Here is a 144,179-nt window from a genome sequence, read left to right on the forward strand (position 1 = left end):
TGGTATCACAAAACTCAACACTGGCTTCAACCATGTCTCCTGCACACATATTAATTCCGGCCTCTCTTTAAAAGCATCCACAAATCTTTTTAACTCTTGCCCACTGGCAATTAAACTCCTAGCATTCCATCGGAGGATAAAAAACATGAATACTTTAAATATCATCTGCAGTTATCTCTTGCTCCCTCTCAACTCTATCCCTTCTCTCTCTTGAGAAACCTTGTCTATGGAGAGCAGACAGATCCACCCCTCCAATCCCAAGAACCCTCTATGCAGCCTGCACAACACTTCTCACCACATCAGAGTTATTTTTGGTCTGCTTGACCACACACAGTATCTCAACAATGAAGGCCAGGAAATTCACCTTGCTCACCACCACTGTCTCCTCCGTAGCATATGCACCCTGTGGAGGCCCCCCTCTTTCTTTGCTTATTACACCATCTTCACCACCTTTTCTGACCTTCCTGAGAGCCTCAGCATAAGACACCCCTTTATTCACTTCCCTATACTGCTGCACACTCTTAGCTTGCTTATACTTCTCACAATCTCGGTTCCCAGCAATGTGTCCTCCACCACAGCTACCACACTTTACTTCCCTTTCTTTACAGTCAAAGATCTCATGTTCGCCACCACACTTACCACATCTCCTTACTCCTCGACAAGCAGCTGCAATATGGCCATATCGTTGACATTTATAGCACCTTAAAGGGTTGACATTTATAGCACCTTAAAGGAGGCCTTTGATATGGGTACACTTTAAAGGACAAACACCCCAGAAACACACGCTCTGGGACAGCTTCTTCCTTAAAAGTTAACACCACTGTTGTTGAATCACGCTTCTCTCCACCACGGAAGACCCTTATCCTATATGCATCACTGACATCCACCCCTTCAATTCCCCTGACTAGCTCCGCCATGGAGATTTCAGCCGAAACCCCATAGATAACCCCCCCTCAATCCACCAGCCCTACTTCCTGGGACACATCCTTCAACTCACTTCTTCCCTATCAACTGCAGAGAAACAGCTTTGGCCAACTGGGCTGCAGACTTACACAGAACAAGCAATTTCCCATCTGCCAAAATTCTTGCACCAACAATTTCACCCAGCTCTCCCTTCAAAGCCCTAGCAAGCTTTATAGGATTGAGAGACCTAAACCCTGACTGCTCCCCCTTCAAATTAAAGATAACTTTAAACTCTTCTGACTGACTACTGTCCATTCTCATTGTCTTTGCAACTATCCACTGCTCTTCCCCTCCATCTTTATCCTTACACTCTGAGTTAGATCTCTTCCTATTGTTCTTTCCCTTAGTCTCCCATCTCCCTTCTTCTTCATCCATTTCATAACATCAACAGTAGTTCACTTCCTTTGCTTAAAGCTATGCAATTTAATTGAATTAAGCTCCACACGGAGCAATTCAGCGTTCCTCTGGATACAACGTTGGATCTGCTACCCAACTGCTCCTTTCATGAAGTAGTCTGCCATGTAGACAGAATGCAACTGGTCATAATCTGAAAGCCACGCCCCCAAAGGGGAAACATTTCAGATCCAGGGGCGGAGTCGTGAGATTTGGAAATCCGTATCCAGTCAGAGTGGGATCAAAGTGATCCACCCTGCCAATGTTTTGAAATACCCAGATAAAGTCCGCAGGATCACCTTGATCCCTGACTGAGAAAAGGAGGATTTCATTGTCCGGATTATTCTGATCCAGATTACAAGTTTTGAAATACTGGGCCCAGGAGACTGAGGAGGTTTCAGGGTACTGTGATCATTGTGGCTCTCTCTAATGTTGTTGTACAGTTTTAAACAAATGTATCAGTATTGTCAGAATCACGGCGTTTATTGAGAATATATTTCTGGATCATATTTAAGAGTAAGTGGAGTAGCTAATGAAATAAAGACAACAGCTAAAAATGTTCTAAATTATCATTTACAGTATGAACCATAGACTGTATGAACACAGACTCACACACAGAATCACTGTCATCTCGAAGTGTTCTATATTTTCTGTGTGTGTCGCCACACACTCCGCTACATATGAATAGCGGATCCGATCCGATGAGCTGCACTGCTCTGAAACAGCTGATCGCGCCGATTGTACATTATACCGCCAGGTAGGCTAATCCACTGAAATATGTTCACCTCAAAACAAATGAGTGATGCTTTGACCGCAGGATATTCTAATGTCTTTACTGTGGCCGTTCTCACCGCGATTCCCCTGAAAAATGCACATATTGAAACCATAGACTGTATAAAAATAATATTGAAACAGACAGAATGAAAGCAGTTATCAAGTCGTTATCATGTTAATAGTGGGGGGCGGAAGGGAGGGGGACACTTAAGCCTGATTTATGGTCCTGCGTTGAATCAACGACGTCGCTACGTCGTAGGGTACGGGGTTACGCAGAAGGCTTGCCGTAGCCCCCGGCGTAGCCTGACGTGCACCTCCCCAAAAATGTAACTACACGTCGAAGCGACGCAGACCCAGCGCAGACCGGCAGGGCTGTGATTGGTTTACTTGGTAGCAACGCATTTCCGGTTCCGTATTTCCAGATTGCGCCATCCCCGCCATCTTTAAACATCTTCTGTTGTGATGTAGATGTTGCAGTATTAAGACCCATTTATGCTCAACGTTCAATACAGATACGGATACGGCCAGAGCCGTCTGTCCATGCTCCGTGTTCATTTCTCTGTGACCGGAAAAGCCGGAAGCTAAACAAAGAATCAACTAGAGACGACAATAACCACTCAGGAAAGGAACGCAGCCTCCTACCGCTCTGGCGGTGAATTGCACCGCAATGAAACGGAGTGACGGAGAAGTTCGAAGGGTTCACGACGGCGTCACGGCAACAACGTAGCGACGTTGTTGAGTCAACACAGGACCATAAATCAGGCTTTAGCGCTCCATCTCTGCTGTGAATGATTCATTTAAAAAACTTTTACTAAATCATTAGGTTTTTGTCAATATTTATTTCCACGCTTGTATGATAAAAACTCGTGGAGATATTAATTCAAATAGCCTAAATGACATAGCCTATTTATCTAAACTCTGCCAAGCTCCAGCAGGTTTAATTGAGGAGGCCTCACCCTCACTTCCAGGAAATCGTGTACTGTGCAAAGCACTGTGGGGATTTTTTACAAGCGGAGGATCCACACAGGCATCCTTCGAATTTCTCTGAAAGAAGGACTCAGTTCTTCGTGAAACTTGGAAGGATCCTTGACATTGGAACAGTCCTTCTGGGTCGATGATGTAGCATCCTTCAAATTCGGCCATTTGAGGATCCTTCCTTGACATTGAGAAACACCTAGGGCCCTATTTAGATGGTCAAAAGCGGACGGCGGAGGGCGCATAATCCATGTCGCAAGTGTCATTGCTATTTAGATGCAGGTGCAGTTGTCATTTTCACGCCCTGCGCCCTCGTCGTCTAACTAGCAAATGAACTTGCGCTTCTCTGGGTGTGTTGGTCTAAAAATGAGGAGTGGCCAGGCGCAGTCATGGCGCGTTGCTAGTTAGATGATGTAAAAAGCAAATGCGCCAGTGACCAACAAAAACCTGGTCTAAAGTCAATGGCGCAGTATTTCACTGTTAAACAAGTTAGTAATATGCATCTCTAGGCGGGTGCACAGCGCGCGTGCACTCTGCTCAGACACACGGAGCAGCCACACATGCAAAAGATAACAAATAAAAATATGATTACAATGTGAAAGGTTATTATTGTGCACATTAAAATATTTATCAGAAACACGTCTTAATGGTCAGTCATTAATCAGAACGATCTAACCGCAGTAATAATGATCATCATAATTTGTAATAATGACAAATGAAATTGTGAAATTATCTGACCAATCAATCATTTTTTTTGATTGAAAACCAAAGCCCACACATTGCATTTATTTTAACATGTTATACTAGGCTACATTATATTATATTATTATATTGTTATCTGAGTGTAGAGAGGACACACATGCAAATAAGAGGCAGAACACAGCTCTAGGAAACATGTGAAAACAATTAACAAATGTGGGTGGGGGAGAAAACGCTCAACAGGTCCTAGCTGCAGGATCAGCACCTTGGGGAGCTCCGCGGCAGTCCTGACAGCTGTGCTCTGTTATATGATGAAAACAGGTTTGAATAATATTCCACAGATATTTAGTAAGATCTTTCTTGTATTAGTGATCCCACGCCTGCTTTACCTCGGGGAGCTTGGGTGCCTGTCTTCTGTCCCCGTAGATCTGGTTCTGACGGGCCTTCATCTCCTGCACGAGGAGATCCGTCTCCTCAGCTGTAAAACGCTCACTCTTTCCAGTTGGTAGGTCCGCCATCTAACTATCTCTCCGCCGTGCGCTCCAATTGCGCCTCTTTTAAAGCGAATGAGAGGTGACACTCTGATTGGCTTATTGAATGATACGCCCAAAACACACCCATGACTAATTCACAGAGTAAGTCCAACCCTTTTAGACTCTCCGCCATGGCGCACAGTCTGAAAACGCGTTGTCTAACTAGCAAGTGACTGGGACACACCCATGCTCCGCATGCCTGGCGCTTCGCGTTTTAGACCATCGTATGCCCACAGTATGTTCTGATTGTGTGCATACAGCATGCAACAGTATGTAGCCTACTTTGTAAAGACAGCTGCAGTACCTTCTAAAAGTGAAAAGAAAAAGTATGTGATTTGGAATGCACCCAATGGACACTCAGTGGAAATGAAATGAACTGCATCACAAAATGAGACTGTCAAAGTGCTGTAATTGTTAGTGTGATCAGTCTGCTGATGGAAGGTTGAGATAGAGATGTGAGCACATCTCTATTGTGATCAGTAATGTTTTATTTACTCACTGTCATTCAGTGTTTGGAGAATATTTCTCCTACCCCTTTGTCTTTCCACTATTTTCTTCTCTGCTGAAGAAACTCTTCAGTCTCTTAAGAGTCCACCCTACTCCACTCTGATGCTTTGTGAAAGCTTTAACTTTATCAGGATCCAGTCTTGACTTGAAGGGGACATTCTGAGAAATGTCATAATTCTCAGATTTGTCACTAGTCGCAGCTCCTTGTAGACTAGAAAGCTTTGTGAATATGGCCCCTGATATTTTTCATTAAGAAATACTATAGAAATTAGAACTCCACAATTGTGAGCAGACATTTGTAGGTTTCACATTAAGATCTTTCTAGCAGTCCAAAACTCTCCCCTCTCTCTTTTTAATAGACAGCTCATGTTCATTTATATGCCTTTTTCTCCAAATAATGTTAAATACTAAGAGCAATCTATAATTCCTTCCCAGCGGCTATTAGAATCAAACCTCTTGTTTGGAGCCATTGTAAAATGGATGAGAATGAAAGAAAACATGTTTTGAGTGAGTTTTCTCTCATTACTTTGTCAAAAGACAGACCCCTGAGATGTAATCTCTTCAACATTACTTGTGATTCAGAAGTTAAATTGAATTAACTTTTAAAAGTTATTTTATCCCTCTTAAATTGGTTTAACTTAGTTTGATGTTATTATACAAAAAATTAAGAGGAATCCCTGCTATCTAAGCCAAGGATCCACTGAGAAGTCTTGAACTTTAATTTCAGAATCGGAAATGGATGTGGTCCAGCACAACACACAACAATCATGATTTTCACTCACAGCTTTTGGGGTACAGATTTTGTGAAATCACTGCTACTGCCTTTACTGTTTCAGTGGTGCGGTGGATCCAGATTTTGCCAGGATGCTGAGTGGCAGAGTGGACAGTATCTCTGCTTTTCACATGGGGGATGCGCTCAATTCCCATATTGGGAGAGTTACGTTTCCTACTATATCCTGATAATACACCAAGAAAGACAATAGTTGTTAGCACAGTTGTTACTGCACAACAGAATGGAGAATTAATCTTATAATGCTGTGGTGCTCAGTGTCCTCACACCCTGCAAGGTCTGTGGTTCAACTCCAGACTACTGCAGTCCAGTGCATTTGGGCTTCAGGATTTTTCAAGCTGTTTATTTCATATTTCTTCATTTCCAGCAATGATTTGAAACAAATTTCAGTTGTCAGCATTCACACTATGTTTCTGCATGAAATGCATTATCCAGTTGACTTTGCACTGTAAAAAATGTTAAGAAAAAGCTTAATATTTTAAAAAGTATAAATGCTGGACAAGATAAAAGTAAATAACACGAATGAGCTGAACATTTTAATATTTAACTGGTTTCTGTAGCTCCAAACATGCAAGAGGATAGAACTTGAGGATACATTTTCTGCAGAAAACGTAGGCTTAATGAGAACATGGGGAACTGATGGTTGCCTGTTTGATTCCTGTCTAAGGCTACTACTTATTCTAATACTACTGCTGCTTTTAATGCTACTGCTGCTGTTCTTGCAGCTGGATACCAATTTTAAGGTATACTATGATTTGACAGTTGACAGTTATCATACCATGTACATTATGATATTGAAAAAAAAATGCAACTGGACAGACTGGATGGACCTTTATTTTAGTCATTTTCAAAAGGGAGCCTTTTTTCCCACATACTTTCATTTAAAAATGGTTTCAACTTTCAATTATAGTAATAAATCCTTTATTCAATCAAAAATAACCCTTTGGTTTCATTAAACAATAGGTCAATCTGACTGATAATGGTAGTTACAGTGCATGTCAGTTGTTTGCCTCTTTGGTACTGGTGATTGGAGGTTCAAATCCTGTCCAATTCAACTGTTTCTAAATCTTACATAGTTCATTGAATTATTAATCAGACCTGCAGCACTGTCTGACTGAATTTAAAGAAATACCTCACCCACAAAATGACCACTTGTATATCCATTAATGTTACCTTGAATTTGTGAAGGAAACATTGTTTTTTTCCCCCCGCATATCCTCATGGAAGAACATATTGATCTGTTAACTGATTGTGTGCTGTGTTTAACAACAGCAAAACTACATCAAAACTTCCTCCTACACAACTAATCCAAATAATCAAAGTCTCATTCATCTAGTTGTACCTACCAAACACATGCATTTTCATTAAAACCTCACTATGTAAAACTAAACTGAAAGTGAAACATATCTATGCTCTTCAAAGCCAGACCCCAATAAGATACCTTTTTTTTTTTTTTTTTTAGGAAAAATGCATTTGTTGGTGAGGCACGAAATGAGACTTGGATTACACTGTGTTGTGTGAGTTGGGTGAAAGTTTGTAAATGTGTTTTTTTTTTTTAAGATTATTTTTCGGGGCTTTTTGCCTTTAATGGACAGGACAGATTGAAATGGGGTGAGAGAGAGAGAGTGGGGGTTGACATGCAGCAAAGGGTTGCAAGCCAGAGTTGAGCCTACGACCGCTGCAGCGAGGCATCGTCTCCGTACATGGGGCGCCGGCACTATCCACTACGCTACCGACGCCCCTGTAAATAGGTGTTTTGATATAGAATACCCAGGAAGGCAATCCAGGCACTTCAAAAATATAGAAAACAAGGAGGTAAGTATTAAAAAGCTTTTATTGTAGTGCTAAATCATGTCAATCAATCAAGTCTTCGTCGGACTTTAAAAATGTTTTGTGTTGATATTGTTTTATTGTAGTTAAACATAGTCTCTAGCCAATAAATAAATCAATGTGTTCAATGTTTCCGCAGAGGCATGCAAGAATAAACAATGTTGTATTCAATTTCAAGATAACATGGCATGGATAACTGATTTACAAATGGTCGTTTTGTGGGTAAAGTATCAAAGACTTTTTTAATAGTCACGAGTCTTACTCAACTTCTATATGCATAAACACATACTAATGTACAAAATAATCAAAGCTTATTTTCAGTCATCTTGGTTGATTGGATTATTGTATACAGCAGCAGCAGCAGCAGTGGATCTCAGTTCTGTCAGGATGTTTAGTAAAGGAATAGATAGTATTTCTGCTTCTCACACAGGAGACTGTGGTTTCTGTTGAATGCTATACCAGTTGCTGATTATTCACCAAGAAACACAAAAGTTATACAGCGCTACAGTTGTTAATGCAGAACAAAAGCATTGTGCTACACAATAGCAGATTTGCTATAGCACATGTCCTTAAGTTCACACACCTTAAGTTCGACCTCAACATTCTGCGCTGCAGTGTATTAGGGCTTCAAGATTGTAGGATGTTCCCCAACATATGGAAATGTTTTTTTTTTCCTCCTTACTACATCTATTTATCCACACACACATACACATATACTATATATATATATATATATATATATATATATATATATATATATGTATATATATATGAATGAGAGGTACTGTCAGGGGGAGAGAGGGAGAAGTGCATGTAGGGGAGAGACAATGATTGAGGTTGGCAATAAACAGTGAAGACAGTGAATTACAATGCAGGTGTGAGGTGTGTGTGTGTGTGTGTGTGTGTGTGTGTGTGTGCGTGTGTGTGTGAGGTACACACACCTGACATTTACTACATTTTTGTTTACATTCAGTTTATTCATCTGCAAATATTGTCTACACAATTTTATATTAGTTTCTTTTAATATTTATGTTTGTAATTTAGCCCTATATTTTAACTTGAATTTTATTTCTTAGCTCATTTTGCTTTAACTTCTGTGATTTGGATGACAACTGCTTCTTTCATTGTTGGGCACATGATAATTAAAAACTTGTATCTTGCATCTCTATCTTTTATTTTTTCCCACTGACAGCACTGGATCCAGTCATCTCATCCTAATATCTTAAGCATTGGTTTGGCATATGGTATCTTACCTGCATGACTGGTGTTCCTGCGTTGTTGCGGTCTTTCTCCACAAAAATGACTTTCGGTCTCGTTTTCTATGATAACACACTTTGTGAAATTTTACATTTACCATAAAGTACACCAGATTTCTATGGTTTTAAGAATCTTAAAGCCACTATCCATATTTTTTGGATGAATAATCCCATAATCTATCTTCTTTAACACTGAACACAGACTTTAACAACATAACATGTATTTAAGTCAGTGTGCCCCAAACCTGAATAAATGCCCTCAATGACATAAAAAATCCTCACAAAAATCTTGACATTAGTATCTCGGTATGCATTGATGACCCACCACCCTGGGGGACAGAGCATTCGCCATCGCCGCCCCTACCCTCTGGAACTCCCTGCCCCTGGCCATCCGGAACTCTGACACACTCCCCTCATTCAAGACTCAACTTAAGTCCCATCTCTTCAGGATCACCTACAGCATCTGAAAATCCTCCCCCCTTCATCCTCCACCCGCTCTCTGTCTTAATATATGGTCCCTTTGTAGTGTAGTGTATAGTGTTGTTTATTTGCCTTTTGTTTGAGTGTTTTGTTTGAGTGCCTGTTTCTGTGCGTATTCTTTTGTAAAGCGTCTTGGAGTATCTAGAAAAGCGCTATATAAAACTGATTTATTATTATTATTATTATTATTATTATTATTCTGCACTAAAGAGCAACTAGTGAAGGTGATCCAGTGGAGACACACTCAGTTAATATCTCAAAATTTCAACAAATTATGACAGTTTACAACAAATTACAATATATTTTTGTTCACATCAGATCAAATACATTAAATTACGAAGACATTAAATTACACCATTGATAAATACACAGATAAGATTTCAAGGGTGAATGAATCATAACTTTCAAACAGTCACATTCAATGGCAGATACCATGTACAATTTTTCCCATTCCACTTCTTATAGAAATTCATTCTTTGTCAATTATACATTTATAATATTAAATTACTGCATTTCTTTCATTTTTATTATCAATATGAGATTGAATCAGTAGGTGCATTACATTTCACTAAACAATACCTTGTGTCACATAACTCAACATAGAAACACGATTTATCAGTGTGATTTATTACACGACAGCAGATTATCTCCCAAACTGTGCTCAGTTTTTTATACCACAGCCACAGAAAGCACTTGTAATGGCTGGCAGCCCCATTCAAAATCCTACACCAAGACAACTCAAACACTACCGGCCAACAGTTTTACTACTATTGTTCTAAATCTGTGTACAAAAACTGGAGGTAACCATAGCAACAGCACTTTTGCTTTAAACAACATTACCTATTAACTCTACCTGGTCAAACAGACCTAATTATGGGTTAATGCTTGACAACAAACTTTGGAGACAGTTTGAACACAGCTTCTGTTACAATGTGGCTGTGATAAAAGCATGATGATACACTCAGTAAGGTGTCCTTACACTGCACAACTGTGTAAAAGCAGGGAGTCTAATGTGACCCTGCCCCCAGGAGAAACAAGACCCAAGGTTATGAGCCGTCAGGCATCAAGCCAGTACCAAGCAAAAGCCAGTGACTTCACAGAGTGCATGCTGACCTGCTTTGCTCTCCTTTCTAACAGTCACTGCATGTTATTTAGTCCACTTAAGTGAAAATTCATCTGTGTAGTCACAATAAATTCTGCTGACTTGTACTGTCTTGCAGTGGATGTGATGCACATATTTGTCTGTGAAAGTCTGTAGTGTGTATACATTTGTTTATGAACCATGGCAGCAGTTGTCAAGTTACGATAGGTCTTCTCAGTGGTGCCTACTAAAACAGAACTGTGTAGGTGAATGTCCTAGTGATGTGTATTTGTGCAGTCATTACTTTCCTCAGCTGTGCTCTCTCAGAAGCCCTGTATATGGCAATAGGCCTCCAAGCTGGAGAAGAGAATATACAGGAACCAGAGTCCAAAGAAAAGCAGTGAAGTGAGGACTTTGGAGATCTGCGGGCCACCAAGTTCACCACCTATGGATGGCCTCCGGCGTAGCATCAGGACCCCCATAGAGATGAAGGCAAAAATGGTGAAGAGTGTGACAGAGAAGGCCAGTGAGCCGGGGTCAACACGGAAGATCTTACCTTTGACTTGCCAGTATATGGCAGCCACAGACCAGGCCACCCCAATGCCTAAAAAAACATTGACCGCGTTGCTTCCTGTCACATTTCCCACACATGCATCTGCATACTGGTCCTGAGTGGCAGCCACTTTGCTGGCAAAGGTATCTGGAAAAAAGTGAAATTAATAAATAAATCAATAGCCAGGAGTTCAATAGTTTAATCCAACACAATCTCCTTTAGGAGCTTATAACCCTAGCTAAGACTTCTAGAATACATGACTTATGGCCGGTATACACTGTGCAATTTTGGGCTGTCCCAGATGAAAGATGGCCATCGTGGGAGAAACGCGGCGATATCTTTGGTCATGGCTCTAAAACGGTGGTCTTACGTCGCACTGTGAGACAGGTTCAAGGACGGCCGTTGTCAACGTCTTGCGACCAAAGATAACTTGAGATAAAATTCTGACAGTGTCAGAAATTTAGGATGACTATCTCACAGTGTGACAGCTGTTACGACCTACGTCTACTAATCAACCAATTGAAATGCAGCAGGAAATGACACAATGGTCACCGCGACACCGGCGCTAAACCCAAACAAATGATCGCTTGCCATGGAGGTAAAACGAACAAAAAGAAGTCTGTGGAACTCTCAGAAAGAGGAAAGTTTGGTAGAGCTGTGGCAGCAGAAACCTTGTTTATTTGATGTTTCCTCCAGCTGCTAGCGTGACCATGACAAAAAAGACGCTGCATGGAAGGAAATTGCGGAGAACGGCAACTTCCAGGTGAGCCAGCTACCTATGGTGGTGCAGATGGATGACGCTGATGCAGTGCACGCTGATGACGTTGCATATTGATGTATGTCGTAACCTGCGATTCAGTAGTAAACGGCCATCGTACAATCTGCACACATCAAACTTGACGTCATACCAAAGTTTATTAGATTCTCGTCTCACAGTGTGACATGTAATAGTCTTATAAGATGCTAAAATCGCACAGTGTATAGAGGGCATTAAACAATGGCATTACTGTGTGCGCGTCCTAGTTAGGGATATACTGTATGTTGCAAAAACTGTGACTGATTAGTAGAATCACTCACCAGGAAGTGAAGTCCCCAGTGCTACAAAGACCACTGCAGTAACGGAGTCTCTCAAGCCGACAGTGCAGCCAAAATGGGAAGCTAGGTCTCCAATAACGGCAGTTAATAAACCAATGACCGAGATTGACACTATGAAGCAGGCCCAGCCATTCCAGTATTCTGTGGGTGGTACACAAGCAAACAGGATCTTCCAGAAAATGCACAATATATGCATGAAATAGTCGAAGCAGTTCGGCATTCGCTGCTCCTCTCCCTCCTCCTCATCTCCATCACCTGTTTAAAGAAGACACAGAGAAGAGAAATCAAATAGCACACCTTCACTAACCTTGCTTCAAAGGAAAAGTTAAACATTTCGGACACAGCCATAACTTATTCCAGTACATAACTCCCCTGGTTTTTGTGCCGTTGAAACAAGACATGATTTAACATGTTAACGACATGTTAATTCATGACATGTACATTACTGGGCTTTAGACAGAGAAATGGATGGGTCAAACAAACACAGGACTTTCACCCAGGAGACTACAGTTAGTGTTCCATGTGAAATCAAAAGTCAGTGTTGTTTTAACATGACATTAATTAACGTTACCTTATTTATGTTTATTTATGTACGATAGCCGCGCACATTTAGTTATATAACATACTTTTCTTTTGTAAGCTTAAACCTAACTGTACTGTAGTTGTAACTGTAACTGTGACCATTTCACAACATTAACCATGTGTTACGATGTGTTTCAGCTCTGCATCACAGAGAGGCTAAAGGGTGTTGTTCAAACAGAGTTTGAACCATTAACAGAATTGACGGTAACAGCGATGACATTTCCCACCATTTTGTGCCTTATCTCCAGTGGTGCAGTGGAGGGTATACTCAGGTATACGGGGTATACCCACTTCTTTTTCTATCCAGTTACAGTATACCCATCTATCAGCTAAAAAGCCATTGTAATATATAGGAGAGTATGCCCACTTCCTCATGAGTAACCTACCTATCTACCTAGTAGTACACCTACCTCATCAACTACCACTACACCACTGCTTAACTCCAAGGGCTCTAGTTTCGCAGACCGGGCGAGGAGGGGGCGCAGTGCACCTGCGGTTTGCCAACTGGGTGTGGCCAGGCGGATTTTGCAAGTTTGGCACACCGTGTGCGCTGGCGCAGTTACTCCTCTTTCCCACCTCCATCGCTCCTACCTGCGCAAGTCGGAAAGAGGGAGGAGAGAAGGCGTGGAGTGGGTTTTACACACATCACACCAATCAAATGAGCCCCCCTCCTCGCCCTTAAATGCGCCGCGCGAAGGCGTAATGAGAGTTTACTCAATTTGCCATGACAGAAGAGAGCAGCAGCATCAGACAGTTGCGTTTCTCTTGTGCGCACGTGCGTGCGCTCTCTCTTTCGCTCTCATAGTCTCACTCTGTTTCTTTTCTTCTGACTTTTCTAAGATGACAGATGCTGAAAATATACTCCCTATCTGATGCTGTGGCTGTTTGTGGTTGGCTGAGAGGGATGTGAACTCATTAGTTTGCAGCTGTGTTAATCAAATCAAGTTGGGTTTCCATTACGCGTGCCAAACGTGCCATACGGTGCCAATCCCTTTTGATCTGACATCAGATGTGACGGGACAGTCGATATAGAGATACATTTATGTGCTGATTGCAGATAGTTGCATTGAATAGTGTTTTTTTGGGTATTTATAGCATCATTAATGTGCCTGATATTCTGGAAACCTGCCTGTGAGGTTTTGGTGAGGTGTGTGCACTGTCCGCCGGTCAGCCAAACTTCGGCTTACACCAGCTGCGCTCTGCCTGTGCTGACAGTAGACCTGGTTTCAGCTGGCGAGCTTTTAGTGTACCTTTGGTGAAGCCTTTTGGCACAAAACTGTCACTGTGCCAAGCTGGATCTGTTGGCACCTCCTCCTGCTGCGCCACCACACCCATCTCAGCGCACCTCGGTCTGCCAAACTACCAAACTGAGCGCGCCTCGGGTTGCGCTGCTCGATACTAGCTCTGCACGGGGTTCGCCACCCTGCGCCGCGCCGGGAAACTAGAGCCCCTTGTGTTAACCAGATACCACATAGCATGTCTAAAACAGACTTTTATGGATTTTCACCACATTATTGTTTTTTAAAAATTGCACAAGAGATTCACGGTAACATCACAATAACAGATCTGACAAATAATTGATCTACTCTTGGTGTATCCGCAACACTCTGTACAAATTAATGAGAGAAGCATGGAATACCTCACTGCCTTTTTTATGTTTCCTGCTAGAAGAAATGACATCACTGTGTGCAGGTCACATGGTTCTTATGTGAATGCTTTGGAGATTTTCATGGAGTTTTTAAATTGCGTATAATACAGAAAATTAATATCCTGTATGCTTGATTTTATAACTGTTAACAGAATGAGCACACACACGCATGCATGCACGCACGCAAGCAAGCAAGCAAGCACGCACGCACGCACGCACACACGCACACACACACAAAGTTAGACTTATTATTTCATGTTAATTCAAGTTAAACGAATGAATGAGGAGCTGAAGACAGTCAGTAATGGGTCAGGTGGGATTCATTTGGAATATTTTATCTGTAAATTGTCCCTAAAATATACATCAAGCATTATTATTAGTAAAAGTTTGATGTAAACAGTAGTATTATTCATAACTGATTCAATAAACATTTTTTGGGTGAAAAATAACCAAAGGTTTATCTGGGAGACACGAAATGAAGGTTTCAGCAATGACCTGGTGATTTTCCATCCTTTTGTGAAGCTATCATCTGTAAATCTATTCATGTATTATAAAAATGAGTCCTGTTCACGTCCAATCAGACATTTACAAACTGATGTAAATGAAATGCATGTTGTCCCTGGCCTGCTAACTTCACAGAGGACGCAGACCTGACCAGCTGTAACATTTCATTATAAACATTTATTTACCCAGTTTCACAACTGAGTAAATGTAAAACATTATCCACATGAATAACACACAAAGTTTACCCGGTTAAATGCAAAATACAAACGTAGTGCAAACTGACCTGCACTGACTGTGACTGCTCCAATGAACTGCTCTCTCCACGAATGAGTGCCAATCACCACAGCCAGATTCGTGTCCTTCAGGAGTTTGTCCACTGTGTTCTGTTACAACACATACGTCAGTAATGAACCGCAGGTAGTCATAGCTCAAATCAATATACACAGAACAGGTGGGTTCACATTTCTGTCACTCAGTCTCAGAAGGCTGAGACCTGTTGTTACATAAAAAGAGAATTAATGGGAATAACAGCCGCATAATGATGTAAAAAAGTTGGTCACAAAAAGGTTTTTGTAAGCTGGTTTGTAGGCTGGTTGATGCAGACCAGTTGTAGTTTGATATCCAAAACAAATATGACAAATATGTATCAAGTCAAAATACGGTCACACGTACTGCAGCTGTGCATGACTGAGCTGTGTATGATACCTGAATTGGAATTAACATCTTGTTTGAATACATTAAAATGTATGAATACGTAAAAATGTTTTGATCAAATAGGGGAGTGGCATACAGCGGTGGGCCACAGGCTGGAGTTGAGTGGCTGCTGCGGCAAGGAAGAGGCCTTTGTACATGGGGCGCCTGCTCTATCCACTAAGCCACCAACACCCTGGCTCTACATCACATTTTTGAATAAATATAAAATATTTGTGAGTGCATTAAGAAGATTTACACATAGGCTTGCAGTTACAGCTAGAATTAACGCCCCACAGTTGTATGCCTCCACGCAACAGTCAAGTTTCTCTTACAGTTAACATCCATGTGTGTGAAAACATGAATGCTTCACACATATCCCCTGGACAGCACAGAAGAACTATACAATCAGCACAGTTTCAGGGTGGACACCCAAGATTAGTGTCACCAATTCAGTATCTGATCAAATGTCTCCCCTTCTGTTCCTGAAATATGACATTAAGTAATGGCCAGATTAGTGTTTTTGCAGAACATTATGACGTCACAGTGACCTTGACCTTTGACTATCAAAATCGAATCAGTTCATCATTAAGTCGAAGTTAACATTTGTGCCAAATTATAAGAAATTCCCTTAAGGCAATCTTAAGATATTGCATTCTCAAGAATGAGACAGACAAGAGTCCTTTTTAAACAGGAATTGTGCAAATGTGCAGGAAAGCCCAATCAGTCTTGATTCAGCATTGGCAGTATAAAAGCAAAATCGGGGAGTGCACCGATTCTGATGAATCACTGGGTCAGTCCCTCGGCGATTCTCTCATAAATTGGCCCATCCTTCACCGTCCCCGTCATTTGACGGTTAATGGCCTCTTCATTTGTGAAGACAGGAGGGCATGCAATTCTTTGTCTCCCCAGTTGCTCATTTTTACTGTAGTGTCTGTCAGGTTTGTGTTTCCCTCTTGCTATTTGTACTAGCTGCTCATTCCTGCTATCAGCTGTTTCCTGTTTATCCACCACCAGTGGGTCGCACGTGTGGCGTCATCAACAGCTCCTCCCACAAATCATCAACAGCCCCTTCCGTGGCGTAAGGGCGCCTTGTTCTTTTTAAACCAAAAATGTGTAAACCAATATGTCTACCCTACGAGGCGGAAAATTGGGCACCTCGGATCAACTCGCCAATCCGGCTCTGTGTGTCTAAATGCTCGCAGCTTGCCAGCAAACGGCCCAACATTCGCCGAAAATCTGGCAGTGTAAAAGGGGCTAAGGTTACAGTAACCTTAACCTTTGACCCTTTTCTTAGGACACTCAAATCTTTCAATGTCTGCAGAACCATGTTGCAGATGTTTTGTCATTCGGTGGTACCTAGTGTCATCCTCTACACTGTTGTGCACTGGGGCAGCAGGGCAAAGGCAGCTGATGCTAACAGACTTAATAAGCTCATCAGCAAAGCTGGCTCTGTCCTAGGAGTGGAACTGGAGTCTTTAGTGGAGGTATCAGAGAGATACTGAGAATTACTCGGTATTTTGAACAACACCTCTCACCCTCTGCATGCCAGTCTGGAGTCATATCAGAGCACATTCAGCCATAAACTGAGACCACAAAGAAGCACCACAGAAGATCTCCACAGAAGATTGTATTGAACTGAACTGAACTGAACTGAACTGAACTGAATTGATCACCTTAATCTAGTCAGTTCATTGTTGAGTCCCAGTGAACATTTTTGTCAAATTTGAAGAAATTCCCTCAAGGCATTCTGGGAATACTGCATTCTCAATAATGGGACCTATGTACGTATGTGTGTGCATATGTTTGGACGACCAGACAACCTGAAAACATAATGCCTTTGGCCATGGTGGTGCGGAGACTTAAAAAAGTGCTTGGCTGGGCCAGGAAACTCGATCTTAAATACTGGTAAATAAAGCTACGATCGTATCCTGACTTCAGTGCAGCCACTGCAAAAAAACAAAAAACAAAAAAGGAGCTGCATTCAACAAAATCAAACAAGCCCTCCACCACAAAGGTGTTAAATTCTGACTAATGTTTCCTGCTCACTTGCAAGTTCAACATTAGGAGGAAACCTTCACCTTTGAGGCACCAGAGGACACTCTTGCCTTGGATTTTACCCCTTTTCTTTGCTTAGTCCGAGTGAGTTGACTGTCCTTTTTTTTTTGCATTCAACCCTTGATGACTAATGTGGACATCTTCATTCCAGCTTATGTTTACCATTGGAATGGGTAGGAGAATGGCTTATTATTAACCTAACTCCTATCTGAATTTCTCCATAGTTCAGGTGTGTTGTGCATTGTGCAATGACACATGCTATGTTAATTATTATTATTTTGGCATTGTTTTATACCATACATTATTTTGGTAATTAACTATTATGTGATCCTCCTGCCATATTTTTTTCATCATCTGTATAAAATTAAGTGTAGGTGGATGTACACATGTGTGTGACAGCAAGATGGCATATGTGGTGTAGAGGGTGACACGGGAGTGGATTTTCACTCCTGTGCCATCCCACTCCCACAAAGTAATTTATTCATATTAAAATTCATATTAAAATTGCATATTTATACATATAAAACTAAGTATATTTAATCAACTATGTGGTACAGCATAATGCTGAAATAACTCAAACATAACAGCTGACAGCTATGTTGTACATATTTGTTATAATATGTTTAGAGTTGTTTTTAGAGCTTTTTTGTATATGTTATTGTAATTTTTCTATTCTACATTTATGTTTTTGACTGTTGCAGTACTTACTGCCTTTCATTTTATTTCCTTTTATCTTTATTGTATATTTGTATACACCAAACACCAATGCAAAGCAGAGTCCTGCATTGGTTTACGTAAAACAAAAAAAATGGTGAGAACAAAAATATATTTTTTTATTTTTCTGAATAAAACAAATGCAAAAGATGTGCAGTATATGTGTAATATTAATAATATATTATATAACATCTATATCACTATTATCAAGCCGCAATTCCTTTTATTTTGAAAGTCAATGACACAAGTCAAACCTTTGACCACGTTGTCACATTTGTCACCAACGTAGCTCACGTGTGGGCAGGCTACAGTGAGGCTAAAAACAGAGTTCAAATGATGTTTTTCCAAACAACTTTTTATTTTGGGGCTTCAGGACACTTGGATCACTACGGACGAGCAGTAAGGAGATATTCTGTGGTTTCAATTATGTGTGTTTGAACGTTTGAATCTGGGGCGCCGTCAGCCTCCATTAGGTGGACTTGTGTTGCTACCCCCTCTCCCCTTGGATCTCCACAAGTGATGTGAGGACACTAAAACTTCACCTGAGCCTCCGTCGGCATATGCGTGAGTAGATAATGGCTGAATTTTCATTTTTGGGTGCACTATCCCTTTAATGTGAGTGACTGTAGCCTGGGTGTGTTTAATCGTGGGTGCAGGTTGGGTCGCAGGACTTTTATTAATGGGTGTGGGTGGGTGCGGCTCTGACTTGTACATAATGACAGGTAACGGGTTGGTTCTTCTGGTACTAGCTTTACGGGTATGGGTGCATAAGGGTTTTCAAAAATGGACCCGGGCAAGACTCTGACACAAAGTCCTTGTAGTGAAAATCTCTGTTTCATCTCTTGGAACCTGAGGGGTGCCAACCATCACTGGATCACTGCTATACAGTGTTCAGAGGCAGCTGCAAAGCGATGCTGCCCGTGTTGGAGAGAATCAACCATGTGGCTGTCTTGTTGGGGCCAGAAAGTGTAAACAGTTAAATCATTCCACAACCAGGAACCATGGATTACCAGACCCATCCAGAAATATGGACATGATAAAGCAGTAGCCAACAACGTAAGAAGACACAAAAAACATCTGGAGTTGTAGCTTTTTAGTTCCATGAGGGCTAAATTCCCCTCAAACAAAGCTTTTTCTTCTTATTTATTTATTTATTTTTTTACATTTCCAGCACCCCTACTCCCAAGTAAATATTTTCCCTCCCAGATAATTATTTATTGCCACGTGTAAATTGTCGTGAATACAACATTATTGTAATCTCTGACTATACCCTTACATTATATGACATGACAGTTTCCCCCCAGATTGTGGAGGCTGACCTCCTTATTGCTAGTCCAAGTTTCTTTTAAAGAATTCCTGGCTGTGCAGATTTCATTTTTCTTTGACACCAACAACTCTACAGAGATCTCTAGATCAAGTTAATGGCAAAATAATAAAGTCTACATGCATAAGCAAGCCATATAATCCCCGTGCTGAATAAGACAGAGAAGGCCAAGTTAGCTGCAACAAGTAATGACAATTTTAGAGTTGACAACCAGTATGCCTTAACCTTGACCCTTTCACTTTATATAAATGTCTTAAACTTCCGTCCAAATTTGATTTACTTTCTACAGGCAAGATGCAGAAACAGTTATTACTTTGAAATGGGTGATAAGGCAGGGAGATGCTTGGCTCATCAGGCCTGCACTGTATACGCCTCTATCCAGACTGAAGATCAAATCAGTAACTAGTGTCGTGGTTTCAGAACCCTGCAGTGGTTTCCAACTGATGCAGCCACAGGGTCCACATTTCTCCTTAGTCATTAGTTTAAGGTCCACACAGTTTAATACATTCAGTGTCATACTTCTGGTTAGGCATGTTGTCAAGAAACTATCTGCAAAACTCCAGGCCCTGGTGGGTTTATTGTTGAATTCTATTAATTGTTTTGTGCTTTCATTGCCCCTACCCTTCAGAATATGTATAATGAGTCCTTTACAAAAGGTTGCCTCTCTCTGAGGCCTCAATCTCCCTATTACTCAAAAATAATAAAGATCCCCTCCTTCGTGGTAGCTGTAGGCCCATTTTTCTTTTGAATGTAGACCTTTCCATCAAAGATAGTAGCCCAGTGTCTGCAGCAGGTTTTACCAGCTTAGATGTTGCAGTAGGTGTTTTAGGCTGGGCTCATTTTAACTCCTTTATATACTGCTGGGTAGTTTCATCTACAGCAATGCATCATTTTACATTAGGTCATCATGACTGTTGTGACTGTCCTGTAAAAACCATGTATCTCTAAAAACAGCTTCTTTACAGCTTTGTGACAATACATTTTCCAGCTGATCCAAGTTTTAAAGAATTTATTTAGCTTAAGAAGTAGAAGAATTTGTGAGAATTTTGTTGGAGAACTGTTGACTGAAAAGTAATTCAAGTTGTCAGATTAATACAGTGCAGGAAAAAGTGTAATATTTGTCTCTGAGATGTAGCAGAGTAGAAGTATTAAGTTGCACAAGAATGTAAATGCTCAAGTAAAGTATGTGTACCTCGAATTTGCACTTAAGTACAGGTCTTGAGAAAAAGTACTTAGTATATTTCACCACCATCACCATGTGAGTATTTATGACCAGAGAAGCACGAAAAAAATATTAATGCAGCAAAAGGCCAAAGAGGAAAAAAAGATGCCTGAATCATGTGTACCAACAGCTAATTATTTTTAGTTATTAACCAGCTACTGTGTTTGTTGATGAATATTTCACCCAGATGTATCCGATTTTATCTAAAGTAAAATGTATTAATATTTAGGGACTGCTCATTATTTATTAGGAGGAAGGGATGATGCAAAAAGGGGAGGGACTTAAGGTTTTTTATTTGTCTTGGGGGGGGGGCATACAAATTTAAATGGTTTTTTAGATGGTATTTTGTATTTATTTTATTGCAGATTTTTAAAGAAAACATGCCTTCAGCCTAAAGTCTTAAGGGGAAGGGCTGTTGGTAGTTGTAATTGGTTTCCTGCAAAAATGGCGAATTATAAACAATTCCATGGCTTATTGTTGTTTGGAAGATTAAGTTAAGCTTATATAGACCAAATCTCTATGCGCTAACAACAACAATCACTTCTGGATAGACAACTAGCAGTTGATTACCATTGTGGAGATATGTAAAAATCAGCAAACATATTGATTGCTATTGTCATTTTCAGCCATGACTTTAAGGTTTAAAGATACATAGTTAAACACTGTGGCCCGACCTATCTGATGTTTCTGCTGTGCTTATTTAGGTACTGTGTTTCTTGCCAGCATCTTTGATAAACCAAATCTACTTGGATGGAAGCTAAGCAACGTACGGCCCCAACCAAACATTTGTTAACCTCCTGAAACTAAATCAGTGTCAGTGTAAGTGTACGCTGTATTTGTGGATTTGCTTTGCTTTACCTTACAAACTAACCAATCGATGCCATGGTAGACCAGTGTTCTGCTAAGTTAAATAACTGTTTTTGTCAGTGGAGTCAAGTGGTTTTGATATAACAGCCTCAATGGCTTGTAAAATAGCAATGTTAAGTGTTGAAATCTTTTTCACCACTTTACCTTGCTATTTTACAAGCCATCTGAATATAGCGCACACTTGAACTGATATTAATTTTTTTGGTGGCCCTTTCTTAGGTGGCTTAAAACGAATTAACTGAGTCAGCGTTTTCTTAGCACTATTTGATTTTATGTATGAGATACGAAAATTTAAATGAATTTTGTGATTGTGATTTGGTCTATAGGCTCAATTGCCACTTGTTGCCATGGCGATGGTAAACATTCAGGTAGTGGGCTAAAGGAACATAAACACAGTGTGATCACAGTATTAATGTAAATATAAAGATAAGATACAATGTACAGTTTTTCTGTGATGATGATTATCATGATCAAGATGGATTCATAGAATCATTCAAATAGTACACAGCAATTACACTAGTCTTTTCAAATAACTTAAGAAGCATAGTTAGTACATTTACTGATCAGTGTTACATGGTCTATGTTAATACGCAACTGTACTCGCTACTGCTACAGCTGAATCCAATTATTAATATAAAATGTCAAGGATGCCTCCCCATTTATTGCATTTTCTTTTATTTAGTATTGTCTTACATTATAATAAAACACATTTTCGCTTTAACTTGTATGTAGTTAATATCTGTGGTGTTGAAAACATAGAAACAGCAGCTTGGGGGTGGCCAAAATGCTCTATACCAGTAACTGCCATGGTCATCAGAATGTCAATCTGCAGTGGTGAACTTTTTCACCAAAAAGTGGGTGTGTAACTGCAATCCTTTTTTGTAACTGTTAAGTTTTTTTTTGCAAATCTTTATGCACTCAGATATTTTTCCTTTATCATAAAAATACATAGATCTCCTTACGGATTCAAAAATTAAATCTGTTTATGCAGATATTTTTTATACATTCAAACATTTAATGTATAATATTTTCCAGTGGCTTAAGGTAGTTACAATAGGCCCTAGGGAGCTCTATTTTGATGGGCCCTAGTGTGCCCCAGTTACTAGTTATGAAGCACACACACACACACACACACACACACACACACACACACAGTTTTAAGAGTATAAACATTTTTCCAACAGAGTGCCTTACTGCATATATGCAGATGTGCCCAGCTTGTCAGCCTTGACAGATTTTGCACCAAAACTAACTATTGTAACACGATTAAACAAAGACCTGATATTGGACAACATCAACACACATATTACCCAGCAATCATTACATAGCTGTATTTAACAAAACTACAAAAGAAATTATTAGTTTAACTAAATAGTTTTTATAATTAAATTATTGTTTTTTTACAGTTTATATAGAATAAGTGTATACTTGTGTTTTGATATTGATACTATTTTACAAAAACATTAAACCATGATGGAAATGTTTTTTTTCAGGGCATATATTGAAAATCACATCACTTTTCATTTCACGTGAACGCTTCTTGAACACACCCATATTTTCAGTGGCAATAAGGCCCCTCCACCCCACGGGCCCCAGTGCAACCACACTGCCTGCACTGTTTGTATTTATGCTCCTGATGTTTTCACACATTGGTCATACAAAGCTACAGTATGTTTCACCCAATATTGAATCCATAAACATGGCACAAAAGAATATCATAACCACAAAATCACTGGCTTTACTGGAATAACTGACCCAAAGTTTCACACACATCACACATGAATGAACACACATCTAAAATCAAGATGCATGTAATGCATGAGAAAAGTTGAGAAATAACACATAATTTACAATCAGAGTTTAAAGAGAAAATGAGATGAGGAAAGTCTAATCAGTCCCATCACTCACAGAATGCTGGCAGAAACGGTACCTGGTCTAGTACTCCATTGGGAGCCTGATGGATAAGAGGGTGTGAGGTAGTTAATGAACTAATACACACATGCCTAAATAACACTTACTAGTTGTCTGTAACAACCCAAATATCTGTTAAAGCTTTAAAGGAAAAAACACCCTCAAATTAAATATACGTTGCATGTTAACTCGTGTGTCACCATATTGTCAATTTCGACAAGCTATTATTACTTCACAAAGATATAGTTTGACATGCGGATGTAATAATATGTTCAAAGTTGCCTTTAAGCTTCATATGTTCACTCAAATTCTCTTTTGACAAACCATTTTTTTGTTTCCTAATGTTCTTAACTTAAAATATGTGTCCCTAATATTTGGTGACAGTTGGTTTACTGCTAGTTTAATACCTTCTATCAGCCACTCACACACCTTAAACTCACAGGACTCCTCTATGATGATCTCCAGCCTGCTGTGCTCCCCTAGAATGGGCTTGCCCATCTCAGAGATCCTCCGGGCCTCTTCCTCCTCAGGGGTGGGATTACCTGTCAGGGAGCACAGACATTTAATTATCGCGCCAATTTATTTTTTATGTGTCATTTACAAAACACACAAACGTCCTGAACTTCAGCCAAGGGTACGGGCCCACACATAAAGCATTAAGATAATAAAGCATTCCACACCGCACACACTTTCAAAGTATAACATTTTTTAAGGTGCTGTGTGTAGCATTTGGAGGAAATCTTGCTTCCAGAATTTGATGTATTTACTGTTGAAACAGGATGGGGGAAGACTTTTTCGCCCTGAGTTGAGTAGCTCTTTTTTCATAGACTCAGATCCCAATCGGTGTGTTCACTTTGACCTAATCCATCTATGACTCAAAATGTATGAATGGCAGAGCTTGTTGGAGGTAATACACAGCTAGCACTGCCTGCAAGTTTGTGGTCAGGAAAAAAAAAGCTACAGTCCAAATAAGATCAGACACAAGGTGTAAATGACGCCATAAATATATTTTGAGTTTATTTCTGTTTATTAATAATCCCATCCCCTAAACCGGATGTTATTGTCCGCTAGGCGGATACAGTTCAGAGCGCACAAAACACGGAAGTAAAGTAGATGGACACGAGCGAGAGAGAACAGAGCAGGAGAGAAGTTAACAGTCATTCTACAACTGGTCAAGTGCGCACACGGTAAATAGCTTTCCTTTGTTCTGTACTAACCTTTTCTTTTGATGTAACCAACTGAATGGTTTGTGGTGTGAAACGCTTATTTGCATAACAATAGTTCGTTTGCATTACATCACTGTGTATGAGCTAGCTAGCTTGCACGAGGCTATTGACACATTAGCACATGCTTCACTTTGAATGCTAGTTATGCACTACTTGAGAAGTTTAATTTTTGTTTATAATGCACTACAATTGATTCAGTAAGCTAACAGTGTTTATGTTTACAACTTGAATTCTTACTATGATGTTTGTATTGAATGGTGTAAAAGAGTAACATTTACTTAAAGGTTACAGGACTTACATTGTATTGTTTTAAATTGTGTAACAAGAGAAAGTAATGTAATTTAAAGGTAACTGTTGTAATGTAGCCTAATTGAGTTACATGTGTTTGAATGATTAGAAATCTGCTGTCTGTCAGGACAAATATTCATTGAGATTTTCATTTCCTCATTTTTTTAGTTTTCACGGTGTTCAATGAACGTGTTTCATCAACATGCCAGAAGAATAAATGCACTTTATTAACATCAGTATGAAGCGTGGACTCAATGATTGACCAGGAAGTAGGCCTAGTTATACAAGGGGAGGGATCATGCAAAAATATAAGGATACCGGTTAAAGACAGGAAGTTTTATTTGACAGAGGGAGCAGAGTTTTGTACAGACATATTCATATTATTGTAATTCCTTGTTGTAATTCTTATGTATGCTTTCTGGTAAACTGTTAACTAAGCCATGATAACCAGCAGGAGACAAATGTGGTAGAAGGACCTAAAGTTAATTTATACTGGTTTGTATACTGACACCATTTCCCTCAGTGGAAACAAAGCTTTTATTTACTTTTATTTCACAGATAAGAAACAATAAATTGTGAAGACAGTAAAGCCTTCACTAAAATAGCATTTTAAAGTCTTGTGCGTAATTTAACCTTCAGGGATTTATACTTCGAGATTTATCCAGGTTTCATATGAGGAGAGGAAGTCTCCACTCATCGCTGGGCTAATTTATACAATGTAAAATGCCATAATAACTCTAATAATGCTAGCGCTAATATAATAACAATAAAGCATTTTGTATTTCTTTGGATACGTGTTTAGTATGACAGTCGTTAGTTGTTGAGTTATAATGGAGCCAAATTGTGTGCCGTTACCTTTGTTAAATGTTGCTGTTGTCCCTGGCTTTATATGAGTAGAGGGAAAGATTGCTGGCATGTAGGCTAATCTATACAATGTAAAATGTCATAGGCTTGTGCTAATAACTTTAGCATGTTATATTTTTTTGGAAAACGTGTTTAGTACAGGACAGTTGTTTTGTCAGTGAACTTTGTGAGTTGTAATAGAGCCAAATTGTGTGCCGTTACCTTTGTCAAATGTCGCTGTTGTCCCTGGTTTTATATGAGAAGAGGAAATGGTCGCTAGTAGCTAGGCTAATTTATATGGACTGCGTTTTTTCATCTGCGTAATATTGCGAAAATTAGGCCTATCCTGACCCGAATAGATGCAGAAAAATTGGTCCACGCTTTTGTTACCTCAAGGCTGGATTACTGTAACTTCCTATTATCAGGTAGCTCTAATAAGTCTTTGAAAACTCTCCAGATAATTCAGAATGCAGCGGCACGTGTACTGACAAGAACTAAGAAACAAGATCATATTTCTCCTGTTTTATCTTCTCTGCACTGGCTCCCTGTGAAATCCAGAATTGAATTTAAAATCCTTCTCCTAACGTACAAAGCTTTAAATGCTCAGGCTCCGCCATATCTTAGAGAAGTCATAGTGCCATATTATCCCACCAGAACTCTGCGCTCTGAGAATGCAGGGTTACACATGGTCCCAAAAGTCTCCAAAAGTAGATCAGGAGCCAGAGCCTTCAGCTATCAGGCTCCTGTCCTGTGGAATCCTCATCCTGTTGCAGTCTGGGAGGCAGACACCATCTCCACATTTAAGACTAGATTTAAGACTTTCCTTTTTGATAAAGCTTATAGTTAGGGCTGGCTCAGGCTTGCCCTGTACCAGCCCCTAGTTAGGCTGACTTAGGCCTAGTCTGCCGGGGGACCCCCTATAATACACCGAGCACCTTCTCTCCTTCTCTCTTTCTCTCTCTCTCTCTCTCTCTCTCCTTTGCTAACACTCATGTCCTGTTACTGCATCTCGCTAACTCGGCTGTACTGCATGTCACTAAATCAGCTTCTTCTCTGGAGCCTTTGTGCTCCACTGTCTCGCAGGTTAACTTATATTGCAGCGGTGCCTGGATAGTGTGACGTGTGTGGTTGTGCTGCTGCCATGGTCCTGCTGCTGCTGTTATCATTAGTCATACTTCTGCAGTTATTATACACATATGATTATTGTCACATATGTATACTATCAGATATTAATAGATACTTTCAATATTGTACCACAATAGCCATAATTAGAATTATAATATTATTACTTTAATTAATGTTGTTGTAAGCTACTGTCATTACCTTTTCCTGAGGTTTCTACCGTTTTTTTCCCCATTAAAGGTTTTTTTTTGGGGGGGGGGGGTCCTTATCCGCTGCGAGGGTCCTAAGGACAGAGGGATATTGTATGCTGTAAAGCCCTCTGACGCAAATTGTGATTTGTAATATTGGGCTTTATAAATAAAATTGATTGATTGATTGATTGATACAATGTAAAATGCCATAGGCTTGTGCTAATAACATTAGCATTTTGTATTTCTGGGGAACATCTGTCCAGATTAAGACAAGTGTTTGTCCGTGAGTGCTGCGAGTTATAGTGAAGCCAATTTGTGTGCTGTTTGAAATTGTCTCTATTAAGCCATATTTAATGTGTGTTTTGGGTGTGTTTTGAATCAATTAAATTTAACAGCACTTCACAGAAACCTCCGCTGCCGACTAGTGTTTTGGACATGTAACTGCAGAGTGACACAGACACACCACCCCACAAGTAAAAATGCTCAAAACAACGTAGGCGACATGCGTAGGCTACGTGCGTAGGGTCTATGTATGACCATAAATCTTTACTCCTACCACTTGTGGGCTTGGCCCCACCCCAAAGGCACAGTTGAAGTGCCAGTCCTGATGGGTCAGCAGTCCCCGCCCCCCAGTGGTGTTCTGGTACTGCCTACAGGACAGCAACCCACCTGCAGTGGACCTGACACTGCCATCAACACTGACAGCAACTAAGCACCACCTCAGCCTGGTCCCACCCCCAAGAGCGGCATACCATGCCCTCAATAGCTCCATTTCTACCAAGCAGTGGATGGTATGAATGCAACTGTTCTTAACTGTCCCCACTTTTGCTCACCCCTCTGTTGGGGTAACTAGCACATAGATCTGGTACTCAAATGTGGAGCTGGAAACACGGCAGTCCATTGATTGGTCAATAGAGGACGGTCACTCTTGCTCAGGGCTGAGTTGTGGCTGGTTTTGAGGCTTATGTAACCATTGTTCATACTGTGGCAAGTTTTACATATATTAGTAAATTATACCTATAAAAAGAAAGAATGTTTTGCTGCCTCTCACAGCAGCTGTAGACTGAGAAAAAAACAATTTGAATCACTAGGCCGACTGCAGGCTTTTAAGGTGGAACTTTTAAGGTGGAACGTTTACTTGTAATGTTACTCAATGTATGAGCTGACGTTGTGAATCAATCAACACACCTTAAATTTCAATATGACAACTTTGACCATTTTTAGTAATGAGTGGATCTTCAAGCGTTTAAAAATATATATTAATATTGACCTAATCTCTCAAGACAGATTCTGCAATTTACATTAATTTTTTTTTTTTAAACCAGTGGATTTCCAGATTGATATTGACCAGGTTAAGTGAACTGCATATATTCTAAAAAAAAGCATTGTGGAGCCTTGCTCCTGTGGGCTACAGCAACAACAAACCCCTGTGCTTGCCTGTGAGGGACAAAATGTAAAAACCTGCTATTTTTTAAATATCCCATGGAAAGAGACTTTCACTGTTACTTTTGCTTCCAAAGATACTATACTTTAAGTGTTTGATGGAAACAGGGCTAAAGATAGTCTGGTTCCCACTCCCAGTGCTAGCAGGCACTGCCACCAGGAGTGGTAGGGTCCCCACCCAAAAGGCAACCGTACTCCCCCCAGTGGCCCGGCCCCCATCACACACAGCAGGTCCCACCCTAAACACCAGTCCTGACACCCTCCCCAGTCCCCAGTATCAGCAAGTCCTTGCCCCCAGTGCTGACAGTCAGCCCTGCCAATATCAGCCACCCCCTCCATCACCCTCAGCAAGCACAATTAATCAATGAAGACTGGCTGTTTTCCAAGAAGTAAAACTAATAGTATGCTAATGTATATTACAGCATAAAACAAGAGGTAGCATAAATGGAACAAATGTTTTCAGTGTTTCTGACAATGATAAATCATGGAAGTGATGAAAGACTGAAACCATGTCAGCTCTTCTTAATGCCAGAGTGTAAAAGAAAAGCAGCATAATCATTTTTGCTACAGAAAGCAAAACCAAGAGATCTACTGATCTTTTCTGGATTCCAGTTGTCTCACTCATGGCCGAGGCAGATTTGCATTACATTACATTTATTTTGCTGACACTTTTATCCAACAAAGTACTTTCAACCATGTGGATACAACAAAAAAAAACAGCAAGAATGATGCATCAGCTTCAGTAAATAAACTGATATACCTTAAGTGCTGCATTTAGGCCATGTTTACACAAAAATGATGCACTGAAAACAGAATCGTTTCTCATTTTCGTTTTTAAAAAAGTTCCGTGTTTAGACAACATTTTGATAACAATTGGGGAAACGTAAACGATTGGCCAAAATGCAACTAAAGTTAACCGTTTTCAGTTGAAATCACTGTCGTATAAGCACGACCTTAGAAACAAAAAGGCCCTGTTTATACCTGCAATTAATGTGTCTTGGGCGATGCAATCATAGGTGGACAGCGCTAAATGTATGTGTGAACGACCACTTAGACACACTGTGATCCTATCACTCAAACCACTTGCCCAGGTGGTTGGGGACGCATTTGACCACATATCTGTTGCAGTTTAAACGCTAATGCGTCCTGATGTGTCCCCAATGAGGACAACGTCATCAGTGCAGGACGTGGTGGTTGTTTTGGTGACAGTGTGCTTTAACTTGCCCATTTAGCGAAGCTGCACCGATACAGCAGCTTGCCAGCAGCTAGCAAGAATGTGGATGTAAAAACTGTCCACAGGGCTCTTTGACCTTCTTGGGTAAATGATGTAGGCTGTAATGAAATCTGAAGACAAGTGGTCAGCTGGAGACACATGATAGACACAGATTTGGACAGCGATGTGTCTCAGCTGTCCACTTATGTTTAGATTACCAAAATACAAGTTAATATGTCGTAAACAGGCTCTAAAAAACAGAGGAAGGTTTTTTTATTTTATGGGCTGCTGTCCTGATGTCAAAAGGGAACTGGGTCCACCATTGTGGAGCCAGGACAGCATAATAAATTTGAACATTTCACAATATGTTGGTTTTTGAAAATGCTGCACATATCACCTTTCACACCCAAATCTACACCCAAACTATCTTACCCTGGTTTAGCAGTAGTGCTGTGAAGAAAGACAGACAATGATTCATTGCAGTATATTGACACGATTTTCAGGGCCTAATACATTAGAGTGGCTTGAGAGAGTCTAAAATGCAACAGGGGAAAACAAAACACTTTGTTTCACAGTTTAGCATTCACAGTGCACCCTCACTGTGCCTGCATTTGCACTCATACTCTAATAAACTAATGTCACTGATTCCTTTGACCTCCACTAACAAGCACATATCCAGTTTCTGCACCACCCTAGTGACACAGTGACAGGGAACCGGCAACTAAAGGATAATACAATTGATAAGTTTATACTTCTTCCTACTCCTTTTTGCAAATGTAAATTGATGCAATTTGTAGATGGAACTTATTATGTCTTTTTTTCCTCTCGTTCTTTTTGTTATTGATATAATTTTAACTACTGCACTATGAAATATTTTTACTGTACATTTACAGTGAATTACTGGCTACTAGTTGCATGACTTTCACAGTAAATCACCGTTCAGTTTTACAGCAACTTGTTCTCTTGTATCTATATTTAACTGTAACCTCAAAGTTATAGCCCGTTACATAGCTGTCATAATAGTACATTTCGTAAAATTACTGTTTAACTGTAACTTCACAGTTTATGTACATTTGATTACTGTGATTTAGCAGTATGCTCCAATACAAATGACTGCATTTCACTGTAATTATACAGTTAAACTCTATATATTACTGTAATTTAGCAGTATGCTTCTGTAAACTGACTGTAAACTGACTCTACCTGCATGAATTTCACAATAAAATTCTGAATCTGATTAAATCTTATGAGAAGATAATAATGCAATTTATTATGAAATATTACAGTTAAATATTGTAACTTCCTGGAATTAATTTGCAGTGTGTTTTTGGCTGCAGCGCCTCCTCCTCCACAGTGAAACAGAGACAGCAGTGAATGGCAATGTGTAATCTTCAGTCATAGGCTGTAACACAGGTGCCCAGCATTCAGCCGCCTGTGTTGCTGCTGTTGTTGTTTTGATTCTAGATCTTGGATACTGCTGCCATCTACTATGTGTAAGCATACTATCCTATGCTAGCGTAAATGAGCAACTCTTCTCTGACCAACATCTATACAGCATTACTTCATTACTATAATCATGAAATCACAAGTCACTTAGACATTAATGATGACATTTAAAATGCACAGACACTTACCAGAAAGTCCTCGCTTCAGCCATTTTGGGTCCTCAAGCACAATGAAGAAGTTTTCCTGCTTCTCGTACTCTTCCACATTTATAATGTTCACCTTTAAGGTCTGACTGGAGATATGCAAGCATGTACACGTGCACACAGGCACACACACACAGGCGCACACACACACACACACACACACACACACACTCATTATTATATAGTATTACTTTTTTTATAACAAAGAAGTAAAGTACTAGGTACTAAAAACTGTAGACCAGTAAGGTAAACACACTAAATACACAATACATCCACATCTTAAACATTTGCTCTACCATCTAAATCAAATCACATATTGAAGTGACCTAAATAATTAATCACTGTGGACCTCTAAATAATTCAGGCTTAAACAAAGTGTGCTCTTGCTCCTTAGTGTGCCAAAAAAATAGCGCTAAACTAAATGACCTGTAGACAACACCTGTGTTCAACAATGCCTCTTTAGTTAATTTGTGGAATATGTTGATGAATTCTTGACAACTTGGGAGGAGATCAAACATATAACAAGGTGTAATGGTTCCAGCAGAAAAAAAAAATGAAATGAAATGAGGCTACTTAACCTTACACCTAATTATAATTCCACTGACTATAATCTACATTGTTAGACCCTTTACTGTAGACCATCTATTTTTGGCCAAGTTACATAACAGAGTCTTTCACTAAGTGTACAATTAGCCCATGTACAAACACAGCTTATATACCTGAAAATTTAATGGGAAAAGGATCTGTCACTTTACATGGGGTGACTAGAGGTTCCTACACCTGATCAGGGATAGGATTATCCTCAGGTGTTAGGTCGTCAGGTAATTTAGTCTAATAGGACCTCCTCCATCTGGTAATCTTTCAGTGAGGGTCAGGTACCTCCGTCCAAAAAGCACTCATGAGCCAAAGTTATATAAATATAAAAGCATTGAGGGTGCTGTGTGTAAGTACTGCTGATTTCAAATAAAATAAAATCAGTCATTCATACAAGGTACACCTCCAGTGAAATGTGATCCCATCAGCCTCTTTAACTTGTGCACTGTAATTTAGTTTTTGTGTCTTCTTACATTGTTGGCTGGTGTTTTATAATTTTCTAAGTGGAGGTTTAGCTAGAATCCGTCAGGAGGAGAGTTTACAGACTGGTGAGTTGATTTCTAGATCTGGACTTGCAGCCACATGCCATTAACATCCAAAAAGGACAGCAGTCTTCTTGATCACTGTCTAATGTGTCTGTGGTAATCATGCCTAAGGTTCACAGACCATAAAACCATGTTTCAGTTTGTCTCCCAAGAAGTTGGCCAAATGAGAACATGGAGAAAAATACCTGTTCTGAACATAAGCTTTGTCACCCTCTATCTACCTACACTGAAGTTACAATTTAAGTAAAATTACATCTCAATTGAAAACCATTACTTTGTTAAAGGGTAAGTCTTGCTATATTCCATGTTTTTCTTAATATCAATAAAGGAAAATTAAAAGACCAAAACCATGAATAAACATGCAGTAAATTATTTTGAGTCAATGTTACAAAGACTGTCCTGCTGCCTGAAATACTTAATATATAACTTTGGCATTTGTCAACCTGGACCCTATTTCCCCATGTAAATTGGTCAAAGAGACTGATATGAACAACAATTTTTGAAATTGGTTCAAGAGCGAGCGAGTGGGCAGTTGTGGGACTGGCCTTAATGGAAGCACACAGGGCAACTGAACATTGTCACTATATGTCCATTGTTATTGTCAGTGTCTGAAGTGTCCCTTTACCTGTCACTTAATCCGGTCTGTTTGTTATTGAATCGTTAAGCAGAAGTTTCCTTATGAAATATCATAAGATGTCATGAGATGTCACTTGTGAGTTCTGGAGAAAGTATAATAACCAGAGTAGTTTATGTAGTTTAGTGTTATGTAAAAGATATATAGTATCATGGATGATTTCAGTGATGTGGATGAGGCTTTTGAAGTTTACTGCTGCCCCTATTTATGTGAGCCGAAGTATAGGGATAAAGAGTGGACAAGATGACAGAGGAAAAAAGGCAGCGGAAGGTGCCATAAAGAGGAGGCCATAAAGCTGGTGGTGTTCCTACGGGTGCTGTGACCCTGTGGGCTCACAGAGGAAAAATGCCTTTGTTGTAAAGGGTGGTTTGTGTTTGTGCATTTCCGACCAAGAGTGGATTTACATGCTGCAGATGAGTGGAGGTAGGCCAATGCTATTAGCTAAAGTTATTATGTTGAAATTGCATAACGTTACACATGCATGGCAGGATAACAGCAAAAACAATCAATCAATAAACAATTAGGAGGAGCAAAATATCAACTGATTCAGCCCTGATTATAACAAATCTCTATAGATTGATTACCACTTTCATCAGCTGACATTCATAATAAAAAAAAAGTGATATCAACAAGCTGATGCTATCTATGCCACAGTATGTGTGTGTGGTGGAAGAATATATTTATGCTTCACTAATATATGACCTATAATATATTTTTATAATATTTCATGCCTACATTTGCCCATACATCAAGTAGATACCTACTGGCTATGAATGATGATGGTATTATTAGTTATTGTACGCACTGCTATACATAGTCTTTTCTAATAAGATAATCATTTGTTATTCCCACAGAGACGAAATTTGCAGTGTTACAGCAGCAAAGGGGATAATGTAATAACAAGAAGCATCAGCAAGATGTAATGAATACATAAACAGTAAAATAAAAACCTGCACTGCCTTTTTTTTCTCTCTCCTTGTCCACTCTTCATGCGTATACTCCATCACAAATAAATGCCGGCAGTGATAGAATTCAAAGGCCTGAGCCACAGTGTTGAAATTAGGTAAATAATCATCCATGATATTGACTTTTTTTTTTTCATTTAACAAAACATTCAGAGCACACACGGACACGGCTTCAGATATGGATATAATAGGATCATCAGTTCTAGTGGTTATTGTCCTTGGGGTCCATTTGTAAAGGAAATCACCAGGCACCTTCTCTTTACAGTTTTTTACAGTTGTTTACGCACTAAAATGAAAATGTTCACACAATTTACAGCTCTTTACACTCAAGAAGCAAAACACCTGTCCATAGTTGCACAACAGTAAGCACAGACTCAGCTTCACACTTTTTGCAAAACATTACACACAGTGATTTGCAAAACTCTACACGCATTATCACACCTTAGACACATGAGAGGGGGAGCTCAAAGAGAAGAAGGAGGTAGAGGAAGAGGAGAAGAAGAAGGAGGTAGAGGAAGAGGCCTAGGTAGAGAGGGACCTGAAGAAGTTATAGAACCTGAACAAAGAAGACGAGGACCAAATTTAACTCAAGAAATCTGTGCAACACTTATTGACCACGCTATCAACCATGGACTGACACTGAGAGAAGCTGGACTAAGAGTCCAGCCAAATCTCAGCAGAAATACTGTAGCGACAGTAATTCGTACATTTCGTCGAGAAAACAGGTAAACTAACCGCACAGTACATTGAAACTGCAGCTTACTGTACTTGTCATCACTTTTGATATCCTTTCCTGTGACATATTTTTTGTCTACATAGGATTGAGGGTCGAGGACACCAAGGTGGAAGGCGCCCCATGTTCACTCGGGCACAAGAGACAGCCATTGTAAACATGGTTTTGGCCAACAATTGTATCAGGCTGAGAGAAATCCAAGCCAATGTCATCAATGATCACAATATTTTCAATAACATCCATGAAGTCTCTCTGTCAACATTGGGTCGAATCCTCAAATTATATAAAGTACACATGAAGCAACTGTATCGAGTACCATTTGACAGAAATTCAGAGAGAGTGAAACGTCTGCGTAATGAGTATGTGGAGGTATGTATTGTTCACCTTACTATGGTGTGGTATTGTGCACTTCACACAACCTTTTTGCATGAAAAATTACTGTGCTAGATATTGAACGGCGTCCTATTGTCTTTTACTGTGTTTCAGAGAGTCTTGCAAATGGATGCTGACGAAATCCAACATGAATTTATATATGTTGATGAGGCTGGATTTAACCTTGCGAAAACTAGAAGAAGAGGGAGAAATGTAATTGGACACAGGGCAATTACCAATGTGCCAGGGCAGCGAGGGGGTAACATCACCCTTTGCGCTGCCATTACCCAAAATGGGGTCCTCCACCGCCATGCGAATCTGGGACCCTATAACACCAATCTAATACTTGCATTTCTTGACAGATTACACGACATCGTCACAGCATTAAACCAAGTGGACCACATGCAGTACATTGTCATTTGGGACAATGTATCTTTCCATCGATCTGCTCTGGTTCACAATTGGTTCCATGAGCACCCTGAATTTGCAGTCTTATACCTTCCACCATATTCCCCCTTCCTAAACCCAATAGAGGAGTTTTTTCTGCATGGCGGTGGAAGGTATACGACTTTCAGCCCTACAACCGTTTGCCCCTCATTCAGACCATGGAGCAGGCCTGTGATCTTATCGAAGCAGCTTCTGTGCAGGGGTGGATTCGTCACACAAGGCGATTCTTCCAACAGTGCCTTGCCAATGAAGACATAGCCTGTATTACATACAGTATTGTTGTTGTTGTTGTTGTTGCTTTAGTTTTTCTTCAGAGTTGCTGTAAGTGTAGATACTTCATGCAGTAATTTTTATTTGTCTACAGATTTTTATTTGTCTACACTTTACAGTAGTAAGAAAAACTACTATTTTGTTCTGATTTTCATTGTTGATCTGTTACTGTAACTGAGTATGGTAAGAAATAAATATTTTCAGTCTGCAGCAGTCTGCAGTCAGTGTTGTGTTTGTTGTATTTGTGTACTTTCTCTGTATACCTCAAAGTAATCATGAAGAATGTTGTGGGTTTGACAATATCTTTTTGTCATCTAAATTATCCCTTACATAAAAATGTCTGGCAAAAAAGTCTAGCACTAGACCAGCTATTTCCTAAGATAGGGGTTTTTACAAATGTATTTTGTATTGATCACTGTAGTGTGTAACTAACTGCAATAGTGTCTGATCATTTGAAGACTGTGTTAGTGAGATGAAAACAAAACAGCATTTTTATAAATATGTGTATATGTTTTGACTGAAGTGTGTCATTTTGCCAACAATCTAGGAGTTATGCAAATTGAGTGTGGTGTTTGGATAATTGTGTGAATATTTTGAAAAAAGGAGCCCTGTTTTCAAAATTGCATGTAAACAATTGAGGAAAAACTGTAAAAGCATACATTACAATTAAAGCCCAGGAGGAAACACTTTGCTTCTCAGAGAGAAGACTTAAGTCGCATTTGGGCAGCCAAAAAAACATTTTTTAAAACTAGGTAGTCGGAGGCCACCCAGCTTATAGTCCCATGTAAGCTTCTCCAAAGAAACCCTTGGAGTCTTACCATTCCATATGAACTATCTAATGTGTTTATTAAGAGTTTTTTTTTTAAAAAAAACAACAACTATGTGGTACTGGAATAGGTAAGAACTGGAAAAGATACTGTAGTCTTGGTAATATATTAATTTTAACACAATTTATTCTCCCGATCAGGGTAATGGGTAGATGTATCCATTTCTGCAGATCAGCTATTATTTCACTAACCAATGGGGAATAGCTGTGCTTATACACATTTTTGAGATTATTGTCTAATATGATTCCAAGGTATATTACTCAATTTGAGGACCATTTAAAGCAGTTCTTACCTTTCTTGCATTTCAAACAGCACTATGGCCTACTCCCCCCTCCTCTATTACGTCCTCATTACGTCTATGATAGACGTAGGCGTTGGAAAGGTAACTTTAGATACACGGAAGAGGAGAGCGAGTGTAACACGCCAAAAGAAGAGTAGAAGAGAAGAGGAGTAAAACACGCCGCTGATTGCTGAACGAAACTATGGCGTTGGACTCAGAGGCACCGGTAAGTGAAATTCTACTAAAAGATATTTAGTAAAATTCAATTCAATAACGTTAGGTGTTATAAAATGCTCTCATAACGTTCAGTTACTTTGGAAGTCTGATGGACTAACATTATCAATTTTAATGTAATTATCGTAAAGTTAGCAGTTAACGTTAGCTAATGTTATCCATTAGCAACTGGATGCTGTGTTGTCATATAACATTATAGCCTATGTTACATTGGAGGAAAACTAAAAACACCCGTCCAGCAGAAATCCTGCAATCATCTCATCCCTTTTTAGCTCAGGATGAAGCTGCATCAGTCTTCGCCATCACTCGAAAGCAGAGCTGATGTTGACCCGAGTTTTGGCTCTTGCAGCATCGAGTTCTCTCTTAGTGTTAGCTTTTTCTGCAATATTCTTCTTCTTTTGCCAACTGATATCCCTGTTGGAGCAGCTGGAGGTGGAAGTCGTGGTCCGCATTTTTCGGCCATTGTTAAGGAGAAAAGTTTATATCCACAAGCGTCCCTGTTACTAGCCTATTTGTTGTCTCACAGACTCACTGTTCCTGGTTGGAGGCGGGGGGAAATGTTATGCAAGCGGTTATGTCAGTCGGAGGCCTCCACATGGGGAAGACAGACAGGACGCTCGGCCAATGCAATGCAATGATTCTGACCAATCATCGCAATGATTGGTCAGAATTTTAAATGAGCTTCTTTGTTGATATTCAACATAATCAAACTTTTTCATAGTTGACTTTATATCCTGAGACAGACCCAAATGTATCTAGAAGTATTTGTAATTTACAAAGGGAATCAAATGGATTCGTCAAATAATGAATTATAACATCCACTAGAAGACTAGTTTTATGGATTGCTGGACCTACTTTAAAGCCCTTTATGTCTGCATCTTGCCTGATTACCTAAGCCAGAGGTTCAATGGCTAGGACAAAGAGCCCAGGAGATAGGGGCAACCCTGACTACCAGATCTACCAGATGACATCCATCTCATGCTCTATCCCTCCTAATGGAGGGATATCCGGTGGAAAACCTACTATCCTATTCTTCTCTAAATCTGAATATGTATTTCTCAAATATTCTTCAACCTCTAGCCTTTCTGCTTTGAGCTGCCCTCCCTTTTCCTGGCTAAACAATTCTTTAACAAACTTAAAAGGGTCCTTGAAAAAAACCTGTCCTTACATGTTCCTTCTTCCTTCTCTTTTTCCTGAGATGCTCTGCCCTTCTAAGAACTGCTAGCCTGCTTCTCAACTCCTCTTGCAACACATTAATTCCCTCCCTTTCTTCTTCTGTAGCCTTTTTCCACTGCTTTCTTAACTGTCTCCTTTCCTTAACTAACTTCTCTATTTCTCTTTGCTGCCTAGACTTACTTGACTGTACCCTCTCACCCCTCTTTTTCTCATGCACCCCAAACCTCTCTGCACCATATGAAGTAAATTATATCTCCCATCTTTTCTAACTTTTCTACTGCATTTCTTCTAAGCCTGCTTAAGATTACTGACAAATCTCTATTAACTATCTCCCATTCTCTACTGTCATTTGCCCTAGGCCATCTAACTCTAACCTTTTGCTCCATGGTTCTCTCTCTGACTGGCATACTGACCTCAGTGTCATCTCCATCCTGTCTTACTAGCCCCTCCTCCTCCTCCTCCTCCTCCTCCTCCTCCTCCTCCTCAGGGGCAGTGTTACTGATGTCCTGTGAACAGTGGTTTTCTACCTGCCGCTGGACTTCATCCGACTGACTCGACTGACTTCTTAGGAAGTACTGATCAATGCGGCTACTCTTCCCTTTCTTTGACACACACTTCTTCTTTCCCTGATGAGTTCTGAGGCCTTTTATTGATGTTACTGCCAGCCGCAAGTACAAACCTGAAGCATCTTGTTCTCGACTGTGCTACTTTTGTCCTCTATAGATGCGCTCGCCTTGCCCTGAGTGTTGCTAATTCTAGTCCTGGTGGATAGGTCCATGCCCCTATCCTTCACTGAGTCATAGATCCAATACATAGATGTGTCTGTTCCAATGTCTGTTACCGTGTAATCCACCTGTAATCCCCAGCTCTCGCTGACTCTTGAGGTATTTTCCCTATGTTGGCTGTAGCTAATTTTGGTTGTAGTAAGGCTGCTAGGCCTCACTACACTGCTACCACTGCTACCATGGGTTGCTAGTCCATGCCAGCACCTTTGGGGTCTTTTCCCTCCTGTCAGCTGTCTTTCCAAGCGGTCACATGGTCTTTCCCTTGTTGACAGCTGCCCTATTCACAGCAGTCACTAGCTGGGCTAGTTCTGAATTCAAATAAACACAAGAAGTTTCTGCTCCAGAGAAAGGATCAGCACTCAGTGAATAACCTCCTAAACCCTATGATAAGCTATTATGGCAAGGCTTAACTATACAGACCAGTGAGCAGTGATAACTAACATGTCTTTGGGGTCATCAGGTGGGAACCTCCTTTCCCCAGTGTTTTATCTAGTTGGTCCCACGACACCTCCAGGAGGCTAGACAGTGATCTCTGGCGTCCCAGAGACACTCCCCTAATGCCAGGTCTCACTGCTCCCCACACCAACCCAATAACCTCCTTTACCTTACTTACACATGGCTTTCTCAGCCCAAACAGCACTGCCACCTTCAACAAACCCAGGCTCCATTCATGCGAGCTCCAGTGCCGATACTACCTTTCCTAGCACATTCACCATACTCTATTTCACACGCTACATAGCATAACTCCAATATAAGCTAAAGTTAAAGGAGATAGAGAAGATAAACTCACAGGATCAGCAAACACTCTCCACTTGATCTCAAGGAGTTATGTACCCTGCTTAGTAGTTCCCCCTGCTGGCCCCCAACTGATGTTATTCTTCTTCATCCAAATCCACTGACTAGCTCTGGCTGCTTCATCTGACATTTCCTTCACTGTCTTCCTCAAACTCTGTCCCTGCACTCCGAGTTCCCCCAGGAGTGAGACAGCTGATCTTGCTATGAATCCCCTACACCCCACTTCCACTGGACAAATCCTAGATTTCCATCCTCGCTGCTCAGCTTCTGCTTCTAAGTCTGCATACCTAAGCTTTTTTCTTTCATAGGCTTCTTCCACTGAGTCATCCCAAGGAACTGTCAGCTCAATGAAATAAACTATCCGTTGACTTACTGACCACAACACTATGTCAGGCCTCTGCTTGGTACAAACTATTTCCTGGGGAACAACAAGCTTTCCCCCTAAATCTATTTGCATTTCCCAATCACAAGCACCTACTAGGCGGCCACACCCATGCCTCTTTACTAACTTATCCCTTCTGTATTTCTCCCCCTCATGGACAAACTAAATTGCTAAACTCCTATTCTTAAAACCTTCTGAATTTGCCTGTCTTCGTTTCCCTTCGATGCCTGCAGCTAAACTTTTCAACACCTGGTTATGTCGCCATGTATATTGGCCTTGTGACAAGCTTACTTTACAGCCTGACAAAATATGCTTTAAGGTTGCGGTACCTGAACACAATGGGCATGATGGGTCCCCATTTACCCACAGTTTTAGGTTCTGGGGGGTTGGTAAGTATGTTAACACTCTTTTCTTTTAATTGGTCCATTTAGACATTAAAGCTGACAAATTTCACTACCTTGTCTATGTAAGATATAAACAAATATATAGCCAGTTAACCATATAGTCTCCTTGAAATAAATTTACAAAGATATAATGCCTCTCTTTTAATATAATCCAAACTCAAAACACATATGTTCAGACTTGCCCATTCCATCTGATCAAATGTTCTTACACTGTCTTACTGTCTTCCCCTCTATTTTAATGTATTTGTATGATGTTTTGTATGCTGTGTTTCTTGTTTGATGTATGCTTTTTTTATCTTTGCTGTAAGGCAACCTTGAGTACCTTGAAAGGCGCCCTAACAAATAAAATGTATTATTATTATTATTATTATTATATAACACAACACAAAGGAAATCCCAAAGAAATAAAACCTCCCCATTCTCTTAAGTGCCAACCCCCTGAACAAACGGCACCATCAAAAATCACTAAACGGGATATACGTTTGACACTTTTCAGATCTAACACACTCAGCTAATTCCCTGCCAAGCCTGGAGTCGTTTTGTTTGCTTTAACACTTGAAATCACTCGGTATGTGATCAACATATCACTGAAACACAAACACACCGTCTTAAATAATAAAAGTGAGCCCAGGATCATTTTTTAAGTGCAGCCACACTAAATTAAGTTTACCTTTACTGTCAATAACAGTCAAACAAGCAAAGTGGATGGCGCTGCACTTACAGAAGAATTGGTAAACAACTTATGGAGAAGATCAAAGAGGATGTGTAGCTATTCTCTATACGGCCGGAGAAACTACAGTACAGGCTTGGATCAGTGTCAGTTAGTGGTCCCTCCTGGAAGATCTCGGAGAAAAGAAGCCGTATCCTCAGGAGTTTTGAAGAATTTCTTCTCTCCATAGGTAAGATGACTCCCAATATCGCAGGGTGGAGGAGGCTGAATGGTAGTTTCCTTGCCTGTAACTCCTTTTTAACATGGCTGTATTCCTTCATGCACTTCACCAAAGTTGCACTCAGGTGCACCATTAAACTGGCTTTTGATACTGTTGATCACATACTGCTTCTGGATAAATTGGCCTTGCTGGGTTTTGATGAAGCATCCTTTAAATGGTTTCAGGATTACCTCACTGATAGAACCCAGTGTATAAATGCTGCAGGAGTGTATTCCCAGCAAGCAATAGTCGTCATTTCAACATATTGGCTATATTTAGCTCCGATTAGTCTAGCTACATGTAACCCAAATCTAGCCGATTTAATTTTGAAATTGATTAAATGTAATTTCTGCATTGCAGATGGCGTGCGGTATGATATTCAATCACGTATGGAGAGTCAAAAGTAATTAAAATATGTTTATCTCCATTTTTTGGACATGGTCTCTACATAGTTGTATAATTAATGACGTCTACACTTTGGCTATGGTCAGATGTCTACCGAATTTTCACTGACAGCCCAAATTCAGCTGTAATTTAGCCTAGACGTCAGGTCTTCATGTAGACGGCTATTAGACGTTTTCTAAACCAAAAAATGCTTGCTGGGTTCAGAGTTCTTAAGATTAAAAAATGGTGTGCCACAAGGGTCAACTTTAGGCCCATTGTTGTTCACTTTGTATAAATGATATCTGTGCCTCTGCAGAAAACTGTCTGCATTTTTATGCAGACGACACAATTCTTTATGCTTGTGCACCATCAATAGAGGAAGCTGTATCAAACCTTCAGTGTGCATTTGACTACTTGCAGAAATCCTTAAAAAATCTTAGACTGATTTCAAATGAAACCAAAACGAAATTCATGTTATTCACAAGGTCAAGGAAGTGTGATCTTGACACCTTTTCCATCCGTTCCCTTAATGGCACCCACATTGAACGTGTAACAGATTACAAATACCTTGGCATCTGGGCAGATGACAAGCTTTCATTTAAAACACGTGGCTGAGTTCACAAAGAAAGTGAGAATTAAATTGGGTGCATTGTACAGACTGAGGTCATGTTTGTCTTTAGAGAAGAGAAGGATAATTATTCAATCAACTATCATGTCAGTCTTAGATTATGGTTATATTTTGTATATGCATGCAGCTCAATCCACACTAAAATCACTTGATAAAGTCTACCACAGTTCTCTCCATTTTATTACTGGGGATGGTTTTAGAACTCACCACTGTGAGCTGTATCAAAATGTGGGATGGTCGTCTCTCATTGATAGAAGAGTAAAACATTGTCTCCTTTTTGTTTATAAGGCATTGTTTGGAAAGCTACCTTCTACCTCACTTCTCTTTTAAAAATCAAATCCATCTCTCATCACACATGCTCACTGGAATTTTTATCCCTTGAAACCCCTCAGATCAGTAAAGAGCTTGGTAAATTAGCTTTAAGCTTTTTCGCCCCATGTAAATCAAACAGGTTACAAGAGGTATTTAAATTAGACAGGTGTGTATCAGTAGATCATTTCATGTATATGCTAGATGATATGGTTGCTTTACAGTGTTGCTGCTTTGGTTAATTGACAGACATGATTTTCTACCTATTGCTGTTTTTTTAATTGTTGCTGTTGCTGTTATGTATCTGTCCTTTATGGCATACTCCATTCTTAATTATTTAACTTTTTCGTCTTTTTACTGTTTTTATTGCTGTTTATAATACTTGATAGACATTGGTGCTGCTTATTTTGTTTTTATGGACTTTTTCATGACTTTATTGCAATTATATATTTATGTTCTTCTAACCCATTGAATGTTAACTCAGGGCATTGCTGTAAAAGAGCTTAATGCTCAGTCAATTTCCCCTGAATAAACAATGGTTGAGGTCAAGAAAAAACAGCACTGCATTCCCATTGTACATCATAGGTCCCTCTTTCTCTCTGGACAGCAGGGGAGGCACGTAGGATTTTATTATTTTTCTTCTGCCTCAGTGATACGAGAGCACATCCCATCTATCACAGTTTTCATCTCCAAAATAGACTGGTTGATTTCAGCGGTCCACTTGGTCAATACTAGGCCAGTTTCAAAGATTGTTGTTCATGTCAATCTCTTTGACCAATTAACATGGGGAAATAGGGTCCAGGTGGAAAAATGCATAAGTTATCCTTTTATAGTGTAAAAAAATCCAGGACTTTAAAAAGTCTTCAACAAAAGTCATTTTTAGGGCTGTACTGAACTCAGAGTTATGTCAGTGGAATTGGATTTGGCTGTTCAATAAGAATATTCGACTATTCGTACCTTTTTCCATACAGATTTTGAGAGTTTGAACAGGGTTCAGCAGGATGTTCAGGGTAAATTTCAACCAGGCAAAGCCTTACTTCCTCTGGCCAGCTGCCTCAGACTTACCCTGGGTCTGAGTCTTCAGCTGCCTGTTCTGAGAGCAGCATGAAAGCAAAGAGCACTCACTCTGCAGCAAAATCTGGGGACCAGACTGTCCCAGAAGTACACTGCCCACTGACTGACAAAACCCCTCAAAATAAAACAAAACAGAACAAGAAAAAAAAAACCTCAACTGCTTGATGTGAAGATTTTCTGCCGATTTCAGGGTATCCAACTTATGATTCTTTGTTTGTTTTTTGTTGACAGAAAATATAGAATATTGCCAACCTTATTTTTAAAAAATATATATTTGGTTAAGGGTTCTTAATAATGTAAAATCTTTGTTTTAATGTATAGTGTGTTAAAGAGCGGGAAGATGCAACCTCAAGAGTCACAATGTCTGGCACCACATTGTTCCTGGAAAAGAATTGATTGATGTTCTAAGGAAATACAGCCATTAGACTCTGTGGCTCTTACAGTATGACTGAGGTTGCTGACTGTGCCTCACCTTGTCTGTTCATTGGTGAATTCCAGCTCGCCTCTGGCCTCCTCATAGTCCACCCCAGCCTTGGCACTGCCATCTTCTGTATGGTACGGCACAGCAACAGTGCCCCTGGAGCCCGAGTTCCTCACCACTGTCACTGTCAGCATACCTGTGCTCTCACTCACCTGCAGCACACGCTGGCCAAAGGTGAAGATGCCAGCATGGTCATCGTCCAATATAGTGATGGTGGCAACCAGTGGCTCCACTAGTCTACCCTTTGGTGGAGTTCCTGTCCCTTCATTTCCACCTTCTTCTAACCTAATATTCTGAAGACGCACAAAGAAATGCTCATCCTCCTCAAAGATGTCATCATCCAAGATGCCCACCTGGTGAGCACAAAATGTTAGATGGTCACTCTCAACATGAATGCATAAGGCCATGACAGTTTTAATGCAGACATCTGAAACACATCACAACACAACTTTCAAAGTTACTGTTTCAGGTCTCACTGTTATCAAACTCTCAATTTTTAGTAGAGAGATTGCTATTGTTTCAGAGTTGGAAATATATTATGAGAGGCCCTTTGAGACATAATTCATACTTGGTTTCACATGTAACATCATACTCACCACTATACTCTCACACAAACACTACTATACCCTCTTACATGCACAATCATACTCTCATACATACACCACTATACTCTAACACAAACACTACTATTCCCTCTTACATGCACAATCATACTCTCATACATACACCAATGTGAGAGAGTGTAGTAGGCCTACTGTGTGTGAGAGTATAGTACTATATGTGAGAGAGTATAGTGATGTGTGTGAGACAGTATAATTAAACAGGAAGTTAGTTTGATCAAACAGGAAGACAGTTTAAATCCTCATTCCCTGATTGTCTTATAGCCCTAAAAATAAAGGCTGTACCTTCTCAGAGCACTGCTAGCTAAATTGACGCTACGTGGGAGCATTCAAATCAAGCTGCAGCACCCTTCTTTTTCAAAGTCATTTTTTGTTTGTGGAAGTAAATGGTAATGAGGAGAACATTACTATTTTTTCACTATTACAATGAGGTGTGTTCAGGACATTGTAAGGGAAACTGACAGCGTGGGACATGACAGCATGATTTTGGAAAGATTATTCTGTGAGCTTAATGGATATGCACTGACAATTTCTTTCTTTCTGTCAAATAACCAGCAGCTAGAAGGGGGTGACAGTCAAGGAAGCTTAGGTGCACTGGAGGCACTGTAGGCCTATACACAGAGCTAAGAAATATACACACATCACCCCAGTTCTTCAGTCCTTACACAGGCTCCCATTGAAGGCCAGAATTGAATTTAAAATTCTTCTTATTGCCTATAAGGCACTGAATGGCCTTGCCCCAAAATATATTAAAGAATTACTTGTGCCATATGAGCCAATGAGAACTCTCAGGTCATCAGCTAATGGTCTCCTCGTTGTTCCCCGTGCGCGCACTAAAGCTGGAGAGGCAGCATTTGCTCCTAGCAGATGGAATGTCCTTCCTAGCAATGTCAGAAATGTGCCAACACTGAGCTCTTTTTAAAGTAAACTCAAGACATTTCTTTTTACCACTGCTTTTAACTAGCCTATTAATTGGCATTGTTTTTATTTGTCACTAAATACTAGAATCACTATGCACTAAATAAGATGCATCCATGTATGCTTGCATACATTCATGTTCTTGTTTGTTGTCTGTCTGCGTGCTTGTAAATATGTGCTCATATTTTATGTTTTTATACATGTCTTCTGTGAAGCACATTGTGTTGCTTTCTGTATGAAATGTGCTTTATAAATAAATTTTCTTCTTCTTCTTGTTCTTCTACATGTTTTTGTGCCATTATAAATTCATATGAAAACTCAAGATCAGTGGAAACGACACAAAGGGATATGTTTACTTCAAGAGGACGGCCAACAATCAGAACTGGTCATCCTGGTCGCCCTCTTTAGGGTGACCAGACATCCCGCATTGCACGGGACTGCACAGCATTTCTGTCTCTTTTCACGGCCTGGACACACCAGACACAGAACCGAAGTGCAGCACCCAGCAGCAGAGGCAGTTTCCAATCGGCGCCCTTGACTGTCCACACACTGAATGAATAGGGCATATTGTTCTGACCATTTTATTTATGTAGTTATGTCTGTAGGCTCGATGACACAAAATTCAAATTGTAATGAAGTGATTAGGGTATTGAAAATGTGTTCGGGTATGCATTGTTGTGTTATTTTAAATTATAACCACGGTATTTTCTCCTCACGTTCCACAGTGCATGCTGTTATTTTATTGATTGGGAAGGCGGGCCAAGTCCGTGCAATCCCGCTTCTTCTCGCTTCATCAAAAATAACCAATCAGGAACTGAGAATTCAGTACTATTTCCGTTTCAATCAAACTCTCTCACACAAACAACTATTCTCATTCACATACTCTATCATTCTGTCTTACATTCACTGTCATTTTTTTCCTTACACATGATTATTTGCATTCACATGTACAACTAATTCTTCTTACATATGCTATTATTGTGTTTCAAATATAATATTATTCTCTCATACATATATTAGAACTTTGTTTTACATATACTGTTACTTTCATGTACATACTACTTACATACATATAATATTATCCTCTGTTACACTAAGACTATGACAGTAAATAAAAGAAAACATGATGATAAATATAAGAGAGTATAGTGGTGTATGTATGAGGGTATAGTAGTGTTTGTGTGAGAGTATAGTGGTGTATGTATGAGAGTATGATTGTGCATGTAAGAGAGTATAGTAGTGTTTGTGTGAGAGTATAGTGGTGTATGTATGAGAGTATGATTGTGCATGTAAGAGAGTATAGTAGTGTTTGTGTGAGAGTATAGTGGTGTATGTATGAGAGTATGATTGTGCATGTAAGAGGGTATAGTAGTGTTTGTGTGAGAGTATAGTGGTGTATGTATGAGAGTATGATTGTGCATGTAAGAGAGTATAGTAGTGTTTGTGTGAGAGTATAGTGGTGTATGTATGAGAGTATGATTGTGCACGTAAGAGGGTATAGTAGTGTTTGTCTAAGAGTATAGTGGTGTATGTATGAGAGTATGATTGTGCATGTAAGAGAGTATAGTAGTGTTTGTGTGAGAGTATAGTGGTGTATGTATGAGAGTATGATTGTGCATGTAAGAGGGTATAGTAGTGTTTGTGTGAGAGTATAGTGGTGTATGTATGAGAGTATGATTGTGCATGTAAGAGAGTATAGTAGTGTTTGTGTGAGAGTATAGTGGTGTATGTATGAGAGTATGATTGTGCACGTAAGAGGGTATAGTAGTGTTTGTCTAAGAGTATAGTGGTGTATGTATGAGAGTATGATGTTACTTGTGAAACCAAGTATGAAATATGTCTCAGAGGGCCTCTCATAATATATAGCTACCTTTCACAGTCCCCCTTTCCACTTGCTTACCTTGATCTCTTTGTGGCTCTCCCCTGGTAAAAACACCAGGGTTCCCTGACTGAATTCATAGTCTGCCCCAGCATTGGCGGAGCCATTTTCTGTACAGTAGTCCACATAAAAAGTGTTCTGGCCTGTGCCACCCTCAAGAATCACCCCAATGCTCAGAGAGCCACAGTTCTCTGTACACTGGTATTGGGCATTTTCAAAACAAATGTGCGAGCATGTGGACTTGTCAGTGTCCTGGCCTGCTGAGCGACGTGAGTGCTCAGCAGCATGTTTCTTTAATATGTTGCCAGCACCAATCATCATGCGTGTTGCCTGGACACGGTAGAAGGCACGGCTCTTCTTCTGGTGGACCAGGGCAGAGTAGTTGGCCATCTCAATGAGCTGGTCCAGGTCTTTGTCTGGGTGTTTCTCCTTCAGGTCTTTCAGTATGCGGACCACCTGTCCAAGAGAGGAAACCGGTTGTAAAGAAACAAAGTGTATTCATAAAGGTGTATGCTCTGCAAAATGTTCTGTACAAAGTGCTACTGAAAACACAAACTGCTCCAGTGCATGTTCAGCAATGCCCCAGTTTGAAGTAGTGACTACGCAGGCTGGGTGTGGAGTGGGGTCCTGCAGAGGGTTTGTTGGGTTTAACATCAGAATGGGAAGACATGGCTTATTTAATAATGGTATTTCTTGGGACAAAACTTTTATGAAGTGTGACTTGTAAACTAATGCAGGGCTCTGTGTCGAGAAAGACTTTGGAAACTCCTGCTGCCCAGCCTCCTGGTGATCAACTTCCTGCTGTTAAGACTGCTGTCTGCACTCATGCCATATAGACTGCTGCTGGGATTTAATCCTACTGGGCCCAGGAAACTTGATATTTCCCCTACATTCCAATGAAGTAGCTTATGTTAGAAAATCATGATACACCAGTGGGCCTCATGGGGTAGTAGCTCTCTTCCTTTCCTCCTGCCTTTTAAAGAATACTAAAAACCTATACTTTCCTCTTTAAGAAAATACATACCAAAATTTGAGTGAAGAATTCTGTAATTTAAGGAGCTCTAATTACTTAATACAAAACATATGCCAAACCTGACATGATTTCACACCATTCAATCTTCAGTCTTGCATATGTAGTATTCCTCCCTGAGCCACTTGTCTTACCTCATCTTTGTTCTGGTCTAGTTCATTGCCTGTCTGCACAGAGACTGTCACACTGGAGGAGTTTCCAGGACACGAACTGCCGTCTGACAACTTTCCATCCATGATCACGTCAATGCCTTTGGGTGCAAGGTCTCCTTCCATTTGCACCACAATGCCGTGCCTCTTGTCAGCACGGTAACGCTTGTGCATGTATTTGTAGAAGAGCAGGCGACGGTCAGCAATCCAAGCCAAGATCACACACACCGGAAAATAAAGCAGTGTCACTACGGCCTCCCACACCTGGTAATACAGGCAATATGAGCATTACATGATTTACTCACTTGAATTACTAGAAATACCGGTATATTTACATACAGTCACAATCAGAAACACACCTCTACAATTCCAGGTGAGATGACAGCCAGTATGAGGTAGAGCCAAATGTAGGCAAAAATACTCCAAAAAGCCGTAACAAAAAAAACTCGCAGGTGTTTGATCTTGCGAGACTCTCCATTAGGGATCACCCCCACACACAGACCAATTATCACTAACATATTGAAGGCAGCACTGCCCACTATGGTGCCTGGGCCGAGCTCCCCTGCATCAAAGTTGTGCCCAACCACCTGTCAACATTTAAGGGACAAAGAAGACAAACGTAATATCAGAGACTTTCTAAAATGCTAACTGGGACTGAACTTGAGATCCATGTAACGACCATAGAAAAGGTCTGCTTTGGAGAGGGGTCAACTCAAATATTAAATATATATGAATATATAACAAGTATGAGAAAACTAGAACCACAATAGATATTATTCATTTATAGGCATGAATACATCAGTGTATAAATATGAGGTGAGTTTTGCTCACATTGGTGGTTGCACTGCCTTACAATTAACATCAAGTGTTTCCCAGAGTTTCAACATATTTTAATTACTTTACAGTATTAAAACCTGTATTTTTTATTAGTCCATTTGTAGATGTAACATACACAGCTGCAAGTGATAGATCATGTCATGTTGGTTTTTTAATAATGTAAAATTTCAGAGGATCACAGGCTTTTGTCAAAGTTATGTAAACAGCACATTCACAGTGGTAGACAACATTTTTTGGCACGAAAGTATATGTTAGAAGGACGTGAAATGCCTTGTATACCTCAATAACAGAGAGCAGGATCTCTGGTGCAGAGGAGCCCAGGGCCATGAGTGTGAGGTTGGACACAGTCTCATTCCAGATTCTTACTGTGGTTACTGTTGTTTCACCATTTGGTTTGGTGATGGTCACCTCTTTCTCCTGTGAGAAAATGTCAAAGATGCTGTTACCACTGAACTCATACCATTGCAATCAGTGTCACAATAGGATAACATTCAAAATGTAACAAATACATTTCATTTAATACCGTTATGTTTTTATAGTAAACATCTTGATATTTATTCTTTTGCTATCTCTGTTTTCTGTACTATTGCTGTCCTCGTGCTGCTGTAACTACTGCATTCCCCTCTGCGGATCAACAAAGGTATATTGTATCGTACCATACCGTATCATATTGTACCGTACCATTCTGTATTGAACCGTATCGTATCTGATTTTCAGGTCCAAACGGAACCTGATATTTTTAAGTGTTTTCAGCTGTGATCCAAAATGATCTGTGGGAAGTTTTTTTTTTTTTTCTCGTAATGTCATAGACAATATTAATTTATGATAACAACTGCTTTTGAACAACTTCACACAGTACATTAACACCTAAAAATATCTCAAGCAGGCTAAAAGAACTACTTAGTATATTTTAGTAAAAACTTTGAATCAGAAATTTTATTTGAGTATTTATGAATACTTAAATAACTCAACAAAATGTGGGACATGTGGCCATTAAAATGGAACGTTCAATATGGAGCAGAGAGAACAAAAATTAATCAGTCAATCTATTAATAATCCATAAACAGTAAGTCTTAATTTTCCATATTTCTTCTAACCACACCATTAACTTTGATTTTAATGCCAACTGAATACAACACACGATGCACAAGGAGGTTGAGGAGACAGTGACAACATTCTGAGTTTTACAAGCATCATCTATATTCCTAAAATCTGCAGAAAATCTACAACGTTCTGCAGGCGCAGAGTCTGTATGGGCCTACATGTTAAATCACACTATCACAGCATCAATTTTCTTGCCCTACTTGCCCAGTGTTATTCAAACATATGAGATTTAAACTCTATTCAAACATGATTCCAGCTAGCTGGTGTTGTTTATTGAATAGCGATGATGTGAAGATGATGAAGGACACTCCGCTGACACCGTCTTGCTTGTATATAGAAAGGTTTATTACAAGAAGTACAGCATCAAATCAAGCGCCTAGGAAGCCTGAGAGAGAGTTTGAAGCCAATATGAACTGCTCTGAATAACGGCTCAATTTACCCTGCATATACAGGTTGGTTGTTTTGATGAACTTTGAAACAAAATGTGACAAGTGACAGAGAGACAATCTAGATGGAATCCAACCTTTCATCTTACTTATCTATCCTTGACCTAAGCCATGATAAAATCTTGACCTGGGCCCCTAACTAATCATATAAGACCCTGGTCGTCACATAACGTGGCAAGTCAGATACTACACTGGCATACATGGACGGAGAGATGGAACGCAGGTTGAAAATGAAGATACTTACATAATGGTAAATAAAACATCACATATCTACACATAATAGAGCTACATTTTCTGTGCCAACGTAACAGCCACAGAAAATAAATTTGCCATTATACCTGGAGGTTATCCATGGGAGATTGCTGTAACAATTTCATTACACTCAACAAAATTCCATAACTTTCCCAAAACTTTAGACTAATGTCTTTTTTCAGGCCTGGAAAATTAGATTGTGGAATTCCATTATCTTGCAAGGTTTTCCATGACTGTGGGAACCCTGTGTTGTATCCTATCGCATTGCATCACATCATATCGTATCATATCACTTTTAATCACAATATAAAAATTTAACTAGTTTTAACCTAGAGTATTTGATATGGACAACCTATTGGCTGCATTCAAAAGAGCATGCAACATGTGGAGAGTTATTGCAGGGAATGATATTTCTAAAGGAACACGGAGGATATTAGACCAATTCTGGACAGTCTAATCAGATTTTTCTTCTAAGGCTTGAACAGAGAGAAACAAAACTAAGTAAGGACTTTAATTTTAACCCTTAGCTGTTCCAAATTATATTACATAAATATATATTATTTGGATTACTTGCTATGGCATTGACATAATGTTATGCAATGTAAACCACCCTTTATGAGAAATGGCTGAAACATTCCTGCTATGTTCTTACAGAGACTTACTGTGCCTATTATACTTATTTGGTTTGCATTCTTATTTTCTCAATTACTTTGGAAATGTATGTGCTTTTAATCTTACACTATTTCACTTCAATTTTCAATTACCAGCATACCCCAAATATATTGGCTATGGAGTATATAGCTGACTATGATTTTTGTTTGAAAATATCAGTCTTAAAGCAACACAATAGACTTTTTCATTGCTCAAAATATATATATCCAAGATCCTTGTGATGCTACATCAACTCACAACAGGTTGGATGACACCTCTGTCGTTGCTTGAGAGCATCTGTTTCACTTGCACTGGCACTATGCAGTTTCGGGGTTCGGGTAGGAACCTGGACACAAAAATGACTACAAAATTTGGCTGCTTTATGGCATACGTCATATCCCCCTCCTCGCCATATCCCCCTCCTCTCTTTAGAGTAGCGTAGCCAAACCGAGGTGAACGAAGTTAGACGTGGTTGTCATGGCTGAAGCGACAAAGAAAAGGAAGAAGGTGAAGGTGTTGTCCGAGGAGACAAAGAAAAGAAAAGGGGAGAGCGATAAAACAACAGCTCGAACAAGGATTAATATTGGCCCAGCTTTCACACGCTGGCGAGAGCTGAAAGAGGAGGGATGCCCAACCGATGGTGACCTGGCGCTGTTATTGCTGTTACCCTCTACTGAGGAGACTCACTGTCTGCAGGTCGGCTGCCTCAGGTACATTTTAAGATAAAGTGTTAGCCTACATACAGACAGCTTTCATTTTAGTTTGTCTTTAACAGTTTGCTGCTAGTACCACGAGCACGATGTGCTTGTGTCGACAGCGATCGTAAATCATAATAGCGGTAAGAGAGACTGCGGACAGAGCAGATTGAAATATGGCTTTCTACATGCTGATCACATGTATTGATAAAGTATTGGCTTGGCTGGCAGAGGTTTTATCGCACTTACTTAGAGTAACAGGCGTAGTTGTCGTCAACTAGAGTAATCTTGAAGTTATATTCCCTTCATCTGCACCGCAGCCTCTCTGCTGTTGTCTGACTTCACTCTGTTGAGTTTGCGTGTGTGCGCACGCACGCTGTGAGGAGGAGGTCAGCCCTGAGATGCAGAGAGCAACTCATTTCTGAGTTTCGAAAGTGAATAAATAAATAAAGCAATCGGCCTAATCATCTATGTACAAAATGCTACAAGGCTACTTTACCTTTTCTGAAGACATGATGATCGTGCATTACACGGCCAACTTCAGGAAGTTCACCAGTATCGTTGGCTTGTCAACAAATGCACATGCAGAAAGATTTTTTGCGACAGTTGTAACAGACAATACCATCTTTTCGTCTGTAGGGGGACCCCGTGAGGTAAAAAGCACAATCCTCCATTGTGTTGCTTTAAAGCTAGCATGTTACTCTTGCTGACCAAGATGTTTTTTAGAAACTGTTCTTGTGTTTTCCTATGAAAAGTAACGCAACCAAATTTGTACACATACTACGTGTGATTACTTGATTAATGTGCTGATGGGATTAGACAAGGAAGGGGTCCTGAGCGGTCTTGTAAGGAGGAAAGTTGGGGTGGTGAATGGGTCACAGAAACACAGACTTTCCCCCAGGACTTTCCCCTGGAGATGGAGTTTGGAATCGTGTGAGCTTTGAGTGAAATTTCAGTAATTTTAAGGTACATCCTCACCATGTATTTTTCCTAAACCTAACCACAGTAACTTAACTTGCCTTAACCTAAGCTCCTTAACTTTTCGTTAATTATGTAACTGTAGCTTAATGACATAACATAATTCACGGGGCAATAATCTGCAAGATATCATACAAACTGTTGTGTCTGCATTTTTGTAGGGTATCATACAAACCATCTTATGACGAAACATTGTGCTGACGAGGGGACATAGTGGGATAATAGCACGCTTAATTTCCCAAGACCCCTTTGGTCAGTCACAATTTGAGACAGTAGAATGGGACTAAATAACTGTTGATCACTGACAAAGTAAAAATGCAGCTACAAAGTTGTGTTTTAAATTAAGGGTGGCTGCATTTTAGTTCTTACAAATGTGAAGTTCAATAATACCTGAGATGTGATGACTTCTATGGATGCCATGAAGCGATCAGCGATGATGGATACACCCAGGAAGATGTACATGAGACAGAGGAAATAGACAACAGCCCTCCCCGCCTGCTCCCCTACTGGAGGGTTGAGTGGCAACCACACCGGCAGCAGGACACCGGGTTTACACACCACAACGCCCGAACATGTCCGCTTGCCTGACCCCGTAGCATTACCAGAGGACTGAGGCTGCTCCGGGGCAGATGCTCTCTCCACAACCTGGGGCCTGATGGAGTTGCATGGGTGGGCCAGGAAAAGGAAGGAGAGGAAGAGGAGTGGGGATAAGTGTCCCATGATATCCCTGAGTAAGGAGGGGCTTGGGGGTCACTGAGAGAGATGCTGGGTCAGAGGACTCTCCTGGGGGAACAGAGTAAGGCAGACTGTTTTAAGAAAGAGATACAATGGGGTGCAACAGATACACAGTGTGTTTGTTTAACTTGTTTCTATCTAAAGATTCATTTCATTTTATACAGGGATAGGGGTCTAAAAAAGGAAAGAAAAAAGCACAAAGAATGAACAAAATCTTTACAGTACAATCAGCTGATCATTTCTGATACTAGTGCAAAACAACACGAGTCGTACTTCACTGTCAAGACCAGTAATGATGAAGTTGTTACGATGTGTTGGAGTTTAGGTTTTATGTGATTTGGATGTCAGTGTCTGTGTGTCTTGTCTGTTGTTACACCACTTTGGCCAAGACTTAAAAATCTCTGCAACTACTGGATAGGTTTACATGAAATTCGTTCAAGCATTCATGTTCCCTTCAGGACGATTTGTCATCACTTTGGTGATTTATCTAACTTTTACTTTGTCCAGTACTTTGGTTTATGTCAATATGTAAATATTTGCAAAACTAAAGACATCACTGAGGGCCTGAGCTGGGTGCTGCATACTGACTCAGAGGTGAGAAAGGCAAGGCAGAGACTGTTTCACCTGAGATGCTTCAGGAAATTCCTGGTCTCCCCTCAAATACTGAAGGATTTCTACTCCTGCACCATCGAGAGCATCCTTGCAGGGAACATCACAGCCTGGTATGGAAACAGCATCCTATACCACTGTTAGGCCCTGAAAAGAGCAATTTGTTGGCTGAACATACTATACGTGCTGCTTTACACTGCATAAAAGGACATTTACACCAGGTGCTGCAAGAATAAGGCCAGGAGAATCATCTAAGTTCTAAACCACCTGGATATCTGCCTTTGCTCCCTGTTGAGTTCAGGAAGAAGGTACTGGTTACACCAGGCAGCACTGAAAAGCTCAGGAGCTTCTACCCTCAGGACACAAGGATCCTAAATGAAGACACTGCCTGAGCCAGCCCTGTCTTATAGTCTTATATTCACTATTATGGTCCTTTTTTTAATGCACAATTTGATGGAACTGACAGGATTACATTTTAATGGATTATATTTTACATGACTTTCTGTGACAAAAAAAGATTGACCAGTCAATTGACATTCCCATCAGCCTCAGCTATACTTTGTGCTTGGTGCTGATTAGCAAATGTTAATGATGGCCAACATTGTAAAGATCATACCTGCCTAACATCAGCACCTTAGCATTGTCATTTTGATATGATGGCATGCAATGTTAGCATTGTGTTCAATGTTAATACCCTTTGTCAATTAATATTACATGCAAAACTAGTTTCAAGCACCTGTATGACCACACTGACATGCAGTACATAGAAAAGGGCATTACATTAATTACATGTAAGGGTTTTAGACAGTTTCTCATCTTTAACAAAAGCTACTGTAGAAGTGCATTTTACCTAGACTAAAAGTTTTTCCAAGAACCAATGCCAGACGTGCTGACGTATTGCGGTAAGCGAGTTGTGTCATTTCCGGTGTTTCTGTGACAGCATCTCTATACTGCTCTAGTGAATTCTACTAGCCTGCTTTCTGACGCACATTGGCAGACCAGCAGGAGCAGTCGAGAGGTCGGAGTTCTGTGGAGAGAGACTGCGACTGTGAACGTGGCCGTGAGGAGACAAAGTTGCTGTTTGGAGTACTGCGGTGGGCAAGTGCGGGAATATCGACCGACGGCCTGTATAGGTCCAGACCGGTGTTCCTGCTCTGCTTGTTGCGGTCTCTGGCAGTGGCTGTGTACAATATCTGAGGCGGTCAGAAGTGCGCACGTGAATATTAACCTTTATTTTTCCTTCTCTGCTTCTGTTCTGTATACTCTCTTTGGGCCTGGTAGCCTCTTTGATACATGGCTTCGGCCATGAGGGGTAACGGGGGAGGGGTGCAGGACTGGGAGAGAGGTGAGGACAGATCTAGATCTGTGGGGAAGCGTGATCGCTCGGACACCTCTCTGGAAAAAGAAGATAGGAGACTGAAAATGGTAAAGCCTTTGGAAGAATTTAAAATTTTCTTCAAAATGAAGGATCAGGTTGCTGGAGGCTTTAGAGCTGTGAATCCGCTGAAGATTGCTGAGTCTCTTAGGTGTGTTGGAGAGGATATAGATGCACGAAACCTCCCCAGTGGGGTGCTTCTAGTGATGTGTAGCACTAGAGATCAACTTGGAAGAGCAAGAAAAATTGGGAAAATTGGAGGAAAGAAAGTGGAAATCTCAGTTTCGGAAAAGAAAAACGTGACTAAAGGTGTTATCTATGGTGTTTGTGCTGATGTGACAGAGAGAGAGAGATATTAGAAAACATTAAAGGAGGAGAAGTAAAGGAAGTGAAGCGGTTTAAAGCCAAAGAAGGGGGGAACCCAAACTCTCCAGTTTGGATAACCTTTGAGGGGAATTTTCTCCCAGCAAGGGTGTACATTGGCTGTCTGTCATACCAGGTGAAGCAGTTTCAAAGGTCCCCACTTTGGTGTTTTAAATGCCCAAGGTTTGGGCATATGGCTATGTCATGCAGAGGAGATAGGCGTTGTGCCAAATGTGGAGGTGACCATGATGTAGCGAACTGTGGAGTGTCAACTCCTAAATGTTGTAACTGTGGAGGAAGTCATTCGGCTTCATTTAAGGAGTGTGGCCACTTTATAAAAGCAAAGCAAGTTCAGGAGGTCAGGGATGAGCACAAGATCTCTTATGCGGAAGCTCTGAAGAAAGTGGAAGGGGCTGGTGATGCAAGTACCCTTGGAAAAATGAGAACAGGTGGGCCTTTGGTGTCTCAATCGCCTCCATCCATCATAGCAAGGGATAAAATTGTGATAAAAAAAGAATCCTTGATGGCTTTCACTGTTGATGTACTGTACGGAGCTCGAGAAAAGAAGTCCAGATCTGATATAATTAAATGTGTGTCTGAAGCAGCAGTCAGGTTTCTGGGTCTGAAAGTCTTTGCTCCCCAATCTCTATATGAGTACATGAGGTCAAGCCAAGAAAAGACAAGCTGCATTGACAGGGAGGATGATGAGGACGGAGAAGATATGGATGAGGGTGACTTCATTGAAGATTATGATGATGTTTAAAATATTTAAGATGTTCTGCATCCTTCAATGGAATGCAAGTTTAATCACCAATGGTCAGGTGGTCAGGAACTCAAAAAGCTAGTTCGAGACTGTGAAATAAAACCTGATCTAATTTATATCCAGGAGACATGGTTAAAGCCTCGTCTAGATTTTATTATTCCTGGATATGTATGCCTGCGTAAGGACAGGAATGACAGGCCAGGAGGAGGATGTGCTACTTTTGTTAAGTCCAATATGCAATATAGAATTTGTGAAGGTGATACGTCTTTTGAAAATTTAATTGTTGAGGTATGGAGCCCCCAGGGGAAAATATGCATTGTTAATTTTTATAATCCTTGTAAGCCCCTCATTCTATCTGAGCTTGAGAACATAATGAGTAAGGCTAGCAGCTCGCAAGTCATCTGGGTAGGAGATTTCAATGCCCACAACCCTCTGTGGGGAAGTAAGGATAGAGATACAAACGGGGAAATAATAGAGGAATTGTTAGATAACTCTAATTTAGTTATAATAAATGATGGACAACCGACCCACTTTGAAATTAAAACTTCTAAAAGGTCATGCTTAGACCTGACTCTGGCTCCACTGGCTCTTGCAAGGGTAGGGGAGTGGAGTGTCTTGAGTAAAGACTCAATGGGAAGTGATCACTTCCCAGTTTTATCCAAGTTTGGAAGACCTCTCATAAAGAAATCAGAGAACAGAGCCAAACGATTTGATTTCTCTAGAGCAAAGTGGGATAAGTTTGAAGAGGGGATAGCTGCAGGCCTAGAGAGTATTTGCAGTGATGGGTCAATTGATGATTTTAATGATTCTTTAATAGCAATGATCTTGACTGCTGCTTCAGAAGCAATCCCCTTTAGAAAGATCCCTAAAGAGCAAGCCATAGTTCCATGGTGGAATAGCAAATGTAGCAAAGCTATAAGCATGAGGAAACTTGCGTTTAAAAAATTACGTAAGAACCCTTCCCAGGAAAATGTCATGAAATACAAGCGTTATTGTGCGTTGGTGAGGAAAACTGTCAAGAACGCAAAAAGGAAATGTTGGAGAAACTTTTGTGGGACGCTAGGACCAGACACTCCAGCCAAACAATTATGGTCTAGAATTCACAAAATGTCAGGAAAAGTTGTTAAAACAACAATTCCAGTTCTAAAGGACAGGCACACTGAGGCCATTTTTAGTAAAGATAAGGCAGACATGTGTGTTAAAACTTTCCAAGATGTGCATAATTCAAAATAGGTCATATAATGCATTTTTCTCTTTAAAAGAGCTTAAAGAGGCAGTAAAAACTGGGTTAAATACTACTCCAGGTCAGGACGTAATAAGCTATGAACTGCTTAAACACTTAGAAGAGGGAGCACTTGAAGAAATGTTGGCACTCTATAATTATGTTTGGGAGGCTGGAATGTTACCAACAAAATGGAAACATGCATTGGTTGTTCCAATTTTGAAGCCCGGAAAAGATCCATCTTCTCCATCATCCTATCGACCGATAGCATTAACATCAGTCATGTGTAAAGTAATGGAAAGAATGGTTACAAATAGGTTGATGCACTTTCTTGAATCTAATAATTTTTTTGTTAATTATCAAAATGACTTTAGAATTGGCAGAAACACAATGGATTCTGTTGCTGTCCTTGACCAGGACATAAAGGAAGCTATTATAAATAAAGAAGCTGTGATCTGTGTTTTTCTAGATATAGAGAAAGCATATGACTCCATGTGGAGGGAGGGTGTGCTGATGAAGCTGCATGACGCTGGCGTTCATGGCAGAATGTTTTATTGGATTAAGGATTTCCTTAATCATAGAACTATTCAAGTGAGAATAGAAGGTATTGAATCTGAAAGTGTTGTGGTTGAAAATGGTACACCGCAAGGTTCAGTTATTAGTCCAGTTCTCTTTAATGTTATGATAAATGATATCTTTGAAAATGTCCAACAAGGGTTTGGTAAATCATTGTTTGCAGATGATGTTGCCCTCTGGAGGAGAGGGAAAAACATGCATCACGTGTTCTGTCAAACACAACAGGCCTTAGATCAGGTTGTTAAGTGGGCAGACAAGTGGGGATTTAAAATCTCTGCACCCAAAAGTAAATTTATGGTTTTTGGCCTAAAAAGGAAGGTTCCCCCTCTAAACCTTACAATGATATACAGAGCAATAATAAGGTCTACTTTAGACTATGGATGTGTTGTATTTGGCTCAGCCTCCAAATCTGTGCTTGAGAAGTTGGATCAGCTTCAGGCCAAAGCTCTAAGAATATGTTGTGGAGCTTTCAGAACAACTCCAATACCAGCTCTGCTTGTTGAAATGGGGGAGGCTCCTCTAAGAATAAGGAGAGATAAGCTTGGGCTTCATTATTGGTATAAATTGTGTACTATTAAATGTGTCCCATTTGCTAAATGTCTTTTGGAAAACTGTTGGGAATTTGTTGGTAATGAAAGGAGGTCAAACTTCCTTAGTCATATTAAAAAGCTCGCCTTGACCTTTGGGCTTGAAGGAGACAGGATGTGCATGTCTCTCTGTTCCCCTGTCCCTCTCTGGTTTATACCTGAACCTGAAGTTCATGTATCCTCTCTTGAAAACATAAAGACATATAATGAGGTTAATGAGTATGTTAATAGTCTCCAAAAAGAGTATGTTCAAATTTTTACAGATGGATCTGTGGACCCAATATCTGGAAAGGCTGGTTTTGGAATGTTTGTGTCAAACTTTAATATTCAACTGAGCATCCGAGTATCTAACAAGTTGTCTATCTTGTCTATCTTATCTGAGCTCCTAGGGATCTTGTGGGCCATGTGGTGGGTGGAGGTTGTTAGACCCCTAAAAAGCATAGTTTGTTCAGATTCTAAAGCTGCCTTGTTGGCCGTGAAGAATGGAGCATCAAGGGCTCAACCTGACCTGCTACAGGAGATCTTGTGCTGTCACTATAGACTTGGGAAAACTGGATGTAATGTGGAATTAATGTGGGTACCAGGCCACTCAGGTATAGAAGGAAATGAAAGAGCCGACCAACTGGCAAAAAAATCCCTTGAAAAAGATACTGTTGACCTGAATGTGTTTCTTGGGAAGCCTGAGTGCTTTCAAGTTAGCAAAGAAAAATTAGAGGAACAATGGCAAAAAGAATGGAGAGAAGACCAACATGGCAGACATTACTTTTCCCTGCAGCCATCTGTTAAAAGAAGGAGGCTACAGATTAAAACTGGAAGAAAGGATGATGTGGTCTTAACTCGTTTAAAACTGGGGCATTGTGGTCTGGCCAGCAACCTCAAAACAATAGGCAAGAACCTAAATGGTCTCTGCCAGTGTGGGAAGTTGGAGACACCGCAGCATGTAATGTTTGAGTGCAATAAATATTGGGGTGAAAGACAGCAGATGTTTAGGGAGTTATCTAAGTTGGGTTTTTCTTCCTTTTCTTTCAAATCTATATTCTCTTCTGATGCGGACTTCCATCTAATTGGAAAAGCAATAATTCTTTTTCTCCGGTCAGCTGGACTATATCAGAAAATCTAAACTGAATAGATCAATCTGACCTGTGGAGGGCAGCATTACACAATTTAGTGTACAGCCTGCCGGAATTCCATTAGAAGAAGAAGAAGAAGAAGAAGAAGAAGAAGAAGAAGAAGAAGAAGAAGAAGAAGAAGAAGAAGAAGAAGAAGCAGCAGCAGCAGCAGCAGCAGCAGCCTGCTTTCTGCTTTCTCACTTCAGGTGCTTTAACATCTACTTCAAGTCTTAACCCACACTAGTTCTGTTTAAGCACTTATAGCTCTCCTCCTTTTTACCACTTTCTTGCTAATCTCTTAGCTGTTGTTTGCACGTTACTAGCCTTGGTAGCTACCTTAGCTTAACACTTAGCGATGGCTTCTCCCTCTGCTCTTTCTTGCTCGGTGTGCCAAATGTTTAGCTATGCCTCTGCCTCCTTTAGCGACAGTGGTAATTGTAACAAGTGTAGCTTATTTGCTGCGTTGGAGGCGAGGCTTAGTGAATTAGAAGCGCGGCTCCGCACCATGGAAAACCATTCAGTAGCTGCGGTAGTTAGCCAGCCCCCTGTAGCCGGTGCGGAGCCACATAGCATAGCCTCTGCTAGCGGTCCTCCGGTAACACCCGTTCAGCCGGAAGGTTGGGTAACCGTTCGTCAGAGGCATAGCTCCAAGCCGAAGCTCACAGCTCACCACCAGCCTGTTCACGTTTCCAACCGCTTTTCCCCACTCAGCGACACACCCGCTGAGGATAAAACTCTGGTTATTGGCAGCTCTATTCTGAGGAACGTGAAGTTAGCAACAACAGCGGCCATTGTCAAATGTATCCCTGGGGCCAGAGCGGGCGACACTGAATCAAATTTAAAACTGCTGGCTAAAGGTAAACGTAGATTCAGTAAGATTGTTATTCACGTTGGCGACAATGACACCTGGTTACGCCTATCGGAGGTCACTAAAATTAATATTGCCTCGGTGTGTGAATATGCAAAAACGATGTTGGACTCCGTAGTTTTCTCTGGACCCCTCCCAAATCTGACCAGTGATGACATGTTTAGCCGCATGTCATCATTCAATCGCTGGCTGTCCAGGTGGTGTCCAGCAAACAATGTGGGTTTTGTTAATATTTGGCAAACTTTCTGGGGAAAACCTGGTCTTATTAGGAGAGACGGCATTCATCCCACTTTGGATGGAGCTGCTCTCATTTCTAGGAACCTGGCAAATTTTATTAGGCTAGTAATTCAATCAATCAATCAAACTTTATTTATATAGCGCCTTTCATACATCAAAAATGCAACCCCAAAGCGCTTTACAAACTAAAAACATACAACAACAACAAAAAAAAATACTACAAATATTGAAAACCCGCCCCTCCCACCCCCACATAACAGAACAGGGGAGGACAGGAGCAGGAGAACTGTGGGTCGCCACACGAGCAGCGCCCCATTTACTTAGATAAAAAAAGGAGAACAAGAGGGAGGAAGAGGGGAAAAAAAAGCAACTCCCAAACTAGGCTCCTGTAGGGGGGCACAGTGTGGGAACAGGAAAAAAAACACCTCAGCACATAAGCAACATAATAAGACATTACAACAAAACTCGAAGACTTGCACATATGGGAGGGGGGGAGGGTGTTGGAGAGGGGAGGTGTCGCAGCACAGACACTGGGGGGCGCGCACGCAGCCACATTTGGGCGCATCGCATCACCCTCCCATGCTACATTGCTACGAAGGGAGGGAGGGGGGGAGGGAGCCAAGAAGGCGTTGAGTTGGAGGGGGTGTGCGTGTTATATGTGTCTTCATGTGTGTGTATGTGTAAGTCCATGTACTTCATCTCCACTCAGTCCCAACCCATTGTCTCTGCCGTCTGATAACTGATGACGAAGACACGGCCGTTGCCGTGGAGACGACCTCGGAGAGTTCTGATCCAGAAACAAATCGAATTCAAATCCCTGACAACCCAGAGTTGAGATCAGGACTCAGAGTCGCAGTCCTATACACTTCTCTGAGCTTCTAGTGCAGTTACCCAGCCATAGTTTTCATAGTTTTATACAAACGGTGTCTGTCCCCCGACCACCTAAATTATTAAAATCCAAAATTAAACAGAGGAGTTGTGCATAACAACCTCAGAAAAATTAAAACCTCTTCTGTGACAGAAAGACAAAACAGGAGAATTAAATGTGGACTGTTAAATATCAGATCTCTATCGTCTAAAGCACTGTTAGTAAACAAATTAATTTCAGATAATCATATTGATTTACTCAGTCTCACCGAAACCTGGCTGTGTCCAGATGAATATGTTACATCAATCAATCAATCAATTTTATTTATAAAGCCCAATATCACAAATCACAATTTGCCTTACAGGGCTTTACAGCATACGACATCCCTCTGTCCTTATGACCCTCACAGCGGATAAAGAAAAACTCCCCAAAAAAAACCCTTTAACGGGGAAAAAAAAACAGTAGAAACCTCAGGAAGAGCAACTGAGGAGGGATCCCTCTTCCAGGACGGACAGATGTGCAATAGATGTTGTACAGAACAGATCAGCATAATAAATTAACAGTAATCCGTATGACACAATGAGACAGAGAGAGAGAGAGAGACAGAGAGAGAGAGAGAGAGAGAGAGAGAAAGATGCAGGTAATGACAGTAGCTTACAACAACATTATTGAAAGTAATAATATTATAGTTATAGTTCTGGCTACTGTGGTACAATTTGTTGAAAGTAAGTATTAATATCTGGCAGTATACATGTGTGACAATAGTCATAAGTGTATAATAACAGTAGAAGTATGACTAATGACTAATGATGGCAGCAGCAGCAGGAGGCATCTGGCAGGACCACGGCAGCAGCACAACCACACACGTCACGCTGTCCAGGCACCGCTGCGATATGAGTTAATCTGAGAGGCAGTGGAGCACAAAGGCTCTGGAGAAAAAGCCGAGTTAGTGACATCCAGAATGGCCGAGTTAGCAAGATGCAGTAATAGAATACGAGAGAGAGAGAGAGAGAAAGAGAGAGAGAGAGAGAGAGAGAGAGAGAAGGAAAGAAGGTGCCCGGTGTATTATAGGGGGGTCCTCCGGCAGACTAGGCCTAAGTCAGCCTAACTAGGGGCTGGTACAGGGCAAGCCTGAGCCAGCCCTAACTATAAGCTTTATCAAAGAGGAAAGTCTTAAGTCTAGTCTTAAATGTGGAGACGGTGTCTGCCTCCCGGACCGTAACAGGAAGATGATTCCACAGGAGAGGAGCCTGATAGCTGAAGACTCTGGCTCCTGATCTACTTTTGGAGACTTTGGAGACTTTAGGGACCACGAGTAACCCTGCGTTCTCAGAGCGCAGAGTTCTGGTGGGATAATATGGCACTATGAGCTCTCTAAGATATGATGGAGCTTGACCATTTAGAGCTTTATAAGTTAACAGTAGGATTTTAAATTCAATTCTGGATTTTACAGGGAGCGAGTGCAGAGAAGCTAAAACAGGAGAAATATGATCTCGTTTCTTAGTTCCTGTTAGTACACGTGCTGCTGCATTCTGAATTAGCTGCAGAGTTTTTAAGGACTTACTAGAGCTACCTGATAATAGAGAGTTACAGTAATCCAGCCTTGAGGTAACAAAAGCGTGGACCAATTTTTCTGCAGCTTTTCGGGTCAGGATAGGCCTAATTTTCGCAATATTACGCAGATGAAAAAATGCAGTCTGTGAGGTTTGTTTTAAATGAGAATTAAAAGACAAGTCTTGATCAAATATTACTCCGAGGTTTCTTACGGTAGTGCTAGAGGCCAGAGCAATGCCATCTAGAGAAACTATGTCATCAGATAAAGAGTCTCTGAGTTGTTTGGGGCCAAGAACAATAACTTCAGTTTTGTCTGAATTTAACATCAGGAAATTGGTGCTCATCCAAGTTTTTATGTCTTTAAGGCAGTTATGGAGTTTAGTTAATTGAAGCATATATAGAGTAAATAGGATTGGTCCGAGCACAGAACCTTGCGGAACTCCAAAACAAACTTTGGTACGTAAGGATGATTCATTATGAACGTCAACAAACTGAAAACGATCAGATAAATAAGATTTAAACCAGCTTAGTGCAGAACCTTTTAGGCCAATTAAGTGATCCAGTCTCTGCAGTAGAATTTGATGGTCAATTGTGTCAAACGCCGCACTAAGATCTAATAAAACAAGTACAGAGACAAGTCCTTTGTCTTAAGCAATCAGAATGTCATTTGTAATTTTAACTAGTGCTGTCTCAGTACTATGATGCACTCTAAATCCTGACAGAAATTCCTCAAATAAATTACTATCATGGAGAAAATCACACAGCTGGTCTGCGACTACTTTCTCAAGGATCTTTGACATGTCTATAGTTGGCTAACACCTCTGGATCCAGGGTGGGCTTTTTTAGTAGAGGTTTAATTACAGCTACCTTAAAAGACTGTGGTACATAGCCTGTTAATAAGGATAGATTGATCATATTTAATATATGAGTGTTAACTAAAGGAAAGACCTCCTTAAGTAGCCTAGTTGGGATGGGGTCTAAGAGACACGTTGATGATTTAATTGAAGAAATCACTGCAGTCAATTCTTGAAGAGAAATTGGGGAGAAGCAATCTAAATATATATTAGGTTTTACAGCTGTGTTTGAGGTTAGATAGGTACTATCTGAGGACAGGAGATCATGAATTTTGCCTCTAATAGTTCGAATTTTGTTATTAAAAAAGCTCATAAAATCATTACTGCTAAGGGCTAAAGGAATACAAGGCTCAATAGAGCTTTGACTCTCAGTCAGCCTGGCTACAGTGCTGAAAAGAAACCTGGGGTTGTTCTTATTGTCTTCTATTAATGCTGAGTAATAGTTTGCTCTGGCATTGTGGAGGCCCCTCTTATAAGTTTTGAGACTGTCTGTCCAGATTAAACGAGATTCTTCCAGTTTGGTTAATCGCCAACTCCTTTCAAATTTTCGCGATATTTGTTCTAACTTACGGGTTTGAGAGTTATACCAAGGAGTGAACTTTCTTTGCTTTTTTAACTTCTTTTTAAGAGGAGCTACAGAGTCAAGTGTTTTTCGCAGCGAGCCTACGGCGCTATCGACAAAATGATCAATTTGGGAGAGGTTAAAGTCGGTACAGGAAACCTCTGTTACTGAGGGACTTGGTATTGAATTTAACAACGGAGTAATCTTTTCCTTAAATTTTGCAACAGCACTATCTGATAAACATCTAGTATAGTAACTGTTGCTGAGTGGCGTGTAATCGAGTAAAAAGAAATCAAAAGTAATCAGATAATGATCCGATAGCGAGGGATTCTGTGGAAAGACTTTTAGGTTATCAATTTCAATTCCGTACGTCAGAACTAGATCGAGGGTATGGTTAAAACAATGAGTGGGTTCATGTACACCCTGACTGAAGCCAATGGAGTCTAATAATGAGATAAACGCGGTAGCCAGGGAGTCATTATCAACGTCGACATGAATGTTAAAATATGTTACAATAATAACTTTATCTGATTTAAGAACTAAACTGGATAAAAACTCTGAGAATTCAGATACAAATTCAGAATACGGGCCAGGAGTACAGTACACTATAACAAATAAAAGTGGCTGCGAGGTTTTCCAGTTCGGATGTAAAAGACTAAGAATGAGGCTTTCAAATGAATTATAATCTAGTTTAGGTTTAGGGCTGATTAACAGACTAGAATTAAAAATGGCTGCAACTCCCCCTCCTTGGCCGCTGCCTCGAGGAATGTGGGTATTATTATGACTGGGAGGAGTGGACTCATTAAGACTAACATATTCACCTTGACACAGCCAGGTTTCAGTGAGACTGAGTAAATCAATATGATTATCTGATATTAATTCGTTTACTAACACTGCTTTAGACGATAGAGACCTGATATTTAACAGTCCGCATTTAATTCTCCTGTTTTGTCTTTCTGTCACAGAAGAGGTTTTAATTTTTCTGAGGTTGTTATGCACAACTCCTCTTTGTTTAATTTTAGATTTAAATAATTTAGGTGGTCGGGGGACAGACACCGTTTGTATAAAACTATGAAAACTATGGCTGGGTAACTGAACAAGAAGCTCAGAGAGGCGTACAGGACTGCGACTCTGAGTCCTGATCTCAACTCTGGGTTGTCAGGGATTTAAATTACTAATAAAATTTGCCAGGTGCCTAGAAATGAGAGCAGCTCCATCCAAAGTGAGATGAATGCCGTCTCTCCTAATAAGACCAGGTTTTCCCCAGAAAGTTTGCCAATTATTAACGATACCCACATCGTTTGCTGGACAACACCTGGACAGCCAGCGATTAAATGATGACATGCGGCTAAACATGTCATCACTGGTCAGACTTGGGAGGGGTCCAGAGAAAACTACGGAGTCCGACATCGTTTTTGCATATTCACACACCGAGGCAATATTAATTTTAGTGACCTCTGATTGGCGTAACTGGGTGTCATTGCCGTCGACGTGAATAACAATCTTACTGAATCTACGTTCAGCTTTAGCCAGCAGTTTTAAATTTGATTCAATGTCGCCCGCTCTGGCCCCAGGGATACATTTGACTATGGCTGCTGGTGTTGCTAACTTCACGTTTCTCAGAATAGAGCTGCCAATAACCAGAGTTTTATCCTCAGCGGGTGTGTCGCTGAGTGGGGAAAAGCGGTTGGAAACGTGAACAGGCTGGTGGTGAGTTGTGGGCTTCGGCTTGGAGCTGTGCTTCTGGCGAACCGTAACCCAACCTCCCGGCTGAACGAGTTACCGGAGGACAGTTAGCAGAGGCTAAGGCTATGCTATGTGGCTCCGCACCGGCTACAGGGGGCTGGCTAACTACCGCAGCTACTGAATGGTTTTCCATGGTGCGGAGCCGCGCTTCTAATTCACTAAGCCTCGCCTCCAACGCAGCAAATAAGCTACACTTATTACAATTACCACTGTCGCTAAAGGAGGCAGAGGCATAACTGAACATTTGGCACACCGAGCAAGAAAGAGCAGAGGGAGAAGCCATCGCTAACTGTAAAGCTAAATGAATCCACTCCTCCCAGCTATAATAATACCCACATTCCTCGAGGCAGCGGCCGAGGAGGGGGAGTTGCAGCCATTTTTAACTCTAGTCTGTTAATCAGCCCTAAACCTAAACTAGATTATAATTCATTTGAAAGCCTCATTTTTAGTCTTTTACATCCAACCTGGAAAACCTCGCAGCCACTTTTATTTGTTATAGTGTACCATGCTCCTGGCCCGTATTCTGAGTTTTTATCCAGTTTAGTTCTTAAATCAGATAAAGTTATTATTGTAGGCGATTTTAACATTCATGTCAACGTTGATAATGACTCCCTGGCTACTGCGTTTATCTCATTATTAGACTCCATCAGCTTTAGTCAGGGTGTACATGAACCCACTCACTGTTTTAACCATACCCTCAATCTAGTTCTGACGTACGGAATTGAAATTGATAACCTAACAGTCTTTCCACAGAACCCCTCGCTATCGGATCATTATCTGATTACTTTTGATTTCTTTTTACTCGATTACATGCCACTCAGCAACAGTTACTATACCAGATGTTTATCAGATAGTGCTGTCGCAAAATTTAAGGAAATGATTACTCCGTTGTTAAATTCAATACCATGTCCTTCAGTAACAGAGATTTCCCGTGCCGACTTTAACCTCTCCCGAATTGATCATCTTGTCGATAGCGCTGTAGGCTCGCTGCGAACAACACTCGACTCTGTAGCTCCTCTTAAAAAGAAGTTAACAAAGCAAAGAAAGTTCCCTCCTTGGTATATCTCTCAAACCCGTAAGTTAAAACAAATATCGCGAAAATTTGAAAGGAATTGGCGATTAACCAAACTGGAAGAATCTTGTTTAAGGTGGGCAGACAGTCTCAAAACATATAAGAGGGGCCTCCGCAATGCCAGAGCAAACTATTTCTCAGCATTAATAGAAGAAAACAAAAATAACCCCAGGTTTCTTTTCAGCACTGTAGCCAGGCTGACTGAGTCAAAGCTCTATTGAGCCTTGTATTCCTTTAGCCCTTAGCAGTAATGATTTTATGAGCTTTTTTAATGACAAAATTCGAACTATTAGAGGCAAAATTCATGACCTCCTGTCCTCAGATAGTAGGCCTACCTATCTAACCTCAAACACAGCTGTAAGACCTAACCTAATATATATTTAGATTGCTTCTCCCCGATTTCTCTTCAAGAATTGACCGCAGTGATTTCTTCATCTAAATCATCAATGTGTCTCTTAGACCCCATCCCAACTAGGCTACTTAAGGAAGTCTTACCTTTGGTTAACACTCATATATTAGATATGATCAATATATCCTTATTAACAGGCTATGTACCACAGTCTTTTAAGGTAGCTGTAATTAAACCTCTCCTAAAAAAGTCCACCCTGGATCCAGAGGTGTTAGCCAACTATAGACCAATATCTAATCTTCCCTTTCTTTCAAAGATCCTTGAGAAAGTAGTCGCAGACCAGCTGTGTGATTTTCTCCATGATAATAATTTATTTGAGGAATTTCAGTCAGGATTTAGAGTGCATCATAGTACTGAGACAGCACTAGTTAAAATTACAAATGACCTTCTGATTGCTTCAGACAAAGCACTCGTCTCTGTACTTGTTTTATTAGATCTTAGTGTGGCGTTTGACACAATTGACCATCAAATTCTGCTACAGAGACTGGAACACTTAATTTGCCTAAAAGGTTCTGCACTAAGCTGGTTTAAATCTTATTTATCTGATCGTTTTCAGTTTGTTCACGTTCATAATGAGTTATCCTTACGTACTAAAGTTTGTTTTGGAGTTCCTCAAGGTTCTGTGCTCGGACCAATTCTATTTACTCTATATATGCTTCCTTTAGGTAACATCATTAGAAATCACTCTGTAAATTTCCATTGTTATGCGGATGATACACAGTTGTATTTATCTATGAAGCCAGAACAAAGTAATCAATTAACTAAACTTCATAATTGCCTTAAAGACATAAAAACCTGGATGAGCACCAATTTCCTGATGTTAAATTCAGACAAAACTGAAGTTATTGTTCTTGGCCCCAAACAACTCAGAGACTCTTTATCTGATGACATAGTTTCTCTAGATGGCATTGCTCTGGCCTCTTGCACTACCGTAAGAAACCTCGGAGTAACATTTGATCAAGATTTGTCTTTTAATTCTCATTTAAAACAAACCTCACAGACTGCATTTTTTCATCTGCGTAATATTGCAAAAATTAGGCCTATCCTGACCCGAAAAGCTGCAGAAAAATTGGTCCACACTTTTGTTACCTCAAGGCTGGATTACTGTAACTTTCTATTATCTGGTAGCTCTAGTAAGTCCTTAAAAACTCTCCAGCTAATTCAGAATGCAGCAGCACCTGTACTAACAGGAACTAAGAAACGTGATCATATTTCTCCTGTTTTAGCTTCTCTGCACTGGCTCCCATTCTGTAAAATCCAGAATTGAATTTAAAATCCTACTGTTAACTTATAAAGCTCTAAATGGTCAAGCTCCGTCATATCTTAGAGAGCTCATAGTGCCATATTATCCCACCAGAACTCTGCGCTCTGAAAATGCAGGGTTACTCGTGGTCCCTAAAGTCTCCAAAAGTAGATCAGGAGCCAGAGCCTTCAGCTATCAGGCTCCTCTCCTGTGGAATCATCTTCCTGTTGCGGTCCGGAAGGCAGACACCGTCTTCATATTTAAGGCTAGACTTAAGACTTTCCTCTTTGATGAAGCTTATAGTTAGGGCTGGCTCAGGCTTGCCTTGTACCAGCCCTTAGTTAGGCTGACTTAGGCCTAGTCTGCCGGAGGACCCCCTATAATACACCAGGCACCTTCTTTCCCTCTCTCTCTCTCTCTCTCTCTCTCTCTCTCTCTCTCTCTCTCATGTCCTGTTACTGCATCTTGCTAACTCGGCCATTCTGGATGTCACTAACTCGGCTTCTTCTCCGGAGCCTTTGTGCTCCACTGTCTCTCAGGTTAACTCGTATTGCAGCGGTGCCTGGATAGTGTGACGTGTGTGGTTGTGCTGCTGCCGTGGTCCTGCCAGATGCCCCCTGCTGCTGCTGTTATCATTAGTCATACCACTACTGTTATTATACACATATGATTATTGTCACACATGTATACTATCAGATATTAATATATTATTATTAATTATAATATTATTACTTTCATTAATGTTGTTGTAAGATACTGTCATTACCGTCTGTCCTGTATCTCTCTCTCTCTCTGTCTCATTGTGTCATACAGATTACTGTTAATTTGTTATATTGATCTGTTCTGTACGACATCTATTGCTCGTCTGTCCGTCCTGGAAGAGGGATCCCTCCTCAGTTGCTCTTCCTGAGGTTTCAACTGTTTTTTTACCCCGTTAAAGGGTTTTTTTTGTGAGTTTTTCCTTATCTGCTGTGAGGGTCCAAAGGACAGAGGGATGTCTTATGCTGTAAAGCCCTGTGAGGCAAATTGTGATTTGTGATATTGGGCTTTATAAATAAAATTGATTGATTGATTGATGTAGCATCTAACACTGCCCTAAAAGGGACCTATTTTTAAAGTTGCACCACCTCAGCTTTTTGTGTAAAAATACACCAAAATATGAAGATGTGGCTGAAAAACAACTCTGCAGTTCCTACTCAGAGCACCATCTCTTCTCCCTGTGAAACAGGGGCCGTATTACAGAAAATCACCCTAACTGCTTGTCCTATCTTAAGTTTAAAAGATAGAAAAACAAACAGTTTTTTCTATTACAATCAATAATTCAATTGATCAATCAGTCAGTCAATCAATCAAACTTTTATTTGTCACATGGAATTGTACAAGCTACAATTCTAGTGAAAAATGATCCCCTCAGATCCTTTCATTTGTGCATTGTAATTCAGTCCTTTGTTGCATCTTACAATGACTGTGTTTATAAGGTCTTCAGTATCCCGGTTTTGATTGGGGTTTTAAGTATCCCGTTTTTGGTTTTGTGCATGTAAACATCATATCCTGAATTCAGAAACAGGGTTATACCCTTTTCCCGGTTTCAAGAAACCCGGTTTTACCACCTGGAGTACTCCGATAGAAGCCGGGATACTGGAGCATGTATACGCCTTATCCCAGTCTCTGACGGCTGCCCGCCGTGTGCACAGGCGCCAGAGTGACGCACCAGATATACAAGCAACATGGCGGCAATGAGAGCTTCCCATTTCTGGAGCGACGAAGAGACTGAATTTTGCCTGAAAATGATGAAATGACAGCCAAATACCTATCAAAGTTGGTGACGTATTCAATATTTGTTGTCGCTCTCTCCTCCCATTGCTGAAGATGAAGTGGATGACCCATAGCTGTAATGCGACGTGAGTATTTACTAACGCTAAGCTCGCTAGAAGCCACAGAGGTCTCATTTTTGTCTTACTTCTAAATATAATAAATATATCACATGTCCCGCTCAATCTGTTGTAAACAAAAGACGTAAAAGACGTAACACACGCCTGCACAGATAGGATGCAGTGATCAGAAAACGGGTTACTGGTATTTATCATGTATACAGGGATATGAATAACTGGGTTTCTCTGTGTTCCATGTAAACATCATATCCCGGATATGCTCAAAGCCGGGATAAGCCTCAAAACCGGGATACTAAAGACCTTGTAAACACAGTCATTGTTGGCTGCTGCTTTATAATTGTTCATGTTTCTGAACGGTTGGTCCATGTTTTCTGGTTGTGGAATGTTTTAACTGTAGTTTCGATAGATGCTTCTGTTGTTTTACAATTAAATCCACCACAGACTCAGTGAATTTACTGATGTCATCATTGATGTTGGCAGTGGTGTCCTGGAATGTGCTCCAGACTCTGATTTGCTCCATCTCTTATGTCACTGGAGGCATGCGTTGTAGTCTGTCCCTACATCCTGACTCCAACAAGACGGCCACATGGTCTCTTCTCCCAAATATGGGCAGCTCTGCAGCGTATTCACAGCGTACAGAGGCATGTCCTAAACTCCTGGCTGTGTCCTATCCTGTCTCAGACCTCCTATCTTATCTTTAAAATCCTAACTATAACTGTAAATTTGATTCTTCAGTAGACACTCGTCCTATCATGCCTATATCTATGTTTAAATATACAGACTGCTTGTGTCTTTGATTAGAATGTGCCAGTAGGCTACTGGAGGTAAAAAAAAAAAAGCCACAATATCAATGGCTCTCATTTGTCAGTGGCTAGCTAGTTTTCTATCATGGACAACTTGAATTTGCGGTTGTATGCCTCCGCACAAGTTGCAGTTACAGTTTACATTCATGTCTGTGAAAACATGGATGATCTACTCAGCACAGTTTCAGATTCTGTTCCTGAGTTACCACGTTGCATAATGGCAAGAAACTGACTTCTGACCTCTTGGATATATAATATCATCACTTCATTATTACATCCTATTTGACATTTATGTGACATTTTGCCATAATTAGTGTATGCATTTTTGAGTTACAGCCAAAAACCTATTTTGTGAGGTCACATTGACCTTGACCTTTGACCATCAAATTTGAATCAGTTCATCCTTGAGTCCTTGAGACCTTTGTGCCAAATTTGAAGAAATTAAATCACATGGTTCTTGAGATATCATGTTCACAAGTATGAGATGGATGCAAGGTCATGGTGACCTTGACCTGTGACATCTACAATCTAATCAGTTCATCCTTTAGTCCAAGGGACATTTGTACCAACTTTGAAGAAATTCCTTCAAGTCATTTTTTTTTTATTTGAACTTTGGTTGATTTTCTCAACAAACAAAAAGGGAACAGCGTATTTAACTCATACCAACTCAACCAACCCATAATACAGGGCAATAACAAAGGACAATGAAAAAAAGTATAAGAAAAAAAAAAGGTAGTAATTACAAAGGGACTGTGTATGACTTTGTGAGTTGTGATAAACTAAACAAAATAGAAGGAAATATTGGATCATTCACATTGCTTCTGGGGTCTGTCTCAAGATTCCGGGGAAGGTAGGTATTTTACAAACAGTATCCGGTATGACCTTCCACAGTTGCTGCTCCTCATTATAAACCTCAGGAAGGATAGATGCTGCTCTCTCCATGGAAATTGTCTCTGGGAATGTTTGAAGCCACAGTTTCTCCTTCAATTGATCTGTGTCCTTCAGTTTGTTGCAGTCAGTCTTTTAGCTGTCATGCATCTGGTTGTTAAAATGTGTTTGTTGTGTTTTGACCAGTTTCCTTTTACAGCGTTAATTCAAAAGACACATTGCTGGATCACGATGAACAGTATAGCCAGTATAGTATTTCCCAGGGATTGCATAATATTTTCCCAGAAGGTTTTTATCGTAGTGCAAGTCTATACTATATTAGAAAAAGCACTTATATCTTGTTTTCAGTGCCAACAAAGATCAGAGTCAGAAACACCCATCCAATGCAATTGAATAGGGGTGAAATATGTTCTGAGTACTAAATTAAAATGAGTCATTTTGTTCTTCAGTTAGATGCTTTGTGAAGTGTTTTCCAGACATGATCCCAATTTTCAGTCTTCCATGACATACCTACGTCGGTTTCCTAATTTCTTTGAACTGCATTTCAATTTTCTTCTGATGTTTTTACAGCTTCCCCTAAATATATGTTCAATTGTGATCTTATTTGCATATCTTTTAGAAAATCTTCCACATGCAACTTAAAGCTGATCAAAAGTTCGCAATTTTCGGTTGGTGGATTTCCCTCGTCTTAAGTTCTAATACCCTTGAAGTCCCAGTTATCATTTCCAAGAGGCCAGGTTCATTCAACATGAACCTATAGTCCCTCAAATCTTTCTTGAGATATCCCGTTTATGAGAATGAGACGTATGTACGTACATATGAACAACCCGAAAACATTATGCTGCCAGTCATGGCTGTTGCCGGAATGGAGGCATAAGAAAGGATGAGTGTTAAACTTTAGCTATGAGGAGTGGGATACACTAATTGTGTCATAAGGGGAGAGGAAACCACACCTTTTCTCCTCAGTTATTTGAATTATTATTTATTCAAGTTTATAAATTATAAATTGCCATACAGTTGGAGTAGCCTTTCAATCATTATATTTTGATGTTCATGTTGTTCCCCATCTTCATTGTCACTGCAATACCAACCTAAAAACAGTGCTTGTGCCATTTTAGCAGTCATTTTAAATTTAGGACAGGGTCTATGCCATCCTAATTGAGGATTCAGTTCTGTAAAAGCTAAATTCCCATCCTAAGAAAAGATTTTTGCCTAAATGCAGATAGGAATTTTTTTCTGTAACATTAAAAATCCTGTCATCTCTCATCCTATACAGAGGAAGTAGGATTTCAGCCTTGGGAAGTTTCTGTTATGAGACTGAAAGCTAAACCTACTGCACATTAGTTTTTGTACCGACATGGTAATATTATGCAACACCCAGCAGGCAATGATTAGCCACAAACTGACTCACCCATGCATACTGTTTCAGGGATTCCTTTTAGGACTGTTATACACAGTTGGCAAGGATACAGGTTGTTTTGTTTTCTACCATAGCCAACAACACAAAGGCTTGTTATTAGCAATTAAAAGTAAACTGACCTAACAGAGTAATCTTAACAGCATATCAAAATGACCTCTGAGAAACTAAACCCAGCCTGTTAAGCCATGCAGTTTCTGTGGTCATCATTCTCTGGCACCAATCACTGAACCCTGGGCTCATTTACATCTCAGGCAGTGTTTTTTATTGCCTGCAGCCAAGTGGGAGCATCCATGTACTTGAATGCTACTCTTACCCTGCTTATTGCTTACTCTTGGGGATGCAAACAGGTGTATGGTCAAAAAAGAGAGAGCTTGTCAAAGCGAAATTCTGAATATTAAAATACACAAACACTAATTTGGAAGAATATTGTGTATTCCAAAACAGACCAAATCCATTGAGCCATCATGACCATCTTGCTAGAGGTCCATGTAGCCGGAGCACTGTGTACTCCCTCTCGCAGCAGGGCGCTGTATTGATTTTACCTGAAGCACTGATTGATGGGCGGCGCCGCGCCGCACCACGCCGCTATATAGTGTGGCCATACTGTGCACGCCTCTCTCTTTCTCTCTCCTTCCCGGATCTGCTGGTCCCCCGTGGTGGCTGTGGCCGGGTGTGTCGGGCTTTGTGCAGGTGTGGCGGAGCTGGCGTGGCTGTGTTGTAGTGCTTGCTGGCACGTCTGCCATTGAGGCACGCGTTTCCTCTCGCAGCACACAGGTAAGGTGCGCACCGCTGTTTCCTTCTCCCATTTAATGTGCCAGATTGCGTAATGGTGACACGATCTCCCTCCTGACGCAGTGTGGCAGACTGCACTGGCGTGCGGCTGGGTTTGCCCCGCTGGGAGCCCTCCTGTGTGCGGTTGTTTCTCCGGGTGGTAAGTCGGCGTTGTCCACCTCTTTTCTTTTTGATCTGTTTCTCCGCTCCCGGCTGATTGTAGTTATTTTGTGCCGCAGCCCTAGAGTATCTCTCCTCTGCCCCTCCGTGAGGCTGTGCCGGTGAGGCTCGAAGTGGTTGAATCTACTGCCACCGTTTCCTGGACGGCGCTGCTATTTTGGCTCTGCTCTTTAATTCGTGGCCTGTTTTGGAATCTCCCGGACCGGTCTCGGTCCTTGGGTTGTGTGGCGCTGTTTGGCCCGTGACTCTCCGTGGCCATTTAGCTCCTCATTGAGCTGGCGTCTGGACTTGCAGTGCCACTAGCGGCTATTGATTTAACTGACCTCATATTTATATGATTTATTTTGTATGTAAATTTGTTGAGTTTATTATTATGTCTAATGGTATTTTGGTTCCTTGTTTGTTTTTTTACTTACTTCATTGTTGTTTTGTGTGTGTGTGTATGTGTGTGTGTGCGTGTGTGTGCGTGAGCATTAGCATGTACGTGTTTTAAAGCAGCTGTTTGTTTGCTGTGGGCCTGTTTTAATTCTCCCTCTCCTTGTGGACAGGTGCTGCGGGCCCAAGGCGGCGACCCAATCCCTGGTGGCGGGTTTTGTTCACAGATCCTCAGTTGTGTGTGTGTGCAGTGCCACGGGTGTTTAATTTACTTTCTCCTCCTCCTTGATTTTGGTTCTGGTCTGCCGTGGTAAGCCCCAGCTCTGTCCACTTGTCCATTCATTCCCCTTTTTTGGCCCAAGTGCAGTCATTGCATGTAACAGCTGGAATTTATCGATTGTTGTGGAAATAAAATTACTGGTATATTTTCTATAAGCCGTCTCTTGCCCTGTGGTAATTTCGAACCTTGTGCGACCTTCAGCATTGTTAAAATTAACTATTTCCGGGGGCGCAACTCCCCTGGTGGCGTTGTCTGGCAACAAATCTTTTTCCACCCTCCACTTGCCACATACATGTTCTTTACATTGAACAAAGCGGGTAGATTGGCCTGCTACAAATAACATGTCAGTTTCAAACTAAGAGCCATCTGAATATCCTGGGGCAAGTGCCCTTAAGTGTTGGATAATAGTTTTTACATCTGGACTGTGTGATAAAAAAAAACAAACAAACAAAGAAATTCTGAATATTAAAATACACTAACACTCAATTTTCCTCATTCTGCAAATGAACAAAGTTGAATGTTTCAGCAAAACTACCAAAACAGAGTGCAGTTCATCCTACCCACAATTTCTTCTTTTATACCAGCTATATCACTGATATATGACTTATCAGCGTTTCATAAGCAACCGTTTCAAAATTACTTTACAAATACATTATATTTACTGCCCTTGAACTCTACCAAACCGACCAGCCGACCAAAAACATGGAAAGAATAAATGAATCAATGAAAATGAAAGTAAAGAAGTTGCATATAACGAGCCATTTTACTTTCACTGTAACAGTGCTGGTATGCTGAACAAGATCTGAATGATGAGGACATATTTCACACAGAATCTGAATCAGCACACTGTCTTTGAATTGTCCGCCTCTTGAAGTCAAATCTTTTAATCCTCTCTCTTTCTACAAATCTTTATTGTATTCTTTCCATATTTCGCCCACTTGTTAGTGAAATAGTTAAAGAACCTCCATTACTTGCACAATTTAAATGTGAAAAGTCTCATTGACTGACCGTCACCTGTGTGTATGCAGAGAAGGATAGGGGCAGAGGGAGCGGAGCTGTGGAAACATCCTGCAGTCCGACGTACTATCATGCGTTTAAATAACTTATTAGACGGATATATATATATATATGTAGAGAAAGGCAACATTTAGAGAGCAAGCCCAAATAAGCAACTCCACTTAAGAAACAAGCCCAAAAAACCAGAACCCACGACTACCAATATTTGTAAGTGACTTTACAAAAAAACAAGCCCAAAGTCACGGCTAATAAGTGGACCTAGCAACCCTGCCCTACGCGTAGCGCTCTACGATCTTTGATCCAGTAGCACATCATCCAAATGAAAACAAGTGATTCATGCTTGCGCGCGCGCACTACACAATTGTTTTGCGCGCAGCACTTTCATCTGCTCATTTCGTTTGTGTTAGTGGAATTATTAACCAGACACTTCCACGCTAACCCCCCCTCCCCCGCCCCTCATGTGAAGCAGTCATCAACCAATCATTAATTATTGCTATTAATTTCCTTATTTCTTTTTCATCTTTATCATTACCAATTTGGCTAACCCTGCTTGACACCCTTCACTGGTAAGTTGCATTATAAACCTTGCGTGTGCTGCCATGACTTATTTAGTGGCCATTACAGGTCAAAACTGATCCCTGAGTTGTGATGTTACTAAGTATGGGACGGCTTTCAAATACACGTCTTAACTGTTTGAAACTATTACTCACTGCAAATGCTCGTCTAAAGATGTATGGCTGGTTACGGCTATAGGGTGGTAGAAAGCTTTCAGTCTATGTGCTGCTCCTGGGCCCACTCCCTCCACTCCCTCTGCACAGGTGACTTGAAACAGATACTGGGGTGCTGCATCTTTGATGCAGCCTGAGCTCTGCCAGCTCATTATGGAGTTGTGATTCAGAAACACAGCCCAGAGGGCCCGCCGCATCACATTTCACTTTCCAAGTCCTGCTATGGTTACCACGACCTCAGACAGAGAGCCACCTTACACCAGCGGGTGCTGAAGGGGAGGGGGGTGCTCACCAAAAATAACTTCCTCAATGTTCATATTAAGGCAACAATAGCACCCAGGTTACAGAGTGAAGTGGCACAAGGCAGTGCTAGTGTTAAACATGTTTTTGTCAAATCAATGCTTACACAGAGTGGCCCAGTAAAATATTATTACATTGCTGGACTGTGATGAAATCGCCAGCCTTGTTTTTACATTAACAGCAAAGACTTTCATATAAAACCAGCAATATGCGCTCAATACACGTAGATACACACGCTCACAACACAGAGCATAAGTGTTAAGGAAATGATTCACAATTTTTATGGTTATACAACCTGGGCTACAGGAAATACACTTACCTAACATCCTGTATTAGTTGTAAGAGTCTTAAGTTTAAGTTTATTTACTTTATTAATCCCCCTGAGGGGAAATTCAATGTTTTCACTCTTGCTTGTCAATTACACACAGGTCTGAAAGACACACACATGCACAAACAGGACCTATACATGCACAAAGTAGAGAGATGTAAGAGTGAGGGGGCTGCCCTTGGTGAGGCGCCCCAAGCGGTTGGGGGGTTCAGTGCCTTGCTCAAGGGCACCTCGGCAGTGCCCAGGAGGTGAACTGGCACCTCTCCAGCCACCAGTCCACGCGCCATATTTTAGTCCGGACGGGGACTCTAACAGGTGACCCTCCGGTTCCCAACCCAAGTCCCTATGGACTGAGCTACTGCCGGACTGAGCAACTGCCTTGAGAGTGTTATGTGTGTGCAACATGTTTAAGGTCCAAAGGCAGATTTGTAAGTGGTGCATTTTCCTCATGGATGAATCCGTGGAATGCATCTGAGCCACAGAGGGCAATATATAAGTGCTGGATAATCAAGTCGCTGGAAGAGCTGGATGCATTATTGATTGATGCATTTACCTAAATATAGCGGGATATTTCTTCCTTTCATGTCACCTATAACTAGCCCTGTAAACATCAATCAGAAGAGGAGCCTGGTGGATTTATCAACCCTACATAAAGGGAATGCTTCTTAGTCTCTCCACTTAACGGACTGAGTAAATGGGGAGATAAATAGCAGGTGACTGCCACTCACTGCCCTCATCTAAAGGATCAAAGCTTCCCTCTGCAGTGATACTGATTCAAGTCACCTTTTTTTTATTTTGCTCCAGAAACACTGTTCACTGGGTACCTAAATGTCTGTTAGGGTTAGGGCTTAAATTCTTAAAAGTCATACATGTTCATTTTAGAAATTGAGGGTAGTGAACAACATAAAGCAAAACAAACAAAAAAAAAAACAATAACAACAACAAAAACAAAAAAACCCAAACCAAAAAAAATATTTAAAAAAAACAAAGAAAACTCTTTTCATAAAAGCCTTTTTTATACCTGGGAGAAGGGGGCTAGCGGGTGTTGATAGGTCTGTGGTCTCCTTGTTCTCTTAGCACACAGGGACAGTGAGCTGGGTGACAGCTCATCTCCCCTTACTGCGTCTGACACGTCCACTATCTGTCACCACCACAGATAAGTGATTGCCTGGGGTTATCTTACACTGATAGCAGTGCCAGCAAAAAAGTGAGTTAGCACCTTCAACAGTTTAATATTCCCTGTACCCTTACAGCGCACTCCTTTTTAAAAACTTGACATAAAATGCTGCTCCAGTGACTTACAATAAGTTTTTAAGGTCTCCAGTGTTTTCTCTATCAATGAAAATCCCATTTTAAAACCAACTACAAACAAAAATAAAAAAACAGTTCATTGCTGTGTGTGTCTGGGGGCATGTGGGTGAGGAACAGGAAGTGCAGGGCAGGCTGTGTGTCCAGAATGTAGGCATGATAGTAGTGGGATGAAGATGAGACCATATGCAGGTTACATTATCAAGTTGTAACAAAAGTAAATGGAGTACATGGAGATAAACCTTTGACAATATGTCCAGTAACACACCTCTTTACCTCCCTTGCCCCTTCCAAATAAAGAAGAGTGTAATTGAATTCAAATGTCCCTCCCAACTCCATTACAGTCAAGATGGCAGTGAAGATAATAAAAACAGTGATTAATTCATCTCGTATTGTTCTTAACTTCAGTGGGTCACATCATATCGAGTATGGAATTATTTTGCAATTACTTTTAATCTATGGATGTCAGTTTTTGAGCTACAACAAAGGGCAAAATGGGCCTGTAACTGAACAGGTAAGGTTTGCTTTTAGCCTAACAATTTGCCGGAAATGCCTTTTGCGACTGTATCTAATTTTGTTGGTCACTTGCGGCCCCTACTGGCCAGTTAAGGGGAGTGATGGGTCAGCAGTCAGTGGCAGTATAGACCCTTTTAGGGCTGTGGACAACAAAGGAGTCCTAAAACTTCTTCTTGTTTTTTTTTTACTGAGTACCAGAATAGAAGGAGTCATGGCTCAAAAATTCAATTTCATCATAGCAGCCGCCACTGCCCGTCAAAACTGGATGGAGGTGATCATCAAAAACGCTCTCATGTGCAGCACACTTCCTATCAGGTTAGGGAAAAAGCGTTTACTGTTGTAAGGATGGATAACATTATGTTTATTAAGGGTTATCATGTCCACCTAATCAGAAATTGGGGTCGTATTTAAAGGGATATTAGATTTCTCCATAATGCTAACTTTTTAGTTCATTAGCTGACGTAAGACTTCCTATAGCTTGAGAGCACAGATGTGGCCACACACAACTCTCCCCAGGCATGTCCCTCCTTATCCCAGCACCGGCCGCCCCACCTTCAGCAATCCTATTAAATCGTCCATCCACTGAGTGAGAGCATACATGTTGGCCAGTCTGGTCCCATTGGTCAGTGTTTACCTTTTCAAGTAACAAGCTCCATCTCCCCAGACAGAGTGCCCAGACTGTGCTCTGCCATTCCAAGAGTGCGGTGCTCTGGATAACCGAATGATAAATTCTGACAGTACTCCCAATTTATGAACAGTCCAGTTTGTGCCAGAGTGCGCTGCAACACTCAGAATGAGTATTTCTAAATGTACCACTCTCATCATCTTCCTCCATTGTCTAAAGCTAACAGAAGCTAATGTCTGTGGAGAATTGTTTTGCCTCCAGCTAAGCCCAGCCTACAAAAATATGTCCTACTGTTTACTAACAGTAAAAGGGTCATAAAACAGAGCAGTAAATTATTATTATTTTTTTAAATTGTGACTCATCAAAACCAAGAAAAGTTCTTAAACATAGTCAAAAATGTGCACAAATGTTAGGCTGATGGGTCCAGTAGTATACAAGATTAGCTTTGGACAGACAGACAGACAGACAGACAGACAGACAGATAAACCCTGTTTCCGTCCAGCACTCACTGTATTTCCTCATAGATGGAACGTCTGCACATATTTATTGTCCATAGAACGGGGCTGCACGCCGACATTTTCCGAACAAAATGGAACAGACTAGAGTGAGAGTCTCTTTCGATGGGATAGCGAGTTTGTGCATTAAGTACTTGTCAGGTAAGCGCAGCCAGCCAAAAACCACAGGAACAAAGCTCTGCAATGCTTTGTTTCCTCCAATTGAGGATTAGAATATATACAGTTCACATAATCCAGTTGATATTAATATGTATTTTTAAACTTTTGAAAATCCACTCATTAGTAAAAGTCTGTGTCGTCCAAGAGAGACAATAAAACCTAAAGTAATGGTCACAGTTGTCAAATTGAAATTTAAGGTGTGCTCCTGGATTCACATCAACTCATATATTGTGTAACATCACAAGTAAACGTTCCACCTTAAAAGTTGCTGGCAGTCAGCCCAGTGAATTGAGTTTTTTTTTTCTTAGTCTACAGCTGCTGTGAGAGGCAGCAAAACATCTTTTTTTTATAGTTATAGTTTACTAAACTTGCCACTATATGAACAGTGGTTACAAAACCAGCCACAACTTGACCCTGAGCAAGAGTGACCATCCACTATTGACCAATCAATGGACTGCAGTGTTCAGAGCTCCACCTTTTAGTACCACGTCTGTGTGCTAGGTACCCCAACAAAGGGGTGACCAAAAATGGGGACGGTACGGAATGGTTCCATTGGTACCATCCACAACTTTTCACAGTGGAAACAGGAAAAATGCGTCCCGAACTGAACTGAACCATACCATACTGCTTGGTGGAAATGGGGCTATACATACACACTAATTAACACACATGGCCGAACGCATGATCCCATCTAAGCTTATGAACCAATACAGCTTTGAGGCTAACTATCAGACTCTGCCAGACAGGCAGACAGGCAGACAGACTTTTGATGGGTTCACTGGTTCATCAATTGTTCATCCATTACCATCCAGCAGGCAGCGTACCATGAATAGCCTATTTGTACAATAAATTTAACCATTACCTAAAATCAATGTAATCCGAACATACAGTTTAGTTATCTTGTGATTTAATCCACTTGGTTAAATACCTAAACTGTTGAGCACAACAAAAAACAACCAGTTGATGAATTTGGTCCGGTTTCGCAGTTAATTCATAAACAAGGACCTGAAACGTGTCTGTGTCAACAAACATGCTCTCTCTCAATCACCAATCCACCAGTGACAGGAAGGAACTGCACTGACCGAGCAGCTTGAACATTAACATTAAGAAAGATCACCTTTCCAGGATGTAAGCTCTATGCACAGGTAAACCAATAACATACCATGTATCAGTTTCACAGACAGCCAATCAAAGCCTGTGTTTGCACTTAATCTTAAAGACCCAGTCACCCAGCCACATGCTAGAACTCAGAGAGTATAGCATTACTGTAGCTCTCTACAAACAAAAAGGGTAATATATATATATCACCTGAGTGACTCCACTGCCATTCACAGCCCTGTCAAATACTTTTCTGCTGGCTGCTATCACAAGAATATAACCTACTGTATCCTAAATAATCAAGGTGTAAGATGGGTCATTCATTCAGAATTGAATTTAAAATCCTACTTTTAACTTACAAAGCTCTATATGGTCAGGCTCTGTCATATCTTAAAGAGCTCATAGTGCCATATTATCCCACCAGAACACTGCGCTCTGAGAATGCAGGGTTACTCGTGGTCCCTAAAGTCTCCAAAAGTAGATCAGGAGCCAGAGCCTTCAGCTATCAGGCTCCTCTCCTGTGGAATCATCTTCCTGTTGCGGTCCGGAAGGCAGACACCGTCTCCACATTTAAGACTAGACACTTTCCTCTTTGATAAAGCTTATAGTTAGGTAAGCTCAGGCTTACCTTGTACCAGCCCTTAGTTAGGCTGACTTAGGCCTAGTCTGCCGGAGGACCTCCTATAATACACCGGGCTTGCTCTCTCTCTCACTCTCTCTCTCTCTCTCTCATGTCCTGTTACTACATCTTGCTAACTCGGCCATGCTGCATGTCACTAACTCCACTTCTTCTCCGGAGCCTTTGTGCTCCACTGTCTCGCAGGTTAGCTTATATCGCAGCAGTGCCTGGATAGTGTGATGTGTGTGGGTGTGCTGCTGCCGTGGTCCTGCCAGATGCCTCCTGCTGCTGCTGTTATCATTAGTCATACTTCTACTGTTATTATACACATATGATTATTGTCACATATGTATACTATCAGACATTTATATATACTTTCAACATACTGTACCACAATAACCAGAATTATAATTATAATATTATTATATCATTACTTTCATTAATGTTGTTGTAGGCTACTGTCATTACCGTCTGTCCTGTATCTCTCTCTGTCTCTGTCTCTGTCTTTCTCTCTGTCTCTCTTTCTGTCTCATTGTGTCATACGGATTACTGTTAATTTATTATGTTAATCTGTTCTGTACGACATCTATTGCACGTCTGTCCATCCTGGAAGAGGGATCCCTCCTCAGTTGCTCTTCCTGAGGTTAAAGGGTTTTTTTGGAGGAGTTTTTCCTTATCCACTGTGAGGGTCCAAAGGACAGAGGGATGTCGTATGCTGTAAAGCCCTCTGAGGCAAATTGTGATTTGTGATATTGGGCTTTATAAATAAAATTGATTGATTGATTGATTGATTGACTGACTGACTGACTGATTGATTGATTGATTGATTGATTGATTGATGGGTGAAGTAACTTCAGATGCTATAACCCAAAGTTAGAAAAATATATAAAACATAGAAAAGGGCTAAACTACTCGGAAATATAAAGGACCTTTATGTTTGTGACTAGACTGTTATTGTAAACCAATTATAGTTCATCTCCTTAGTTTTACCTTACACAGTCTACGCCCTCTACTGGACTAATTGGGTAATACACTCCTCCGATCATGAGAGCGCATTTGCCCACTGAAATTTGCATACCCGTAACCTGTTTGTCTTCAGCGACAGAGTGAATCGTAGCTTGAGATCATTGACATGTAAAACCCCTACTCCATTCGCCAACACACCATCCTGCCTATGAGTCATTCCCACTGAGACAACAACTGTTTATAGATGATGATGACAATGTGTCATTGATGTCCAGTACATCAGCATCTCGCGGGAGTCCAGCTCTGACATCTCTCTGCTGGGACTTCCTGAGGGTGATGATCGTTGCAGTGGGCCATGTTGAGCTCAACTCCTCTTTGTGCTCTAAAACTGTGGTTGCCAGTGGCTGCACAGTGCAACTTGCTGTACTGGCTACAGTTTTAGAGTGGCGAAAAAGAACCGATGTGTGAAACTATTTTGAAATTTATAAATAACCTTTGTTGTATCGGATTGGTACATAGACTTGCGTACTTGCCGATCCCTGATTCAACATTTAGAGCAGTATCAAAGGCATTTCCGATACTGGTATTGATATGTGAACAACTCTTGCTCCAACCCAAGCCAGTAGGTTGTTTTTGTCAACTCTCCCAGTCTGGCAGTGCATTAAGGTGTACCCATTAGCAGCCGCTGAAGTTGAGAGCCCCAGCTGCAGATATGGTGGATATTCCTGAGGTTGCAGGTGCAACACATCATTTGCTCCAGGCCAATGGTGTACTCACTAATATTAATAATAACTTTATTATTATTGACTATATTGTCAGAAGACACATCATCCAAAACAGCAGCTCTGATTTACATATAGAAAGAATACAGGCATGTCTATTTCTCGTTTACCTAACTCCAAGTGAGACAAAAGGGATTGAGCTGCCTTTAGGTTCTAGGTTCGCTGTTGTGCACTGCCTGTAGAGCAAAACAAAGTGTGTCATGAGCCACTCCTCCCTCTGCCTCTGCACTCCAACACCTCGCCCCCCCCCCCCCCCCCCCCACACACACACACACACACACACACTCGCCTCTGTGCAGCCGAGCACCGCAGCACCTCCACGGACTATCACATCCAGACAGTCCCGGTGTTTCTTCCGCAAGCTCCGCTTCACTCAGCTGCCCGATATACCCGCTGCTTCTTCCCACATTAACCTGAATAACAAACCAGGGCTTGGTGCTCCGGTTGGATCCAAACGGAGAGCTGCTAGCTGGGAAGCAAGCGGAGGCTAACTGGGTGTGTTAGTAGCTAAGTGAAGTGGAGCCTGAGGAGGAAGCACCGGTTAGCCCCCGCTTTCACTGTAGGCAGATTCACTCACCACAGGGGCGAGGAAATAAAATCTAAACAGCCAACTTAGTTTAGCAGTTAGCAATGTCTTTCACTCACTCTCGGTCTCTGCTGTGTTTAGCTATTTCCCTGCTTTCCTGTTAGCATTAGCACTTACTCAGCTGCCACGCTACCGCTCCAACTGAGCCAGGAGCCGGGCTCACGCTTCTCCGCCAGGCTCAGTGAGTCGGAGCCGAGAAGCGTGGGGACGTTAGCGTTAGCCGGCTGCTATGCTAACATTCCGGGAGCCTGCTTCTCGGCTCCGGCAAGCTCTGGCGTGGGGACGTTACCCTGCACTAGTTGGCTGCTATGCTAATGTTCCGGGAGCCTGCTTCTCGGCTCCAGCGAGCTCTGGCGTGGGGACGTTAGCCTTAGCACTAGTCGGCTGCTATGCTAACGTTCCAACTCCCGGCTCCCGGAGAAGAGAGGAATGTTAGCTCCCACAGTTAGCACTAGAGCTACTACGGCTACTGGAGTAGCTTGCAGCTATGGAGCGCTTCTACCAGCTCTTCTAGTCACTGAGCCTCACCTCCATTTCAGCAAATATATTACATTTATTAAAGGTACCATCATCATTGAAGTAGGCAGGGGAATAGCTAAACACAGTCGCCAGACTGCCCGCCGGGCTACATTTTACAATGCTAATTGCAAATTAGCTGGGCTGCCGGGCTACACACCTAACACAACCGAAACGCCTGACCCATTGCTGGGACCAAAGCTCCGGACATTAACCCATGCTATGATTGTAACATTAAATTTAATTGAATCGACATAGCCTGTGTCTAACGTTACTGTAAGACTAGTTAAAACAGACATTTGACTTTATGTTGTACCTGTCCAGGAGAAGAAGAGCTAGTTCCAAGTCAGATTGTAGCCCCTTTAGCTCTCGCAGTGCTCTCCACCTTGGAAATGCAAGGCCAATGTTAATCCAAGTTCACATGAATGTACATGAATGCGCAGCCGGACCGGCTTGTAAACAATGGGCTGGAGATCAACACAGAGAGAGGGTGTGTGAGGTCATGCTATACTCCAGATGAAATTACACCTCTAGTTCTTCACATAGCAATTTTTTAATTCCTTCAATCTAGAAATGATGAATTTCGCTTATTGCCCCTTTAAGAACCTCAGCACCGGCTAGGTCCTTTCCATGTCGGCACCCCAGTAACCAGCCCTATGTTAACAGAGAGTGGAGCGTCTACTGGAAAGGGCCGCAACAGGTTTTTACAGCTTTTGATCTGCCTCCCTAGTAGCTGGTCACTTGTCCTCTAATGCAGTTTTACACATGGTGATGTGTATGCATGTTAAAAGAATGGATGGACAAGACAAAGAGGGCTATTCTCTCTAGTTTTGCTGTGTTCCTTCTCTGTCCATGGGCATCAAAGAGGTAGATCTAACCTCCTATGAGGAGACAGGTAACCTCTCCAAAAAAAACAACAACAAAAAAAACAAGCCACCATTAACATAAAAGCTGCATACTTTCATGTCAAGGTGGCTACTGTGAAATGCAAGAAGTTCTTGCTGGTTCGCCAGGATTTGCTTGGATGCCAAGAATCACAAGCAACGTTTGGGTAGCGTTCCCCCCTCAGTGCAGGATGACCTGCAATACTGGGAGTCCCCATAACAACTGTTGAGGGGAACACTGCTGGGACAAGTGATCTCCTGTATTACAGTGTTCACCGATGTGTCCCTGACTGGATAAGGAGGGACCTGCCTGGGGAGAGTGGTGTGTGGCCAAATCTACGCTCTCAAGCTACAGGCAATGTTTTGGTCCTTCAACACTTCAGGCCCCTTTTACTAGAAGGTGCATGTTGGTAGGGGCCAACAACCACACAACAGTGGCCTACATCAAGGGTGAATGCGGTCTGCTGCCCTGTTGATGATGGCAGAAAGCTGGTGGTTGTGGAGGGGCTCCATCTCAGGAGGCAGTATACGATAGGTGTGTTGCCCACTCTGGGCCAATTTCTCCAGGCTTGACTCAAGAGGGACAGGCTGAGGACTGCTGGACTGTCCGTACAGATTGTGCAGACTATCCAGGCGGTGAGAGCAGGACCTACCACTGCCTGTTTGAAGACAAAGTAGTTGAGGTTCCAACACTGCTACGAGGAGAGGAGGCTAGATCCCCTGTAGTATGCATTTAGTTCTATTCTCTCCTTTTTGCAGTGTTTGAGGGCTGTCTCATGTGACCATTAAAGTGTATGCAACAGCCATCTATTCCTACCATGAGTCTTCTGGTGACAGACCGATCTTTGGCCACCCTCTTGTGAAGCGGTTTTTGCAGGGAATCTGGGGATGCGAGCCTCCTCCCTAAATTGGGAACTGCCATTGATTTTCGAGGCCTTGGTGAAGGATCCCTTCATTCCTCTCTTGTCAATCAAGACAGCTTTGCAGTTTGCACTGACCTCAGCTAAGAGAGTTTATGAACTAACCGCCCTGTCAGTGCACCCCAGTTGCTTTCTGCTTCATGGTGACCACAGCAGGAGTACTCTCAAACCAAATCTCTCCTTTGTTCCCAAGAACTTAAAGGGGAACTAATGTTTTTTTCAACCTGGGCCCTATTTTCCAATCTACTTTTGTCTAAATGAGTGATAGGATGTTCAATATTTGACATTTCTCTAGGGCTGAACGATTAATTGCATTTGCGATAATATCGCGATATGACAAAACGAGATTTTCTAACCGCAAAGGCTGCGATTTGACTGGTCACGTGATCTGGTCACGTGACTTGCGAGTGAGCCGAGCGGAGCAAAGCAGAGCAGGCAGGGAGAGAAGTCAACGCTGCGCTTTAACCTGCTGCACAACGGCCTCAGGCTCGTCAGAAGAGCGCACAGCTGAAAGTTTGGTACCAAAGAGGGGCGGCACGTCAGTTGTGTGGAATTATTTTGGCTATAAAAAAGAAGATGCTGCGCAACGTCAGGTATTGTGTAGAACGTCACTGTTGAGGATGGTGCTGCAGGCTGATGAGAGCAGCCATTAAATTAGCTGAAAGATGCTAAAACACTCTGCAGAGTCAGGTGATCATTTTCTGTGGGTTCAACATTACACATACATACATTGTTAAAATATTGATTATAGCAGCTTCAAAAGAATCCTGCTAGTGAGGCAGATAGGGCCTTCACCTAAGCCTTTATTTTCTTTAAAGTTAACTGCAAATGCACCTGGACTTCAAAGGAGAATACTCATTCTGTTAAGGCAGGCATGTCCAAAGTCCAGCCCAGGGGGGTGGCCCACAGACTGTCTTAAAATGGCCCCCGGCTTGTTGTTCAAAGTATACTACATGTGGCTCACCACACAATATTAGTTAATCAACCACAATCACTTTGCATTTTTTCCGTTTACCTCATGATGGCAGGACAATCATACACTTTGTAGAAATGCACCAAGTAAGAACTATGCAGGTGGAACTAATGTGTTTTCATAGACAGACAGCGAAGAAGCAAATGAACAGTTACCTAACAGCAGACATTTCCTGCTAGGTGCAAACACGGCCATAGCAAAGAAGTGTAAAGTCAACAGGGAGAGCCAATGTTTTCAAAAGCAATGACAGCAAATAACTAGAAAGTTATTATTTGCTGTGATTGCTTCCATAACCGTCATAACTATAACGAATACAAATGTAATACAAATATAAAGATAAAAAAATTAGACGAGTATTATTACCAGATTTTAGAGTGCCATAAATAAGACTAGAAAAGCACTCAGAGAGCGCAGACCTCCGCCAAGCAGCTCGGATTTCCCGCCATTTTATTATTTTATCCACTTTGCTTCAACTGATCACCACCAAAATTTTATCATCTGTTCCTTGTCCCATTATCAACCTTTCCTGAAAATTTCATCAAAATCTGTTCAGAACTTTTTGAGTTATTTTGCAGACAAACAAACAGACAAACAAACAGACAGACAAACAGACCAACGCCAGCGAAAACATAACCTCCTTGGCGGAGATAAAAATCCTGGGAGGATCTTTTGTATCATTATTAAAAGCTCTTTCTCCTTATTTACAACACCTTTCCTACGTTGTGGCACAGGAATTTGTATAAATTATGGTAACCTAGGAACAGAAAGGATTTGCACCCAATTCTTAAATTGCTGCTTAGCAGAAAATGTAGGGAATGTAGTGGGGGAGTTACATGGTATGTTTTTAAATTTGTGTCCGTGTCCGTTTAGTGCTAAATTATTACTGTTGCTTAATGGTGGTTTTGCACAAGACTTCCCACAGATCATCTGTAAGTCAAAGAATAGGCTATTATTTCAAAGATTTTCTACTGAAAATCTGCCAAATTTGAGGTGATATGCTCACTTTTTCATAAAAGCATGAAATTTGGTACTCTTGTACAGTTTTGGACCCTGAACATTTTCAGAAATGGAGTCACTTCAAAAATACTTTATGGTGGCCATCACGGTCATTTTACTTTCAGCCATAACTGAATACTGTATTTCATTCTTTTTTTAAAATCGTATTTCCTCAGTCTAACATGCTAACACAGAATGGGTGATGTCTATCTAATGTTTTAATGGTCAGTGATTACAATGATACCATATACAGCATTATAAACTGTGCAGGTGAAAAGTTAATGGTGAATTCAGTGATGCAAGATGGAAATTACAGTATCTGAGAACCTAGACTAGACTTTATAATAACATGTTGCATGCATGTTGTGTAGAGTATCATTATCCCTGACAATACAATGACTGTTAAGTGTAGAACAACAATCAATTTGACCTTTGCAACTTAGCTTAAAAGAATGTGTCAAACACAAAGGTTTACTTAGAAAATGTATTTCAGAAACACATTTGATTGTTTTGCCGTTGTTATTGTTCAGCCTATTCTTCAATGTCTCCTTTTTAAACTTTTTATGTTTTCGCCAGCGTTTGTCTGTTTGTTTGTCTGCAAAACTCAAAAAGTTCTGAACGGATTTTGATGAAATTTTCAGGTAACGTTGATAATGGGACAAGGAACAGATGATAAAATTTTGGTGGTGATCGGTTGAAGTGAAGTGGATAAAATAATAAAATGGCTGGAAATCTGAGCTGCTTGGCGGAGGTCTGCGCTCTCCGAGTGCTTTTCTAGTTGATTAATTGATGTTATTTTCAAATTTTAAGGCCTTGGATTACCAAAGACTTTGCAATCTCATGGACAGGTATGTATCTGAAGTTCTTGCCAGTCCCAGATGCCACAACTTGCCTGGGTCATTTCCACTTGTGCACCCTGTAGTCTATCATCTCATCCACAATAAACAGACTGGATTGTGCACATGAAGAGGCGGATACATCGATATTACTTCATGTGGTGAATGCTGCCAGAAAAAAAAAGATTTAAAAAGCTCATGCTGCACACAGATGTTGTGGTCCTAGCCACTGCACATGTGTCATAGCTGGACACGGAGGAGCTGTGGGTGGATATGGGACAGAAATCAAAGGCATCAAATCTCCAGCAACACTTTTTGGATGCTTTTGATTTATCTCCCTTCTCCAAGCACCTTTCCCCTAGTAAACACTGAATGTGTGGCACTGCACCTTGTCAACAGATGACCACGTAAGTTGTTGGTACTTTACTGAAAGATCTGTACCTCCTCCACCTCTACATTAGCTTAAAATCATGTGTAGATAGCCTCTAATTAAACTTGATTTCTCACCTGAAGAGCCGATCTCCAGGGCTATGACTTGCCAGGCAATATCTTTTTGGCCATGATCTTTATAATATCGGGATTGTGGGTCATTTGGCTCTGGATATTTCTCGACCTCAACAACAAGTCTCTCCTCATCGATTCTTCATCACACACGAGACACAGCAACAGCTACAGAGTTCTCTTTGAGTCAGTGGTGAGGAGAAGAGTCAAGCTGCCAAAGGAGCAGAGAAAAAGAGCTGCTACAGGAGTTGGTATACAAGCAGAAAGCGAGAGCAGGGGAAAATGCATTTAATTCCAGGGGCAGCGAGGCTGGAATTAGAACCATGGCGTGAAGTGGCGCATCCAGGAGTGTTGACATGTGTCTACAGATACCTTACAGATGATTCAGTCTTTGATTTGAGCAGTACCGTATAAAACACATCCACTACACACAAATCAAGGCAGTTATTTAGTCTGTCTTTTTGACTGTCTCTGTTTGCAGTTAAGGTAAAGAAAGGAAAGAGATCCATCCCTTTAATAAGTAACACAGGCTTTGGCTTGCTGCTCTGGGCCTATCAATGAACCCAATGAATCACAGTGTAAGATAATCCACCAGGCCACACAGACACACAGATAGACAGACAGATAGATAAAGACTGGGGCAAACCACTAATGTGGCATTAAAGGTACCTTGTGGAGGTTTCACTGTAAAAAAACATGGTTTTGTTTACATTCAACATTTCTCAAGTTTATGTCACATAGCTGAACTCAGAATGGGTCCTCAGGGGTGCACTGCGCCAAATCTTGATTCAAATTTTTTTCCTATGTTATGTGTGTGGACCAGGAAGTCAATCTTTTCTAATGGAGTAATACAACATTTTGAAGAATTTTACGCATACATGCCTTAAATCTTGGTGCTGAAAAGAAAGCAATGCAAAGCAGACCAGGGCTTGTTAAACAGTTACCTCGTTAACTGCTCAGTTGTTTTCCACAGACCAAAGTTTCTGCAAATGTTTAAACAGGTTTAAGACATGTCCCACACGCATTATGTTAGTCAGTGGCTAGAGGATTGAGTGTACGAATGCACTTAAATTTTGACAGAAAGAGAAGTCTGTCAGGGAGATGTGCACATCATATTACACACAACTGGACACACACACGCGCGCACACACACACACACACACACACGAACCTCTGAGTCACGTCTTCAGTTTTCATCAATATGTTTTTAAAAACATCAAAAAAAGAGTTGGATCATTATTAGTTGTCACTGATGAGTGTAACTCTCTCATTTGACTTCAGCTAACCCTGTCTGCTGAGCATTAATGAGTTAGATGAAATGTGCAGTACAGTAATAGCTCTTGAGCATCCTGTTTCCTTCACATCTTCTTACTGTGGCTTTCCTAAAATCATCCCTTGCTCTACCCAGGTTGGTTCTCAAAATTCCTTCCCTGTATTAGTCCTTTTACACTTTGGACTACTTGGCATTGCTGGTTTTATCTATCTGTTAAAGTGAAGACTTTTTATCATTCAGACATAGAAGACTTTTACTTACAGTAATGTTACAGCTTCATTCAGACATGACAGAAGATTTACAGACAGAACTGCTTGCCCAAGTGGTATTTGACACCTCGAGCATGAGATGGAGAGAAGCCCCTGCCTGTTTAGACGAGAATATAAAGTGGCTACTCATCCTTTCCTTTCTGTTTATAAGGTACAATCGTGGAATGGGGGACAGAGTGGTCTCACCTTTAAGCCATGACGGGAGGCAGTAACAGTGCTGAAACAAAGTCTGTATAAACAGGACAGAGGTAGGACTGGTGTGACGTTTTGAAGACGTGTTATGTGTGACGAGATTAGCTGCCCTATAACAGTTATTGTCATGTTAATGCCATTGTTATTGTTATAAAGCACTGCCAACGCGCATGTTATATGTCACACTAAAGGCCAATGTTGTTTAGTAAAGCCCAGTTCAGACCAATGATTCACAACAAGATGAAACAGTTTCAGAATATTGCAGAGAAAAGTTGCAGCAGTGTGAACTGGCCAGTCTGAGTTGGACTTAAGCCGCCTAATGGTGTCACCTGCAACTCAGCTGGTCAAATCACAGGTGGCTGGTTTTAAAGCACGTCATTTTGACTTGACCAGTGGACTAGTCAAAATGACTGCAGACAGTGTGTTCGCCGGCTGCAGCAGGTGGTCTGTTCCCAACGAGCCTTCTGTTTCCATCTTCACGATTTGAGTGTTAAATGTTATGGTAAAAAAGGTGACGGATTTTGAAACATGACAGGAATTTCAGTTGGGACTCTCGTTAAATTGTTGTCTGCCCTAATGCTGTAGGTTTGCTAGATATTCATTTATTCATCCCTGCAGCATCAATGAATAAACATTATAATTTAATATGCAGTCATCTTACTAATATGTTAAATTGCCATCAGATTGACCTAAAAGGGTGCCAGTCTGAAAAGTAGGTCTAGAAAAGTAGATGTGAACAAATTTGATTTATTGCAGTTAATGTTACAGTTTGTGACAGATTCATCCTGCTTTGTCCACTTTTGAAAACTTGTCTGTGACAGCAATACTTCAGGAAAACTGCAGACTGCTATGCATTTTGTAGATACCCAGATCTTTAACTTTTTTAAATATGACCTAGAGACAAATTATAGTATACAATATTAGCAGCTGCTGAAATCCCTCAGTGCCTAAATTAACTGTCTCAATCTGTACCCCAGTGGAACCAATTGTTTTTTGAGAAGTCTGTGTAGATGAAAGATAACCCAAGTCATGCACAGTCTCTGCTGTCTCTGCGTCCACTGGGTCAAAATTACCATCAATCTGGACAGCAGCAGTGCAAGCTCGGCTGAGCACAAGGCTTGGTTTACAGCGCGGCAGGCAAGCTGCCACGCTGTTCAGTTCCTCACGTATAGTGATCTACTTTTTAGTCACCACAGTTCTGCTGATCCCTCTGACTGGTTTATGTACAGTCCAATGCTGAAATCCCACAGTCAACTACAGTGATCTTTCACTGTGGAAATCTAATTTCTATCTTGTGGGATAGTCTTATTGCCCTCTGGCTTACTACTTGCCCTCCTGTGATATCAAAAACTGAAAAAGTGACTCTGATAGTATTCAAGATTTTCTGTGGATGAAAGAGCATTTTCTTCTTAAGAACTGTTAATAAAAGCTCACATATAGAACAAAATCATTGGAAAAAAATACAAGTCCTCACTGACAATTCTGATCAGTGAGAGGTGAAGTTGTTCACAGACAGGTAGCTTTGTAAACACTTTATAGCTCATAATCCTTTCATGCAATCTCATTTTTGGACACTGCCATAAAACTACCCACTGATTTGCAACACTGGCTATGGTGCACAATGTTTTATTATGTATTATATTAGGGGTTTATTCTTTATTTTACAAAGCTTTTAATGGTCTGTTCTTATTAAAACCTTCTAGGAGGTCACTGTTAGCAGTGGTGTTGCACTAGACTGCATTACACTGAAATGTGTCACATCAATTAGTTACATCAATCTGTGCATTAAAAAAGGACTGTGATAGTGAATATAAGATTATAAGACAGGGCAGTCTCAGGCAGGGTCATCTTCAGGCTGTTCTCACAAATTGGATGTTTTCGTATGAAAAGCAATGCACCTAACTTCATACAAATTCATTCACAAAAAAAGCGGACTGTCGCCGGACTTTCCCCTGGAGCCACGTGTTTGGATCTTTGAGTCATTTTAAGGTACGTTCTCACAATGTTTCATTTCCTAACCTAACCACAGTGACTTTTATTGCCTAAACCTAACCTCCAAAACTTTATGTTTAGGACGTATTATTCTTGGGCCACAGATTTGTAGGACATCATATGAAGTGTTGTGCATGCATTTTTCATAGGATATCATACAAACTGTTCTATGAAAAAACATTTCCTTCCTGAGCCTCTTAGTGCTGCCTGATGTTACTAGTACCTCCTTCCCGACCTCAACAGGGAGAAAAGGCAGTTATCTGTGTGGTCTGGATCCTTAATGATTCTCCTAGCCTCATTCTTGCCGTGTCTGGAGTAAACTGAAAACGTGCTTTATGCAGGGTAGAGCAGCATCTATGGTGTGTTCAGCTGAACAAACCACTCTTTGCAGGGCCTTGTGGTCCTGTTCTGTGCTATTTCCACACCAGGCAGTGATGTTCCCCATCAGGGTGCTGTCAATGGCGCAGGAGTAGAAATTCCTCAGTATTTGAGGGGATACCCTGAATATCCTCAGGTGCTTAGGTCAAACAGTCTCTGCCTTGCGTTTCTCAACACTGAGTCAGTAACGCAGCGTCCAGGTCAGGCCCTCAGTGATGTGGACACCCAAAGTACTTGAAGTTGTCCACCCTCTCAGCCGAGGACCTGTTATAAGTGGGGCATATTTTTCCCCTGCCTCTTCCCAAAGTCCACTGCCATCTCCTTAATTTTGCTGAGATTCAGGACAAGGTTGTTGTCCTGACACCAGCAGATCAGGTCCTCTACTTCTTTCAGGTAGGCCTTTTCACTGTTATCTGTGATCAGGCCCAACACAGCTCTACTGTCAGCAAACTTGATGATGGTGTTGGAGTCAGAAGTGGCTAGACAGTCTACAATCTGTGTACAGGAGTAAAGCAGGGGGCTCAAAACACAGCCCTGAGGTACTCCGTGTTAAGGATGAGGGTGGGGGAGGTGTGTCCACCCACTCTCACCACTTAGGTCCGCCTGTCAGGAAGTCAGGGATTCACATGCACAGTGAGGTGTTTAATCCCAACTCCCTGAGCTTTGTGACCAGCCTGTGGGGAAATATGGTGTTTAACCCTGAACTGTAGTCAGCAGTCAGTCCTTAATAGCAGCAGTCCTTTATAGCTTCCTCTATTTTCCAGGTGAGACAGGGTGGTATGGATGTGTGCTACGTCTTCTGCTGATGATGTATAGACATACTATGGCAAACCAGGGGAAACCTCTGAGTCAACCCAGCAGAGGGGGCAGACCCACAGTCCCAGGTTAGGGGAGGTGGTAGAGGGAGTGTTTTATCCAGTGCAGGTGCTGCAACCACTACGCACCTGGCACTGGTCACACCTGTAGCCTATCAAGTGATTAGAGAGAGAGAGAGAGATTTACTCGTCCTTCTCCCAAGCACTCAGTTTGGTTGAGGACAAGCAGCAGGCAACATTTCCCTGGTTTCCACATGACTGAGGATCCTCGGCTTACGTTGATGAACCCCACATCACAATGGAGCCATGTGGAAAGTTAGGAATATTTGTGACTCACCTGGTCTCTCTCTCCCTCCTCTCCACCCATGGAACTTGGGCCGCTGGGGAAGAGCTGGGTCCCCATATCTACTGTAATTAAATAAGAAAGCCTCACCGCTCTCTCTCTCTCTTTATCTCTCTCTCTCTCTGCCACCTAGGACAGGTGAAGACTGAAGACAAATACCCCGGATGGGAAGAAACCTGAGTTACCGTTTGATCCCCCTCCCCTTTCTCCCCACTTTATTCATTAAAGACTCTTTGTTTTGCTGATAATCTGTCTCTGAGTCCCTATTTTATGTAAATCCTGCCTCTGGGCCCCTGAGTTGCCACATTTTGGTGGAGAATGCGGGCACCCTGGTCCAACGCTAAAGATTCCCAGTGAAATAGTACTCGGAGGGAGATACAACGTGCTATGGAGGACGCACGAGCCCAGCTCGTTCAAACCAAGACCCAGCAGGCCCAAAGCCTTAAAACCTTACAAGACACTATGACTATACTGGGCCAGCACTTGGTGAAGCCTGAGAAGCGCACAGAACCCAGTAAAGTGCTAACCAAACAGAGTGCTGAGGATGACATTGAGGCTTACCTGGAAGTATGTGAGAGAACTGCAGAGAGAGCGGTGGCCAAAGGTAGAGTGGGCTGGCATATTGGCCCCTTTTTTAACCGGAGAAGCTCAAAGGGCCTGTCGGGACCTTCCCTCCAGTGATGTGGACAAGTTTTACGTGTTGAAGGCGACCATTTTAGCCTATTATGGTCACAACCTCCTGACGAGGGCTCAACCATTTCACTCCTGGACCTATGACCCCAATGCCCCAGTTCGACAACAGATAGCTACCCTGATTCGTCTGATCTGCAGCTGGCTGAGCACAAGGGACGGGCCTCCAGCCGTTGATAGACTTGTAATGGACCAGTGCATTCAAGCCCTGCCAGCTGATGCTAAACGATATGTCTCCCAAAGCAGTCCAGAGACGATCGATGCCCTGGTGGCGCTGTTGGAAAACCACCAGGTCACTGTTGAGTTGATGCGAGGCAGTCAGCGGGAGAATCCACGTCCAAGCCGTCCCAGCCCCAGGGAAGACAAGCCAAGGCTGAGGAAGTGTGACCAGGAGGCGCCAACCCAAATACAGATCCCCCAGCAGGGCCAGATGAGGTCACCCCCACGGCGCAAACCTCTGATAAATCATGATCAAGGAGGAGTCCATGAGGAGTCCATGCTGACAGCTGGGTCAGCCGATGCCCAACGGAAGACTGGTAGCTATCTCACCATCTACTGGGCCCATGAGCACACAAAAGCCCCCAAGCTTCCCATTAGAATAGGAGGCCGTGATGCAGAGGCTCTACTGGACTATGGAAGTTATGTCATCCTTTTAAGGCCGGAACTGTCGACTGGACCCCAGGGGCCCCCTATTCCAGTCTCCTGTGTCCATGGGGACTCACGGGACTGCCCCACCACTCACATCCAGGTACAGACCACGAGGGGTGCCTTTGAAGTAAGGGCTGGGGTGGTGAAGAATCTGCCAGTGCCAGTACTCATAGGGCGAGACTATCCCATTTTTTGCCGTTTGTGGGCGTATTGCAAGCGAAACAGTGCAAGGAAGAAACCCCAGAGTGCCCGGAAAGTCAAGCCATTGCCGGCCTGTGCAGTGCCCTCTGGGGTCCCCGGCTCATCTGGAGAGGAGACCAGTGAAGATGCTCCTGGACCAGCAGGGGTCCTGGGGGAAGGAGATCCTGGATCCAATGAAGCCTCTTCAGAGGCCGTGTTTTCTGAGGCCTTCTCAGAATTCCCCCTTGTGGAGGAGGAACAGGGGCCCCACCCAGGGAAGTTTGGGAACGTCCAGTAAGAAGACCCCAACCTGGTACAAGCCAGAAGGAACATGGTAGAAGTCAAAGGGAAACGTATCAAAGGGGTGAGTGTGATCACATTTCCACATTTTATTGTGAAAAATGGCCTTTTGTACAGGGTGGTTAAAAAGAGGGAACTCACTGTTGAACAGTTATTGGTCCCAAAATGTTATGTTCCCAAAGTGTTATACCTTGCCCATTCACACCTGTTGGGAGCTCACTTGGGGGTAGAGAAAACCTACGACAGAGTCCTGGGCCGCTTCTACTGGCCAGGCGTGAAGAGGGCAGTCCAGGATTACTGCAAAAGCTACATAGAATGCCAGAAGACAGCCCCAAAGGTAAATTACCAGAATGCTTTGATTCCTCTACCATAACTGACACCCCCTTCCAGAGAGTGGCCATGGATATAGTGGGTCCCCTTCCAAAGTCCAGTAGGGGGCATTGATATATCCTAGTCATCATGGATTATGCCACTCGCTACCCTGAGGCTATCCTATTACGTGCTGCTAATGCTAAAACAGTGGCCAGAGAGTTGTTCCTCCTCTTCAGTCGACTTGGCATCATAAAGGAGGTCCTAACGGACCAGGGAAGCTGCTTCATGTCACGAGTGATCAAAGAGATGTGCAAGTTGTTGAAGGTGGGTCAGTTAAGAATTTCTGTGTACCACCCGCAGACAGATGGTCTCGTTGAGCGGTTTAACAAGCCTCTCAAACAAATGCTGAGAAAGGTTATTGATGTTGATGGGAAAAACTGGGACCAACTAATTCCTTTTGTCTTGTTTTCCATATGAGAAGTTCCACAGGCATCTACAGGGTTTTCACCGTTCGAGTTGCTGTATGGACGGAGGCCCGGGGGCCTGCTGGATCTAGCCAAAGAAGCCTGGGAGCAACAGCCATCCCCCCACCGCTCCATCATAGAGTATGTTGACCAAATGCAGGACAGGATGGGAAAGATATGGCCCCACGTTAGGAGCATATGGAGCAAGCACAACAAGCCCAAGCCAGAGTCAACAACAGAAAAGCCCAAGTACGGGAGTTCCGGCCTGGTGAGTTGGTCCTTGTCCTCGTCCTCGTCCCAACTGCAGAATGCAAGTTCCTGGCCAAGTGGCACGGACCCTATGAGGTCGTGGAGAGGGTGAGTTGATTGAATGATTAGGCCCCAGCCGTTTTGTGTCAACTCTTGATCTCACCAAAGGATACTGGCAGGTCCCCCTCACCGAGACAGCCAAGGAAAAGATGGTCTTCTCAACCCCAGATGGCCTGCACCATTCTAAGGTCTTGCCCTTTGGAGTCCATGGCGCGCCAGCCACCTTCCAACGGATGATGGACCAAGTACTCTGGCTGCATCGTGAGTACGCAGCAGCTTATTTGGATGATATAATAATCCACAGCTCGGACTGGGCCTCCCACCTGGGCCACCTGAGAGCAGTCCTGGAAGCCCTTCGGCAAGCTGGCCTGACAGCCAATCCAAAAAAATGTCACCTGGGTCTAGAGGAGGCAGAATACCTTGGATACACCATTGGGAGGGGTAGTGTAAGACCCCAACAAAAGTGGAGGCAATTACCACCTGGCCTCAGCCAGTGACTAAACGACAGGTAAAAACATTCCTGGGACTTGTTGGTTATTATCAGAGTTTTATCCCTCACTTCGCTACCCTTGCTGGCCCTCTGCATGAGATGACAAGGAAAAACCACCCACACCATGTCACCTGGAGTGCCGAAGCGGAAGAAGCGTTTGCCACCCATCGGAAGGCCCTATGCACTGAGCCTGTTCTGAATACACCTAACTTCAAAGAACTGTTCATTATCCAAACAGACACCCCAGAGACAGGGATTGGAGCTGTGCTGTCTCAAGTCAGAGGAGGGGAGGAACATCCGGTGACCTATATAAGCTGTAAGCTGCAAAAACATGAACAAAATTACTCAACTATAGAAAAGGAATGTCTGGCAATTAAATGGGATTTAACCAAGCTGTCCTATTATCTCCTGGGCAGGAAATTCACCCTGGTAACAGACCATGCCCTACTAAAATGGCTATCAACAGCCAAGGACACTAATGCCCACTAACCCCCCTGGGGTTGCAAACCAGGGGAAACCTCTGAGTCAACCCAGCAAAAGGGGCGGACCCACAGTCTCAAGTTAGGGGAGGTGTTAGAGGGAGTTTTTTATCCAGTGCAGGTGTTGCAGCCACTAGGCACCTGGCACTGGTCACACCTGTAGCCCATCAAGTGATTAGAGAGAGAGATTTACTCGTCCTTCTCCCAAGCACTCAGTTTGGTTGAGGACAAGCAGCAGGCAACATTTCCCTGGTTTCCACATGATTGAGGATCCTCGGCTCACGTGAGTTTACTTTGATGAACCCCACATCACAATGGAGCCATGTGGAAAGTTAAGGAATATTTGTGACTCACCTGGTCTCTCTCTCCCTCTCCACCCAGGGAACTTGGGACGCTGGGGAAGAGCTGGGTCCCCATATCCACTGTAATTAAATAAGAAAGCCTCTCTCTCTCTCTCTCTCTCTCTCTCTCTCTCTCTCTGCCACCTAGGACAGGTGAAGGCTGAAGACAAATACCCCGGATGGGAAGAAACCTGAGTTACTGTTTGATCCCCCTCCCCTTTCCCCCCAATTTATTCATTAAAGACTCTTTGTTTTGCTGATAATCTGTCTCTGAGTCCCTATTTTATGTGAATCCTGCCTCTGGGCCCCTGGGCTGCCACAATACATATATGCATATATATTAGGGCTGTCCCAAACTATTATTACCTCTGCCAAGGAGGTTATGTTTTTGCCGGCGTTGGTCTGTTTGTCTGTTTGTTCGTTTGTCTGTTTGTTTGTTTGTTTGTCTGCAAAATAACTCAAAAAGTTATGAACGGATTTTGATGAAATTTTCAGGAAAGGTGGATAATGGGACAAGGAATAGATGATAATGGTGATCGGTTGAAGCAAAGTGGATAAAATAATAAAGTCTATGGTCTAACAGCCTTAGCAGCAATTAAGACGGTGAAAATAGCTCCATCTGGTGGCCGGAAAGCACGTCTTGTTCTACTTGCTAAATACTGTTGTAATTCTAAAGTTGAAATTAATGTTCTGTGTTGAAAAAAAGAAAGTGAAAAATACAAAAAAACATTATATTCTGTGTTGGTACAAAATAAAAACGAAATAAATACACCACAGTGTCTCCATGGTGAAGGCATATATAACCTAACTAATAATGATAGTGATGCAAATAACTGCAGAGGGGGAGGGAATATCACTTACTTGGCGGAGGTCTGCACTCTCTGAGTGCTTTTCTAGTTTTTCTAGCGATTAATCTAGCGATTATTTTTTCGATTAATCAACTAATCTAACGATTCATTTCTCGATTAGTGTAACGATTATTTTTTCGATTATCTATTATTTTTCCATTATTTGATTAATGAGGCAATTTAAACAATATGAATACCAAAACATTTCTTATTAAAATTAACATTTATTGAAACATCAGTGTTTCCCCTACTATTATATTAGGGGGGCACCCCGCCCCCCCAATGATCACAACAGAAGTCATTTAAGGTTACCTTTCCTATAGAACAAGTCTATACCTTGTCCTATTATTAAACAAGCTAAAAAGCCTTATGTTATTTAACTTATGTCATTTCTGTCTCTACATGGTTGCACGTTTACAATTCTCCTCTCTGTAACGCGCATGGCAGAGTTCAGACCTGATGCACGCACAAACACGTGCACACACACACACACACACACAGAGGTGAGCACACTAGAGTGTGGTTTGGGCTGCATTTTCCTGACCGAAAAACAATCCAAGTGAGACAATTATAACCGAGCCCGGCCCGAACCCGCAGCACAGCACTGTGCACACTGTCAATGGAGCGGAACCTATGTTGCATTCAGGTGTTGTCACGTAAATAACAAATTCCAACACCTAAAGAGGCCATAATACAATAGCACAGCACTGCTGCTGCTGCACGCCGCCATTTTGTTTGTTTGGACCGACGCGTCGATGCAAATAATTTGCGTCGATGTATTTACGTAGTCCATGATGACGATGGCGTCGACACGTGGCCCTAGCTCTAATATATATATATATATACATATATATATATACATGTATATATATATATATATATATACACACACACATATGTGTGTGTGTGTGTGTGTGTGTATATGTATGTGTATGTTTTTGTGTGTGTGTGTGTGTGTGTGTGTATATATATATATATATATATACAGTACAGGCCAAAAGTTTGGACACACCTTCTCATTCAATGCGTTTTCTTTATTTTCATGACTATTTACATTGTAGATTCTCACTGAAGGCATCAAAACTATGAATGAACACGTGGAGTTATGTACTTAACAAAAAAAGGTGAAATAACTGAAAACATGTTTTATATTCTAGTTTCTTCAAAATAGCCACCCTTTGCTCTGATTACTGCTTTGCACACTCTTGGCATTCTCTCCATGAGCTTCAAGAGGTAGTCACCTGAAATGGTTTCCACTTCACAGGTGTGCCTTATCAGGGTTAATTAGTGGAATTTCTTGCTTTATCAATGGGGTTGGGACCATCAGTTGTGTTGTGCAGAAGTCAGGTTAATACACAGCCGACAGCCCTATTGGACAACTGTTAAAATTCATATTATGGCAAGAACCAATCAGCTAACTAAAGAAAAACCAGTGGCCATCATTACTTTAAGAAATGAAGGTCAGTCAGTCTGGAAAATTGCAAAAACTTTAAATGTGTCCCCAAGTGGAGTCGCAAAAACCATCAAGCGCTACAACGAAACTGGCACACATGAGGACCGACCCAGGAAAGGAAGACCAAGAGTCACCTCTGCTTCTGAGGATAAGTTCATCCGAGTCACCAGCCTCAGAAATGGCAAGTTAACAGCAGCTCAGATCAGAGACCAGATGAATGCCACACAGAGTTCTAGCAGCAGACCCATCTCTAGAACAACTGTTAAGAGGAGACTGCGCCAATCAGGCCTTCATGGTCAAATAGCTGCTAGGAAACCACTGCTAAGGAGAGGCAACAAGCAGAAGAGATTTGTTTGGGCCAAGAAACGCAAGGAATGGACATTAGACCAGTGGAAATCTGTGCTTTGGTCTGATGAGTCCAAATTTGAGATCTTTGGTTCCAACCGCCGTGTCTTTGTGAGACGCAGAAAAGGTGAACGGATGGATTCCACATGCCTGGTTCCCACTGTGAAGCATGGAGGAGGAGGTGTGATGGTGTGGGGGTGTTTTGCTGGTGACACTGTTGGGGATTTATTCAAAATTGAAGGCACACTGAACCAGCATGGCTACCACAGCATCCTGCAGCGACATGCCATCCCATCCGGTTTGCGTTTAGTTGGACGATCATTTATTTTTCAGCAGGACAATGACCCCAAACACACCTCCAGGCTGTGTAAGGGCTATTTGACCAAGAAGGAGAGTGATGGAGTGCTGCGGCAGATGACCTGGCCTCCACAGTCACCGGACCTGAACCCAATCGAGATGGTTTGGGGTGAGCTGGACCGCAGAGTGAGGGCAAAGGGGCCAACAAGTGCTAAACACCTCTGGGAACTCCTTCAAGACTGTTGGAAAACCATTTCAGGTGACTACCTCTTGAAGCTCATCGAGAGAATGCCAAGAGTGTGCAAAGCAGTAATCAGAGCAAAGGGTGGCTATTTTGAAGAAACTAGAATATACAACATGTTTTCAGTTATTTCACCTTTTTTTGTTAAGTACATACTGTATATATACAGTACAGGCCAAAAGTTTGGACACACCTTCTCATTCAATGCGTTTTCTTTATTTTCATGACTATTTACATTGTAGATTCTCACTGAAGGCATCAAAACTATGAATGAACACATGTGGAGTTATGTCCTTAACAAAAAAAGGTAAAATAACTGAAAACATGTTGTATATTCTAGTTTCTTCAAAATAGCCACCCTTTGCTCTGATTACTGCTTTGCACACTCTTGGCATTCTCTCCATGAGCTTCAAGAGGTAGTCACCTGAAATGGTTTTCCAACAGTCTTGAAGGAGTTCCCAGAGGTGTTTAGCACTTGTTGGCCCCTTTGCCTTCACTCTGCGGTCCAGCTCACCCCAAACCATCTCGATTGGGTTCAGGTCCGGTGACTGTGGAGGCCAGGTCATCTGCCGCAGCACTCCATCACTCTCCTTCTTGGTCAGATAGCCCTTACACAGCCTGGAGGTGTGTTTGGGGTCATTGTCCTGTTGAAAAATAAATGATCGTCCAACTAAACGCAAACCGGATGGGATGGCATGTCGCTGCAGGATGCTGTGGTAGCCATGCTGGTTCAGTGTGCCTTCAATTTTGAATAAATCCCCAACAGTGTCACCAGCAAAACACCCCCACACCATCACACCTCCTCCTCCATGCTTCACAGTGGGAACCAGGCATGTGGAATCCATCCGTTCACCTTTTCTGCGTCTCACAAAGACACGGCGGTTGGAACCAAAGATCTCAAATTTGGACTCATCAGACCAAAGTACAGATTTCCACTGGTCTAATGTCCATTCCTTGTGTTTCTTGGCCCAAACAAATCTCTTCTGCTTGTTGCCTCTCCTTAGCAGTGGTTTCCTAGCAGCTATTTGACCATGAAGGCCTGATTGGCGCAGTCTCCTCTTAACAGTTGTTCTAGAGATGGGTCTGCTGCTAGAACACTGTGTGGCATTCATCTGGTCTCTGATCTGAGCTGCTGTTAACTTGCCATTTCTGAGGCTGGTGACTCGGATGAACTTATCCTCAGAAGCAGAGGTGACTCTTGGTCTTCCTTTCCTGGGTCGGTCCTCATGTGTGCCAGTTTCGTTGTAGCGCTTGATGGTTTTTGCGACTCCACTTGGGGACACATTTAAAGTTTTTGCAATTTTCCGGACTGACTGACCTTCATTTCTTAAAGTAATGATGGCCACTTGTTTTTCTTTAGTTAGCTGATTGGTTCTTGCCATAATATGAATTTTAACAGTTGTCCAATAGGGCTGTCGGCTGTGTATTAACCTGACTTCTGCACAACACAACTGATGGTCCCAACCCCATTGATAAAGCAAGAAATTCCACTAATTAACCCTGATAAGGCACACCTGTGAAGTGGAAACCATTTCAGGTGACTACCTCTTGAAGCTCATCAAGAGAATGCCAAGAGTGTGCAAAGCAGTAATCAGAGCAAAGGGTGGCTATTTTGAAGAAACTAGAATATAAAACATGTTTTCAGTTATTTCACCTTTTTTTGTTAAGTACATAACTCCACATGTGTTCATTCATAGTTTTGATGCCTTCAGTGAGAATCTACAATGTAAATAGTCATGAAAATAAAGAAAACGCATTGAATGAGAAGGTGTGTCCAAACTTTTGGCCTGTACTGTATATATATATATATAATTTTTTTTTTTTACATCATTTCTACTGCACAATATATAGCATCTTGCTAGACAAATCAACGTATCCTCCTGGAACAGTTTGTATGAGATCCTATGAATTAGCCTAGTGCCCCACAAATGACTTTATGTCCTTAATGTACAGTTATATGATGAATGTAAAGTTAAAGAGGTTAGATTTATGAAAAGAAACATGGTGAGGACGTACCTTAAAATGACTTAAAGTTCACTATAAGTTCACACAGTTCTGAACACACATCTCCAGCGGAAAGTCCTTGTTTGTGTGACCTATCCACCACCCCAACCTGCTTCCTAACAAGACCGCTTAGGACTGCTTCCTTGTTTACTCGTCAGCACATTGATCACATGATCGCAGACTTTCAAAATACATTGGAAATGTACAAATTTGGGTGCATTACATTTTGTAGAAAAACGTGCAAACAGTTTCTGAGAACAGCCTGGACAACATTTGTGTTAATTAATTTATCACTGTATAAACAATGTGTACTAATATTATATCATCTCATGGTATCATATCACCATGTTACCATATCCAGGGGTGATTTGAGGTTGAGCCTGAATTACATCATTTAAGATTTCAGAAGAGGCCCCTTGAGATATCTGGAGTAGTTAGGAAGTTAAACATCTCTCTTCTTCTTCTTCTTCTTCTTCTTCTTCTCTAACCAATGTGACACTGAGGAGAATAATCCTTTTTATATCTCTAAGACATTTTAGGCTCTCTTTTCTCCCCCTCGAGTCAGTTTGCCTCTGCTTAAATTGTTACACTTCTTTTTCCAATGATTTTCCACTCAGGCAGGCTTACTGTAAAGGAAGAGGCAGGTGGACAGAGAGAGGCCGCATGGGGCCGGAGGTGAGGTGGACAGAAAGGGTGCGATAGACAAACAACTGACAGCCAGCAGACAGCAGCTCCTGAGGTTTCCATTACCTGAGACAGCCTGCTCAGCCACTGGCAGCCCTGTCACCTTAGAAGGAACAGCTTTCTCAACTCCATTATGAACCCAGACAGGAACACCAGTTATGCAATATTTACGATACTGTCAGAAACATCAATAACCAACAAAATTTAGAAAAACACACTGCTAGCTATGAGGACTGGTATGATAATGTGATGGTGTCAATTGTAAAAACACTGCAGCTTGCACTTCAAAGCAACTGCACTATTGCCTATCACTACATGACCCCTATGAGCAATCACTAATCTTCGAAATTGAGTTTGTTTTTAGTGTGATGACTCGTGAAGGAGAAACTCTCTACACATTACCCAGTCTAGCTATTGCTTAGAATATAGTGGGCGACATCACATGGTGAAACAACCTAAAGACTAACAGACAATGATAGGAAAGTCAACAAACCAAAAACCAATATTTCACCATGACTGCTTGAATTCAGGGCAACAGCCTTGTTTAGACCGATAAAATGTTAACAAAATGTGCAGAGGCAGCCTGTAGGCCTGAACACACAATAGACTAGAGTCAATGAAAACAAAACACCCCCCCACAGGCACTAACTCTCCTCTCCCAATCACTCATACACACACACACATACACTCACAGACAGGCTGGTAAATACTGTCCATTACAGCATGTCCACTACTGTAGCCTCTAACTTTGTGATTGTTAAACAAGGTAATATAACAAAACTGTGACATAACAGTATATTTCTCTGATCCTAATGTATGCGACAAGAGCTTTTGGCCTTCATAAGTCATTTAATAGCATCAATAAGAAAATAGTAATCTGATTCACTCAGGGTAAAAGAGAGCTCTCTGTAGTTCTTGACTTCCCTAAATCAAGTGGATGAAAAGGTTTCAGAAGGAGTCTGATCAACTATACAGTTTTACTGATTGATCGTGGGGGAAATGTGAGAGAAACGTGAGGTGTAGGATAGCTCTTTGTCTTGTGGCACCTGCGATGGCGCGCATATCATTGCCTGTATACAATGCTGCAGCATTGGTTTACTTGAGCCGTCACATACGTGTGTGTGTGTGTGTGTGTGTGTGTGTGTGTGTGTGGGTGGGTGGGGGGGTGTTACATTTCAAGTGTCAGTGAGTGTTAGTGGTGCACTGCTTGAATTTAGAGTCTATACCCCAACACACGTTGTCTTTCTTGTGCTTAGATGCCACCAACTACAAGATGATCCTAAGACAAAAAGGTCATACGGCAAACAGCAACCATTATTTCGATCATTGATTAATCTGCACATTACCTTCTTGATTAATCATTTTGTCCAGATAATGTCGAAAAAATTACAAAACATTCCCATCACAATTTCAACACAAGCCCAACATGCATACAACAATGTCAGCAGTCTAAAACCCAGATACATTACAATTATTTAAAAAAGATAAAGCAAAGGAGAAAATAAATATACTCATAACAAATGTGTGGCTTTTCTTCTTGAAAAGCAAACAGGCTTCCCACAAATTTCATGGACAAAATTTGAAAACATTTCCATGACTTTTTAGGGAGCCGTAATAAAATTTTCATTTTGGAAAAGCATGCACTTCTCTGTGTCTGCTGCACTTGCCGGCCTGGTTGCAGTACTTTTCTGCACACACATACAGGAGTCTCGATTCCCATAACAAACACCTCTACACTACATCACATATACACAAAACATCCAAAAGCAAAAGGCTTGGCTGGAATAAGTAATGGGAAATAAGAACTGTGAACTGTTTTCCATTTGTATCAAGCATCAAATAAGTTGTTTGAGTTCATTTGCCTTACTTGACATTAGGGGTGGGAATCAGCAGAGAATCCATGATACAATATTATCACGACACTGAAGTCACAATACAATATTATTGCAAAAGTATGTTGTGATATGCTGCATATTGTGATAAAATGTAATGCGATAGGCTATATTGTGATTTATTAACTTCTTGACATTGCACTTGCACTATGTCGATGCTGAAACAACATAAGTTGACACCTATTCGTGCTATGTTAAGTCAATGGCTAACTTACAGAAAACAAATTCACTGTTACGTTACATTACGTGAAAGATTACTGTAACAATTAATTCATTACAAACAACTAAATTCCAGAAGTGTTCCAAAGCTATCAAACAAAACTAATTCCATGACTTTTCCAGGCCTGGAAAATGAGACTGTGAAATTTCCAGGATTTCCATGACTGTAGGAACCCTGAGTGAAAAGTAATTAATTGTCAAGATATTTGCTAAATAACTGTCAACTAATCAATGAATCCACTAATCATTTCAGCTCTATGTGTACATCTATTAACAGCCAACAAGAAAGTATAATAAAGACTCTTTGAATTTGTTGTAATATCCACAGACTATTGATTTTCCATTATGTTTAATAATCTTCAATACAGTCTGTTGTAGGGTTCTAACCCAAAGGTCATTGCAATCCATTCTTAAACACCATGTATGAACAAATATAAGTGACATATTCATCAGAATCAAAATTCCTTTTTATCCCCAGGGGGATATTGTGTCATGTGACAGTTGCTCACATATATAAGCACAAAGAAATTACGAGAAAAACAGAAAATATTAAGTATGAGTAAATATTCATAATATATCAAGATAATGCATGCCACAAAGGCATGCATGAGTAAAAAGAATGCAAAAATCACAAGAGTGATCATGGTGCCATTTTGAATGCTGATCTGAATTGATAGCAATATCATGTGCATAATCAAATATAATGGATTGGCACAGGGGGTGTATCTGCAGTCAACGCCTCCTGTCTTACACATCACCAACTCCGTAACATGCCTGTGGGCAACCAGCACTGTCACAGACACAAGAGAGAAGTGAGTGAGGCACTGTATGTGGCCGCCAATATGCAAAATGAATGATGCTTTATGTCAGATAAATGTCAGCTCTGAAGTTCAGCCCTAATCAGGAAATGTCGGGGAGAAAGCAGGATGATCTTTTAGAATAAAATCAATGGGACCTTCTAAGTGTCCAGCAGGAACACGCAATCATCACTACACACTTAAAAGAGGAGATAAAGTTTCAATTTCTTTCAACCAGGAAGAAGTGTCAGAAAATGCTAGGATAGATAGATGGGCTATAGATGGGCTTTTCCATCATCAACAAAATGTTACATGATAAATAATCAGTACAGCTTCAAGTGGGGATCCACATGAGTAGTTTTCCATTTGTGGATGTACACATGCAAAGGGTTATGGGGTTAGGCTCACAGCCTATAGGAAAAATTTTGGAACCGGATTTGTTTCACCATGTTATATTTCAGCCAGCTGTGCTAGTAAACAGAACACTTCTACTCAGGGGTGTAGCCCCAAATTCTAGGCCTTGTGTAAAAGCACACTCTCTGTGGGCCCCCAGCCCTTCCTCTCTTTATCTATGTCTCTAACACGCACCTTTTGAATTTCTTTTTCTTTAACGTAGTCAGTTTGCTTTCTTTCTTCCCTCCTTTCTTTCTTTTCTTTTTAGGAACCCAGATTTCCCTTTCTTGAAGAAAGACATGACAGTGTACGTTGGTGCCCCAGTAACATAAACAGTCACTCATTCGGCTCTAGCTGTGTTTAGCAAGGATGTATGATATGGGATTTTTTGCTAATATCCAACATGCTAATGTATAACAACTCATTTGGCTGATAACCGATACCGATATCAATTAATCCATTTTCCCCCCACCTAATTTTAGTCATCATAAAGTCTCTTCTGTCGTGGAATTAACATCATATGCATACTCTTATCGTGATGGCCCACCAGCAGATGGAGACTTTTAAATGTATGTAATATTCATTCATTGTGCAAAATAAGAAAAAGCATGTTGGCCAATTCTCATTTTAAGGCTAATATCAGACGATACTGGTGATGTGACAATATTATCGTGCATCCCAAGCGTTTAGAGACTAATCATTGTGCAGGGATGGATTTTCTACTTTCTACGCCTTTAAGGGATGAGAGACGCGTCAGAGAGCTTCCACTATTTTAATTAAAAAAAAAAAAAAGGAAAAACAAAAACTTTAACTAACTCGCGCTCTGAGTAACACCTCAATCGTTTAATTCAGTAGTTTAGTTATAATGATATGAAGGGATGGTGACATTCTCTATACTAGTGTGTTATAAATCAAAATTACAGATGGGTTACGAGGGCGTAGGCTTTTGCAGTCTCCCCCAATGTCTGTTTATCCGCCGCACCTGTTCCTCTTTCCTTCCCTTCCCATCTCTTACCTTCTGTTTTATGACACTGCTCCACTAAAGGCTGCCATTGCTTCGGAAAGTCTGGAAACACACGCCCGGTAAAACTATCCCAGACTCGACTCACAGCTGAACTCACAGAGTGAACTTTCCTGTTCACTCACATTGCCGTTTACTAACGGTGATGATGCTATGAACCCATGCGGAGGATGACATGTTGCGTTCATGTCTCCTCCGAAGTTCTTGTTTCGGATGTTGTAAAGAGGTAAAAGCGACTTGTTGGCGCTAATTCAAGTGTCTGTGGTCGGAAATACTAACAACAAGTTTGTTCGGTAGACATTGATTGTCCTTTGGAAAAAATATCTAGTTTTTATTCCAGCGGCAAGATGCTGCAGGCTTTAAATGTCTTCTGTTGTATCTAATGTATCAACGTCTTGTCGGAGTTATTTTCGAGAGCACTTGAAGGCAGCACACATATGAGAAAGTGCGCCACTGCAAAGCTGTTAGATTTCTGTGGACTGCCTCATTTGGTCCCTGTCAAACCTGCCCTCAGCTACCCTGTCTGTTCCCCCCGAATGTTGCTGACATATCGGTATTTGTAACATGTTACTTGCTTTTTTCGGTCGTATTTCGACTGACGGTACAGTGAGAGCACTGAGATGTCTAGGTGAAATGTGTCTGATTTTTTTCAAGGAGGATAATAGTTTATTTATCCTCTGGAGATTATGTCAGCTTGGTTCAGTGTTCAGTGTAGTTCAGTTCAGACAGATACCGTTTATAAAGGGTAGTAACTCATGGCTTTATTGTAATGGCCCATTTGGGGACTGTCACTTATGAGGTGGGGGGGGGGGGGTGCAAAAAAGGGGGAGACATGCCAAATATCTTTATAAGTATTGGGGAGGGACTTATGGTTTTGATTTGATTTGATTTTAAAAGAAAATGTGTTTTCTTTAAAAATCACAAAAATTACACCATTTATCACAGCCAGAAATTGTAAAAACAAAATTGGTGTTGGATAATCAAATTTCCAACTGTCCTTGGACACATCATTTGCAATAAACCTGTACGTAGCAGCCCAGTCTGCTCTGATTGGTCAGCTTGCTCAGTCTGTGGTGATTGGTTCAATGCTTAGAAAGTGTGTAAACATCACACCCCTTACCTAATCTAACTTCACCTAGGCAGGCTGGTGCAAACAACAGCTGAGGCTAAAGCCTTTCACATTACATGATTTTCACCCTGATTTTGCGTTGCGGAGACTATCGTAATCTTTTGAGTCTTCATACCTGGCGATATGTGTTTCTGTCAGCGGGAGTGTCACCAACTGCATTGGCTGACGCTCTTTGTCAGTCGTGTCAGCCTTCTCTAGTTTTCTAGCATGCCAGATATCCAGTCCCAGTCACAGACGAGGGGGCGACTTGCCAGTAAGCTTGTTCACACATGAGGACTCGTCGTGGCAGACTACCTGTCGACTCACCTCCAACCCAAGGTGGTTCTCAAGATCCTCTACAACGTCAAAATCACGGTGAAAATCATGTAATGTGAACTAGGCTTTAGCTAACGACGGCGGCCATCTGCCATTATCAATTTCACTGAAGAAACTAGCCGGTAGACTGTGAAGCACTTTAGCATCAAACACTGGAGTGGGATGTTTTGCAGTGGTAAGTTTTTATTTTGTAGCTGTCTTATATTTCAGCTGTAACATGATAACTGCAACTTATCTGATGTTATGGGAACATCTGTATGTCTGTCCTCTGACTACATGAAGCTGGAAACGTTTGTTGCAGAGTACAAAAGGTTTCTAACAATATAGTCAGTTACTACATAACGTGGAAACACCAACAGCAGCACTCAGGTGTTATATGACGTGGTGTAAAGCATAATTCCTTATTTTATCTAAGCAGGCTTATCTATGATCAGACTAATGTAGCTTGTATTGGGTAACAATACCAAAGTTATTATAAATTCTGCTACTAACACATTTCCCGTTAAAACCACAAAAGTTTGGGGCATCGGTAACTTAGTGGTGCCGGTGCCCCATGTATAGAGGTGAGGCTGCAGTGGTCGCAAGTTTGACTCCGGCTTGCAACCCTTTGCTGCATGTCGTTCCCCCCCCCCCCCCCCCCCCGTCTCTCTCTCTCTCTCTCTCTCTCTCTCTCTCTCTCGCCCCACTTCACACTCTTCACTCTGTTCTGTCCATTAAAAGCGAAAAAGCCCCCCAAAAAATCTTTAAAAAAAACACAAAAGTTTTAATGAGTGAATTCATCAATTTTACCACAGCAGATTGAGATGAAATATTTCTGTATTATACAAAAACAAATGAATGGAAATAACTGGTACATTCAGATGTCTTAGCTGTCATGTTTACTGAGACCATTCTACTAAAATGTAGCTGCATTTTATAATCATTTTCACCCTATGTTTGTGATCTACAATATGTACGATGTACCAATATATCACAGCTTCTTCATATCATTTATATGAAATCAAAGTTTCATAGTAAAACACATTTTGCTCCCTGGATCAGTATTTGTTCTATGCAGTGATGTTGTCTCCTGAGGCTTTATTTGCTTGACTGACTGTTTGAATCCATACACCCCACAGAACATCCTCAACATTTACAGGTACAAATACGGACCCCATTCAGGTCAGGGCCGTAGCCGGGGCCCTGCTGCAGAAAATGTTCACATTATATGCATTTTAACATCAGTTTGGACCACTCTAGCTTAGGGATGTAACGATTACCGATATTACGGTAAATTTCAGTTAATTTTTACACGGTAAGAATGACCGTTTATGTTTAAATTAATTGCATTATCGCGGTGGATTATCAGGATATGTAATAACAACCTCATTCAAGTCTCACGATGCAGGCACTGCGTGAATGCGTAGCATGTGTAAACACAAAGAATGAAAACATGGCGGAAGCGGCACTCAGGACATTTTCCCCCCAACTAAACGCACAAAGTCTGAGGTCTGGGCGTACTTTGGGTTTCTGAAGAATGCCGAGGGACAGCTGGTGGCGGACAACTATCCTGTGTGCAGAACATGCAGAAAGAAAGTGCAAGGGTAGCAACACTACAAATCTGCTGGCTCATCTCCGTGACCATCATCCACAGCTTTACAGCCAATGCAAATTATGCCATGCAAACATCAGTTATTGTGTGAGGGACTTCGGTTTTACTAAGATTGTCATAATGTGTAACTCTCAACGTATGCGGGACATTTGAGCCGTATCTGTCCTCCTAAACGGCGACTAGGTTTTCCGTTTTCGTTTAAGACACTTAGGAGCTAATACTAGCTGATTAGCTAATAGCCGTATTAGCAGCTATGTTGCTAACGTTAAGTGTTTCAAAACGAAACGGAGCTGAAAACACTGAGCGGAGCCGACAGAATATAAACCGACGTAACGTAATGCCAATTGAGATCAACTATGATTGAATCACTGTGATTATGGTTATTGTATGGCGAGCTAGAATCGATATAGACGGCCAGTTATGCTTTCTTGACATAAGCTCAAGGAAACAACATAAAACGCTGCCGTGTTAACCTTTGACCGAGAACATGCACTCCTTTTCTCATAGAGGTAATCCTCTGACTCACATGCACACTTCTAATGTGTGAATTATTCTGTGTAATGATGACCATTGCCCTTAGGGTTTTTTTGGTTTCTCCTGCACATTTGTGATATCTGTTCTATATATTGTATGTCTTTTGTTCTACTCTTGCATTGTTTTGTTTTATATATATTTTTCCTCTCGTGCTAATAAATAAATAATTAATATATAATGTGTTTACATATTTTGTTAATTTAAAATAAAATTTTCTGTTGCTGTGCCAATCCCTTGTCCCTTTGATGTGAAAGTTTCATTTTAATATAAGATTTTGGCTGTTAACATTTTAGTATGATAAGGAAGTTACAAGATTTAGTGAAGTTATTTCAATGTATCTATTTTTTGGACATTTTACAGTGCTTAAAAAAATATCGCAATATTATAGTTTACCGTGATAATTTGGTCACTATAATCGAGATATCAAATTTTCCATATCATTACATCCCTACTCTAGCTAGTGGGGGGGGGGGGGGGGGGGGGGGGCTGTCAAGGAGGTTGATTAGACCTCCTTGCCTGCAAGCACTGCATAATGTAACAACATTATTTGATGTGGTTTAAGGCTTCAAGCCAGTGAATAGTGTTCAGATAGAAGGATGCTCTTATTGCCTAGTGCATCAAATACCACTAGTGTTGGCAGCCAACGCAGTGACCAGCTGGATCACTAAACCCTCTATTGTACAATACACAGGTGCATCACCATAATTTAGAATATCATAATAAGTTCATTTTTTTTGTCATATGTATATATATATAAATATATATATATATATATATATATATATATATATATATATATATATATATATATATACACACACATATATACACACATATATAGTTTCTACACCACCTAACCTCTTGTAACTTTATTGGGTCATGAAACCGCCACCTGCATAATGTGAAATGACGTTACCTTCGGGAGCATAGGACTGACTTAATGAGCTCACATCATGCATGCCAGTAGCTTTCAACCCATTGTGTCACAGCTAAAGCTTCTAATTAACGTTACTTAGCAAGAACTTAACTTTTTCTTAGGGTTAGGGCTACTTGGTCATCGCTAAAATAATAATAAAAAAACTGTCATTTACTCACCTCGTCTGTCAGCTAGCAGCTAGCAGTATCGTCATCTTCCTGTCAACTGAATTCAAGTTTTCTGCGTTCCGCCGATACATCAGATAACTTCCTGCGTGTCATTTCAAAATAAAAGCTGTTTGGTGTGTTAATATGCTTACCATGCTGTTTGGGGCTTCTTCTATTTTTTGTCATTTAAATTTTTACCAAGGTCCAGACCTCGGTGAACTCATAGCTGGCTACGGCCATGATTCAGGCGTCCATCCCACCCTGTGCTGTACTACGGATACACCAGGGGTTTCCTGATCCAGATGGTCACTGCGTTGGCTGCCAACTGCCCCTTGGTTGAAGTGAGAGAGGTGTAAGGCAACCACTACCTCCTTTGAGGGTCTCTCATACTGGGATGCCAGGTCCGATGCCAGGTCCTTTGGGATGGGGATTTTGGGGAAGACATGTGTCATCAGATCATCTTCAGTCTGTAAAATATTGAATTTAAATATTGATTTCCTTGTGTTTTGAAATTAAGTGCTTCCCTGAATCCACCTTTCTTGTATTTCAAGAGTTGCCACAACTATTTCATATTTTTTATCAATCAATCAATCAATTTTATTTATAAAGCCCAATATCACAAATCACAATTTGCCTCACAGGGCTTTACGGCATACGACATCCCTCTGTCCTTTGGACCTTCACAGCGGATAAGGAAAAACTCCCAAAAAAAACCTTTAACGGGGGAAAAAATAATAATATCTCTATTCTTCTTCTTCTTCTTCTTATTATTATTATTATTATGGTTGTTGTTACTATTATTATAATTGTTATTGTAACCATTGTTGCTTTGCCTCTCTCTCTCTCTCTCTCTCTCTCTCTCTCTCTCTCTCTCTCTCTCTCAATCAATCAATCAATAAATTTTATTCATAAAGCCCAATATCACAAATAACAATTTGTCTCAGACACTCATGGCTTTACAGCATACGACATCCCTCTGTCCTTTGGACCCTCACAGCAGATAAGGAAAAACTCTGAGGAGGGATCCCTCTTCCAGGACGGACAGATGTGCAATAGATGTCGTACAGAACAGATCAGCATAATAAATTAACAGTAATCCGTATGACACAATGAGACAGAAAAAGAGAGAGAGAGAGACAGAGAGAGAGAGAGATGCAGAACAGACAGTAATGACAGTAGCTTACAACAACATTAATGAAAGTAATAATATTATAATTATAGTTCTGGCTACTGTGATACAATATGTTGAAAGTATATATTAATATCTGACAGTATACATATGTATATATATATATGTATATTTATCTGATGTTATTATCAGAGTTGGGTATAACGCATTACAAAGTAACATGTTAGAGTACTTTGATCACTTTTTGCAGTAACGAGTAACCTAACATGTTAGTTTGCTGTTTGAGTAATCAAATACTTGAGTACATTTTCAAACAAGACATCAGTTACTTCCGTTACTTTTAGAACGCTGGTCCTTCAGCTCCAAAACAGCAACGACTGTCTTTTGGTTCTAATAACGGAGATAACCTTAAACCTCAGTCCAAAAGAAGTCATGAAGCTTGTGGCTAGCTACGTGGAAGAAGAAATGCTGCCATTGTCTATGGTGGAGGCTAAAACATTGCGCAGGATTGTCAGTAAAATCCCCACGACTCAAAAGGTGGTGAAGGACTCGCTGACAGACAGGTCAGACTCAGGACTTGCATTATGCCTGGTACACACTACACGATTTTTCTGCCCGTTCTGAGAGTCACTATGTCACATTACACGATTGTGGAGTCATAAAATTGTGTCATGACTTGGCCGACAGACATGACACACTACACGATGGTACTCACCAATTATCCCCGATCGTCCTATTTTTATTACTTTTACTATCATCTGAGTCACTGTGTGTGTTCACGTGCCAGCCGAAATGTTGTTGTAGTCACCTATAAAGCGCTGGCAGGTGGCAGGAGCTACATTTGAAGCACTGTACGTAAACATTCAAGCAACTATATACTCCACAACCAGGTTCCTATAAATGTTTCACAATAAAAGCCTATTTAGAAAATGGAGGGATTCTCTCAGCTGAGGATATAAAGGGCTTTTAATTTGAAACAAACTCAGGAAGTGTTGAGTCTACGGCGGGGTACATTAACATTATAAAGACAACGGAGCGGATAAAAAGTAAAAATATAAAAACACAGAGGGATTAATAACGGACCATATATAATGTAGTCTGTTTTAAATGAAGCTGGGAGCCTCTGCAGTTGTGGTGAGTAAAATCCCCACCACTGTTTTTTTAATGTTATTACTTTATGCAGGACGTAACATTGCTTGTTAGCTTGATGCTAATGACAGTAACTCACCGGGTTGATAGAGAGCCTCTGCTGTTTCACACCATCATTTCCCCCTTTTACTCCGTGTGGTAACATCCCTAGAGGAAATATTAAAAATGCTGGGATGTTGTTGTCATACAGTTGTCTACGGCAGCAGATCGTTCTGTGTTTCTACTGGTCAAAGTGACGGCTGTGATGGGAGAATTGGATCTCAGTGAAGGGCAAGTGGTCCATAACTTTAATTTTGGAGACAAAAAAATGTAGGCTTAGCACCCTGTGGTCCATTGCCCAATAGGAAATGCAGAATACTCAAAGGTATTTTAAAAGTACTTGAGTTACTTTTCTCAGGGAGTAATGTTGGAAGTACTTTTAAAGTAATTGAGTTACTTTACCCAGGGAGTAATGCAGTAAAGTAATTTGATTACTTTAAAAGTAACCCTTACCCAACTCTGGTTATTATGTTGGTAATAAAAATAAAATTATTTCTCAATTACTGCATATAGGGTCTGTTCTTACAGCCTTTGCTGAGGGTAAAAATAAACTAAAAGAAAACATTTTTGCTCAGATTCCTCTGTAATAACAGAGTCACCAGGGTTACGTGTTGAATTGTCTACTAGCTCTGTTTAAGTTTCTCCCTCTTTCTCCTCAAACTCAACAAGAGGTCTCGTACTTAGTTTGAAACCTATGGCCTTCATAGGTGTTGATGACAGCCGAAAGTCCAAATGAAAGAAAATATGTGTATGTATGTCTGTCTATACACTATATATATACAGTACAGGCCAAAAGTTTGGACACACCTTCTCATTCAATGCGTTTTCTTTATTTTCATGACTATTTACATTGTAGATTCTCACTGAAGGCATCAAAACTATGAATGTGGAGTTATGTACTTAACAAAAAAAGGTGAAATAACTGAAAACATGTTTTATATTCTAGTTTCTTCAAAATAGCCACCCTTTGCTCTGATTACTGCTTTGCACACTCTTGGCATTCTCTCGATGAGCTTCAAGAGGTAGTCACCTGAAATGGTTTTCCAACAGTCTTGAAGGAGTTCCCAGAGGTGTTTAGCACTTGTTGGCCCCTTTGCCTTCACTCTGCGGTCCAGCTCACCCCAAACCATCTGGATTGGGTTCAGGTCCGGTGACTGTGGAGGCCAGGTCATCTGCCGCAGCACTCCATCACTCTCCTTCTTGGTCAAATAGCCCTTACACAGCCTGGAGGTGTGTTTGGGGTCATTGTCCTGTTGAAAAATAAATGATCGTCCAACTAAACGCAAACCGGATGGGATGGCATGTCGCTGCAGGATGCTGTGGTAGCCATGCTGGTTCAGTGTGCCTTCAATTTTGAATAAATCCCCAACAGTGTCACCAGCAAAACACCCCCACACCATCACACCTCCTCCTCCATGCTTCACAGTGGGAACCAGGCATGTGGAATCCATCCGTTCACCTTTTCTGCGTCTCACAAAGACACGGCGGTTGGAACCAAAGATCTCAAATTTGGACTCATCAGACCAAAGCACAGATTTCCACTGGTCTAATGTCCATTCCTTGTGTTTCTTGGCCCAAACAAATCTCTTCTGCTTGTTGCCTCTCCTTAGCAGTGGTTTCCTAGCAGCTATTTGACCATGAAGGCCTGATTCGCGCAGTCTTCTCTTAACAGTTGTTCTAGAGATGGGTCTGCTGCTAGAACTCTGTGTGGCATTCATCTGGTCTCTGATCTGAGCTGCTGTTAACTTGCCATTTCTGAGGCTGGTGACTCGGATGAACTTATCCTCAGAAGCAGAGGTGACTCTTGGTCTTCCTTTCCTGGGTTGGTCCTCATGTGTGCCAGTTTCGTTGTAGCGCTTGATGGTTTTTGCGACTCCACTTGGGGACACATTTAAAGTTTTTGCAATTTTCCGGACTGACTGACCTTCATTTCTTAAAGTAATGATGGCCACTTGTTTTTCTTTAGTTAGCTGATTGGTTCTTGCCATAATATGAATTTTAACAGTTGTCCAATAGGGCTGTCGGCTGTGTATTAACCTGACTTCTGCACAACACAACTGATGGTCCCAACCCCATTGATAAAGCAAGAAATTCCACTAATTAACCCTGATAAGGCACACCTGTGAAGTGGAAACCATTTCAGGTGACTACCTCTTGAAGCTCATGGAGAGAATGCCAAGAGTGTGCAAAGCAGTAATCAGAGCAAAGGGTGGCTATTTTGAAGAAACTAGAATATAAAACATGTTTTCAGTTATTTCACCTTTTTTTGTTAAGTACATAACTCCACATGTGTTCATTCATAGTTTTGATGCCTTCAGTGAGAATCTACAATGTAAATAGTCATGAAAATAAAGAAAACGCATTGAATGAGAAGGTGTGTCCAAACTTTTGGCCTGTACTGTATATATATATATACATATACATATATATATATATATGATATTTTATGATTTTTTTTCCTGCTCTAACATCATAACAAAGTCAAAGGCATGTGATAATGTGATGCAGAAATATATATTCTCAAGCTTTTGGTAAACATCATTTTAGTACTGTAAAATATTTCCAGGTACTGTATGTCAGACACAAAAACATACAATACAACATTTAATTTCTGTGTTACATACCTTTGCTTCTCAGGCTGCTCCCTCAGAGTAGCCCTGTACAGCAGCGGCCTGGGTTCAACTCCAGCCTGTGGCCCTTTGCTGCATGTCACTCCCTCTCTCTCTCCCCCCTTTACGCTTGTCTGTCCTATACATTAAAGGCTAAAAAGCCCCAAAAAATATCTTTAAAAAAAAAAGAGTAGCCCTGTACAGGTGTGTGCTGATCACTGCCATCTTCTGAGATGCCAAAGACTGTGTGCCCACTGAGATGGTTTGTGGAGGGTCCGTTTGGCATCCTACATCCTGGAATCTGGCTGTAGTGGAGAAGTGTTGGGCACCAGGGCCCTGCCGTGATGTACTCTAAAAGACAAAGGAAAATTAAATATCTAAAACTGACATTGCACTAAATGAAAACAGTAAACATTAGGTATGGGTACGTTAAGATTTTATCAATACTACTACTTTTATCGATAGTCCTTATCAATTTGGTACTTTATCGGTACTCTTATCGGTTCTTTTTCATTTCTAAATAATTGCTTTTTTGAAAATATATTTATTTAAAAAGAGCATACTGAATATCGCTGTCTACATGTTTACATGTTCATGTTTGATGAACACATGTATCGGCTTCTTACACACTAAGGTTTAATTGCACTTACAGTAATGAGTGTGGCTGCCATCAACTCGAGTCATTTTTGAGTTACCTTCACTTTCCACAGCAGGTGCTCAGCTGTTCACAGATTATCGTGTCGTGTAGGCGTGTGGGTGGATGTGTGTGTATGTGGAGGAGTTCAGCCACAGCACAGAGCGCAGATGAGAGGCTGCAGGATGATAATGAATTAAACCAAAATGTGTAAAAGTACCAATAAAAGAACCGATGGCGTCAGAGCTTATCAATACAGTCTTTCATTATTTAACCAGAATTCAGAATTTAGTACCAGATTTCCATACCCATCCATAGTCAACATCTAAAATGCTAAACACTGTAGTCCCCTCCCTGTAAAATCAGCAGACCAAACATTCAAACACATGTAGAGACAGACACATGCACAACGTCCTTTCATTACATTAATACCTCCTCAGCTGTATAACTCAGACTAACAACAATGTTTAGTGATGATATTGTGAACGGCCTCCATGTAAACAAACACGTACATTTTCAATAAAATGTATGATACATGCTGATTCACAATCAAACTCTGAGTACAGCCACACATTTTGACAAATAAATGCTGATTGCTGCCTGTCGCTCAAGGTACTGGCAGTTAGCTGCTCAGATCGGGCATCACAGATAGACATGTTGAAACTTTTGTCAACATGGACATGCTGCACATTGTTAGCTCAGTTAGAATCTCCACAATTTAGTCATTAAATTCATGTTACTGACACCACCCATCTAGCAGTTTAACTTACTGTACGCCGAGTAGCAAAAGCATTTTAAAAAATATTGCTTGGATTAGACAGTTAGCCGAGGCCTACAGTTGCTCTTAGCAACTGCCGGCCCATTTCCAAGTTGCCCTTTGTATCTAAGATTTTAGAAAAAGCAGTTGCAAACCAATTAGTGACAGCGTTGAACAGTTACAATATCTTCAATAAATTTCAGTCCGGTTATCGTCAGTTACATTCCACAGAAACTGCTCTTCTCAGGGTCTCCAATGACATCATGATGGCCTCTGATGCCAGTAAATCCACTATCCTGGTTCTGCTTGATCTCAGTGCAGCCTTTGACACTGTTGATCACCACATCCTTTTAGACAGGCTGAGGGACAGGGTAGGCATCTCAGGGACCACCCTTCATTGGTTTAAATCCTATCTGTCTGATAGATCCTTTTCTGTGGCTGTTGGCCCTCTTAAATCAGAGTTTGCCCCCCTTTCAGTGCTTGGGCCTGTCCTCTTCACGCTATATATGCTTCCTCTCAGAGATGTCATCAGCAATTTTGAAGGTATCTCATACCATATATATGCGGATGACCTCCAGTTATATTTTTCTTTTAACCCTGATAGGACCGATGGAATTGACTCACTGCACGATTGTAAGAATGTAATTAAGGACTGGATGGCTACTAACTCCCTTCAGTTGAATGCAGCCAAAACTGAGATTTTAATTATTGCACCTGACGCCTCAGCATCTAAAGTGGCCAGCTGCTTAGGGTCCCTTAGTGCAAATGCGCGCCCCAAGTTGAGAAACCTTGGGGTCACATTTGATCAGGCCATGCTTTTCGATGACCACATCAAAACTGTCACTCGCTCCTGCTTTTTCCACCTCAAAAAAGTTTGCAAACTCAGATCCATGTTAACTTATTCCAAGCTAGAAATGATCATCCATGCTTTTGCTTGACCAAAGGTAATAGAGCCTTTAAGGCTGTTGCACCTAAATGTTGGAATGCACTACCTCATGAGCTGAGAGCGGCCTCTTCCGTGGACATTTTTAAAAGGCAGTTAAAAACACATCTGTTTAGGCATGCGTTCCAGTAATAGCCCATTCTATCATCTCTGTATTTCGCTGCACTTTAATTTTTTATTGTTTTTGTGTTTTTGCATTGTTTCTGTTATTGTATTTTGTGTATTTTAACTTGTGAAGCACTTTGTGAGTCCTCTCTATAAATTTACTTTCTTACTTACTACTTACAGCTAAGCACTGGGTGTACAGCCTAACATTAGCTCCTACAGCCATCTACTCCACACTTCAACACTCGGTAGCAGCTTCCTAGTTTGTTTTTACACAACAAATTCACAACTCATAAAGCAGACTTACAGGTTGTGATCCCGAATCTCCAGATTTGTCCAACAAAGGAAACTGCCTCGTCTTTCAACAGTAACCGCTGTGAAAATCCAGCAGTGAACTGTTGCCCTTTTGTGAAGCAGTCCTCAGGAAAATGGTGGGAACACAATAAAATGTCCGGGTTGTATTGTGGAGGAATTATATCAAAAATAAATTCCAACCACTTCTTCTTTGTTCCTTTGTCCTTTGGCAGTCCAAACAAGGGCAATTTTTGGTCACATTGAAGAAAGCAGTGTCTCCTAGACATGGTGTCTCATTTACCGCTCCTCAACAGTTCAAACTCTGCAGCCTCTCTCCTCCGGCTCTGCTGTGTGGCATGCTAATTGCACATTGTTATGAAATAACTTTGCGGAAGTAAAGGTGGGAAATTCAAACAATCTGTTTCAGGCAGGTCAGGAACTGTGTGTCTGTGGGGAGACAGAATTCCCTTTAGCCTGGACCTTTTTTTTTCACTTAGCAGACCTTATAGAGGCAGAAAAATATAACACACTAAAGAAGAGGGAAAACCCCCAAAAGCATAATAGGTCTCATTTAAAACAGTGATATTTTATCAAAATCACTTTATTCTATGTCTCGTTTAAAATTTGCCAAGAAATAAACATTTTGCATGAAGCAACCAGCATGCACGATGTGAATGAAAAACTGAGGTTTTTTTTTTCATCTCCAGGATTTCATCTTCAACTTTTAACTTTCAAACATCAAAGGGTAGACTTTAAAAATCTAAGGAACGGCTCAAAGAAAAATATTTGTAGTTTCAGGGAGGGTTTAAAAAAATGAAAAAGGATGGAGTCACACCCCAGCCACCCACCTCCCTGATAAGTTAGGAACAGGAGTATTTTAGCTATTAGTAAGAACATATTTAGGGGTGTCCAAGTTATGAATATTCATCAAGATCATCTGCACCCTTTTTTAGAAATAAGTGGCCAAATGTTCCAACCAGTCAAAGGGAGTTTTCACAACCCGGAAATCCAAAAGGTGTTCTATCAATAGCTTATGATTGATATATAACATTTGAGTAAATTATTTATTAAGCATATATCAAAACATTAGTCACAACTTCCGGTTCCTTATAAAGGCTGCCTCACGTTACTGTAATGTCAAAATATTTCTGAAATTTTTAATGAGAAATATATGAATAGGCTACATGGAACAACCTGCCATAGACTACACAATTTTAACCCTGTTTTGTGGTCAAATATGATTAATTTTTAGAGACACATTTCACTAAAACACAATTCCCTGTTTTAATATTTTACTAAATAAGTAGTCATATTCCTTTACAAAGGGAAGTCCTGATTTCTTTCATTTTTCATTGGTGTAACAACATGACAAAAATATAGTGACAAACAGTATATAGGCCCACACAGAAGATGAATAACATAACAGAAAATAACATAAAGCAGTATGATGACAGCACATGTGTGATGATATGATAAGAGTCCAGGAGTAGAGATTAGATAAAAATTAGTATGTGTCAATAATGTGTGTGCATGCCTGGATGTTTGTGTAGAGGTAGTGATGTGTATCATTGTGGGATTTGTGGCAGAGAGAATGAAAAAGACATTGTGTAAATGTTATAGTGATAATCAATATATGATGACAAAGCAATAATATAATAACAATATCATAAAAAGGTAATGTAATAAAATAATATTGTAGTATCATCATTATCTTTATTATATATGATTATAATAATAATAATAATAATAATACATTTTATTTATAGAGCGCTTTTCAAAAACTCAGACACTTTACAGACAGACAAAAAAAAGTGCAGGAAATACAATCAAAAGTGCAAAACAGCAGACAAAAGAGGAAGAAATTACAGACAGGAGTGCATTAGTTATAGACAAATAAGAGTGCTGACATTACGAAGTTAGGCAAAGAGCAAGAAAAAAAGTAGGATGGATCAAATTTGCAAGTTAAATGCAGAACGGTATGTTTTGAGTTGAGTTTTGAAGGAGGTGAGGTCTGTGCAGCTGCAGATGTGTTGTGGGAGGGAGTTCCAGAGGGTGGGGGCAGCCGCAACAGAGAAAGCTCTGTCCCCCCAGGTGCGGTGATTATGTTGCAATAAAATATAATATTAAGCATTATATTAATTAACATCACATTTCTACAGCAGTGAGAAGTGAGGCCAGTTCAAGATTTACATTTTAGGGATATATTTCTTTGAGGTGTACCAATGCCCAGAGGAATGTGCTCTGTTGGACCACTCCCAGACTGCTGTGGAAGGAGTCTATCCACTGAGGAATGACATTATTTGTTTTCTTTGATTGGTTATTATGGTTCAAGCCCTGAATGGACAGTCATGTGATACAGCCCATGGTGCAACCTGGACACATCGTCAGTAATGAACCCAGGGTCATCAGGTGTTTTGGGTCTTAACATCAGACACCCTCACCCAGGCGACCCCGCCAGGGATGATCAGGCCCCAACTTGTGTCCAGGTAGCTCACATCGCCACTCATCACCCATCTTAATCCAGAGCCAACTGGAAGCCTTTTCAGCGGCTGATGGCTCTTTTTCACTGCTGGGTGCAGATCCCAGGACCTGGTGTAGAGATCATCCCGCGAAGCCTCTGCAGCCCACACAGGCTTGCAGCGGGCCTTCCACCCCGCCTTTGACACTACACCACCAGCAATGCATACTTGACTCTCTTTCTCTCATGACCCGTTCCATGTTCAATGTCCCCCTCTTCTGGCAGAGTTGGCAAGCAGGTGAGTCCACCAGGCTCCAGGTGAACAGGTTGGAAGGACCCAGGAGAACATCTATACTGATTGGACCAGGAACTTGAATCGGTGTGGCTCAGTTTTCCACAATTCCGTCCAGGTGATTTTTCAGCCAGCAGTATGCTCCCACTTGGTCCAGGCCCCCTGGTTGCCAATGCCCACCATCCTGCTGAAGCAAACGTATTCCACTTCTGCACGGACCTCCTCCTGGATTAGCTTTCGCCTCTCCTTTCCCCAGGCTTTACTGTAACAGTGTATTTGGATGCTCCCAAGCCCGGCCCGCCCGTCGTCACCACACCCAACAGGAAGTTGGGTGACTGGCTTCTCAGTCACAGATGGAATTTTGGTGTCTCCCAGAAAGAACAGAGCTGGTCTGTAACCTTGCCCTTTCTGAGGACTGGAGACCTGGACTTTTAAGATTTAAAGCTCATTCCTGCCCACATCATGAGTCTTTCAAGACCTTGAAGGATCCACCTACACCCAGGCACTAATGTTGTGGTAACCATCAGGTCATCCATATAAGCTCTGCTCGGGGGTTGTCAGATGCCAGATTTGCCAAATTGAAACTAACATCTTACAGTTTTCATATGCATTTTCTGGAAAATGCAAATATTCCAGTTATTATTCATTGTTTTCCACTACAGCTCAAATTGCTGTGAGCTGGATTAAGATGGAAACCTGAAACTTGGCCCAATAACTGGACATGATGTGCAAATCTTTCCCAAGAAATATGACCCCTGAGAGGAAAATTCTCCTCTCTGAAGAAGTGACGGACTCTGTGTGAGGAATCAAGTCTCTTTAATACATGCAGCATGGAGAAAAGACCCAGGTGTTCTCTGACAACCTTCAAAATGTACAGACCTTTATACCAAATCAAAGCTCTGACCCCAGGTTGCACCCACCAGCTGCACTCGTAAAGGAGAGTGCTCCCCCTAATAAAAGGTTTAGCAAACAGACCCATAGACCCAGCCAACTCTGCCCCCCACCCAGCCCTCTGGCGGCGTAGGGGCAGCTCTGGTGGGGCAGGCAGTCCTGATTTCTCGAGATTCATGGAGACCCTGTCATTCATGCACAAACCTATGTATAGTTCCTTAAAGAACAACAATTAAATTCCCTTTCCCCCTTTATTTAAAAAAAATATCTTAACAGCAAATGCAAAACTGAAACAATATGAAATCTGCTCCAAAAATCAGCATTAAAAATTTTTTTTTAAAGATTCCACCCTTTGTAGTATTCCTAAGTGCATTAAAAATCAAACTAAATATTTTATCAAGAAATATGTGTTGATCTGGCTGATTACATTGATTGTGTTAGCAACTTCAATATCTCTGCATTGCAGTTTTCAGCAGGATTCATCCTAGGTGCTTTTGGTTGGTCTGACCATCACTGAGCTGCCGGTGAACAGTGTGGGGTAGAACTCCATCATGAACTTGTTCTTCAGTCGGTGCTGGAAATGGATGAATCTTACCCCAGGCCCATAGCCAGAGAACACATGTGACACCTGCAGGCCAACAGAGAGACATGCAATGAAAAACTTAAATCTTGGCCCTTTAGTAACTACCTGTCAGGGAACTCAGGAACTCACCTCCTTCCAGGTGTGTGAGTAAGTGCTGAGATCCTCGGTGGGGTTGACAGTGTACTCTGAGATCATCGTGCTTTTGTCTGCACCCAGTAATTTGACATGCAGTTGGTAGATGGACTCATGCAGCTGACTCTCCTCATACCTGACACAATGACAGATGATTAAAAACGTATGGTGTTCCAAGTGCTCATATTACAATGTAGTTTTTTTTATGAAAGGATGGTCAACACACTGAATGTCACCGAAGCTGGAATAAAAGGCGAACTATTGAAGAAGTAGGTGACAACTTATTTTACAGGTCTGCAACTTCAGATGTATTCCCTACAAACTGCCAAGATGCTTCGGGGAAAGAGCTATATAATTTGGTATTAATTTTACGGAAAACAGAGATTGTGTTCAATAAGTTCAAATGGATTTTTTCCAGTAAATTATTGGTGTAGCCTGGGGATTCCTTTGGTAACAGTATAACACGTCAGCTGAACATGCAGAATTGTACAATTTTGTGTACAACCACACGCACTTTTCAATTCAATAAATATGAGTAATTAAGTTTCCTATGATAAGTTAATGACAAATGAATATATAAGTATATATTAATTTATTATTAACTGATCTTGATTGGGTTTAATTGAATTGTCGTAAAGAAATTCAATTGACTTATAGGAAATTCCTGTCCAAATCTCTAATGGGCCACACTCTTCTTTGGACAGAGTCAGTACGTTCACATGCACAGTTAAGTTGAGCTACGGTTATAGCTCTACTAGGCCATTTAATTGTCCTTGTCCCAGTGCACAAGCACGGGAGGGGAATTGATTTATTGAACAAAGTATGTCTGACTCCGTTACAATAGGTAGCGATATACCCCCCTTGCGAGTAAGTATTGGACCTTTTTCTGGTTGAGCTATTATGTCACAGACCAAACAACTGCCATTCCATGTTTTCCTCCCACCCATGTATTTTAAGATATTTATCTCTTTCAGCTGACACAGCTTGAACTGTGTCTCCTCATCCGTCCATAAATGCACAGCTCTGGATGTAGATTTCACAATGTTGTTATCAGCTTCTTCTTCTGTTACGAATTTAATGCTATTCAACTTCCAGGTCAAAGCCCAGGGCGGAAACTGTGGAGCATGCACAGAGCCCCTCGGCCAGTTTGGGTCGGATTGACTGTATACATGCATGAGTAATTCAACTTCCAATTGCATTATCTGGGTGTGTTGATCAGACTTTGAGAAATTCGATTTAGCATGATTTCAGTCAGACTAACATGTTAACATGTATTTTAAAAGTCTGGTTTTAGTCAGACAAACACAAAAAAATAAGTTTCTCTGTCATGTAAATGTTCTGACTGTTGCTTCCAATTGGTCAATTACAAAAGAATTTTGAGGACATGCTTCGATGGCTTAGTTAAAAAAAAAGTCCAGTAAGTTTGGTGATGTTTGAACAAACTGTAATTGATTTATGGGCAAATTTTGCAAAATGCCAGTGCAGTCATTTGGAACTGTAGGCGCTGTCTACTGACTGATTTCAAAATACTTTTACACACGTGGTCCAACATTATTACTTAACATATCCTGCAAATTTTGTAATGATTGGGAAATAACTTCTGGGGCCATATTCACAAAGCTTCATAGTAAAAGAGTTGCTCCTAGTGATAAAATTCTAAAAAAAAATCTTGGAATTGTCACGTTTTCTTAGAATTTTCCCTTTAAAGTTAAGACTAGGTCCCTGTAAAGACAAAAGAGAGTCACGGGGCATTTTAGCCCTTAAAATAGCTCTTGAGGCAAGAAAGTTTTTCGACTAAGTTGGGAGCTCTCTAAGACTATTCTCAGAATGTCTGAGAATATGGCCTCAAATTTATAGTCTAATTTGTGTTGTGCCATGTCCATTTTTTGCAACTGTGGGGCTCCCTATTGGTCGATTTAAATGACACTTTCAGGGTATGTTGCTGGTACCTCTTTAGACATTTCCCGCAAGTTTTGTGATGTTGGCTCCAGGTTTTAGAGCTTATGTCAAAAATGTGTTTTTCAGAAAATTCAAAACGGTGTAAAATCGCGTCAAGTGGACCTTCATGGTTCTTGAGGCTTTTATGTAGAGCACACTGAGCTAGACTGTACATTCAGTATTTCTCCTGGTTATTACCGCAGAGGAAAGATACAGTACATTGTAATTACAGTCCCTTTGATTGTATACCTTAATGCTTAACTGATTATGAACATTTGATTAATTATCTTAATTGTACTGTCAAACTGTATTTGCACTTTGATGCTAAGCTTAACTAGATTAATCAATCAAAGTCAAGACATTTTTCACAAGCAATTCCAAATCATATCACTATTTTCTGCATAGCACCTACACAAACACACAGGCAAAAAGGCAGACACCTGTCTATGTCCAAGCTACTCATACATTTTATGAGTCAAACTTAAACAGCACATGCCCAGACTGTAAAACATGAACTGTACACAGTGTCACCTGTGTGTGTGTACCAACCAAGCTGATAAAACCACAGTGATAAAGAATCACACATGGGTGGGTGGGTGAAGTGGAGCAGTGGTGCTCATTAACCCACCAGTCTTGGATGACTATTTCAGGCTGAAAATCATCTAGCAGCTCTTCCCACAGTCCCTCTGCCTTCAGGTCCACCACCTGCTCCATAGAGAACCAGCTGAGGACAACAGAGCAGACAGAGCAGCAGCAGAGAGTCTTATTTACCACATGCTTGTTACTTGGGATAAACATTATTTTAAGTTGTATCCTGGCCTTCTATGTGCCAGTTTTTTTTATTGTAGGTGGAAGTACATGCCCACTGGCAATCCCTGTAACCAATTATATGGTAAACACCCACCTGTATTGAGGCAGTCCACAGACCGCAACACCTGCTGGGATGCCACTGGTATCGTAGGGGAGGACTTCTGTGCTCGTGGTCCAGCTGCTGAAATCGCCTATGAATTACAAGAAACATTTGCCTGATCCAAGACTTTACAAAACTCCACTTATTTTCTTTGTTTTCATTAGCAGCTTAACATGTTGATCACTCCTGTCTCTCACCATCAGGTTGAAAACGTGGAGGTCCACGTGTTGGCACTTCAGGCAGGTCAGGTTCAGGTGGAGGGATGTCCTTACTTAAACCTGTGTGGAAAATAAGACAAAGGATCAACTGTAAATGGTACCACACCTACCTAAGCCACTGTAATCTCACTGTAAATATCTTAAAGCCAAAGAATATATCTTTCTGACCAGGTCTCAGGGTGTGCCTCTGTGTGAAAAAAAAAAACCCAAAACACACACACTTTAAATATTAGTCAGCGGCTTATAAAGCTCACGTCTGCATTTTGGGTCACATAAACTTTCTGTGCAGTTGTGTTTGATGGCAGCGAAGAATCCAACTTTTCAAATTACATTCTTTTTTTTATCCAAGCAAACACAGTTGTCACTTGACTTTATAAAAATGACAATGTGCAATCCAATTATCGAGATCCACTTATTCCTTTATATTAATCTTTGCTTTAATATTATGTAAAGACTGAGAGAAGGTAGGTGTGAGGTAGGCAAGCAAACCTCTATTCTCATAACCCTTCTTTTTCTCAATATAATTTTGGACCAATGTCTACAACAACAGTAAATACATCTATAGATTATAGGCTTAGTAAGAGATTTCACAAAAGCTTAAAAAAAATCACTTGAGGTTCTTATAATTGAACACATCTCTTAAAGCCTTATGCCATCACAGTCTGCAATCTAAAAATGATTCATGGAGTTAGTTGATAACGCTTTAAAATTATTATTTTTTTAAATTCTGGAAAAAATAAAAACACTGTTTTTTTCATTTACATGATATAGTCAGTTGAAAACATATTTTAAGAAGTTGATCAAAATCAAAGCCTTTTTAAAAAATATCATATATCATAAATAAAACTGGACCACTAAATCCCTGTGATAATGAGATATGAACTTACAGTAAAATGATATTATCACAGACAAACAGTTGGCTGATGGGTATCTCAGATCCATGGTTTATTTAAGTAGATAAGACCGCATTAAGGTAATCATTTAGATTAGTTAGATGAAGCACTGCACATCAAAACCAAACCAAACAATGAAGACACAAACGTCCTCGATCAGTGTAGTTTTGAGTTACACATCTCCAAACCGTTAGTCAGATTGTACAATGCTTCTCAATCATGTTGCAACAGTGACAGTTATGTTGAAACAATGACATTATTATGTCAGTTACAAAAGATGAACAGTAACTGAGCAGCACTCAGTAGGCCTAGCCTCATACATACAAGTCTCGTCACAAAACAGAAATAACTTCAGGATCAACTTGGGAATCAAAACGGAACTTGACACTTAAGAAACAAATGAAAATACTTTGAAACCCCATAGCCAAGATACTCATACCACTGTAGACTGAAACGTACAGACATTTACATTAGAATTAGGCCTACTGAATTCCGACCCTGCCTCTGGCTCAGCACTGTAAAGCAAATCTAGCTGGATCAGTGCTGAGCAGGTGAACAGCATGTTTCTACCAGTATTGTGGTACCGTGAGGGGCGGGGTTTCTCAGTAAGTTCCTCCCGAACGGTTTGGCGTCGTAGACGGACTTCCAGTCCAGGCTGTCCGGCATCGGTGCGCCCTGCAGACTCCACTCAGCCTCACATCTCTTCTTCCATTCTGCGACAGACATGATGCGGCCAGATACTGTGTGATCTTACACTGATTCATCCAGGAAGTCTGTGAGAACTCTCATATAGGCGACGCCACACCCCGGTGTTGCAATGGAAACAGTGCGCGCTGCTCTCTGGCCTCTTAAAGCTACAGTAGGTAACGATGTTTCCAACAGTGAGGAGGGTGTGTCTGCAGACCTCGAGACCGCAGATTCAGACCTGCAGATCTGGACCTGCAGTTCTAGACCCCTTGTATTTCGCGACAGCGCCCTCTATTTCATTGGAAGCCAACATACTATTACAACTATTGAATATGGCCGACGACGACGATTTTGTTGACTTGAATTAGAGAGCGAACTTCATGTTTTACAGTGATAGGTTTAAAATGATATGACTGTCTTTACTACGATAGTCTGAAAGGCACGTCAAATATGGGTTAAAGTAGTAGGTAATAGTTTAGCTTGTTAGCAATGACCTGTTTGACCTGCACATTTTGTTTCATGAAACCGAAGCGCGATGACGAATACTTTTAGCATGTGCTTTAAATTAAACATGAATAAATGATTAAAGCAATGAAGTGGATGATATGAGAAAAACGTGTATAGGCTTACGTTTTCATACAAGCATGAAACTATTTACATATTGGCAGTTAGTGTACTTTATGCTAAAAGTTAATTTTGTATTCATGTATATCATGTAATACACCTACACACATTTTTCCTTTATTATTCATAATGTTATATATCACGTGTGTTTATATCACTACACTGATATTACTCTATAGCATATATTTAGAGATTTTGTGGATAGAAATTAAGCTCATCCAGCGCAGATGATCAGAAATGTATTTTTGTCTATTATTAGGTATTGGCCTTGTTTATGTGTGTAAAACGGTTGAAAAATCTTAACTTTGAATAATTAGGGACTCTCTTTTTAAGGTGTACATAACAATCCAGAAAGGGGAAACCACAGTGAAGTGGAGGAGTTTTGTGGAGGATCGAAAGGCAGATGAGGAAGGAAGGGGCACTATTGTTAATATGTTGAAATAATAATGTATTTGCTATGCTCCAGAATCTTCAGTATTTCAGTGTAGACTGTGATAGGTATTTAATTTTTTTAAGAGTTTCTGTTTTCAGTTTTGTGATATGTTTGATTTCTTTTTTTTCTCTGCAGATCTCCCTGATGTGTGATGTAACCACGCACACAATAAAACATTTCAAACCATTTCAGTATTTCACAGCCTTTGTTTCAAATTCCCACAACAAAAGTGAGCACTGGACACCCAAGACCAGACATTTCCTATTATATGTTGTAGCGGGTTTGATCAATGCAGTGCAAGTTTTTGGCGTGCTAGCCAGAGCAGTCTGATGAATATTAAGAAATAAAGAACTAAAATAGTTGGATCAAACCATACAGAACAACCAGCAAACAATAATGATGCAGAACAGCACCCAGGCATAAATCAACAATTAAATCTTTTTATTCTTTTTACTCTTTATTCTTATTAAATTTTTATTCAGGTGTAATAAAATTTTAAAACTGTAAATTGAAGTAAAGCATTAAAAGTCCAACTTCTTTCAAACAGTGGTGTTTGGGTGAGATGCTGATTTAGTTGCAGTTATACAGCCGTCCAGTAGGGGACGAAAAACAAGGGGTCTAGAACTGCGGGTCCAGAACTGCGGGTCTGAATCTGCAGTCTCCGGGTCTGGAGAGACATACTATTGGGCCAACAGTGATAATCAATGAGATTCTGCAGCCCCAACACTGACGAAAGCAATGCTGGGAAGGTTCATGTAATGTAATGTAAGGTAATGTAATGTAAGGAAATGTAAGGAAATATAATGTAAGTCATGTAACTATGTTAATTACCTTATCACGTCACTTATTACATTTAATTACTTGATAAAATGTCCTTTTTGTCCTAATTGCATCAGTTAATTAATTGTAATCAATCACTGAAATAATTTCAAAGTACAGAACACACCTTTGAACAATCAGTCACTCACTTTCTACAGTGATATCCAGTATCAGTTGTGGTTGTGTCTGCTGCCTGCTTCTGTTTCATCACCACTGCTACTGTTATTAGTGTTAGTCATACAGTACAGGCCAAAAGTTTGGACACACCTTCTCATTCAATGCGTTTTCTTTATTTTCATGACTATTTACATTGTAGATTCTCACTGAAGGCATCAAAACTATGAATGAACACATGTGGACTTATGTACTTAACAAAAAAAGGTGAAATAACTGAAAACATGTTTTATATTCTAGTTTCTTCAAAATAGCCACCCTTTGCTCTGATTACTGCTTTGCACACTCTTGGCATTCTCTCCATGAGCTTCAAGAGGTAGTCACCTGAAATGGTTTTAAAACAGTCTTGAAGGAGTTCCCAGAGGTGTTTAGCACTTGTTGGCCCCTTTGCCTTCACTCTGCGGTCCAGCTCACCCCAAACCATCTGGATTGGGTTCAGGTCCGGTGACTGTGGAGGCCAGGTCATCTGCCGCAGCACTCCATCACTCTCCTTCTTGGTCAAATAGCCCTTACACAGCCTGGAGGTGTGTTTGGGGTCATTGTCCTGTTGAAAAATAAATGATCGTTCAACTAAACGCAAACCGGATGGGATGGCATGTCGCTGCAGGATGCTGTGGTAGCCATGCTGGTTCAGTGTGCCTTCAATTTTGAATAAATCCCCAACAGTGTCACCAGCAAAACACCCCCACACCATCACACCTCCTCCTCCATGCTTCACAGTGGGAACCAGGCATGTGGAATCCATCCGTTCACCTTTTCTGCGTCTCACAAAGACACGGCGGTTGGAACCAAAGATCTCAAATTTGGACTCATCAGACCAAAGCACAGATTTCCACTGGTCTAATGTCCATTCCTTGTGTTTCTTGGCCCAAACAAATCTCTTCTGCTTGTTGCCTCTCCTTAGCAGTGGTTTCCTAGCAGCTATTTGACCATGAAGGCCTGATTGGCGCAGTCTCCTCTTAACAGTTGTTCTAGAGATGGGTCTGCTGCTACAACTCTGTGTGGCATTCATCTGGCCTCTGATCTGAGCTGCTGTTAACTTGCGATTTCTGAGGCTGGTGACTCGGATGAACTTATCCTCAGAAGCAGAGGTGACTCTTGGTCTTCCTTTCCTGGGTCGGTCCTCATGTGTGCCAGTTTCGTTGTAGCGCTTGATGGTTTTTGCGACTCCACTTGGGGACACATTTAAAGTTTTTGCAATTTTCCGGACTGACTGACCTTCATTTCTTAAAGTAATGATGGCCACTGGTTTTTCTTTAGTTAGCTGATTGGTTCTTGCCATAATATGAATTTTAACAGTTGTCCAATAGGGCTGTCGGCTGTGTATTAACCTGACTTCTGCACAACACAACTGATGGTCCCAACCCCACTGATAAAGCAAGAAATTCCACTAATTAACCCTGATAAGGCACACCTGTGAAGTGGAAACCATTTCAGGTGACTACCTCTTGAAGCTCATGGAGAGAATGCCAAGAGTGTGCAAAGCAGTAATCAGAGCAAAGGGTGGCTATTTTGAAGAAACTAGAATATAAAACATGTTTTCAGTTATTTCACCTTTTTTTGTTAAGTACATAACTCCACATGTGTTCATTCATAGTTTTGATGCCTTCAGTGAGAATCTACAATGTAAATAGTCATGAAAATAAAGAAAACGCATTGAATGAGAAGGTGTGTCCAAACTTTTGGCCTGTACTGTATTTCTACTATTATTATTATTGTTGTTGTTGTTGTTGTTGTTGTTATATAGCCTGCATACTGTCATATACCATCAAGTATTATTGAAAATACATAATATCATTCTATCATGCACATACATACATCTCTCCCTCTCTCTCTCTCTGTCTCTACTCTGACCCATCCTGTTGGGGGTAAATTAAATCAATCAATTTTATTTATAAAGCCCAATATCACAAATAACAATTTGTCTCAGACACTCATGGCTTTACAGCATACGACATCCCTCTGTCCTTTGGACCCTCACAGCGGATAAGGAAAAACTCCCCAAAAAAACCTTTAATGGGGAAAAAAAATGGTAGAAACCTCAGGAAGAGCAACTGAGGAGGGATCCCTCTTCTAGGATGGACAGACGTGCAATAGATGTCGTACAGAACAGATCAGCATAATAAATTAACAGTAATCCGCATGACACAATGAGAAAAAAAGAGAGAGAGAGAGAGAGATGCAGGACAGTAATGACAGCTTACAACAACATTAATTTAAGTAATAATATTACAGTAATAATTACGGTTATGGTGGGACAATATGTTGTAGGTATATATGTAGGTATATATTCATATATGATAGTATATGTATGTGACAATAATCATACGTGTATAATAACAGTAGAAGTATGACTAATGATAACAGCAGCAGCAGGAGGCATCAGGCAGGACCACAGCAGCAGCACAACCACACACGTCACACTATCCAGGCACCGCTGCGATATAAGTTATCCTGCGAGACAGTGGAGCACAAAGGCTCCGGAGAAGAAGCGGAGTTAGTGACATGCGGTAGAGCTTAGTTAGCGAGATGCAGTAACAGGACACGAGTGTTAGCAAAGGAGAGAGAGAGAGAGAGGGAGAGAAGGTGCTAGGTGTATTATAGGAGGTGTATTATAGGAGGTCCCCTGGCAGACTAGGCCTATGTCTGCCTAACTAGGTCCAAGGCAAGCCTGAGCCAGCCCTAACCATAAGCTTTATCAAAAAGGAAAGTCTTAAGTCTAGTCTTAAATGTGGACAGTGTTGTGCCTCCCAGACCGAAACAGGAAGATGATTCCACAGAAGAGGAGCCTGATAGCTGAAGGCTCTGGCTCCTGATCTACTTTTGGAGACATTAGGAACCACGAGTAACCCTGCATTCTCTGTTCTGGTGGGATAATAGGGTACTATGGGCTCTCTAAGATATGACGGAGCCTGACCATTTAAAGCTTTGTAAGTTAGGAGTAAGATTTTAAATTAAATTCTGGATTTTACAGGGAGCCAGTGCAGAGAAGCTAAAACAGGAGATATGTGATATGGTTTCTTAGTTCCTGTCAGTACACGTGCCGCTGCGTTCTAAATTAGCTGGAGAGTTTTTGAAGACTTATTAGAGCTGCCTGATAATAGGGAATTACAGTAATCCAGCCTAGAGGTAACAAAAGCATGGACCAATTTTTCTGCATCTTTTTGGGACAGGACATGCCCACTTTTTGCAATATTACACAGATGAAAAAACGCAGTCCGTGAGGTTTGTTTTAAATGGGAGTTAAAAGACAAATCTTGGACAAATATTACTCTGTGGTTTCTTACGGTAGTGTTAGAGGCCAGAGCAATGCCATCTAGAGAAACTATGTCATCAAATAAAGAGTTTCTGAGGTGTTTGGGGCCAAGAACAATAACCTCAGTTTTGTCTGAATTTAACATCAGGAAATTGGAACTCATGCAGGTTTTTATGTCTTTAAGACATTTTTGAAGTTTAATTATTTGAGCCGTTTCTTCTGGCTTCATCAATAAATACAACTGTGTATCATCCGCATAGCAATGGAAATTTACAGAGTGGTTTCTAATGATGTTACCTAAAGGAAGCATATATAAAATGAACAGAACTGGTCCGAGCACAAAACCTTGTGGAACTCCTAAACAAACTTTATCAAACTGAAAACGATCAGATAAATAACCTTTTTAGGCCAATTAAATGGTCAAGTCTGTAGCAGAATTTGATGGTCAATTGTGTCAAACGCCGCACTAAGATCTAATACAACAAGTACAGAGACGAGTCCTTTGTCTGAAGCAATCAGAAGGTCATTTGTAATTTTAATTAGTGCTGTCTCAGTGCTATGATGCACTCTAAATCCTGACTGAAATTCCTCAAATAAATTATTTTCATGAAGAAAATCACACAGCTGGTCTGCAACTACTTTCTCAAGGATCTTTGAAAGAAAGGGAAGATTAGATATTGGTCTATAGTTGGCTAACACCTCTGGATCCAGGGTGGACTTTTTTAGGAGAGGTTTAATTACAGCTACCTTTAATGATTGTGGTACATAGCCTGTTAATAAAGATATATTGATCATGTCTAATAAGTGAGTGTTAACTAAAGGTAAGACTTCCTTAAGTAGCCTAGTTGGGATGGGGCCTAAGAGACACATTGATGATTTAGATGAAGAAATCATTGAGGTCAGTTGTTGAAGAGAAATCGGGGAGAAGCTATCTAAATATATATTAGGTCTTACAGCTGTGTTTGAGGGCAGATAGGTACTATCTGAGGACAGGAGGTCTGCCTCTAATAGTTCGAATTTTGTCATTAAAAAGCTCATAAAATCAATACTGCTAAGGGCTAAAGGAATACAAGGCTCAATAGAGCTGTGACTCTCAGTCAGCCTGGCTACAGTGCTGAAAAGAAACCTGGGGTTGTTCTTATTTTCTTCTATTAAAGCTGAGTAATAGTTTGCTCTGGCATTGCGGAGGCCCCTCTTATATGTTTTGAGATTGTCTGCCCAGACTAACCGAGATTCTTCCAGTTTGGTTATTGGCCAATTCCTTTCAAATTTTTGCGATATTTGTTTTCATTTTCGGGTTTGAGAGTTGTACCAAGGAGCGAACCTTCTACGCTTTGTTTACTTCTTTTTAAGAGGTGCTACAGTGTCGAGTGTTGTTCGCAGCAAGCCTGCAGCGCTATCGACAAGATGATCAATTCAGGAGAGTTTAAAGTCAGGTTATGATGCTAGACCTGCTCCATATAAAAGTGTCTTTTGTTAACTTTTGTTATGATTCGGCGCTATAAAAAATGGACTTGAAATGACTTGGCGAGTTCTCATTGTTTCATTCCCACTTTGCAGCACTTTGGCCCTGCTGTATGTGCAGAGAGACTACTGCCCTGACCTTTGCACTGCAGAATGATGAACTGTACGTTTACTTGGCAGATATGAATTTGAGTGCACTGATATGGATCACAGTGCAAGTTTTATGTATTTAAATGTAAACATTTGACATTTAGGCCTACATACCCAACTTGCGTTGCTGTATATAGTAAGTATTATATATTTTTTCTTCAGCAGGTTACCTGTGAACAATATACAGATATTAACAAGTACTGGCCCATGGTATGCTGCAGAGTAATAATACTATAATAAAATGAACAGGGTATATCCAGCTTCAACTGCTGAAATTACTACTACTACTACTACTACTACTACTACCACTAATGAGTTAGGTTGCATACACTACTAATTACAATAATTATTATAATTATGATAATGTCATATTATTCTTATTTCTGACAGGGAAAATTCTTTCAACTAAATACAGATAATAAATAGTTTTCACTATAAACCTAAATGGATGTGTAGTGAGTTTTGTTTAAAACAGAAGCATGTATAATTTAATCAAAATATGTGCATTAATAATCCTGCCCTATATTAAGTAGGATTGTAAAGATGAGTGACAGCCTCCAGTAGCTGTATGGCTACAGGCCTGGTGATGTATTTAACTTGCCTGACATTTGTAAACAGCCCTACTAAGCCAAAACTTCCCAGTATGCAGTACATACTGTACATACATATTATCAGTGAGTAACACGTTTGTAATTTGCACTGATTTGATGATTGAGTTGCAAATGGTATGTTCTATTAACCACATCTAAAGCAATCATTTAGTGCAGGAAAGATGGCACTGAAGAGCAGCAAATACCTTACAACTGTCTCCACCTTGTGGATTCTAGCAGTAGACTATGTTTAACAGTGCAGTCAACAGTACACTGCCTACATACAGTACATAGGCAAATTCACTGCCTGAATCTCACCGTCCTTGACATCCAAATGAAGGATATCCTCCTTAGACACCGTGTCCTCATATGAGGACATTACATTTTGGGTTTACCAGACCTTCTACTTCATTCAGCTTAACTTAGAACTCTTGTGCTTGTCCTTTTTTTGTCATATAGTGGTAGTAAGACCACAATATACTAATCCATGTAAAAGCAAGATGACAGCCATCTCTGCCAAGTCAGTCTACAGCTGATCCTGTCACAAAAGTGGACAAGTTACAAATCCTGATCAAACACAATGGTTGAAACTTTATTTATGATTAATAAAGTTTGTGGTTTGATATGGCAACAAATTTGACCAATTTAAGCCAGAGTAACAAGCTAAGACACTGCTTATTAGGAAGTACTCGTTTGAAAACATTAGGACATTATTATAGTCTTATTTGAGGATACTGAAACTTTAATATTGTTTACAAAGTTTAGTTTTTTACATTTATCAGATCCTACTTATCCCAAATAGCTGTGGAGTGGAATTGTGGAATTAAAAATGCATACCAAACAAAAGTGCGGGTTTCAGGAGGATGACATACTCAAAAAGGTATGATGCACAATGCAACCAGTGAACAAAATATATTTATTACAAAATGACTGCAAATAACTAATAATATTGTGCAAAGTCTGTACAGTGATCAAATGAGAAACGCAATAGGAGCACTGTTTAAATAGAGCGTTAACATAAAATTGCACAAGAAAAGGGCAACATTTCTAAAAACATTAACATTTTAATAGTGCTAGTGTAACCAGCTGTCCTGGGTCTATATTAGCACTGGATGATGCTGGATGTGGATCAGCTGAGTCTGCTTGTACCAGCTGATGATGATCCAGCATTTCCTCGAGTGACAAACTGAAGCATAACACCTGTAAACTATAGATAACATTCCTATTCCCCTAGATTTCCTTTTATACATTTTCAAATACAAAATACTATTTATATAGTCAGTATAGTATACTCAACTTATTACTTGATGGTTAGTAAGCACTTAGTGTGCAAACTGTGTTATGGGTTCTGACAGTTTCTGAATTATGCCACACACACACACACACACACACACACACACACATGCACGACATGATAAAAATAGATATTCCAAATTGCATTTGTGAAAACCTTGACTCCACACTGTAAATATTTCACTGTAAAATAAGGGTAAAGAACTGGCAGCACAGATGCCAGCAATATACCATGAATTTATAGTATTTAAACTGTGAGAAATGACTTTCCAACCTATTACTGCAAAGAGAAATATGGTATATTTCTTTATTTCTACACTATACAGTAAAATACTGGCACCACAGATGCCAGCAATATATTGTAATTTTACAGTATCCATACCTTTAAACTTTTTGCAGTCTTTTTCTGTAAAAATTAAATGCAGTATTTCTATGATTATTTGGGTTTACAGTAACATTCTGTTTATGCTGTTACTTAAAATTATAACAGTTTGCTGGAGACAGGCACAGTTGATAATACAATAACTTAATTAAGCAAAAGATTATCTAAAATATCAGTATTCAATGCAAGTCACATTAGAGCTATATTATTCTATGGGCTACAGACATTTGCTTAAAATGTGCATTCCTATGAACATTGTGTGTGATAAGCAGGAAAAACTTTGAAGAGATCAAAATTAAATACACTTATTAAAAAGGGTAGTGTCAACATGAATACTGCTGCCATTTTGTCATATGACCCAAATAAGCCAGTGAGATTTTGAGAAGGAAACGGAATCAGCCTACTGGTGTCTGCTTTGATCTATAAAAAAATTACTATTTATCTGTGTGTCTCTCCTTAAATCAGAATGTAAAACAATAAAGTAGACAGTAAAATTAAACAAAATGTATAAAAAGTAGCAGAAAAAGAAGAAGTAAAAAGGTGAACTAAGTTATATTTACAAGGAACATAAACCATATGGATGTTGTACATTAATTGAAAACAGCACATAGGCCTACAGCTTGAGCTTATGTTTTCTTATGTCATGAAGGTTAGGTCAATTTATAGTACAGCTGCTGATGACATAAGGAGTACCCAGAGCCAGTAGGGTTCATGGCTGGAAGAGAGCCAGAGAAGCAACAGGGGGCAGCAGACACTGTGTCTGAAGAGTGAACTGCTGCAGGGCAACAACACACTGTGCTGAAGTACAGTAATATGGTTCCAAATTCATAAATACTGTTAGAATACAAAACAGGGGTGTAAAATATTTAAATGACGAAGCTTCATATATGTAAAGTGTTTGTTCTTTGACAGTAGGCTGTGCTAGAAGAGTAGGACAGCATACTGTAGATTATGTAACAAACATTTATTAATAGGATCACAACTGCCAATTGTTAGATATGTGTTACTGTATTGACAGGTGTTTAAAACATCAGAATGTGTTGACCTCTTAAATCCTATACGTTCTGCAGGCTCAGTGGTGGTAGCAGTCACTTTTTAATATCTCTATAGCTCAAAGTCATTACAACATGGTTTAGTCATATATGTATTATGGAGACTGAGCAATTTATGTAGAAAAAATATGGTGGCATCATTGTCTGAAAAACAAAAACCTTTTAGAGCTCTTCAATGCAGAAAAAGACATGTAA

General features: G+C 40.9%; 3 protein-coding genes across 4 annotated transcripts; 1 reads left to right on the forward strand and 2 right to left on the reverse strand.

Moving 5' to 3' along the window:
* Positions 1-8,284: 8,284 nt before the first annotated feature.
* Positions 8,285-112,706, reverse strand: slc8a2a (solute carrier family 8 member 2a). 2 transcript variants are annotated; one of them, XM_033634520.2, is made up of 13 exons: positions 112,429-112,706; positions 55,591-55,722; positions 54,622-55,014; positions 50,385-50,522; positions 49,628-49,855; positions 49,254-49,532; positions 48,111-48,545; positions 44,664-45,025; positions 31,410-31,513; positions 23,879-23,991; positions 14,947-15,046; positions 11,912-12,184; positions 8,285-10,981 (listed from the first exon to the last, which is right to left on the reverse strand). In XM_033634520.2, exons 3-13 carry the CDS (start codon positions 54,949-54,951, stop codon positions 10,605-10,607), a joined length of 2,739 nt encoding a protein of 912 aa, XP_033490411.1. In that variant the 5' UTR covers positions 54,952-55,014; positions 55,591-55,722; positions 112,429-112,706; the 3' UTR covers positions 8,285-10,604. The 2 variants fall into 2 exon arrangements, with proteins under 2 accessions (XP_033490411.1, XP_078028280.1); XM_078172154.1 differs by lacking the exon at positions 55,591-55,722 and having other exon boundaries at positions 112,429-112,705.
* Positions 56,881-63,608, forward strand: LOC117265865 (uncharacterized). Its single transcript, XM_078172171.1, has 2 exons — positions 56,881-56,920; positions 61,924-63,608. The coding sequence occupies exons 1-2, from the start codon at positions 56,881-56,883 to the stop codon at positions 62,814-62,816; spliced, it is 933 nt and encodes a 310-aa protein (XP_078028297.1). The 3' UTR covers positions 62,817-63,608.
* Positions 112,707-128,294: 15,588 nt separating the features above from the next.
* Positions 128,295-133,913, reverse strand: nccrp1 (P1, F-box associated domain containing). Its single transcript, XM_033634184.2, has 6 exons — positions 133,645-133,913; positions 132,147-132,227; positions 131,944-132,040; positions 131,668-131,763; positions 129,099-129,237; positions 128,295-129,014 (listed from the first exon to the last, which is right to left on the reverse strand). Exons 1-6 carry the CDS (start codon positions 133,784-133,786, stop codon positions 128,871-128,873), a joined length of 699 nt encoding a protein of 232 aa, XP_033490075.1. The 5' UTR covers positions 133,787-133,913; the 3' UTR covers positions 128,295-128,870.
* Between the last annotated feature and the right edge of the window lie 10,266 nt (positions 133,914-144,179).

This window comes from Epinephelus lanceolatus, chromosome 11 (genome assembly GCF_041903045.1).
Source record: "Epinephelus lanceolatus isolate andai-2023 chromosome 11, ASM4190304v1, whole genome shotgun sequence".
Lineage (NCBI taxonomy): Eukaryota > Metazoa > Chordata > Actinopteri > Perciformes > Serranidae > Epinephelus > Epinephelus lanceolatus.

Coding starts and splice junctions, on each gene's coding strand:
- slc8a2a (XM_033634520.2), bottom strand. CDS start 54,951: ATGGGACACTTATCCCCACTCCTCTTCCTCTCCTTCCTTTTCCTGGCC. Junction 23,992..31,409: donor GCTGAAGCGAGGACTTTCTG/GTAAGTGTCTGT, acceptor GCTCCCTGACAG/GTAATCCCACCCCTGAGGAG. Junction 12,185..14,946: donor AGCAGTCACAGTCAGTGCAG/GTCAGTTTGCAC, acceptor TTCTTTAAACAG/GTGATGGAGATGAGGAGGAG.
- LOC117265865 (XM_078172171.1), top strand. CDS start 56,881: ATGAGGGGTAACGGGGGAGGGGTGCAGGACTGGGAGAGAG. Junction 56,921..61,923: donor GGTGCAGGACTGGGAGAGAG/GTGAGGACAGAT, acceptor CTTAACACTTAG/CGATGGCTTCTCCCTCTGCT.
- nccrp1 (XM_033634184.2), bottom strand. CDS start 133,786: ATGTCTGTCGCAGAATGGAAGAAGAGATGTGAGGCTGAGTGGAGTCTG. Junction 132,228..133,644: donor GAGAAACCCCGCCCCTCACG/GTACCACAATAC, acceptor TTTTCCACACAG/GTTTAAGTAAGGACATCCCT. Junction 129,015..129,098: donor ACTCACACACCTGGAAGGAG/GTGAGTTCCTGA, acceptor GTTGGCCTGCAG/GTGTCACATGTGTTCTCTGG.